General features: G+C 38.5%; 1 protein-coding gene across 1 annotated transcript; it reads left to right on the top strand.

The window, feature by feature from the left end:
* Positions 1 to 22,139: 22,139 nt before the first annotated feature.
* On the top strand, positions 22,140 to 68,114 carry LOC118833544 (zinc finger protein 474-like). The gene is made up of 3 exons (XM_036740907.1): positions 22,140 to 23,147; positions 65,019 to 65,199; positions 67,932 to 68,114. Exons 1-3 carry the CDS (start codon positions 22,140 to 22,142, stop codon positions 68,081 to 68,083), a joined length of 1,341 nt encoding a protein of 446 aa, XP_036596802.1. The 3' UTR covers positions 68,084 to 68,114.
* Positions 68,115 to 144,179: the final 76,065 nt, after the last annotated feature.

Consider the following 144,179-nt stretch of genomic DNA (forward strand, 5'->3'; position numbering starts at 1 on the left):
TTCTTGGAAGATGCTATCCAGGCTCTTTTTTCCATCATAGCTTTCAGGTAAACCAATAATTCTTAAATTATGTCTGCTGGATCTTTTTTCCAGGTCAGTTGTTTTTCAAATGAGGTATTTTACATTTTCTTCTATTTTTTCATTTTTTGACTGATTCTTGATGTCTCATAAAGTCATTAGCTTCCTCTTGCCCAATTCTAATTTTTAATAAATTGTTTTCTTCAGGTAGCTTTTGTCCCTCCTTTTCTACTAGGCCCATTCTACTTTTTAAGGAATTGTTTTCTTCAATGTACATTTTTTCCCATTTTGTCAATTGTATTTTTAAAGGGATTGTTCAATTTTTCTTCTATCTCTCTTATTTGACTTTCAAAATCCTTGAGCCCGTTGATAAATGGTCAAAGGATATGAACAGGCAGTTTTCAGAAGAAGAAATAAAAGATATCTATAGTCATGTGAAAAAATGCTTTAAATCAATATTGATTAGAGAAATGTAAATCAAAACCACTCTTAGGTACCATATCAGACCTGTCATATTGGCTAACATGACAAAACAGGAAAATTTTAAATTCTGGAGAAGATATGGGAAAATTGGAACACTAATGCATTGTTGGTGGTGTTGTGAACTGATCCAACCATTCTAGAGAATAATTTGGAACTTTGCCCAAAGGCTATAAAAATATGCATACACTTTCACCCAGCAATACCACTTCTAGGACTGTTTCCTAAAGAGATCATACAAATGGGAAAAGAACCCACATGTACAAAAGAACTTATAGCACCTCTTTTTGTGGTGGCAAAGAAGTGGAAATTGAGGGGATGCCAATCAATTGGGATATGGCTAAACAAGTTGTGGTATATGAATGTAATGGAATACTACTGTTTTATAAGAAATGATGAGCAAGCAGACTTCAGAAAAATCTGGAAAGGCTTATATGAACTGATGATGAATGAAGGGAGCAGAACCAGGAGAACATTGGACAGAGTAACAGCCACATTGTACGATGACTCACTTTGATAGACTTAGCTCTTCTCAGCAATGCAAGGTTCTAAGACAACTCCAAAAGGCTCCTAATGGAAAATGCTATCCACATCCAGAGAAAGAATTATGGAGTCTGAATGCAGATCAAAGCATACTCTATCTCTTTTTTGTTTTGTTTCTTCTTTCTCCTGATTCATTCCATTGGTTATAATTCTTCTTTGCAACATGACTAATGTGAAAATATGTTTAATGTGAATGTATATGTAGAGCCTATATAAGATTTCATGTCCTTTTGGGGAGGGGGTTGGAGAGGGAGGGAGAGAAAATTTGGAACTCAAAAGCTTGTGGAGCTGAATGTTGTAAAATAAGAGTAAATAAATAAATTTTTTTTTTAAAAAAGAAAATCCTTGAGCTCTTCCAAGACTTTTTGGGCTTGAGACCAGTTCATATTCCTCTCTGAGGTTTCATATGTGGATATAGTTATAAGGCTGTCCTCTTCTGAATTTGTGTTTTGATCTTCCCTGTCCCTGTAATAAGAATCTATGGTCTTTGTTTTTCTATGTTGCTTCTTGCTAATGGTGTTTGCCTTTTTTCTGACTTTTAAAGTTGTTCTCTGTTTCTGGGGCACCAGGGGCACTGTCCCACACTTCTTGTACTGGAGGCTAGGGGTCTGGTTATTGTCTTTGTGTGCTGGGGCCTCAGGTTCTGGCAGCTAGAAGGTATATAGTCTGTAGTTTATCTGGTGCTGAGCTGAAACTGGTGGTGATGACTGGCGTGTGCCAAGGCCAGGTGGGGTTTTATTGTGTTTCCCTTGGGTTACACTGAAGCTCCCATGGTGAGGTGTGGGGGTGGTCTGACCACTGGAGGTCAGCTCCTCATAGGGGGCTGCACTAGGGCACAGGTAGGTTCAGTCACTTGTTTACATCTCTCTGCTATGCAATTGGTCGTTCTCTGCACTGGCATCTGCTGGTTCACCTGGCTGTGTGAAGGCACACAGGGGTCCTATTTTTGGTACTTGCCTGCTCCATCACCCTACGGCTAAGGATCTCCCACTGGTTTGCTGAGGTGGGACTTTTTGCTGGCTTGCCAGGATGCCTCCAGTTCTGTACTGGTCCTCTTTAGCCACAGCAGGAGGGACCTTTCCCATTAATCCTCCTAGACTCATGAGCTAAAAAACTGCTTGACCCCATCTTTCTGATGACTCCACTCTTCTAGGATTTTTCCTGGGATGACATTTTCTGGGTTTTTCAAGATCAGTAAGGGAGGGTGAGAGTGACTTACAGCTAACTCCAACTTGGCTCCCCTAACTCTGAAAAATTACTTTAAAAGGATCTTCTTCAATGTTTTTTCCTCTTCTCTCTTCTTTGGTATCTGATGAATGACATCCCATTTTTATAAATTGACTCTGTGGCCCTTCTTTTTTATGTCTTTGAGAGAGAAACCTCGTAGTGGTATTGCTGAATCAAAGGATATGCACAGATTTATAGCTCTTTGGGCATAGTTCCAAATTATTTTCCAAAATGGTTGAATCAGTTCAAAACTCCACCAACAATCCACTATTGTCCCAATTTTCCCAGTCCTCTCTAACATTTATCATTTCCCTTTTCCATCATATTAGCCAATCCAATAAGTATGAGGTGGTGCCTCAGAGTTGTTTTCATTTGCATTTTTCTAATGAAGAATGATTTAGAGTATTTTTTCCATATGACTATAAAAACTTTGATTTCTTCAACTGCAAAGAGCCTAATCGTATCCTTTGACCATTTATCAACGGAGGAATGACTTGTATTCTTGTAAATTTGACTCAGTTTGGATGTATTTGAGAATTGAGACCTTTATCAGAGAAAGTTGCTATAAAATGTTCCCCCAGTTTTTTGCTTTCCTTCTAATCTTGGCTTCACTGGTTTTGCTTGTGTAAAACCTTTTTAATTTAAAACAGTCATGTCCATTTTACATCTTGTAATGCTCTCTAGTCTTGTTTGATGATAAATTCTTCCCCAATCAGAAGAACTGACAGGTAAACTATTCCATGCTTCCTTAATTCATTTATCACCCTTTATGTCTAACTCATGTACACATTTGTTGCAACAATCTGGCTAGCAGCTGCTGTGGGGGTGAAAAACCAACACAAGCCCAACAACGAGAATGCTGCAAGCCCAGGTTCTTTTGATCTGCTTTACTACGGAAAGCAACTTTAAGGGGTTAACAATCTTACTTTAACCCAACATATAAATATCATTCACTCAGCTCAGGGGGAAAAGCCAGCACTCTGAGCAAATGCAAACAAATTACAAACATACATTTACGAACAGACCAAATACAATTCATAGTTGCCAAGGAACCATCAACATCTGAGTTCAGTCAGGAGCTCGACAAAGCTGGCTCAGAGTCATGTGCCATTCCTGCCGTAGCTCAGAGCTCTGAAAGAGAAAGCCAACCTCTGTGCTTATATACCCTGTTCAGGGCCAAAGGTGAGTCACACATGCAACTCACCCATGTGACCTAAAATTGTCACAAAAAATGCGATTTAAACCCACGTGGTCCAAAAGCCTTTGATGTTACAAACATGTCACTCAAACCCACGTAAACTAGGCTTTCCCTTGAGGCAAGGAGATCATCAAGGATTCTTAATTTAATCAAGGAAACAAAGGCCAAACTCTTCAAGGGCACTTGGTTGAATAAGTGCTAATAGCTCATCTTGATTTCCAATACAACATTTTGATCTTATCTTATCTTGGTATAGGGTGTAAGATAATGGTCTGTACCTACTTTCTGTTATACTGTTTTCCAGTTTTTCTACCACTTCTTGTCAAATATTGAGTTTTTGCCACAAAAGCTTATGTTTTGGGGTTTATCAAACACACATTACTATGGTTACTTAGTACCATGTATTGTGTATTTAATCTATTCCACTGATTCACCACTCTATTTCCTAGCTAGTACCAAATTGTTTTGAAGATTACCACTTTCCAATATAGTTTGAAATCTGGTATGACTAGGCCATCTTGCTTCACATATTTTTTCATTAATTCCCTTGATATTCTTGATCTTGTTTTTCCAGATGAATTTTTAAATTTTTTTTACTTCTATGAAATAATTTTTTGGTAGTTTAATTGATATGACACTTAATAAGTAAATTAATATAGGTAGAATTGTCATTTTTATTATATTGGCTCATCCTACCTGTGAGCAGTTGATTTTTTCCCCACTTGTTTAGATCTGACTTCATGTGAAAAGTGTTTTATAATTGTGTTCATATAGTTCCTGATGTTTTTTTCAACTTTTAGACTCCCAAGTATTTTATATTGTTTACCATTTTTAAAAATAGAATTTCTTTTTCTGTCTCTTGCTGCTGGACTTTGTTGGTCATATATAGAAATGCTATTTATCCATTTCCACTTCTCTCTCTTTTCCCTCTGTCCTTCCTCTCAAATGTTTTGCTTCTGATCAACACTTCCCTCAAGTTGCTCTTCTTTCTATCAGCCCCTCTCCCCTTCTCTCATCCTTTCCCCTCTTACTTTCCTATGGGGTAAGACAGATTTCTATACCAAATTGAGTGTGTATGTTATTGCTTCTTTGAGGCAATCCCAGTGAAAGTAAGATTCTAGTGTTTCCTGCCACCCCCATCTTTTTCTTCACAGTAATAGGTCTTTTGCTCTTCTTCATGTGCAATAATTACCCCATTCTACCTCTCCCTTCCCTCTTATCCCAGTGAATTCCTCTTTCTCACTGCTTAATTTTATTTAAAAAAAATTCCCATCTTAGTCAATTCATACCTGTGCTCTTCATCTATGTATCCTCCTTCTAACTGCCCTAATAGTGATAAACATTTTAAGAGTTACAAGTATCGTCTTCCCCTGTAGGAATGAAAACACTTTAATCTTATCGAAACCCTTATGTGTTTTTCTTTCCTGTTTACCTTTATATGCTTCTCTTCAGTCTTGTATTTGGAAAGAAATTTTCTGTTCATCTCTAGTCTTTTCATCAGAAATGCTTCAAAGTCTTCTATTTCTTTTTTTATTTTTTTAAATTTAATTTGTTTAATATATTTAGTTTTCAGCATTGATTTTCACAAGAGTTTGAGTTATGAATTTTCTCCCCATTTCTACCCTCCCCCCAATTCCAAGATGGTATATATTCTGGTTACCCCATTCCCCAGTCAGCCCTCCCTTCTGTTACCCCACTCCCCTCTGATCCCCCTTTCCCTTCTTCTCTTGTAAGGCAAGATAAATTTCTATGCCCCATTGCCTGTGTATCCTATTTCCTAGTTGCTTGCAAAAACTTTTTTTGTTTTTGAACATATGTTTTTAAAACTTTGAGTTCCAAATTCTCTACCCTCTTCCCTCCCCGTCCACACTCCCTAAGAAGGCAAGCAATTCAACACAGGCCACAAGTGTATCATTATGTAAAACCCTTCCACAATACTCATGTTGTGAAAGATTAACTATGTTTTGCTCCTTCCTAACCTTTATTGAATTTTCTCCCTTGACCCTGTTCCTTTTCAAAAGTGTTTGTTTTTGATTACCTCCTCCCCCTGTCTGCCCTCCTTTCTTATCGTGCCCCCTTTTTTATCTTCTTCCTCCTTCTTTCCTGTGGGATAAGATACCCAATTGAGTGTGTATGGTATTCCCTCCTCAGGTCAAATCCGATGAGAGCAAGATTTACTCACTCTTCCTCACCTGCCCCCTCTTCCCTTCCTAAAGAGGCACTTTTTCTTGCCACTTTTATGCAAGATAATTTACCCCATTCTATCTCTCCCTTCCTCCCTCTCTTCATATATTCGTCTCCTATCCCTTAATTTGATTTTACTCTTTTAGATATCATCCCTTCATATTCAACTCACCCTGTGCCCTCTGTCTATATATATACACCTACATATATACATACATAGACACACTCATATGTGTATACACACACACACACACACACACACATATATGCATATTCCTTTCAGCTACTGTGATACTGAGGTCTCATGAATCATACCCATCATCTTTCCATGTAGGAATGTAAACAAAATAATTCAACTTTAGTAAGTCCCTTATGATTTCTCTTTCTTGTTTACCTTCTCATGCTTCTCTTGATTCTTGTGTTTGAAAGTCAAATTTTCTATTCAGCTCTGGTCTTTTCACTGAGAAAGCTTGAAAGTCCTCTATTTTGTTGAAAATCCATATTTTGCCTTGGAGCATGATACTCAGTTTTGCTGGGTAGGTGATTCTTAGTTTTAATCCTAGCTCAATTGACCTCGAGAATATTGTATTCCAAGCCCTTTGGTCCCTTAAAGTGGAAGCTGCTAGATCCTGTGTTATCCTGATTGTGTTTCCACAATACTCAAATTGTTTCTTTCTGGCTGCTTGCAGTATTTTCTCCTTGACCTGAAAGCTCTGGAATTTGGCGACAATATTCCTAGGAGTTTTCTTTTGGGGATCTATTTGAGGAGGCGATTGGTGGATTCTTTCAATTTCTATTTTACCCTCTGGCTCTAGAATACCAGGGAAGTTCTCTTTGATAATTTCTTGAAAGATGATATCTAGGCTCTTTTTTTTTTTGATCATGGCTTTCAGGTAGTCCAATAATTTTTAAATTATCTCTCTTGGATCTATTTTCCAGGTCAGTGGTTTTTCCAATGAGATATTTCACATTGTCTTCCATTTTTTCATTCCTTTGGTTCTGTTTTATAATATATTGATTTCTCATCAAGTCACTAGCTTCCGCTTGCTCCAACCTAATTTTTAAAGTAGTATTTTCTTCAGTGGTCTTTTGGACCTCCTTTTCCATTTGGCTTATTCTGCCCTTCAAGGCATTCTTCTCCTCATTAGCTTTTTGCAGCTCTTTCACCATTTGAGTTAGTCTATTTTTTAAGGTGTTGTTTTCTTCAATATTTTTTTCAGTATTTTTTTGGGTCTCCTTTAGCAAGTCGTTGACTTGTTTTTCATGGTTTTCTCACATCATTCTCATTTCTCGTCCAAATTTTTCCTCTACTTCTCTAACTTGCTTTTTCAAATCCTTTTTGAGCTCTTCCATGGCTGAGACCAGTTCATGTTTTTCTTGGAGGCTTTTGTTGTAGGCTCTTTGACTTTGTTGACTTCTTCTGGCTGTATGTTTTGGTCTTCTTTGTCACCAGAGAAAGAATCCAAAATCTGAGACTGAATCTGAGTCCGTTTTCGCTGCCTGGCCATGTTCCCAGACAACTTACTTGGCCCCTGAGTTTTTCAGCAGGGTATGACTGCTTGTAGAGTAAAGAGTACTTTGTTCCAAGGTTGAGGAGATGCACCGTTGATTTCAGAGCTACTTCTATACAGCCAGCTCTGCCACACCAGCACTCCTCCTTCCCCAAGAACAGCCAGCTCGGACCTGATGCAAATCTTAAGCAGGATCTGCACTCCTGCTCTGATCTGCTGCTTAATTCCTCCCACCACGTGGGCCTGGGGCCAGAAGCAACTGCAGCTGTAGTTCTATAGCTGAACCTCCCCCACTGCCCCCGGGGCAGTGGCTGAACCTCGAACTCTTTACCCTCTGTCCCCTGCAGCTTTTCCACTAACCTTCTCTGTTGTCTTTGGTGTATGTGGGTTGAGAAGTCTGGTAACTGCTGCAGCTCACTGATTCAAGGTGCTAGGGCCTGTTTTGCCCGGCTCCTGGTCTGGTTGGTCCTGCCACCACCCACGCTGGGCTCCACTCCCCTCAGCTCCATGTGCAATACACCTCATCCAGCGACCATCCAGGCTGTCCTGGGCTGTATCCCTGCTTCCCTCTGCTATTTTGTGGGTTCTGCAGTTCTAGAATTTGTTCAGAGCCATTTTTTGTAGGTTTTTGGAGGGACCTGGCAGGGAGCTCACACAAGTCCCTGCTTTCCAGCCGCCATCTTGGCTCTGCCCCCCAAAGTCTTCTATTTCACTGAATGTCCATTTTTCCCTGGAAGGATTATATGTACTTTTCCTAGGTAGATGATTCTTGTTTGTAATCCTAGCTCCTTTGCCTTCTGGAATATTATATTCCAAGTCCTCTGATCATTTAAGGCAGAGCTGCTAAATCCTTTGTAATCCTGACTGTGATTCCATAATATTGAATTATTTCTTTCTGGGTACTTGTAGTATTTTGTCCTTGACTTTGGAGCTCTGGAATTTGGCTACAATATTCCTGGGAGTTTTCCTTTTGGGATCTCTTTCAGGAGGTGATCAGTGGATTCTTTCAATGTCTATTTTACCCCTCTGGTTCTAGGATACCAGGGTTGTTTTCCTTGATAATTTCTTGGAGTATGATGTCCAGGCTTTTTTTTTTTGATCATGGCTTTTAGGTAGTCCAATAATTTTACAATTATCACTCAATTTTCAAGGTCAATTGTTTTTCCAGTGAGATCTTTCACATTTTTTTCTGTTTTTATTTCTTTTTTTGTTTTGTTTCTTTATGTCTCATGAAGTCATTAGCTTCCACTTGCTTCTAATTTTTAAAGAATTGTTTCCTTCAGTAAGCTTTTGTACCTCTTTTCCATTTGGCCAATCCTATTTTTATTTTAGTTTTGTATTTTATTTTTCCATAATTACATGTAAAAACAATTTCAACATTTATTTTTAAAATTGAGTTACAAATTCGCTCCCCAACCTCACCCAACTCATTGAGAAGGCAAGCAATTTGATATAGGTTAAAATGTGTAGTCATGCAAAATATGTTTCCATATTAGTCATATTGTAAAAGAAAACATAGACCAAAATAAAAAACCCAAGAAAAATAATGTTAAAAAGTATGCTTCAGTCTGTATACAGACTCCATCAGTTCTTTCTCTGGGGATGGATAGCATTTTTTTTATCAGATATCCTTCAGAGTGGTTTTGGAACATTACATTGCTGAGAACAGCTAAGTCATTCACAGTTGACCATCTTACAATATTACTGTTAATGTGTACAATGTTCTCCTGGTTGTACTCATTTCACTTTGCATCAGTTCAGGTAAGTCTTTCCGCTTTCCAACAGCATCTAGTTAATTTCTTATAGCACAATAGCATTCTATCACAATTATATACTGCAAATTGTTTAGCCATTCCACAGTTGATGGGGATCCCCTCAATTTCCAATTCTCTGCCAGCAGAAAAGAGCTGCTAGAAATATTTGGGCATAATTCCAAATTGCTCTCCATAATTTCTTATTTGCAGAACAAAACTATGTTTCTTAGATTTCCCATTCTGTGCTAATGCAAGCTTTATTACTTCTAAGAGGCTTTCATGGAAAGATACTTAGGGAGAGCCAATGGTAGGGACAACATCTAAATCTCACCATAATCCATCCAGGGATGACCTTACCAGTAGTTAAAATGTGCTTTTTTTTGTAACCAACAAACAGTAAGCATGATGAGATCTGATTTTCCTCTACATCTTCCTGAGAATTGTGTAAGAGGAAAGAGGTAGACTAGCTGTTTACTAATATCTTTATTGAAAATGCCTCCATTTTATGTGTAGATGACTGATGTGTTATGTTTAAGTGGGATAGGAGGGACATACAGTGGCAGATGTTGATATTTTCTTATTTGCCTTTTGGGTGAGGGATTATTTAATAAGACCTGGGATTTTTCCATTAAAAATATTCCTTTAGCTACCTTACATATAAATACCCTGGTGATCTTACAATTGTTTCTCCTTCAGTACAGATCTCCTCTTGTTCCAATCTGGGCTGCTTTTCTTATTATTGTTCTTTTTAGTGCCATTTCTAGTCCCTTGATAACTTATCTAACACTATAATGTTAGCTAAGGACCAAATGTGGTGGCTCTTCCATTTATAACGGAGAAAAACATTTGTTAGAGACATCTTTACAAATACTTTCCATTTTCCATCTATTTTTTATCTCTTTCAACTTTGTCTTTAAATGTTTTAGAGATGATTTGGCTTAATTCTTACCAAGTTTTCTTTAAGCTGGTTTTAACATATTTTCCCATAATATTTCTTCATCCTCATCCTTCCCTACCTTTTCATTTGAAGTCAATAAGTACCAGAGTGTATATTGATTTAATTTGGAATATCTTACTGAATTCTTCATAGAATTTTTCTACCTCTTCATCCTCAGGAACTGATATTGGTTCATAAGCTACACTTATTTTCATGGTTGTCTTCTTGTGAATACTTATCATCAGTTATGCAGTACAAGATGACCAGATATCTCATAAAATGTTTCTTGTTGCTTGTTGTCATACAATGAAAACAAATTCTCCAACTTCTTCTTCTTCTTCTTCTTCTTCTTCTTCTTCTTCTTCTTCTTCTTCTTCTTCTTCTTCTTCTTCTTCTTCTTCTTCTTCTTCTTCTTCTTCTATTTTTCTTCTTCTTCTCCTTCCTCCACCTCCTTCTCCTCCTGATTTTCCTTATCCTCCTCCTCTTTCAGGTGTACTTGAGATTCTTGCTTCCATTTCACTTCAACTTTCTTCTTTCTTTTAGGTTACTTGATAGCAAAGATGTCTAGATCGACATGATTTAGCACATCCAGCATTCTTTAGTTAATGGAAGAAAAGATCTTACAGTTAGAGCATCAACAGTCAAAATAAAATTTGTTGATGTTTTAAAATTTTTTTTGGATTTTTGGACTTCTTTTTCCTCTTTACTACCACTTTGTCATGATCACTACAGAAGTGGAAGTGAAGCATATAGGGTCGAGCATAATTTTGTATTTTTGTATGTGTCATAGGTTGCCATGGCCAACACATTCATCATCAAATAGTCAGCCTAGTGGTGATGAGCCTTTCCATACTTAGCTGGGCTGGTCTTTGGAAAATAGACTTCGTCTGTTCCCAGGGCCATACATGAAGATTTTCCAGCATAGTAGAATCTGCCAGAGTTTATACTATGCTGGCATAGCCTTTGAGAACCCAAAGTTACTTCTGTGCCACAATGAGGCGTCAAGTATGATTTTGTGGAGAATTTTTAAACTATCCAGAGCCAAAATTCATGCCAATTATTTTATAGAAATGTTAGCTAACTAACTAGATATGAAACTCTACCAAAGCAGTTTTTATGGAATGGAAATCCACTTTTTAAAATAATAAAGCCTAAAATGTTAGCCCTACACAGATAATTACACTAAGGATTTTGTTCAGTTGAGAATGTACTGAATTCAGTTTGCAGAGAAATAACTCACCCTAGTTCCTAAAAGCCTCTTTCCAATTATGAGTATGAAGCCTGTTAATTATAGCTAGCTCAAGAGCCACCATGGGCTTCTCACTCTAATCTCTAGACTCTTCCTAGAAGAGAGATAAATATACAGAAAAATTTATAGAACTCAGTGATCCGAAAAGAAAAAGAAGTTCTTGCTTATTTCCCCTTCCTTATGCTTCTATCTCTTCTGTATCAGCCAGATGCCACATTCAAAAGAATCAATCAAAGGTCTCAACTCTCAATCTCCCCACCATCCCAATAACCCTCAAATATCACTAGCTCTTCTAGAGGGCTACACAATATGATTTTGAGTCAACGATTTTATTTTCCTGTGTTTATCCGTTAGCGTCTAGAAATCGTTTTTTTGGGGGGGCAGGGCAATTGGAGTTAAATGACTTGCCCAAGGTCACACAGCTAGTACATGTGTCAAGTGTCTGAGGCTGGATTTGAACTCAGGTCCTTCTGACTCCAAGGCTGGTGCTCTACTCACTGTGCCATCTAGCTGCTCCAGCTTCTAGAAATCTTAGAATGAATCTGCACTTTCTGTATTAGAAACCAGACCTGATAATCAGCATCTTTATGGTGTGCTGTTACTTAGGGAAAGGGCCAACTGAGAATAGTGACTCTTTGATCGCTATACACAGCCCTAAGTACACCCTTTTCTTAGGAATTATATTCCAACAGAAGCTGGCTCTTAGGGGCTTCATTAAACAGCTAAGGTACAATGATAAAATTAGTTAAAAGCAAACAGGCCCTTAACATACGGCTGATGGAAAGTGAAAGGAGTAAAGTCAAGCACCCTCTATTCATTTTGATTATGGTTAGTTCTGATCCTATCCTTCCTCTTATTTGTATTGTCATTTACAGTAATATTGATCCTCTATCTAATGAACAATGACCTTGTATGATTAGTATTTCTTTTAATTTCCTGGTATAAACAACTTTTTGAAAGTATTAAATCAATATTTTATTTGTGTCTCCTCCCCATTCTCCAGTCCCACTTCACCTTTACAGAAGTATCATCTATTGCCAACATGCAGTCTAGATCTCCATATCCCTTCCATCTGTGGATATATGAATTTTTCTCCCCAGTCCCAGGAATAGAAGAACTTGGGAAAATGGTGTCACATGGATTCAGAAGTGAGGTATTTAAAAGGCATTTTTGAAAGGTCCTATTTGTAGAAATAGCCAAAATGAACCACTTTAGCCAAAAAGAGTTTGTGTCTCTCTATATATCCTTGATTAGAATATGTATATATTTATAAAATATTTATCTGAACTTTTATTTAAATTTTTTATAATGTATTTGGGTAACAGGCCATGGTAAGCATTTTAAATATATATGTTTGATACTTTCTAACATAGTCACTTAATTTTTAAATTAAGTGGTCTGTACTTTATTAAACTTTATTCTGACTTTCTAACATTAAGCTCCAGTAGCATACTAAACACTGAATAGATTATCTTTAGTTGCCCACACACTTTTATATTTTTTCTGACACAACTATATCATATATCATTGATAAGTAATATGCAGTAGTTGTCACTATTATGAAGAAATATCAGCTGGTCCAGTCTACCTCATACAAAAGGGCAAAAAGGGGCAGAGCCTGGCTCTGGCATGAGCTCTGATTCAAGAAGAGAAGCTGAACATATGACCAAACAAATAAACCTGACAACAAAGAAATAGTAGAGGGAATCCCAAGATGAAATCCCAGAGGAATTTGTTCCAGAGAGAACTTTTTCACCTTTCAGGGAAAAACTGGCCTAACCTGTGCTATACCAAGGAGGAGAGAACTAGTAAAGAGTGTTATTATAGTACATATCCTCTGGGTAATGCATTTGTAATGTATTTCTAGATGCAGATATATCATATGTCATCCTATAAGTTAATATTTGTAAAAATAGTGATTGTATTTCTATGTCACATTTTATAAAAGACAGTGAGAAAGTAGAATTTATCTAAAAAGGGTGAATCTCTAGAAAAAGGGACTGAGTAAAATAAGGATCAATTGAAGGAATTTAGGACACAGACTGAAAAAGAGAAGATTTGGGAAAGGTGAAGAGGAAGGGGAGGAGGGTAGATGGACATGATAGTTGTTTGCAAGTATTTGAAGGCTTATCACATGGGGCATTAGACTTGTTCTGTTGGCCCCAGGAGCAGAACCAAAAACAAAGGGTCAAGGTTTCAGGAGCAGATTTCAGTTCAAGGCGAGGGAAGCCAAAGTGTAATAGCTATGTAAGATGGTAGTAGCTTTCCTGTCACTGGAGGTCTTCACACAAGGACTGGATGACAACTTGTTTGCAATGTTAGGTAGCAATTGAAGACCTCAGAAGCAGTAGAAAATCACAGATGTTCCTTCCAACTCTGACATTCTGTGTTATTCTATAAGTTTTTGAGACCATGGAACTTATATAGCATTCTTTGTGAGAGGCAGCTAGGTGGTGCAATGGATAGAGCACAGGGCCTCGAGTCAGGAAGACCTGAGTTCAAATCCAACCTCAGACACTGACTAGCTGTGGGGCCCTAGAGTAAGTTGTCTTCCTCAGTTTCCTCATCTATAAAATGGGTGGTTCTGAGGCTAAAATGAGATAGTATTTGTGAAGTTCTTTGCAGACCTTGAAGCCCTATATAAAAATGCATGCTACAAATGCTAGCTCTGATTCCCTCCAAAGGTAGACAAGGCAAACAAAATGAAATAGTAGGAATTATGACATAAACCAGAGCCCTTCTGCCAAGACCTAATTTTTCTCTTCTTCCATTCACCACCACTCTTGCTATACACTAGGATTAAGAGCAGCAAAGGAATGTAACACCATAGCTACACCATAGCTAGGTCCTACTGCTTTGTGCATCACAGAACTAGACTGAAAAAGGGCTTGCATAATTTCTCCAGCTCTTCTTCATCTTTAACTACTAAGAGCCATGCTCCAAACTGGCAGAGGCGGACACCCAAGGAATGTGAGAAGGTGGATAGAAAGTTAGCCTTGGAGTCAAGGAGACCTGAGTTCATGCCTTAATTCTGATATTTAGAAGCTGTATGACCATGAATAAATCACTTAACTTTTCAGTGTCCCAGGATACTGTCTGTGAGGTGCAGATCTCCTTTGGTGAAGAGAGTTACGATTCTAGGAGTTCCCCACACTGATAAAATCATAGCTCAGGACCTTACCTGTACCATCAGGAAAAAATAAAATAAAAAGACACCCAGGATATTTAAATTTGACTGGAAGCCTTTTTAACTGTTGGGTCAAAATATCTGTACTCTTTTTAAAAATTTATCATATTTTATTATTTAACATTTTAGTGTTCAACATTGATTTCCACAAACTTTTGAGTTACAAATTTTCTCCCCATTCTATCCTCCCCCCACTCCAAGATGGCATATGTTCTGATTGCCCCGTTCCCCAGTCAGCCCTCTCTTCTGTCACCCCACTCCCCCCCATCCCCTTTCCTCTTTCTTGTAGGGCAAGATAGATTTCTATACCCCACTGCCTGTATATCTTATTTCCCAGTTGCATTTAAAAATAACTTTCTTTTTGAGCCTCTGCTTTTAGAACTTTGAGTTCCAAATTCTCTCCCCTCCTCCCTCCCCACCCACCCTCCCTAAGAAGACAAGCAATTCAACATAGGCCATACATGTATCATTATGCAAAACACTTCTACAATAATCATGCTGTGAAAGACTGACTATATTTCCCTCCATCCTATCCTGTCTCCCTTTTTTCAGTTTTCTCCCTTGATCCTATCCCTTTTCAAAAGTGTTTGCTTTTGATTACCTCCTCCCCCAATCAGCCCTGTCCTCTATCATCCCCCTTTTCTTATTAGCTTTCCCCTACTTTGCTGTGGGGTAAGATACCCAATTGAGTGTGTATGTTATTCCCTCCTCAAGTCAGATCTGAGGAGAGCAAAATGCAATCATTCCCCCTCACCTGCCCCTTCTTCCCTTCCAACAGAACTGCTTTTTCTTGCCACTTTTATGTGAGATAATTTACCCCATTCTATCTCTCCCTTTCTCCCTCTCTCAACATATTCCTCTCTCACCCTTTAATTTTATTTTTTAGATATCATCCCTTCATATTCAACTCACCCTGTCTATATATATATGTGTGTATATTCCCTTCAACTACCCTAATATGGAGAAATTACATGAATTACAAACATCATCTTTCCATGTAGGAATGTAAACAAAACAATTCAACTTTAGTAAGTCCCTTATGGTTTCTATTGCTTGTTTACCTTTTCATGCTTCTCTTGATTCTTGTGTTTGAAGGTCAGATTTTCTATTCAGTTCTGGTCTTTTCATCGAGAAAGCTTGAAAATCCTCTATTTTATTGAAAATCCATATTTTGCCTTGGAGCATTACAGTAAATTTTGCTGGGTAGGTGATTCTTGCTTTTAATCCTAGCTCCTTTGACCTCCAGAATATCATATCCCAGGCCCTTCAATCCCTTAATGTAGAAGCTGCTAGATCTTGTATTATCTTGATTGTGTTTCCACAATACTCAAATTGTTTCTTTCTGGCTGCTTGCAGTATTTTCTCCTTCATCTGGGAACTCTGGAATTTGGAGACAATATTCCTAGTTTTCTTTTTTTGGGATTTTTTTCAAGAGGCGATCGGTGGATTCTTTCAATTGCTGTTTTACCCTCTGCTTCTAGAATATCAGGGCAGTTCTCCTTGATAATTTCTTGAAAGATGATATCTAGGCTCTTTTTTTGATCGTGGCTTTCAGGTAGCACAATAATTTTAAAATTATCTCTCCTGGATCTATTCTCCAAGTCAGTGCTTTTTTCAATGAGATATTTTGCATTGCCTTCTATTTTTTGCATTCCTTTGGTTCTGTTTTATAATTTCTCAATTTCTCATAAAGTCACTAGCTTCCACTTGCTCCAATCTAATTTTTAAGATAGTGTTTTCTTCATTGGTCTTTTGGACCTCCTTTTCCATTTGGTTAATTCTGCCTTTCAAGGCATTCTTGTCCTCGTTGGCTTTTTAGAGCCCTTTTGCCATTTGGGTTAGTCTATTTTTTAGGATGTTATTTTCTTCAGTATTTTTTGGATCTCCTTTAGCAAGTTGCTGACTTGTTTTTCATGATTTTTTTGCATCAATCTCATTTATCTTCCCAATTTTTCCTCTGCTTCTCTTACTTGCTTTTCCAAATCCTTTTTGAGCTCTTCCATGGCCTGAGACCAATCCACATTTTTTCTTGGAGGCTTTTGATGTAGGCTCTTTGACTCTGTTGACTTCTTCTGGCTGTATGTTTTGGTCATCTTTGTCACCAAAGAAAGATTCTAAAGTCTGAGTCTGTTTTCACTGCCTTTTCACGTTCCCAGCCAACTACTTGGCCCTTGAGCTTTTTGTCAGGGTATAGCTGCTTGCAGAGTAGAGAGTACTTTGACCCAAGCTTTAGGGGCTGCACTGCTGTTTTCAGAGCTACTTCTACTCCACCTTTTCACAGGCTCTGTGACAGCAGCACTCCTCCTCCCTCAAGAACCACCAACCAAGACCACAACCCAGATCCAAGCAGGGCAATGCAAGAGAACCCTGCCCCTGCTCCAGCAAAGTGCTCCCTGCACTCCTGCTCTGATCCACTGCTTGATTCTTCCCACTGGGTGGGCCTGGGGCTGGAAGCAGCCTCAGCTGGAGCTCTGGAAGCAGCTGTAGGAACTTTCTGCTGCTGCAGCTGTGCCACCTCCACTGCCTCTAGGCCTGGGGCCAGACCACTCTCCCCCAGATCCAGTAATTTTCCCACTAACCTGCTTTGTTGTCTTTGGCATTTGTGGGTTGAGTAGTCTGGAAACTGCCACACAGTTCAGTGATTCATGGCGCTACAGCCTGCTCCACCTGACTCCTTGTCTGGTTTGTCCTGGCGCGGCCCATGCTGGGCTGTGCTTTACTCCCAGAATGGCGTGATAGACCCTTCCTAGCAACCATCCAGGCCATCTTGGGCTGGAGACTTGTTTCCCTCTCTTATTTCATGGGTTCTGTAGCTCTAGAATTTGTTCAGAACCATTTTTACAGGTGTTTGGAGAGGTTGGGCAGAAAGCTTAAGCAAGTCCCTACTTTCCAGCTGCCATGTTGACTCTGCCCCCCAAAATGTCTCTAATCTTTATGATAGTGCCTCCAATTCTTTTTCTTTCTATTGACTGTCTGAGTTTCTTAATTGTCCATGGTAGAGTGAAGGGTTCAAGATAAATTATTAGTGCTAGCCCAAGATCTGGGCTTGTCTTAGTGGAGTGTTAAGGGAAGAGGCTTTTGAAAAGAACACACTTGATTTCAATGCAGAACAGTGAGGAGAAAACATTGAAAAGAAAGGTGCAGGTATATTGTGTCCACCCACAAGAGGTACTTGACTGGCAGGAGAAGATGTGAATGTTAGAGAGAATTGGATTAAGCTCCAGACCCCCAAAACTGTGTTCTTACTCAAGGGTTGGGAAGGGAGGCAGAAAGAAAGTGACAGATAGATGAGAGGAGGAAGAAGGGACACAGCTTTTGTGAAAACCCAAGTAGGGGTGGAGCCACAACTAGGAAGATACGTTGGCTTGCTGGAATATACAGTTATTCCTTTCACCTTGTGTCTTTCCCCATCATAGTTTTGATATATCGTGGATTGGCATAAGAAATTAAATGGGAATTTTGGGGGAGTTTTGCAGAAGCTGCAGATGACACACAAAGGCCAGCAGATGAGACAGAACAAGTTTAGAAACTCAGAAATCCATAAAATATATTCAAAATATTGTATAATATCAACATATTTTATCTCTTAGTACCATAAAATTCAGACTTCTCTGGTATGAAGAGAGGGCCAAAAATTTTACATGGATTTTCCAGATTGTGGGGGTGCCACACCCCTAACTCCCATGATGTGAAAGGGATAGCTGTACATCCAAGGAAATCTTTCTGCAACTTATCTAATTCTACTCCATTTTCTGAAGTTCCTAAATCAAATCAAATAAAACTATATCACAGAATCAGAGTCTCAGCTAGAAGCCATTAAGTCTAACCCCTGTACCTCTACAATATACCCAACAATTGGTCAGGCAACTTTTGCTTGAAAACTTCTGGGTGGATTGAGTAGAAGAGAGGTGACCATTATCCTTCAGGGCAGCCTATTCTGTTCTTGGATATTTCTAATTATTAGGAAGTTTTTCCTCACACAAGTCTAAGTTTGCCTGTCTGCAACTTTCATTCATTGCTTTCAATTGTACCCTATTGTCTAATTCTTTTTCCACACAAGAATCCTTCAAATAATTAAAGATGGTGCACATGTCCCTCCTCTCATCACAATATTCTTTTTTCCTGGCTCAACATGCCCAGTTTTCTTCAAGTGATCCTCATATAACATGTCTACCAAGTTGTTGTTCATTGTTTAATTTCTTCAATGTCTTTCTTAGGAGCCAGAATTCACCACTGTCATTGACAATCACAATTATTTTTCAAAATGTTGATACTTTATTTTTTGTATTAAAATGCTTTCCCACATTGCTGATTGATTAGAGTATACTCATGTCTCTATAGTATTACATTATCCAAAGTACTTATAGGATATTATTGTTTTAAACTACAATCTAGATACAGTTCATAGAAGTTCTGGGCTAGACCTGACTCAGGTCAGGCTAGTGGTTCAGTCTAGGAACTGGCATGAAATGAGAAAATTATAGACCATACTTTGTCATTCAGTCATTCAGTAATTTCTGACTCTTCATGACCCAATGGAACATAGCATACTAGGCCCTTCTATCCTCTACTATCTGTTGACATCTGTTCAAGCTCATGTTCATTGTTTCCATGACAATATCTATCTATCTCATCCTTTGCCATCTCCTTCTCCTTTAGCATCAGGGGTATTTTCCAACGAGTCTCATCTGCCCATTTTGTGGCCAAAGTATTTAAGCTTCATCTTCAGTATTTAATTTTCCAGTGAATGACCTGAATTAATTTCTTTAAATATGGACTGATTTGACCTTGCTGTCCAAGCGACTCTCAAAAGTTTTCTCTAGCACCACAGAGTCTGCCTATCTGAGACTGTTGATATTTCTTCTGAAAACTTTAATTCTAACTTTTCATTTCTCCAGCCTGAGATTGCACATGATGTGCTCTGAATATAGGTTAAAATAAATAAAATGACAATATACAGCCTTGTATTCCTTTCCCAATCTTAAACCAATCAGTTGTTCCATGTTCAGTTCTAAGTATTGTTTCTTGACCCACATACAGGTTCTTCAGGAGACAAGTAAGATGATCTGGTACTCTCATCTCTTTGAGGACTTGTCACATTTTGGTGTGATTCACACAATCAAAGGCCATGTAGTCAGTGAAGCTGAAGTAGACTTATTTTTCTGGAACTCCCTTATTTTCTCCATAATCCAGTGAATGTTGGCTGTTTGATCTCTAATTCCTCCACCTTCTCAAAAACAATCTTGCACTTCTGATAATTCTCAGTTCACACATTGCTGAAGCTCAGCTTGCAGAATCTTCTGCATAACCTTGCTGGCATGTGAAGTGAGCACAATTAATCAGTTACTTGAACATTTGGCATCGCCCTTCTTCAAGATTGGGATATGAACTGATCTTTTCCAATCCAGTGACCACTGTTGAGTTTTCCAAATTTTCTGGCATACTGAGTGCAGCACTTTAACACCATCATCTTTTAGGATTTTAAATAGCTTAGTTGGAATTCCATCATATCCACTTGTCTTATTGTTAGCAATATTTCCTAAGGCCCACTTGACTTCATTGTCCAGGATGTCTGGCTCAAGATCAAGTAACCATATCATTATGATTATCAATGATGTTAAGATATTTCTTGTATGGTTCTTCTATGTATTCTTGCCATCTCTTTTTAATCTCTATTTCTCTTAACTCCCTACCATTTTTGTCTTTTATCCCATTTTTGAATTAAATATTCCCTTGATATCTCTAATTTTCTTGAAGAGATCTCTTGTCTTTACGATTCTATTATTTTCTTCTATATATTTGCATTGCTTCTTTAAGAAAACCTTGTCTCTATTTGCTATTTTCTGGAATTCTGCATTCAGTTGGGTATCTCTTTCTCTTTTTCCTTCTTTCCTCAGCTATTTGTAAAGCCTCATCAGACAGCCATTTTCCTTTCTTGCTTTTCTTCTTTTTTCTTTCAGATGTTTTTTGTTACTGTCTGCTGTACAGTATTGCAAACTTCTGTCCATAGTAATTAAGGCACTCTATCTACTAGATCTAATCCTTTAAATCTATTTATCACCTCCACTTCATTTTTATAAGGAATGTTATTTAGGTGTAACTTATATGAGTTGATGGTTTTCCCTATTTTCTTCAATTTAAGTATTTTAAAGTTGAATAAGAAGCTCATGATCTAATCCAGGTCTTATTTTAACTGACTGTATAGAGCTTCTCCCCATTTGGTTGCAAAGTATACAATCAATTTGATTTTGCTATTGACCATTTGGCAATGTCCATGCAGAGCATTGCCTTTTGGGTTGTTGAAAAAGTGTTCGCTATGACTAGCAAGTTATCTTGATAAAACTCTATTAGTTTCTGCCCTGCTTCATTTTGTACTCCAAGGCCAAAATTAACTATTATTCCAATTATCTTTTGATTTCCTACTTAAGCATTCCAATCCCCTACGATGAATATGATATCGGTTTTTTTTGGTGTCCTATATAGTTCTTCATAGAATTGAGCAACTTCGGCCTCTTCAGCATCAGTGGTTGGAGCACAGACTTGTATTACTGTGATGCTGAATAGTTTTCCTTGGATTGGAACAGATATCATTCTGTCATTTTTAAAATTATACTCTAGTATCGCATTTCTTACTTTTTTATTTACTTTGAGGGATACTCTTATTTCATTTAAGGGATTCTTGCCTACAGTAGTGTGTCTAACGATCACCCGAATTAAATTCACCCATTCCCATCCATTTAAGTTTGCTTACACCCAAGATGTTGTACTTTAATCTTTCTATCTCCTGTTTGGCCACATCCAACTTACCTTGGATCATAGATCTTACATTCCAGATTCCTGTGCACTATTGATCTTTACAGCATTGGACCTTCCTTTCACCTCCAGATACAGCCATAGCTAAGCTTCCTTTTAGCTTTGGCCCAGCCTCCTCATTCTTTCTGGAGCTATTTGTAGTTATCCTCTGCCTTTGTGTCAGACACCTTCCAACATGAGGGGTTCAACTTCTGATGTCATCTTTTATCGTTTTAATACTATCCATGGGGTTTTCTTAGCAAAGATACTGGAGTCATTTGCCATTTCTTTCTCTAATGGATTGATCACTTTTTGTCTGTCCTCTCTTCTATGACCTGTCTTGGGTAACCCTGCATGTCATAGCTCATAGTTTCTTTGTGCTATGTAAGCCCCTTTGCCACAACAAGGCAGTGATCCAGAAGGATATAGACTATATAGGTTTTAACAAAAAGCAAAGTTTGCTTAACAATACCATGGAAACAAAAGTCAACAGAGATACAGTATTTCAGGTGAGCACAGTTTCCCAACCTCTGAATTTGTACTACACCAAGTCAGTAGGGCATATGTAGCCAGAAGAGACCCAAAACCTCATGTGCTGGGCTTTCATTCTTAGGAGGCCAGGAAATTATGACAATGAGTTGAAGTCTTAATTCTCTGGACAAATTAAATTCTGAGAATGAGTTTTTTTTTTAAAGAAAGAACTAGCCTTACCTACATGGAAGAGATGTTGCTCCTGCCAAAATAGTGGTAGTGTTTTATTTTGGGGGTTTTCTTTAAGAGTTCCTAATGCTCTGAAAAGCCATATATTGCCCCAGGGCTGAGGGTTTATTACTTTTGCTTATAATCATTTGGTCTACATTTTCTTTCAGGTCTCAAAGACTTCTGAGGGTTTGATGGAAACTTCACAATACTCCAGGCCATTGCCTTACAATGAAGCTTTGGATAATAGATTTTTGGGACCAAGGTACTTGCAACAACATGGGCCTTTAGGACAGCCAGCATCATACTAATAAGAATCCCATCTTAAGCCCTGCTTTATGGGAAGAGAGATCATCCTGAATGGAAAAATCAAAGAAGAAAAAGAATACCAGTAGCTTACAGCACACTGCAAATAGCTCAGCAGGGCCCAACCAAGTAATCCTTTCTAGTGATTCCAACCTTCATAGAAATTCACCAGGAACAAAAAAACTTAATCCTTCTAAAATCAACAAAAAAAGTACTCAGGTAAAGAGACCAAGTACTGTCACCCTATTGAAACGATCTCATAGGGGAAGCATGTCTGATGGTCTGGCTCGTGGTCCTATAATCCCACCCCGAAGACCAACGTTTAGACTGTGCTACATTTGTGGAAAAGAATTTGGTTCTCAATCCATTTCCATTCATGAACCCCAGTGCCTGAAGAAATGGCATATTGAAAACAATAAGTTACCCAGAAATCTCAGAAGACCAGAGCCCCAAAAACCAAAAACTCTTGGTGGTACTAGTTCTTATGATTTGCAGTCTATCAACAAGGTTGCTTTTGAGAGTGCTCAGGCTCAGCTGTTGCCTTGTGAACACTGTGGTAGAACTTTCTTGCCTGATCGTCTTCTTGTTCACCTCAGAAGTTGTAAGCCAAAAGCTAATTTTTCTGAGAATCTCCCTCCCAAGAAGAAAACCCTTGGTGGAATTGTGTCCCCACCAAAGACTCTCCTCTGTTACATCTGTGGCAGAGAGTTTGGCAGCCAGGCCCTTTCTTCCCATGAGGCAGAGTGCCTGGAGAAATGGAAAGTAGAAAATGAGCGACTCCCACAAAACCTCCGCCAGATACCCCCTCAGAAGCCAAAGCATTATTCAGCCAAGCCATCTAAGCCTGAGACGATGCAAACTTCTAATGACAGTCATGAGGGTCAGCTAATGGTTTGCTCCAAGTGTAACAAGAGCTTTAAACCAGATCGTCTTCAAATACACCAAAAAATTTGCCAAGTTCAAGATTCTGATTCCAGTACCTTTGGAAGCAGAAGCAGTGGGAGGGAGGCAGTCAAAATTCAGCCACAAAAGAGCAAGGCAGGATCCTCCAGATCTGACAAGGTAATCCCTTGCACAAAAGGCATACCAAACGGGCCTGGTGATACTTTCCATGGCTCTAAAAGAAACTTCTCCTGGACAACTTCTTAAAGTGTCTAATTTCTCTCTTGGGGAACCCTTGGTGAATCTGTGGGGAGGCATATCCTTTTCTATATAAAAAAATCATGACTTGCCCTATTTTTCACTTCATTCTGTGAATCTTTGCTGTCCAAGGGGAAGAAAAAGAAAGATGGACACCATATTCCTTGGTTCCTCATTATGCTTTATCTCTGGGAGAGGCTGTTATTTGCAAATGAGTCATTAATGCTGTGTCTGTATTACAAAGTTATAACTCCCATTTCAATAGCCAGGATTCATTGTGGTTTATTTCAGTCATCTGCATTAGGAATTTGCTTTTGGCAATACTGAGTTATGTTGAGTTTATTTGACTAAAATAGAATCTATGTCAAAAATCCCAGCTGACTAAAGCAGTACACACTGGAGTACTTTTGGGAACTCACAGACCTGCAATTGCGACCTCTTTTTCTTTAAAAAAAATTAGTCAATGGATAGTTAATAAAATGAAGGCTATGCCCTAACACAACTGTTATCCTATCTTCATAAAGAAAGGAAGGGGAAGTAAATGAATATTTATGTAGTCCTACTATGTACCAGTCACTCTGTGCTAAGCACTTTACAAATATTATCTCCTCTGATCCTCACAATAACCCTTTGACATAGGTATTGTTATTTCCCTTTTACAGAAGAAACTGAGAGAGACAGAGGTTAAGTGACTTGCCCAGAGTCACATAGTGAATAAGATTCTGAGGTTGGATTTGAACTCAAGTCTTCCTGATTTTAGGCCCCATGCTCCATCCACTGCGCCACCACCTAGCTGCCAGGCTAATAAATCAGCATTTCTTGAGCACATTCTATGTGATGTCTAAGTGCTTTTCATTGCTACAAGAGATAGCCAATGTCCCCCACTTCTGATGAGCCCCATGCTCCAGGAATAGCTATGGGCCTAGGGCTCCCCTGGACCCTGCCCAGTGGTTATTATATCATTTCCCTAGAGCAACAGGGTGAATGCTGGAAGGACCCTGCCCTCCTTTGATGTGATAGTGAGCCTAGGCCAATACACGCCCACCTTCTAGGGCTTACTTTCTGAAATGCTGATTTATCGTACAAATTGGGCTGGTTTGACCGATTGGGAAATCCTGCAGTGCACAAGTTATTCTTCTGGACAAAATAGGAATGGTTTATGATATTCTCATTTACATGTTTTCTGTTCTCCTTTACTGGTTGTCTGTTTTTTTTTTCGGACAAATGTATTCCTTTTTTCCACTTTTTCATGTTTAATAATTAAAACTATATGTATTTGAATCTTTAAAATTCCCAAAGGATTACGTTGAAACACCAGAAAAAGTTACAGTATTGTGTAGTTTTGCAGCGGACACTCATGAAAGAGCTCAAGGGACAGCTGGGTGATGTAATGGTTGAGCCTGGCATCAAGAACACCTGAGTCCAAATCCGGCCTCGGACACTAGCTGCATGACCCTGGGCAAGTCACTTCCCTTCTATTTGCCTCAGTCTCTTCATCTGTAAAATAAGTATAATAATAGCATCTATTTTTCAAGGTTGTTGTGAAGATCAAATAAGATAATACTTAGCACAGTGTCTGCTTCATATTAAGTGCTATATAAATATTAAGTGTTGCTGTTATTATTATTAATTTTCTTGTATAATGAAAATCCCAAATTTTAAATGTGGCACACAAAGACACCATACTAGTCCAAAAAGTTTGTTTCTTTTTTTCGCCTGACTTTAAAAATTTCTGTATTCATCTAAGATATTATGTAGTCTGACTTCATTGAGAGAAACAGAGATGGAGAAGAGATAAAGGGAGGGACAGACCCCAAGAGACAAAGACAGACAGAGGAGGGAGGGGAGAGAGACAGGGGAGAGAAAGAGACAGGGAAACACACAGACACAGACACAGACACAGACACACAGAGAAAGAGAGAGAGAGAGAAAGAGAGAGGGAGAGAGAGAGAGAGAGAGAGAGAGAGAGAGAGAGAGAGAGAGAGAGAGAGAGAGGGAGGGAGGGAGAGAGAGAGAGAGAGAGAGAGAGAGAGAGAGAGAGAGAGAGAGAGAAAGTTCCTTGTGAGCAGGGATTATTTAATTCTTTGTAGTTGTATCCCCAAGCACTGAATACAGTGCCTGGCACATACTAGGCACTTTTGGATTTTTTTTTCATTAATTGAATGTGTATGTGCGTGTGTGTTTGTACTACAAATCAGATTCCTTTGTATTTTGACTTAAAACTTTGTTTCTTAATTGGATCTATTTATTTCAAATGTTCTTATTACAGATCATGGATGTGGAACACTTTGGTCAGGATTCTTGTACTTGCTGCTATGCTCCCCAAAACGGAGCCAACAGGCAAAGCACAGCATGTACTCCTATGTAGTCATAACTGCTAAAACAAAGTGCCTTGAGTGGGTGTCTTATAATACTCTGTTGATTTGGGCTGAAGGCAAAAAAGCCCTAATATAGGCCCACTGGTGGCATATACACCTCCATTAAGCTAAGGGGAGTCCCAAGAACCAAGCCAGAACTCTTCAGAAGCTGCTGTAGCTTGTGTATATCAGGGTACACATGTCACAACTCCCAGTCTGGAGTAAGCATGTCAACAGGAAACTGTCACCCACTGCTCTCAGGCATATGCTCGCTGTTCCTAGGACCACTCATACTTTCAGGGAGAAGTATAGAAAGGTCATCCAAAATGGATGCCTTTAGCTGCATGATTTAAAAAATCATCAGTTAGGAAGGAGAGAATTCTTGGTTTTCTGAAAAAGATTACTTCTAAAGCAATTGGACATTCAGTCTTTTCCTTTCCCTATTTCTCATTCTGATAAAATTCTTCAGCAAGAAACCTTTTTCCTTTCATTTCCTCTCTGGTGCAGTCTACTGAATCTTCTTCCTTTTTTTTAATCAGTCTGTTACCTACTAACTCTTAAAGTCTCTGCCCAGACTTCTGTTCTTTTTTCTGGACAGTGAGACCATCAGTTATCCTTCCTTTTAGTACTCTTTAATTTCTAAATATCATTCTAGTATAGCACTTCATCTGGGATATTCCCCCAATTCAAAGTTGGGGTCACCACAGTAGTGACAATTCTTGGGATCTAGAGCTAACATTGAGGTGCTGTACTTTAACATGGTAGCTCAAGAGCCTCCACTGGTGTGTATCACATTAATAAATAATCAGTAGATGCAGTTTTTAGCGGTCATTTCCTAAGCTGACATTATAAAAGCAATAATTACAACTCCTTCCAAAATCTCTCCCCCCACCACACACACAAGTACGTACTTACAAAAGTTTCAGGCACATTCTCCAAAAGTTACACGTGGGATTGATGGGAAGAGTAAATTCAAATTTAGAGTATAATGGAAATGAGGCACGTATGTAAGGAATATCATGTCAAAGATGTCCCAACTCCTAGTATTGGGAATTCTTTCTCCCTTTGTAGAATCCATATATAGCTTCTTTGGGGTGTGACATCAATGCCGTACAAGCTGCTTAGCTACTAGGTTGGGATGGCTCCCCAAATTTGTAACTTTCTTGAGTCTTTAGTCAGTACTTCTCTCTGTTATAAGAAGTCCCATTCCTTGAGGCTATCTTCTCCCTCTTTCTCCATCTGTCTGTCCTCAGTATGTTCTCTGCTCCCAGATGGATGCATTATCTCTTATTGGCTCAGTTTCTCTGGTGACACAGTAAATGGGACTAGTGACATAGTCACTTTCCCTCCCTCCTTGTTGCTCTCTTGAGCAGGTAAAAGTAAGGATCTGACTTCATAAAGCACTTCTAATCCTAGAATTTTCTACTGCTAGACTGGTTTAACTCCTAAATTCACTTCCTGTTTTTAAACATGGGAGAATAGAGGTGAATGATTCTCTCAGCCAATCAAATTGCTTCCTTTTTTGTCCCTATTAGAAAGAAGTTTGCACCTGAGAAAGGAATTAAGGCATGGAAAATTTTGTTTACATATTAAAAATCTGTGTTATTATTGTCTTACTGTGAGATTGTAGGAAAATTCCCTAAGACATATTACTTATGTGATTAGATTCTGTAATTGATTAATTCATTCATTCATTTGAAGTGCCTAGGATTATATTGAAGTAGGATTGGAATATCCCTCTAATTTATACTCTCCCTTGGTAAACATTTGATGTTCCCAACAAATCAACCAGAATGCTTTGGCAAAGTACATGTTCATACATTCTGGACTTAGGGAATTCACTGTCCATTTACTAGTGACTTGGGGACATTCAGACATTGTCTTTTCCTAATGTTTTATGCCAAGGAGTGTCTGAAATATATATGTGGCATGGTTCACAAACAAATGTGGAAATTATCATTTTGCCATATTTCCAAATATATGGAGATACAATTTTACTAAATGCTATTTTATAAAGTTTTCCACTTGTTTTGGTGCTTGCAAAGGTCTTCTCCCACTCAAAGACAATAAAGAAAAGAAAAAGGGAAAAGGAAGTCAAATGTCCCATCTCAGAGGAAAAATCCCACTCCCTAAAGAGATCCCAAAACATGTTGGGCCGTCTCCAGAGGAAGTAAAGACCTGGGACTCAATAAAAGTCAACCTTTCATCCTTCAAATGAGAAATTAAACCACTTTGGTTTGGTGCTTGGGGAACAGCTCTTGGCCTGGGACATTTACCTGTTCTCTCTGCCACTCAGGTCCCTCTCTGCACTGGGTTCACTCAGGTACTAAGTGCCATAACAAGCTGGCATAGGACCCAGGGAGCTGCAGCACTTGTCCTCTCCTCCAAGTCCTCTCCCTCTTTTTTCAAGAGACCCTGCTGCTCAGGACCCACACGTATAGTTTGGGTTTAATCCTGTGAAATTCATCTGGGTCCCAACATAAAGCATCCAGAATTTCCCTAGAGATCCCCGAAGAATGTGGGAAATTTAACTGGAGGTGTAGACAAAACATTTCCAGGTGTCCCATCATACATAAATGTAGCAACAATCAGCTAGCAGCTACTGTGGCTGTGTAAGACCGACAACAACCTGTATACAGAGGGCTGCCAACACAGGTTCTTTGATCTGTTTTTGTAAGGAAAGCACCTTTAAGAGGTTAATAATCTCAGTTTAATCAGACATACATATATCATTCACTTGGTTCAGGGAGAAAAGATAAGTCCCCTGAACTTTAGGGCAAATACAAAACTGAAATTACAAACATCAACGGACAGACCTTGTCTGATCCAAATCATAATTCATAGTTACCAGAGAAGCACCAAAATCTGTCTGTGTTGTCAAAGCTGGGGGGCAGTGACCATGGCTTGCCCAGAGTCTCAACACTCTTTTCATGAGTGAGCCCCAAAGGTCAAACACCAAGCTCCCCTCAATTATATCCTGTTCAGAGCCCTGAGGGCTCTGACCTCACCCAGCCTGGGTGTGTGAAAGTTCCCCAAGCCCAGTATCATGTCATATACAAGTCAATGACTCCTGATTGCCTCAGTGCTGAGAAATAGCTGAGAAATATTCTAAACAAAGACAGCAAAAGGTTTCCCACCAATTCAAACAAAAGGGAGACTTGATAGTCTTAGCATCCCAAAAGGGAAGAACAGGAAAAAGTCTGACTGCCTTAACAATAAAATGCACCAAAATTTCTAGGAATTTCTTCATACATAGGTCAATATCATTGGAAATTTCAGACAGAAATTTTTTTCTGAGTTCCTGTGCCATACCTCATCCAAAATTTTTCTAGAAATTCCTGAAACTCATAGGGGTCCAAATTCACCCCCCACTGTGATGAATGGATTAAACTGAAGAGAAAGAAAGCAAACTCAAAAAATTTCTGAAGAGGTATGGGGTCCTCAAAGGGATGATTATTGAGTATTTCTAGTCCAGAAAGCATCCATAAATTTAAAAAGTTTGAGACATAATTTATGGATAATTTAATAATTTAATTAATAATGCCAGCATTTTAAATAAGGGTCAGTGATACTCTCAAATGCCAAAGACCGCCATGGCGATGGGCTCATGGCTTATATGCCTTTGGAAGTGGAGTGTTTGGTGGGGGAAATCAATTCTGATTGGTTAACAATTAATGAGAGAATGAATATTACAAAGATAAGTGAGCTCACACGATTAAGTAGCTAAGAGTGACATCATGTCTCTCTTGGCCAGAGAGACTATCTCTATACCCAGACTACCCCCAGCCTTGGGCAATCTAGACAATCTTTATCCGCTACCCAAGCCTGAGCTAGTTGGTGGAGTAGCAATATCCCAAATAAGGAGAATGTTAATGTTCCATCAGCCCTGTGCTTGAGAAATTGGACAAGGAAATTGGGCAGGGAAAAAAAAACTTGGGTCTTCCCGATTTTAATAATTGGCTATTAATATATATAAATATATATATATATATATATAATATATAATATAGACAAAAGACAAGTGATCTAGATTCACAACATAGTAGGGAAAACAGTCTAGAAATGCTTAAGTAAAAGAAAAAAAATGAATATTTATGATCTATCATGGCCTGGTCTATATGAAAGGCTCTGTACCAGTCCTTTAGGGACACAAAATCCACACTGCTCAGATTAACTGCCATGCTTATAATAGGTATAGTAATATAATAGATATCAGTACATAAACATTAAAACAAACAAAACTTATCTTAAAGAAATTGGTTTTACTTGTAAAGGAAATATGCTGCAAAAGTGACTGTCAATTACAGTCTAAAACAAAATAAAAGAGAATAAATCATTTTTTCCTTCATTGGATCTCTGCAAATTTTAGTAAATAAGAACAAGAGTCCTGGATGGAGAATCTCTTCAGTAGTTCTCTTCAGTTGTGGCTGTGGGGAGAGGAAAGGTAGAGGAGAACTCATATCTAAATTTCATGTATGAATTTCATAGGATTCAGCTCAGGCTGTACTGTGGAGAGCAGGGGTCCCCTTAAAAAGAGAAGGAGAAGACTTAAGAGTAATTACTCAGAGAGAAGCTCTACCACCTCCCGCCCTGAGCCCAGTGCCAGTTTGTTATGACACCAATATCCAAATTCATATTTCCTGAACAAACCTCTCCTAAAGTATTCCTTCAACTTACACAAATATTTTGGGGTTCCCAGAGGGTCAACTGCTAACTTAGGTTAACTCTGTGAGGCATCACTTTTAGCATTGTAGTTCTCAAGCCCCCACGTATGCGTTTCCTATTAACAATCAGCTATTAGGCAATTAACATTTACCAAAGGCATTTGCTTTGATCATATGGTAAAATATTGGTACAAAACTGTTTCTTCCAAAGCTTGGAAAACACTTTCTCACAAATACATAAAATATCCTTGGGAAAAGTCAGTTCACATGTACCAAAAAGGCAATTCAAAATTCCTAGCACTGAAAATCCTTTTTCTCTTTATGCGTGCTAATGCAGCTTAATTCTGGTCTTCATGTTTTTACTAGACAGGCTGCCCAGCTGCTAGGTTGAACTGGTTACTTGGAGCTGCTCTTTTCTTGGATGCATAGCTAGCATTGTCTTCATATAATTGCCTGCATAACTGTCTCCACACCATAATGGATAACACTTCCTACAGTTGCCTCCCACTCCAGATGACTCTTAGCATCTGTCCTCAGTGTGTCTCTCTGCTCCCAGATGGATGTGTTACTTCCTACTGTTTTAGTCTCTCTAGGGGCATGGTGAATATTGGATGGGGAAGTGGGAAACACCTCTTATGGGCTCACCCATGCTCCATGTCCCCCACCTTGCTGGACTCTGGGACAGATACAAGGATCTGCCTCATTAAAGTATTCCTGAGCCTGGGGACTTCTATCACCGGACTGGTTGAACTGCTGGAAAAACTTGCTGTTTTTATACATAGGCCCAAGGATTTAACATTGTCTCAGTCAATCACATTGTTTTTGTGACCTTTGGAGAGAAAATTTTGCACTTGATAAAGGAATCAGGGCTTAGACAGATCTTGTTTATAAACCAAAGTCTAGTTCTGTGTTATTATATTATTGTGAGGCTGAAGGAAAATTCCTTAATACCTACTACTCTGTGATAATATTCTGGGATTAACTGGTTCAGTTGAGGTCCCCTAGCCATTCTGTGTTTTTATTAATTGATATGTATTGGGGAGGGGGTAAATGGGGGAATGGAATCCCACCTCCTTACTCTGGATTCCTCAATTTGGGACCAAACTGAAACCTAGTAACACAAGATCAGATTTGCCAGGCATCCTCATCCCATAATAAATCATACTGAGGAACATATTTTCCAGAACTCTGATCCAATCATTCCTTTAAAGTGAATCATATCTGAATGGGTGACAATGACTGCTCCCCTGAAAGATTGTTTTCCCTTCCTACTGCATCAATTCCTTTCATTTCCATTGATTCATGTAGTTCTCTTAGTTTTCTTTGTAATAGAGAAGCTTCTGTTACCTTTACCTAAGTCAAAAAGACTCTTTGAAAACTTTAGGAGTCATATTGCAGCCTGACTTTGGCCATGAATCAGTTTATTGGGTTGGAGCAAGTCACGCTGGACTTCAGTTTCTTCACTTCTAAGATAAATCTGAAATATCTCTTAGAGAAATGCTCTTAAATTTTTATTTGGGGCAGGGGGAGAGAAGACCCCCCCAAGTCAATATCATCTTACCATCTAAAAACTTGTCTTTGAAGTTAGTTTTACCTGCCCGCCTCCCCCCAAAAAGAATAGAAGACATAGGAGGAGCACGATATGGAAGCCAGATTATCTTGTTAATTATAAATGTTCTACCTTTAATATTAGTATTAGTAATAGTAATATAGAAAAATAGTAATAGTAATAATAGTACCTTTAATATACATTTTAGAACAACAAAAATATTTTTAAAAAATAAAATGGAAAAAACTGCTCAAATACTTTAAATAATTTATTTCTCTTTCACCTTCAGAATTGTCTGTTGAATTCTTATGTTGATGATCCAGATGGAAATCCATTTTTTAGTGCTGGTGATTTAATATTTGGCAAAGTCTTTGTCCTTTACTAAAGAGACCATTTTTTTTATTCTGCTAGCTTTATACTCTTTTGGACCATTTGGAGCAAAGATAGATAGAGTTAATAACATTTAACTAGAAAGGCTTTGCTTAATTAACTTTAAATAATTATATGCTATTTGGGTAATTATATTGCTTGTATGATATGATATAATGTGAAACATTTTTTCTAAAATACTTTAAGAAAAATATCTATTTGTTTTACATTTTTTATTAGACACTGTGAATACAATTTTGTGATTGATTTTGGAAGATGTAATGCATTTAATTCTAAAACCTTGTCAGACATATTTTTAGCATCTGGTGCTGCCATCTGGTGTTTTTATCCTAGTGTAACTTTCTTTTACACAGTTTTTTCTTTAACCCTTTCTTATTGGCATCTAGCAACTATAATCTTCGTTAAGGGCTCCCTTTTTATGAATTCCCAAATTTATAAATAAATTCGTCTAGATCAGAAGAACCTTGCAGACATAACTTACCTAGATTTTGTCAAAGCATTTGGCAGATGTTATCATACTATTCTTGTGGAAAAGATGGAAAGATATGACCTAAAGGTGAGTTTAGAAAATCTCTTCACCCATTCAATACTACAGTCAAACTGGATTACTCATTATTCTCTTCCCTTTCCCTGCTTGATGCACTCGTGGAGGACTTTCATATCTGGAGTGGACTTCCCCACAGCACCACCCATAGAAATGCTTCTTTTACATTAAGACTCAGTTTAAATGCCAGTTTTTTCCAGAAAGTATCTCCCTGATTTCCTTAGCTAGAAGTGATTCCTTCCTCCTCAAATCTCTTAGGCATTTAAATCCATATTTGAACATAGATTTTAGTTGTTTGTGTACGTGTCTCATCCCCATGCAGAGAGACAGAGAGAGAGAGAGAGACAGAGAGAGAGAGACAGAGAGAGAGAGACAGAGAGACAGACAGAGACAGAGAGGCAGAGACAGAGAGAGAGAGAGAGAGAGAGAGAGAGAGAGAGACAGAGAGGAGAGATTATAAATTCTCTAATTGCTGTTTTTCACATTTGTATCCCCAGCCCAAAGCACAGTGCCTTATACATAACAGATGTTTAATAAATGATTGTTCAATAAATCAATGAACTGAGAGCCATGTTAGCAGAAGCAATCAAAAGTTTTAAAAGATGTCTAGATGTCCTTGAGTCCACTTTCCTGGGTCCAGAACAGACAGTACCAGAATCATTTTAAGCAACTAGGTGGTAACTGTTCTTAAACAGTTTTCTGAAGATAAAGCATCTTCATATCCCCCTGCTAAACATATTTTAGTCTGTGTTCCTAGACATTAAATCTAAGAAGTTCTTAATATAAATTAACCATTCATCTAGCAAAGAATTATTGAATAAGACTGCAAAAAAGAATGTCTATGTAACGGGGGTCTAATGCATGTCTATGTCCAGTGTAATGGGGGTCTGGTGCTTGTGCAGAACGCCTGGAATGAGATCTCTTCACCTCGAGAACCTGGAAAGCCTATTTCTAGGAGAAACATAATGCATACAAGAGACATACAAGGCTTGGAGAGACAGACTCTGGAGGATGTGAAGACATTTCTGTAACTACTTCCAGGGGGCTAGCCATGTATTGAAGAGGAAGCATTTTGATTGGCTTTTGAGGCAGTTACCGTTTCTTTGCCTTGATGCTCTCAGGAAGCTTTGTGGCCAGTGAAAAAATGTAGCTTACAACTTTTTGAGTTCAAGAAGTCCAGAGGGCTCCTCAACATCCCATAATCCCAGTCAGGATTTTCGACCAATGCATCACTGATGCCTCAAGGAAAAAAGAGTGATCTTTTGTACCCTAGCCCAGTGGTAGCTGTGACAGAGATGCACTGGGCTTTGATGCCACCTCCATACATGAACTTGGTGAGACCAATACTTTGTAGGAACTGAGCTAAGTTGAGCCTACTCACTACTACTGACACTAAGGTGATGTAGGGAACAATATGACCCCGAGTTATTGCTACGGGAAATGTTCGTACTTTGTCCTCTCTATGTCTTTGAAGTAAATATTCCTTTGTAAAAGCTACCTTGTTAAAGGGTTAATGGACCTGGGAAACTAGTTATAGTCCCCCAACAAATGGGGGAACATAGCTTATGGGGACTTGAGGCAATAACAGGAAAGGAAGAGGAGTAGCCTCCTTGGGGTATACCAAAACTATGAAAGAGAGATTTAGCCAGCTTTGCTCTGAGATACAGGGCTACCACGCTGAGTACATTTATAATGCACTTTAAGGCTTATACAACATTTTCTTCAAACTACTTACTATGAAGTAGATAGTACAAATAAAATTATCTCCATTTGCAGATGAGAAAACTGAAGTTTTAAGGGCTGAGGTGACCTTCCGATATCATACAGTAAATATCGATAGAACCATGATTCAAACTCACATCTTTACACACCAAGACCATTGTTCTTCCTGCTTTTCCACTGCCCTCAAATTTAATTCATGGCCTCCCAATTTTCACTCTTCCTAAAAATTGCTGACAGTTGCTCATATAAGCATGTATTGCGCTGGAATTCTTGGGAACACCCAATTAAATGCTTTATACATGCCTATGGCTGTTCATAATCTACCACCTTTAAAGGATGATATAGTTACTGTCTGAAAAATAACATTTCCTGTCTTTTCTCATATTCTGGCATGGTGACATACTTAAGTAGGAATGGAAACCTCTTAGCAGTCAGACAGTCTTTGAAATGTCTGCCCTAGTACTTTTAGTCCACCTGTCCTGCCTCATTTATTGTTCTATGAACTTTTATGCCTGTATATGACCCTGCAGAAGGCAGCAACTTGACCTAGAGCAGTCTGAACCACTGACATTCATATACTAATACCAAACAATAAGAAATGTCTGCAGGCTCAGTCTCTGCAACAAAAGGTTACTGGGGCCAAAAAGAAGGTTGAGAAAAAGTTTAATCAAAACCATTCCCTGACCCCTCCCTCCACTTTCCCACTGCCAACCAATATCCTGCTAGGGAATGAATCTAGTGAGTAACTCTGATTTTCATAAATTTAAAAGGAAAAAAAGTGAAACTCTAGAACATCTTAGAAACTGTGTTTCTTTCAGCAACATGGATTTTTAATTTAGAAATTGTACTTGTACATGCATTTTTAAAATATTGTCTCTCAGGATGGACTGTTAAAATGATTAAAGTCATTGTCATGTACACTTAAATTCCAGTCGATCTTATTTTCAGGTACAGAGAGATGTTTTCAAGTGAATGACATTTCCAAATTAATGAGCAAAAGTCTTTCCTCTTGTTAAGTCTCCCTTAAAAGGAGCAAAACAAAACACCAACCAGTCACAGACATTCTAGTTACTGTCCAATAAGCAGTCTGGATTGGAAAATTCCTTTACATGGAATCCAGTGATTTCCAAAAATAATTTAATTTCAAACAATGATCCTTCCAGATGTGACATTTGGGTAGAATAGTTGGAGAATGCCAGAAATGAATGTTAAATTCTAGCAGTGTCTAGAATCCTGAGCAATCTCTGCTATTGTTGAGATTTTCATACTTAAGAATCTGATTCATCTTATTCTTTACATAAAAAACTTTATTTATTGTGTGAACATATATAAGTACGTGGAAAGATGGGAGTGGAGGATGAAATTGCTAGTGTATTTTCAATTGTGTCATACAAAATAAATGTATAACTTTCTCTTTTTGTCTCCCCTCCTCCTTGAGAAACTCATGGTTTCCCCATCCTGATGACTGGGAACATGGGTGGGTGGATAGAACAAATTAATCATCATCTCCGATCTTATGAGCCTCTGAACACATTCACAGGTTGAGTTATAATTAGGTTCAGGTGACCAGGACTTTGCCCCAAGGTACTGACATCTGGAAGACTGTGCTCACTTCCCAGAGTGGTCCTCTTGACCTACTATCTCTATGCCTTGTGGTCCTTTACTTGTTCACATCATGCAATACAACCACATTCACCACAGGTTACAACCACTATGGCATGATTTTGGGGACCCTCTTTTCCTTACAATCATGTCCTGTCTGACAGAGACCTGCCTCCTCCTTCTTCCTGACAGGGATTCAAGATTGTAAACATAAGTTGGACTTTCTTGGGAGGTCACACTGCCTTCTTTCCCAGTGTGACTACACTGGACATAGGTGGGCTATCCTCTATGCTACTCCAATTCCCCAAATGGAAGTGTTCCATGTACAACAATTCCTAGTTATGGCACCATCCAGGTTATAATGATTCCTGGAGATGGTAAAGTTTAACCAGCAATAATTGGCTAATCCTGGAAAAACCCATCAACAACATTAAGTGAGATATTTAAGGGCAAGGACCATTCTGAAGTCCCATCAGGTAAACGTCTGCCTATTTTGCAGTCATAAGGCCAGCCTTGGTGTAACACATAGAGAGAAAAGTTCTGGATTTACAGTCAGAAGACTTAAAGTTCAAATCCAAGCTCTACCATTTTCTACATGTGTGTCCTTGGAGAAGTTCTTTAACTTCACCAGGCCTCAATTATAAAATAAGGAGGCTGTACTAGATTGTCATTAAAGTCTTTGTAGCTTTAAATCTGCAATACAATAACCTAAAATAAAAAGCATCATCTCCAGGACATTGGATCTGGAGTCACAGGTCTAGGTTCAAATGATGCCTCCAATGTTTACTATCTCTGTGACTTTGGTCAAATCATTTAATTGTACTCTGCCTCAGTTTCTTCATCCACAAAGTAAAAGGGTTAGAATACATGGTCTCTGAAGGTGCTTTCCAGGTTTACATCTATGATTTATTCTCTCTTTACCATCTACCTGTCTATGCATCCTATGCATTTGAGGGTTCATTGATCTGAAATTCAGACTTTCATATCACCCCAGACTTAAAATTATATAACTTGATAAATGGAAGGGACCTTATTAACTGTCTTGGAATCTCTACCACAGGTCTGGCACAAATAGTCCATTTGAACATTGGGGTGGATTCTCTCAATTTTTGCATCTTGAATTTCTTTTGAGCTACTTCAATTCTACTTTGCTTATAGAGCACAGCACCTTCTCTGATGTGGGCATGCCATGCCGAGTGATCCTATGCCAGTGTCTCCCATGTCACATAATCAATTCCAAAGTTCTTAAGAGACACCTTGAGAGTATCTTTGTATGGCTTCTTCTGACCACCACGTGAGTGCTTGCCCTGTGTAAGTTCTCCATAAAATGGTCTTTTTGGCAACTCCTATCCAATGAAGGTGTCCTTTCTATGATCTTCTTAACTAAGTAGTCATTCCACTTCCAGCAATGAAGAACCCACCATCTCACAAAACTGCTCATTATAGTTCTTTTTGGGTAAATCTAAGTTGAGGAAGCTTCTCCATATAGTGAGCACAGACCTACTTCCTTGAAACTTCCAAGCTCCCTGTAGAAATGAGCAGTGAAAAAGGCATTGGATTCAGGAAGCCCAAATTGGAGTCCTGAATTGCTTACTTCTCAGTTTAAGTCCTTACACATTTGCTAGCATTGTATCCTTGGACAAGTCACTTACCCTCTATCTAACTAAGTGCTAATGAATTGTAATGAGATAACAGTACTTGTTTTACCTTCCTACTTCTCAGGGAGAACACTTTGTAAACCTTAAAATGAGTTGTAAACAAGGATGGTGATGATGTCAGTGGTTCCATTCTTAAGTTGTAGTTTTGGTATCTAGAACCACACAGTCTAATTTCTCTAATGTTTGGCAGTCTTTTAAATATTGGAAAGATAGATAGTATGTTCTGTCTAAATCCAAAAGTGAACTTTATTAATTAATCAAGCAGTGGGCCCTTATTAAGCATCTACTAAGTGATAAGCAATGAAAAGTGTCATACAACCTACAATAGTGAATGTGAATTTTGTCTTTGTAAGAGATGCCTGGCCACTCACATAAGGACCTCACATTTAAGAGTACCAGCAGGTCAATTAATGTTTATAGACAATCTAAAAACAAAAATTCCCAACACCCTTTGCCACCCCTCTTCTTTCTATTACCACTACTGAAGCAGAAAGAAACTGCACAAAGTTGAAGCCAGAGTTTCACTGATTGCCATGGCCAAGGAACTGATTACCTAGTGGCCAATATAGATAAGCCTTTAAATTAACTAGGGTGTTTCTCAGACAACATGTAATATAAAGTCTCTCGATTTGACTATGCTGTAGAAGCCTTCCATTATAGTAGAATTACCAGAGCTTGCATCCTCTCATGGTAGAACTACCAGAGCCTTGCATAGCTTTCAAAAATCCAGAACTATCTTTATGCCATGATGATCTAATTGCATTGATAAGTAGTCAGTCAATAAGCAATTATTAAGTTCCTACTATTTGCTAAGCACTATGCTAAGCATTGAGAATACAGAGAAACACAAAAGATAGTCCCTGGCCCCAAGGAGCTCACAATCTAGTAAGGGAGACACCATACAAACAGGTCCATACAAACAATCTATATAGAAAATAAATAGGTAATAATCAACAGAGGAAAGGCACTAGAATTAAAAGGGATTGAGAAAACCTCTCTGTAGAAGATGGGATTTTAAGAAAACCAGAGAAGACAAGAGGCAGAAATGAGGAGGTAAAGCATCCCAAGCATGAGGGACAAGCCTGTAAACATGTCTAGAGCTAAGAGATGTACTGTCTTGTTTGTAGTACAATAAGAAAGTCATTATCACCAGATTTAAGAGTATGTATTATAGGGAGGGGATATAAAATGGAAGAAGACTGGAAAGGAGTGGGGAGGAAGGGTGGGCTATAAAAGGCTTTGGATACCAAAAAGAGAATTTTTTATTTAATCCTGGAGATGATAGGCAGATAGAGTTTACTGAGTAGGAGGAGTGACACTTGCACTTTAGGAAAATCACTTTGGTGGTTGAATGATGGAAGAACTGGAGTGGTGAGAAGGACTGGAGTGTGGTAGATTTGCCAACCAGCAGACCATTCCGAGGAATGAGAAGATAAAGATATGTACTACGGTGGTGACATTATCAAAACAAAGAAGGGGGTATATTTGAGAGATGTTTCAAAGGTGAAATTGACAAACCTTGGCAATAGATTGGATATGGGGGGGTGAGAGATAGCAAAAAGTAGAGGATGACACCTAAGTTGCAATCCTAGAAGACTGGGAAGATGGTCCTGCTTTTGACAGTAATAGGGTACTTTGGAAGGTGAGAGGATTTGGCAGAAAAATAATTTTGGACATGCTTTGGTTATCTTGAGCTTAAGTTGTCTACAAGGCATCCAATTCAAAATGACAATAAGCAGTTGGAGATATGAGACTGGAGGTCAATAGAGAAAGTAAGGCTAGAGAAGCAGATGTGAGAATCATCCATATAGACATAATTGAATCTATGGGAACTGATGAAATCACCAAGTTAAGCAGTAAAGAGGGAGAAAGAAGAGGATAGGAAAAGACAACAGTGTCCCAAAAACCTAGAGAGGAGAGAGTATTAAGGCAAAGACAGTAATCGGAAGTGTCAAAGGCTACAGAGAAGTCAAAAAGGATGAAGATTGAGAAAAGAAAATTGGATTTGGCAATTAACAGATAAGTGGTTACTTTGGAGAGAATGGTTTTGGTTAAATGATTAGTTCAGAAGCCAGATTATAGAGTTTCAAAAGGGAGGAAGAGAGGAAGTGGAAGCACCTATTGTAGACAGCCTTCTCAATCAGTTTAGCTACAAAAAGCAGAAGAGATGTAGGATGATAGCAGGGATAGATGGATCAAGTGAGGATTTTTTGAGAATAGGGAGACATGGGCATGTCTGTAGCACGTAAAGAAGCAGCTAGTAGATGGAGAAGTTGAAAGTGAGTGAGAGAGCAGGGGTGATAGAGGGTAGAGTTTCTTGGAGGAGATGGATGGGATGGAATGGGATCACTTGTAACGGAAGGAGGAATTTTCCTTGGCAAAGAGAAGGGCCACTTCTTCATGTGAGACAGAGGTGAAGGGGAAGATAATGGCAGAAGACATCTGAGTGGTATGAGATGAGAAATAAAGGAGAAAGAGATCTCCACGAATGGCCTCAATTTTTTTTCATTAAAATATGAGGCAAGGTTCTCAGCTGAGGAGTTGGGAAAGGCAGAGCAACAGGAGGGATATGGAAACTAAGAGCAACAATGGCTTAGAACTCATTTGTGAAATATTAAAGATAAAACTGTTTGAAGGTTACAAGCACTAACACACAAAACAGCAAAGAAAACGATTCTGCAGAAAACTTGGTACAATACATACATTATCACTACCAATCACATTGACAAATGAAACAAAAGGGGATAACACATATATTTTTTAAAATAGAATAAATATACAAGCATTTTTATAGCCATAATTTTCCTCATCAGTTAGAGTGATAAAACTACCACATTTGTCTTTGGTCCCTGATCTGCCGTTGAGGCAATGGAAATGGCACTTAAGTAGACTAAATTGTGAAGAAGAGTTCAAGTACACAAAGAAGAAACTCATGCTGCAAATAATATAATCTTAAAGGGATTGAGAGATTGGTTTTCTAGATAGCTGAAAGGGTGGAAAATATTAAATAATTTGAAAAAATCTCAGATGGTATCATTACTGCAGAGATGTGGCCAAGATGACATTGGCCAAAACCCACATGCCTACTTTCTCATCTCTATAAAATATTCATAGGAATGCTCTATACACATAAAGGATATCTGAATTTAAGATAAAATAGGCTTTTGACAATGCTTTTTTAAAGAAAAATATCAGACCAAATAGTCATAGTCACAAAATTGAAGAAAAAGTGTAAAAATACATTATCTTATTATATTTATTTTTATTCATTACAAAATAGGATTTTATTTCATAGAGCAAAAGTGCAGCATTAATTCTCTTCTAAAAGGTCATCTCCCTAAAAAATGTAAGCTAGGACTACTCACTCTTGGTTTGTTGGTAAAAGAGCGCATCTGAGTGCACGTTTTATAAGCCACTTTATCCTATAACTTTTATGGAGAATTCTCAAAGGCAGAAACAGAGCAGAACCTAGGAATTTCTATGTTCCTTTGAGACTATGAGTCTGTCATTTCATTTTTATTGGTTGTAGGTCATCTGGACTGGCTCCCTGTCTGGCTTCCTGGTGGGCCTTGAGGCTAGGCAGTTCCTCTCCAGTGTCTAGAGAGGAGAGAAGGGAGAGAATGAAAGAAGTGGATTAGAGGAGAAGACTCTCCCCTGAAAACCCAAGAGAAAAATATAGGGTATTCTGGAGGTTTTCATCCCTTCTCTTTTTAGGGAGAGGCAAGAGATTGGAGAGCACAGACAGCTGGCCACTACATCCACATATGGGGACTACAAATGTACAAGTATTTTCTTTCCCTATTAGAATGTAAGTTTTTAAGGGACAATATCATATCTTTTTATTGGCAGCTGAACCTAACAAAGTGCAAATAGTAGGGGGAAGGAAAGGGAACAAATGTTTATATAGCACATACTATGTGCCAAGCACTGTGCTAAGTAATTTACAGATATCTCATAGTAAGTGCTTAACAAGTATTTGTTAAATGAATGAATAAATCAATATATTTTACTATTATAATTCTTATTAAAATCTAAATACTCCTGGTGGATTAAAAATAGCTGATTTTTATATGGCAATTTTACAAACATTGTCTCATTTAATCCTCATAAGGACCCTGTGAGGAAAGATACTATAAATATCATCATCATCATACTAGTGAGGAATCTGAAGAATAGAGGGGTAGGTGAGGCCACTCACTTAAATCATTAAGTATATAGCTATTTGTAAGGTTAATGGGGAATAAGATCTTCCCCAACCTTCAATAGGCTTCATGTGGAGCCCATTTAGGGAAGCTTGCTTGCTTGTGGGAAGGCTTACACACCGTTTGCTAATTTTTAATTAGGCACTGAGCTTATTAGCTGAAAGAGTATATATTCTGAGAGGTGAGCTTTTGCTTTAGGGGCTCACTTATGTTGTGATTCCCTGGTCATATGTTCAGAGCTCCCCAAATCCTCAGAGGTAAAGGCTCTCTTGATTTAGTGGTGGATGTAAAGCTTTGATTCAGGCAGTAGTGCCCTGTCTATTGGTCTTTATGTCTCTTCTCTATATTTCCTCTGTTTGTATTTTATGTAATTAAAGAAGACCATTGACTCCTGAAACAGCCATCTTCCCTAGTAAAGAAGATAAAAGAACCTGCACTAGAAGCCATCCTGGGTATACCAGTGTGGTTGCTGTTATACTATTATCAGAACTCAGATTCATTTTTCCTGACTCCAGGCCTCATGCTTTCTTTGCAACACTATCTGCATCTTCTACATGTGATTTATTTTTAGTTCAACCATGATTTATTGAAATAGGAAGCTCCCAGAGTAGCACTTTCACCAAAGGAGATCAGCAATTTCTCTGTAAATTATAATGGTAGAGAGCTGCCTGGGTCACATAACCAGTATGTGTTAGAAGTAGAGATTTGAAAATACCAAGTTCTTCCTGACTCTAAGATCAGCTCTCTATGCACTATTCTATGCTGCATATTATCAGTTTTATTATGAAGTTAGTTTATCAGATTAGTCTACTGACCTCAAAATGGGACAGAAGACAAGTAGATAAAGGAATTGAGAAGAAGAGGTCCAAAGTATAGGACTGCTTAGAAGTAAAAGCCTCTTACACGTCAAGCCCAGTGGAATAAGAGACCCTGGGCATCTGAGGGAAGTTGAAGACTCTGAAAGATTGAATAGCATGGCACCAGAGACTAACACAACCCACATCATAATTTTGTCATGGTCTTATCCATATGTAATGCATTCTTATTTCCTGATGCTTTAAAAATCATGTCATTAATGATAACTCATATGCATACTTAGGCTCTGGGTCCATTCCCTCACCTTTTGGGGGAATATGTGAATAATAGATGGATGTAGCAGACACCTGGTTGTTATGCCATTTAGGCATTTTGAAGTGCCGGAGAGAGAGGGAATGGCCCTATGTTCTAGAGGATTCCAAAGATTTCACCTTTAGACATAGCTCAGTCCAGGTAAGGCACTCCTCCATTAGCAGTAGGTCCTCTACTATCTACTCCCCTTTAACTTCTCAATTCCACAACCCGGTTTGAATTCTCCAACCACCTTTATTTCTCCTTTCCCTGGTCAGGGAATGTCAGATATATGACAAACAGATATATGACAATCCTATTCGATGGTCCAGTAAAGGAGCTTTAAAAAATGAATTAGTGTAGAGCTAAGATGGCAGAATGCAGGCAGCAACTCAGCTGAACTCTCCCAACATTCCCCTCAAACAATTTTAAAATAATACTTCAAACTGAATTCTGGAATGGCAGAGCCACAATAGGTCATAGTAAGACATTTTTTTTCCATTCCGAGACAACTTAAGAGGTTGTCAGGGTTGGTCTGTGACAACGGAGTGGTGGTTGGCCTGGAGTGCAGCTCATGCCATGGCAACACCAGCAGCAGGCTTTAGAGGCAGCAGCAACAGTGGCTTTGGGAGCTCTCAGCCCAGAGAAAGTAAGGGGTCAAGCAAGTGATCAGAAACAGATTACAGAGGACACTTTGTTAGCACTGGGTGTAGGACCCTCATAAAATTGTCTATTTGTAATTCCAGATAGTAGTTCTAGGGCGAAGAGGACCACTAGTGTTTGTGGTTACAGGGCCCTAGACATAGTTCCAGAGCAGGGAAGAATATTTATGATCCCTCACAAGGGAGTAGGCGACCTGATCTCAGTTCCAAAGTAGAAAGGAACATTAGTGCTTTCAGCCACAGGAGCACTGGGCTGTGATTCACAGTTAGGGGCAAAAGGAGGGACAGCACTTGTGACTACAAGGAAGTAGGGAATCTGGTCACAGTTCCAGAGCAAAGAGGAACACTAGTACTCATAGCTGCAGAGGAACAAGGTGCCTTCCTGGGTAAATACCAAAACACAGGCCAGGAGAAAAGTGACCACATCTTTCCTTCGATTATGCCACATTAGAAGTACTGAAAACTTACAGACCCGCAGAACCAGCTCTGAAAACAGCAGCATGAAAAACCTGAAGTTTGGGACAGTGCCCCCTGCACACCAGAAGAGCGTAACTTTAAAATAAAGTTAAAAGTCAAATAGGCTGGGAAAGTGAGCAGACAGCAACAACTACAACAACAACAGGAAAACCTAACCATAAAAAGATACCATGGTGATAGGAAAGATCAAAACAAAAACTCAGAAGAAGACAATGATGCCAAAACACCTTTAAGCAAAGCCTCAAAGAAAAATGTGAATCAAAAACAAAAATTCCTGGAAAAGGTGAAAAAAGATTTTAAAAATCAAATAAGAGAGGTAGAGAAAAAGTTTGGAAAAGAAATGAGAAACAATGCAAGAAAATTATGAAAAGAGTTAAAACCTTGGTAAAAGAGGCACAAAAAAGGAGGCACTGAAGTAAATAATATCTTAAAAAACAGAATTGGCCAAATAGTGAAAAAAAGCATACAAATCACCTGAAGAGAAGAACTCCTTAAAAAGTAGAATTAGCCAAATGGCAAAAAATGTAGAAAAATTCACTAAAGAAAATAATCTCTTAAAAATTAGGTTTGGGCAAGTGGAAGCTAATAACTCCATGAGGCATCAAAAAACAACAAAACAAAGTCAAAGGAATGAAAAAAAATAGAAGAAAATGTAAAATATCTCACTGAAAAAAACAACTGACCTGGAAAATAGATCCAGAAGAGATAGTTTAAGAATTGTTGGACTACCTGAAAGTCATGATCAAAAATACGGAGGTTATACATCATATTTCAAGAAATCACCAAGGAAAACTGCCCTGATATCTTAGGCATTGAAAGAATCCACTGATCACATCCTGAAAATGATCCCAGAATAAAAAGTCTAAGGACTATTGTAGCCAAATTCCAGAGCTTCAAGGTCAAGGAGAAAATATTACAAACAACCAGAAAGAAACCATTCAAATACCATGGAGCCACAGTTAAGATCACAAAATATTTAGCAGGTTCCACATTTAAGGAGTGAAGGGCTTGGAATATGATATTCCAGAAGGCAAAAATGCTAGGATTGCCACCAAGAATACCTACCCAACAAAACTTGAGTATAATCCCTCAGAAGAAGAAATAAAATAGAGGACTTTTTAAAGTATTCTTAATGAAAAAAAACTAGCTCTGACTAGACAACTTGACATTCAAACGTAAGACTCAAGGTTAAAAAGGTAAAACATGAAAGAGAAATTATAAGGGACTCAATAAGGTTAAACTGTTTTTTCATATATGGAAAGATGATACTTATAACTACCAAGAACTTTATCATTATTAGAGCAGTTAGAAAGAGTATATGTAGACAGATGGCAAAGATGTGAGTTGATTATGATGGGATGATCTAAAAAAATAAGGGGTGAAAAAGAAGGATGCACTGGGAGAAGGGGGAAGGGAGAGGAAGAATGGGGGGAATTACATCACATGAAAAGGCATGCAAAGAAGAGGTGGGTAATGTTTGAACATTACTTACATCAGAATTGACTCAAAGAGGGAATAATATACACACTTGGTTAGGTATGTAAATCTATTTGCCAAAGAAGAAAGAGAAGAAGGGGATAAGAGAAAGGTAGGAATCTGGTAGAAGGGAAGATGGATTAAGGAAGGCAGTCATCAGAAGCAAAACAAACTTCTGAGGAAGGACAGGGTAAAGAGAGAGAAGGATAAACAAACAAAAAAAACAGGATGGAGGGAAATACAGCTAATCATAGCTGTGAATGTGAATGGAATGAAATAACCCATAAAATGAAAGCAGGTAAGAGGATGAATCAGCAAATGGAATCCTACAATATGTCGTCTACAAGAGGCAAACACTGAATAAAAATGAGGGGCTGGAGTATAATCTATTTTGCTCCAGCTGAGATAAAAAAAGCAAAGGTAGTAATCATGATCTCAGACCAAGCAAAAACAAACATAGACTTAATTAAAAGAGAAAAGGAAGGAAACTACATCTTGCTAAAAGGGACCACAGACAATGAAGCAATACCAATACTAAGCACACATGAACCAAATGGCATAGAATCCAAATTCTTAAATGAAAAGTTAAATGAGTTATAGGAGAAAATAGACAGTAAAGACCTCAACTTCCCCCTCTCAGAACCAGATATATTAAACCATAAAAAATGAGAAAGAAGTTAAGGAGTTAAATAGAATTTTAGAAAAGTTAGATATGATAGACTCCATGGAAATAGAAAGGAGTATACCTTTTCTCAGCTGTACACAGCACCTTCAAAAAAACTGGCCATGTAGTTGGGCACAAAACCCTCACAAATGTTCAAAAGCAGAAATATTAAATTCATCCATTTCAGACTATAACAGAATTAAGACTATGTTCAATAAAGGACCATAGAAACATAAATAAAAAATTTATTGGAAATTAAATCATCTAGTCCTAAAGAATGAGTAGGTCAAAGAACAAATCATAGCAGCAATCAATAATTTCATTAAAGAAAATAAAAATGAGACAACCTACAAAAATTTGTGTAATGTAGCCAAAGCAGCACTTAGGGGAAAATTCATATAGCTAAAGGCTTACATGATAAAACAGAGAAAGAACAGATCAATGAATTGGGTATGCAATTAAAAAAAAAAACTAGAAAAAGAACAAATTAAAAATTCCCAATTAAACATGAAAGTAGAAATCTTGAAAATAAAAGAAGAGATTAAGAAAACAGAAAGTAAGAAAACCATTGAACTAATAACTAAAACTAGGATTTTTTTAAAAAATTTATTTATTTAACATATTTAGTTTTCAGCATTGATTTTCACAAGAGTTTGAATTACAAATTTTATCCCCATTTCTACCCTCTCCCCCACTCCAAGATGACATATATTCTGGTTGCACCGTTCCCCAGTCAGCCCTCCCTTCTGTCACCCCACTCCCCTCCCATCCCCTTTTCCCTTCCTTTCTTGTAGGGAAAGATAAATTTCTACGCCCCATTGCCTGTATATCTTATTTTCTAGTTGCATGCAAAATCTTTTTTTTGTATTTGAACATCTGTTTTCAAAACTTTGAGTTCCAAATTCTCTCCCCTCTTCCCTTCCCACCCACCCTCCCTAAGAAGTCAAGCAATTCAACATAGGCCCATGTGTATCATTATGTATAACCCTTCCACAATACTCAAGTTGTGAAAGACTAACTATATTTTGCTCCTTCCCAACCCATCCCCCTTTATTGAATTTTCTTCCTTGACTCTGTCCCCTTTCCAAAGTGTTTGTTTTTGATTACCTCCACCCCCATCTGCCCTCCCTTCCATCGTCCCCCCCTTTTTTATCTTCTTCCCTCTTCTTTCCTGTGGGGTAAGATTGGGTACCTAATTGGGTATTTATGGTATTCCCTCCTCAGGCCAAATTTGATGAGGGAAAGATTCACTCATTCCCCCCTCACCTGCCCTCTTCCCTCCTCCCACAGAACTGCTTCCTCTTGCCACCTTTATGTGAGATAATCCACCCCATTCTATCTCTCCCTATCTCCCTCTCTCAATATATTCCTCTCTCATCCCTTAATTTTATTTTATTTCTTTTAGATATCTTCCCTTCATCTTCAACTCACCCTGTGTCCTCTCTCTCTCTCTCTCTCTCTCTCTCTCTCTCTCTCTCTCTCTCTCTCTCTCTCTCCCTCTCCCCCCCCCTCTCTATATATATATGCACACATACATATATACATACATGCACATTCACTTATATATATATATACATATATATATATGCATATTCCTTTCAGCTACTATGATATTGAAGTCTCATGAATCATACATGTCATCTTTCTATGTAGGAATGTAAACAAAACATTTCAACTTTATTAAGTCCCTTATGATTTCTTTTTCTTCATTACCTTTTCATGCTTCTCTTGATTCTTGTGTTTGAAAGTCAAATTTTCTATTCAGCTCTGGTCTTTTCACTGAGAAAGCTTGAAAGTCCTCTATTTTATTGAAAATCCATATTTTGCCTTGGAGCATGATACTCAGTTTTGCTGGGTAGGTGATTCTAGGTTTTAATCCTAGCTCCATTGACCTCCGGAGTATCATATTCCAAGCCCTTCGATCTCTTAATGTAGAAGCTGCCAGATCTTGGGTTATTCTGATTATGTTTCCACAATACTCAAATTGTTTCTTTCTGGCTGCTTGCAGTATTTTCTCCTTGACCTGGGAGCTCTGGAATTTGGCGACGATATTCCTAGGAGATTTCTTTTTGGGATCTATTTGAGGAGGCGATCGATGGATTCTTTCAATTTCTATTTTGCCCTGTGGCTCTAGAATATCAGGGCAGTTCTCCTTAATAATTTCTTGAAAGATGATATCTAGGCTCTTTTTTTGATCATGGCTTTCAGGTAGTCCAATAATTTTTAAATTATCTCTCCTGGATCTATTTTCCAGGTCAGTGGTTTTTCCAATGAGATATTTCACATTGTTTTCCATTTTTTCATTCCTTTGGTTCTGTTTTATAATATCTTGATTTCTCATAAAGTCACTAGCTTCCACTTGCTCCAATCTCATTTTTAAGGTAGTTTTTTCCTCAGTGGTCCGTTGGACCTTCTTTTCCACTTGGGTAATTCTGCCTTTCAAGGCATTCTTCTCCTCGTTGGCTTTTTGGAGATCTTTTGCCATTTGAGTTAGTCTATTTTTTAAGGTGTTGTTTTCTTCAGTGTATTTTTCAGTACCTTTTTGGGTCTCCTTTAGCAAGTCATTGACTTGTTTTTCATGGTTTTCTCACCTCCTTCTCATTTCTCTTCCCAATTTTTCCTCTACTTCTCTAACTTGCTTTTTTAAATCCTTTTTGAGCTCTTCCATGGCCTGGGACCAGTTCATGTTTTTCTTGGAGGCTTTTGGTGTAGGATCTTGCACTTTGTTGACTTCTTTAGGCTGTATGTTTTGGTCTTCTTTGTCACCAAAGAAAGAATCCAAATTCTGAGACTGAATCTTGGTGTGTTTTGGCTGCCTGGCCATATTCCCAACCAACTAACTTGACCCTTGAGTTTTTCAGCGAGGTATGATTGCTTGTAGACTAAAGAGTTCTATGTTCCACGTTTGGGGGGGATGCACCAGCTCTGTCACACCAGCACTCCTCCTTCCCCAAGAACCCCCAACCCAGACTGGGCTTAGATCTTCAGCAGGCTGTGCACTCCTGCTCTGATCCGCCACTTAATTCCTCCCACCAGGTGGGTTTGGGGCCGGAAGCAACAGCAGCTGTAGCTGCCCCAACTCCGCTGCCCCAGGGGCGGTGGCCGAACCTTGAACTCCTTCCACTCCCACAGCTTTTCCCACTAACCTTCTCACTGTCTTTAGTGTTTGTGGGTTGAGAAGTCTGGTAACTGCCACAGCTCACTGATTCAGGGTACTAGGGCCCGCTCCACCCGGCTCCTGGTCTGGTTGGTCCGAGCTGCTCAAGCTGGGCTCTGCTCTGCTCCACTCTCAGCTCCCAGCTCCCAGCTCCCACCTCCCAGCTCCCAGCTCCGTGTGGGATAGACCTCACCCAGAGACCATCCTGGCTGTCCTGGGCTGGAGCCCTGCTTCCCTCTGCTGTTTTGTGGGTTCTGCAGTTCTAGAATTGGTTCAGAGCCATTTTTATAGGTTTTTGGGGGGACTCGGCCGGGAGCTCACGCTAGTCCCTGCTTTCCAGCTGCCATCTTGGCTCCACCCCAGATGTTTTGATTTTGAAAACATGATAAAATAAGTAAACCATTGAACTAAAAATTGATTACTTTGATTTAAAAAAAACAAAAGAAAACCAAATTATCAGTATCAAAAAAATGCAAAGGGTGAATGTACCACTAATGAAGATGAAATTAAAGCAATTATTAGGAGTTATTTTTTCCAACCAATATCTAAGTGAAATGGATGCATATTTACAAAAATATAAATTGCTCAGATTAAGAGAAGAAGAAATAAAATACTTTAAATAACACCATTTTAGAAAAATAAATTGAACAAGCCATACCTGAGCTCCCTACAAAAAAACTTTCCAGGATTAGATGGATTCACAAGTGAACCATACCAAACACTTAAAGAAGAATTAATTCTCATACTATATAAACTATTTGGGAAAATAGGCAAAGAAGGAATTCTACCAAATTCCTTTGACAGCACAAATATAGTGCTGATACCTAAACCAGGAAGAGCAAAAGCAGAAAGAAAACTATAAACCAATTTCTCTAATGAATATCAATGCAAAAATTTTAAACAAAATACTAGCAAGGAGATTACAGCAGCACATCACAAAGATCCTACATTATGATCAGGGGGATTTATGCTAGGAATGCAGGGTTGGTTCAACCTTAGGAAAATTATCAGCATAATAGATCACATCAACAACAGAAACAACAAAAACTATATGATTATTAAGTATTATCTACATAAAATCATCAGCAAGCATTATTTGTAATGGGGATAAGCTGTAAGTCTTCCAAATATGATCGGGGTGAAGGAATGATGTCCATCATTATCACTATTATTCAATATTGTATTAGAAATGCTATCTATGGCAATAAGAGGAGAAAAAGGAATCGAAGGAATTAGAATAGGCAATTAAGAAACAAAACTTTCACTCTTTGCAGATGATGGCATACTTAGAGAATCCAAGAGAGCAAACTAAAAATCTAGTTAAAACAATTAACGATTTTAGCAAAGTTGCAGGATATAAAATAAACCCACATAAATCAACATTTGTATATACTGCCAACAGTTCCCAGCATGAAGAGATAGAGAAATTCCACTTAAAATATCTGCAGACAGTATAAAATACACAATTACACAACCCTTTTCACACAAAGATCTAAACAAATGGAGGAATATTAATTGCTGAGCCAATATAATAAAAATGATAATTCTGCTTCAGTTAATTTACTTATTCAGTGCCCTACCAAACTACCAAAAATTATTTCATAGAGCTAGAAAAAATAAAATTTATGTGAAAGAACAAAAGGTCGAGAGTATCAAGGAAATCAGCGAAATCAAAAGTGAAAGTATGTGGCCTAGCAATACCTGATCTCAAATTGTATTAAAAAGCAGTAATCATTTAAAAAATCTGGCACTGGCTAAGAAATAGAGTGGAGGATCTGTGGACTAGATTAGGTACACAATATTCAATAGTAAATGACTAAGTATTCTAGTGTTTAAGAAACCTAAAGATATAAGCTTTGGGGACAAGTATTCACTATTTGACAAAAATTGCTAGGAAAACTGGAAAGCAGCTGGTAAAATACTAGATCTAGACCAACATCTCATAGGATATACCAAGGTAACATCAAAATGGATACATGATTTAGACATGAAGGGTGATATCAGCAAATTAGGGGAGCATGGAAAATTTTACCCATCATAGCTATGGATCAGGGAAGAATTTATGATGAGATGAGAGAGAAAAAGAATCAAAAAATAAAATAGATAATTTTGATTGCATTAAATTGTAAAGGGTTTGCATAAACAAAACCAATATAGCCAAAATTAGAAGGAAAGCAGAAAATTGGGAAAAAATTTTGCAGCATTTCTCAGATAAAGGGTTCCTTACTCAGATATACAGGGAACTGAGTCAAATTTATAAGACTACAAATCATTTACTAATTGATAAATGTTCAGAGATATGAATAGGCAGTTTTCAGAAGAAATCAAAGCTATCATATAAAAATGTTCTAAATCACTATCGATTAGAGAAATGCAAATTAAATAACTCTGAGGTACCCACTTCACACCTATCAGATTGGCTAATATGCCAGAAAAGGAAAATGATAAATATTGGAGAGGATGTGAAAAAATTGGGACACTAATGTGCTACTGCACTAATGTACTAGTAGAATTTTGAGCTGATCCAGCCATTCTGGAGAGCAATTTGGAACTATGCCCAAAGGGCTATCAAACTGTGCTTACCCCACTGACCCACCAATACCGCTAAGTCTGTAACCCAAAGACATTTTTAAAAAAAGTAAAAGGACCTATATGAACAAAAGAATTTATAGCAGCTCTTTTTCTGGTGGCAAAGAATTTGGAATTGAAAGGATGCCCATCAACTGGGCTAAACAAGTTGTGATATACGATTGTGATGAAATATTATTGTTCTATAAGAAATGACAAGCAGTATGTTTTCAGAAAAACCTGGGAAGACTTGTATGAACTCCTGCAAAGTGAAGTGGACAGAACCAGGAAAACAATGTGCATAGTAACAACAATGTTGTATGATGATAACCTGTGAATGATCTAGCTATTCTGATAAATAAAATGATCCAAGACAATTCCAAAGGACTTGTGATGAAAAATGCTATCCTTCTCTAGAGAACAAACTGACAGAATCTGAATGCAAATTGAAGCATTCTTTTTTCACTTTATTTTTCTTACTTTTTAATTGCAGCATGGATAATATCAAAATGTGTTTTGCATTATTTCACATGTATAATTGTTATCACATTTCTTGCCTTCACAATGGTTGGGGATGTATGGGAGGAAGAGAATTCAAAACTCAAAAAGATTTTTTACATGAATGCCCAAAATAATAAATAATATATTAAATATTAAAAAAAATAAATCCAGCCTAGAAAAAAGAATGAATCATTGTCTAGAAAAGCCAAATAGCATTGATATTGAGGCAGTTAGGTGGCACAGTGCCAGGTGGGGAGTCAGGAAGACCTGAGTTCAAATCCAGCCTCAGATACTAACTCTGTGGCCCTGGACAAGTCACTTAACCCTGTTTGTCTCAGTTTCCTCATCTGTAAATGGTAAACCACTTTAGTATCTTTGCCAAGGAACCCCAAACGTGATCACAAAGAGTTGGACATGGCTGAAACGACTGAACAACAAAGTATTGTTATTAATATCCTTGATATTATTATAGTTTCTTGAGGTAGCCATAGAACATCACACAAGCCATATATGTATGGACATATATCTACTATTTAAAGACAAATACACGAGAGCACTGCCCACCCCCCCACACACTACAGTCCAAGGCATGACATATATGATGCTTTTCTTCAATGTTGACCAAGTTAACTAACAGGGTGACTGGGGATGTGACCCAAAGTGCCCATATCTAGTAAGGAGTATAGGGATGTCCCCTCCTACCTTTAAAGGCCTTTGCTAGCCAACAATAGGCATTCTTTTCCCCAGGAATCTAATTCCAGGGACCCATTGTCCATCGTACCTGTTTTTTAGGACTCACATTCCCCTCTTCCCAACCATCATCAAGGTGTGAGTCGAACTTTTTGGTGTATGGGCTTCCCACGGTTGACAGAATTATTCTCCAAACACATCCCTCCTAGTCTTTACTGAATTTGTCTCAGGCACAAATGTCCTAGTTATGGCTTCTTTTTTCCTTGCTCCATCTCACCTGATATTCCTTCAATTACTCACTCCAGCTCAGTACTCCTTGCTTTAAGGCTGTTCTGCAAGGTTTAACCCCTCCTATATGGCACTCTTACTGACCAGCTTTCCTTGGACAGGGCCTACCAACTTCCTTTGTCCTGCCCTGTCTTTCCCAGGTCCTGACCCTTTCGATGTGTCTACAAAACTCTTTTTGTAGTGGCAAAGAGTTGGAAATTGAGTGGATGCCCATCAGTTGGAGAATGGCTAAACAAGTTGTGGAATATAATAGCGATGGAATACAATTATGCTATAAGAAGTGATGAGTAGGTTGATTTCAGAAAAAAAAAAACCTGAAAAACTTGCGCAAACTTAATGCAAAGTGAAGCGATCAGAACCAGGAGAACAAGCATACACAGTAACAGTAATATTGTGCAATGATCAATTGTAAATGACTTAGCTATTCTCAGTAGTGAAATGATGGAAGAGAATTCCGAGGACTCATGATGAAAAATGCTAACCACATCCAGAGAAAGTACTGATGGAGTGTGAATGTACATTGAAGCATACTGTTTTTCACTTTATTTTTTTCTTTTTGTCTGTTTCTTCTTTCACAACATGACTAACATGGAAATATGTTTTACGTGATTGAACTTATATAACCTATACCAAATTACTTACCATCTTAGGGTTGGAGGAGATGAGAAAGATACAATGTATACGCATTGAGAAATAAAGCCAACTATAAGCCATAATCAGGAATAGCTGATCTTTGTGTGTGTCAGAGGGGGGCGTGGTACGAGGAAGGTACAGAGGAGTAGGGCAGAAAGTACAAAGTATAATCACACTAATATGATATTTCAGGGTGGATAAATCTTTGCAGTAACCTTCGAATCACAACAGATAGGAGGCCTACTTTACCTACGTATAGGACTATGAATGTATAATGTATGAGACTTGTGTAAATGACATCACCATCTTTCATATTTGGAAGTTTTGAAAGTTAAGCTGTTTACTAATTGTTACGAAGACTGTTACTTGGTCACGTGGGTATGTCTGAGAAGACTGGGCCATGATTCAGTCTTCTTTTCATTGAACATCTACACATGAAGAAGCTTTCGTGGGTCCTTGGCTGCAGATTCTATTTACCATTCTCTTTGTTAGTCCCTTCCTAGCCTCACAATCATCCTGAAGCAACCCTGACATCACAGCATGACTGAGAGCTACATGCAAGACTGTTTGGTCTCCCATTGCTCCTTTGCAAGAGGCCACAGCTGTAGTTCATTGTCTGAAGATGTACTTTTCCCATTCCCTCCTTGTTGTGGTTGCCTCACTTACTCCTCATGCGGCAGCTGCTTGAGTTTATGGCTGTCATCTATTCCCCACATGTGTCCCACCCAAGGAAATTATGTTTGGGACAAGCGTTTTTCAGTGCTGGTAAGGGCAATTCCATTATGGGACTTGATTGTTTGTAATCCTGGCTCACCATTTAATAGCTAGGCTCAGAAGTGTTGTACACAAGTACAAACACACACTTGAGAAAAAAATGTGATGCGTATCATATTTCAATGCTTCTCTTAGAGGCATGAGTTTTATATGCTCTTATTATGTTCTAAAACTTTCCCTTTAATTTGTTAAATACCTCTCCCACCAGCAAGCATATAATTCTTTGTAGTATATGGTGAAATTAAAAACTCCTATAGAAGGGTTATATACTATTTTCAGGGAACAATGACTTGGAGTGAATAGAAGTGGCTGTACTATCTCTTGGGTGGTAGGAACCCAAGAAGCCAAGGGGAAGTGGTGGCACAAAATATCCTTAAGAAATGTCATCAAGGCAAGTCCTGAGACTTATTGGTAGAATAAGAGTGGTGTTCCCTAGGTCCCCACCATTGAATTATGTTTAGTGTTTAGGTAATGGTCTGTTTCCCTAGTAATTACTAGCAGACAGTGTGGTAAAGTGGATAGAGTGCTAGACTTGGGGTCAGGAAGACCTGAGACATTAGCTGCATAAACATTAGCAGATCATTAAGTGTTTTTTCAGCTTTAGTTGCCTCATCTGTATACAAATTAAGATAATAATGGCACCTATTTCCGAGGGTTGTTTTGTAGCTCAAATGACATGTTCCAGTGTATTACAAAATTTAAAAAGCTATGTAAATGTCAGTCATTATTAGTAGTGCTGCATTGTGGCTGGGTTGATACAACCCAAAACAATGTGGGGAGTTATCAATTAATAAGGTTTTGGGGGTAGCACAGATAGCCAAACTGGGTAATTAAGAACAAACCAAATTTGCCATCCACTACATTGACCAGAAAATTGCTGAATGTCCACTTTATTTTATATAGCAGAGACCTTACCTAAGAGAATGAATTCTAGCATTTCTTATCAGTATAAAGCAGAACAATTAACAGAAGAAAAATGTTATTTAGATAATATAAATGATAATTAGCAGCAGTGGCTAAAGAAAGAATTAAAAACCTATGAAGAGCAAGTAGGTCCAAGTTTATAGATGTATATACATACATACACACATACATATATATACATACACATGTGTGTATGTGTATGTATATATGTGTATATTTGTGTGACTGTGTGTGTGTGTGTGTATGCTCTCCCTATAGTTTTCAGGTCCCTCTTGTCATATTCTGGCTAACCAGGACATGCCCAGCAGTTGACAGAACAAAAGAAAAATAAGGTGAAATAATACCATGTGTAAGGGTATCATATTTCATCATTTGGTTTGATTCACACCTGTGATCCAGGAAATCAAGCTTATGCAGATTCTGGAATAATGATATTTTCAGGCATTCTCACCCCTGTCATAAAAGCTTCATAGAGCTTCTTAAATATAATCTGAAATTTTGACACTTTCAATCTAATCCTTTGCTCTGCAGTAACTGCACATTAGCCAGATTTAGAGACTTTCCCTCTGCCTTCCTTGGACTGCACTTTTTCTGTCTTGGCAAGCTATAGCCAAAGCACAGTAAAGACCTAATTCTCCTGCTCTTATCAACTTCCCCCACACCCGAAACTTTCATTTCCCTTGGCCCTGTCTGTAATGGCATATCCCAAAGAATCAGGAGACTGCACATTAGGAGAAAGAGGCTTGATGTGGCTCCTGGCTAGAATTACAATCCCTCCCACTCTTGCTGTGTTCCCTGTTCACACACGCCCATGTGCTTTTGAAAGTACTGGAGGGAGAGGCTGGAGACTAAAACCTTGGCAGCTGGCAAAGTCACAATAGCCCCAAGTTGAAAATGGCTGAGCTTCTGACTGACAGTCATGAAATTGATGAGAAATACAATGTGCTCTTATCTTAGTCCAGACTGGATGGGTTGTGTTCTCTACAGCAGTTGGGACTGAATTGCATATAGTTCCCTAGAGCATGACTTAGGAGTTAGGATGTTCAGAGCTCAAAAATATGGAACAGGTTCCAAGTTCAGCTGCAGTTCAACTAGTATAATGCATGGATCAAGCCTTGGAAAATATAACATAGGCCACATTAGCCTTTTATGGTATTAATTTTCTTTCACATCCGCTTTTATTTTTCTGTATAAATTTTCTGGGCTCTGTGTCTGCTTAGTCTCCTTTTAACTTTTCCTACAAAGAAATCTTTGACAATATGGCATGAATGCAATTATTTGTCAACACGTTATTTATTTCCTTGCATATTGAATTAAATGCTACTTTGGTTCACTCTTTTTCATAAAAAAATAATGAAAATAAGTATTCTCCAAAAAGAAAGTTGCTTCTTCGTGTCTAACTGGTCTAAATTATTGTTACAAAAATGCATTTTTTTAAAGAACAAAAGTTTTTTTTTAAATGTTCTCTCTCTTTGGTTCCTAATGACTTTGGTTTACAATTCTTTTCCTTTTGCCCCTTCCGTTTTCACAATTTTTATCACTGGATTTTTAAAAATTTCTTCAAATTCATCTTTTGGAAGATCTGTGATGTGACTGCAGAGGGAAAGAAAAGTGGAGAGTGGATCAGTTTTCCAATTTGGTCTATATTGTCATAATTAATTAGGGATTTTGCCCTTCCAATAATTTTTTGCCTGCATTACGTGACTATTAACTTTACTCTCCATTTAACTTGGCCTCTCTTGACATGGAGCATGCCAAGAAGTCAAAAGCCTGCGGTGGTTCTGCTTAGGTGAGCAGAGGTTACAAACTGTTAGTTACCTCTGGATCCAAACCTTGTAGAGCATTTCTTAGTAGTATAAAGCAGGACAGTTAATAGTGTCAATTGCAAATCAAAATGGGGGGTCACTAATCTGTATGTAAAGATCCTTGTAGGCAACATACCAACTTAGTTTTAAAACGTGATACTAGCTGTGTTTTATTGTATATTGTTATTTACTTTGTAAAACATTTCCCAATTAGATTTTCTGATTCAGGTGTAGCCTACATGTATGTGTTGTTAAAGTCTCTATCCCAGGTATCACCTGGAATTTGGAATTCCAAGGGAGGCCATCTTTACAGAATAGCAATTATCTTGAAAATTTAGATGAAATTCTTCTCCCTTTCCAAACACCATATTTTTTGCTAGTGTTATCCAGGTCTTTATTATCATCTAAATTATCCTACTTGCCTCCAATTCCCCATATAACTCTTGATTATATTGTGTTCTTTGCTTACTGGAAAAGAGACCACAAGTACAAATGATCTCAGAGGTAGATCTATGTATTTATTCTTGGTGTTGAATTATCTATTACTTTGTCTAATAAAAAAGAAACTTTGCCTTTTATCTCTAGGAACTCTTTTGCCAACTTTCTCTGACTGAAAGAGAATTAAATTTGATCTGTTTTTAACCTCTAGGGATGAATTTATAAAATATTTTCTTATCATGCCAAATTTCAACATACCTCAAAGTTTTACCTTAATTCATAAAACCTTGGTTCTGTACTTTTATGCTGCTTGGCATTTTTTTTGGCAACAAGCTCACTAATATAAGACATTGATGTCATATTCATTATAGCTATATCCATCTCTAGTACCTGTTCTCCTCTATCTACTCCCTATATTCTGTCACACTCATGCTCTCCCACACTCTGTGGTTAGCAAAATGCTCTTTATATGAAGTCTTTTTTTCTTGCATTCCTGCCATCTCCTGGTACTCATTCAAATCTGCAATTTTCCTGGAAATGTGACATCCAACACTATCCACTCCAATCCTGTCTACTCTCTTGTTCATGGCTCTAGATCCAATGGGGAGGGCATCTCCACTTGTCCTCATCTATATCTTGTCACTGGACCCAGATGGCTCCGGAGGAGAAAGTGAGGTTGGTGACTTTGCGTACAGCCCTTTCTCACTTAAATCCATCTCACTTTCAAGTCATGGCATCACCTTCCTGATAGCATGGTCCTCTTTAACAACAAAGGATAAAACATAACAACAGATCCATAGGACCAGGCAAGTTTTCCTTTTTGTGTATTATCTTCCCCGTAATTACCAATCAGTGTGCCCTCCTCTCTGATTATTAGATGACATTACTTAGCCTACCAGACCTAAATAGCTTTTAGAAATAGGTATTTAATATGATAGCGTAATTGGTACAATTAATGTAAAATATCCTTCCAAAGAAGTCTGTGACATACTCTCCTACCAGTACTTAATGAATCCAGGGAGAAAGTGGACTCCAACTTAGAGTACATATGGCAAAGATCTGATCCTGGAATTCCTTTTGCTGGAGTCTTCAAGATGTTTCCTTTAGGTATGCTACAACTTTTCTCCTAGATTCCTTAGGGAGTCTTAAATCTTCTCATTTCATACAGTCTCTCTTCTCATCTGGATGGAGACATTGACATCCATTCATTAGTCAGGACACCAACAAGAACTCTAAATTTCAAAATCCTCTGGACTGCTTGAAACTCACAATATCCTCCTCTAACCAAAGTCAAGTTTGGAGGCATGGGAGGAGATGGTGGCCTAGACTGTGTCAAGGGATTTTCTCCTTGCCTGAAATCCCCAAAACAATTCCTTCTTAAGGGGCTTGGCTGGAGGCTTCTTCAGATAGGCTCTCAAGTCTCCCGAGTTCCAAAATATTCTTCTATCTTTTAGGCAATCACAAAGCTTAATGAACTTTCTTCTACCCAGACACATTTTCTGTGTAATTTCCCTTCAGTTCATCCAGTGGCTTTCAAGGACATCTAAATTAATCAAGGTCTTTTCCTCCCACTTAGTCTAATGCCTATGACTGATAGACCATGAAACTAAATCTATGAACCTCTATTTTAAGAAAGATATCCAGGTCAATCATGTCTTCATTCCTCCCTAGGCTGCAAATCCATAGGATGTTATTTACCATAAAATAGAAACCTGTCACCCTGGAAGTTCACTTCACCCCTAGATTACTTCTCATATTGAAAGCACAGTCAATTCTGCTATAATGCTTATTTTGAAAATGTGAATTTGTTCCAATATAACAGATCCATTAGGAAACAATTCGAGTGTAATGCACACTTTGAATTTGTTTATGTTTCCTTATGCTCAATTTCTTTCTTGAGAAACAGTGAGAATGAAGAAAACTGCACCACTTCACAATTGCTCACAAGCTGCAACCTTTCTGATGTCCACTCCTATAAACAAACTTTGATCTTTTTCAGAGCCATATTTACTGTGTATCTTCTGGCAATCTGGTACCTGTGGGTAGAGGAAGGCTGATCCAAACCACACACACACACACACACACACACACACACACACACACACACACCCTTCCACCTTTGTCTCTGAGGCCCAGAGTCACTGCCTGTCCAGCTTGCAGGAGATTTTGCCAGTCTGAACCCTGTGGGAACCAAAGCTCAGGTTTAGCACTAGAAGGTAGTAAATACAATCAATACTTATTGTAGCATTTTTGTGTTTGCCACTATTTATTGCAGTATTTATGTATATCTTACCCATATAACATATATAAAGCTGTGCTACCATTTTTATTAGATTCCATTTTTCTGAACATGTCACTTATGAAGTTTTTGAGTGTTGTGCCTCTAGCCCAACGTTCTTCATAAGTCTTTTAGTTTTAAATGGGCTAGTTGGTATAGCACTGTGCTTTTAAGGGACATATATCTCGTTATAGCAGAACTGACTGCACCATCCACCACATTAACCTCTCCCTCTAGTCAGATGGTTCCTTCTAAAACCTCCATTTTAAGGAAAAGGCCGAGGCCAACCATGTCTTCATTCCTCTCCAGGCTACACTTCCAACTCATCTCCATATGACATTGTTCATCATCTCTACCCTAACCTAATACCTTCATTCTTCACCCCCGCCCCGCCTCACTTTTCAGCTCCTTTTTATGTACTATCTTCCCCATTAGAATGAAAGCTCTTTGATGGCAGGAATGATCTTTCTTTCTGTTTGTATTTGTGTTTCTAGCACCTAGCACAGTGCCTGACACATAGAAATTAAGAAATGCTTGTTGACTAAGATTGATAGTTTCACTAGCTAAATGGTCCCAGAGGATAACATATTTTTGCTATACTCATGCCCCAGTTTTCATGTTTGCTGTCCTCAGAAAATCTGCTAGAGTGTTTGCCAAAGTCCACAGTTCCAAACCCTGGGGAGCACTACAGTGACTTAGGCAGTTCTTCATTATCCTTTTCGCATGCCTTCCCTAGTGATTTGTACTAAAGAGTACTTGGGGAAAGTCTATGTGCTACAATTTGTGATCAAATTCAGTAATTAACATACTTTCATGCTTCTAAATATTTGGTACAGTTTAACAAACAAATATCATTTTACCAAGTTCTGATAGGTCATCGGAAAAAAAAGATGTGAAAATCAAACTTCTCTTCTCAGAGGGAAAGTCTGGTCCCTTCAAACTTCCCTGGGCGTGAGAGTCTATCCCCACAAGGATTAGAGAACCACCATCACTTGAAAGTCACCCGCTCACCATTTGGGTGAGAAATTAAACTGTCCCAGGCAAAAACTTTTCCATGATTCCCTAAACATAAAACCATTCAACTAGCAACTGGACAAAATTTCTGTGTGTCTTTTCTATACAAGGCATACCTAAACCTCTCCATTGCCTTGGAGGTCCAGATAAATATCTTCTGGATCCCTATATCAAAGGGCACCTGAAAGTTTCCCCAGCGGATCCCTGCCTATTCACTAATGAGCCAAATGAAGTTTTAGACCTCTCACTGGGACCTCTCACTGGGACAAGCCAGCTTACTTTAAAATTATTAGGAAAATCCTCACAAAGGTATGGGGCTCCCCCCAAGGGATTGAGCACTTTGGTTTGGTTACTCAAAGTTTTTATCCTAAGGATCTATAAATATTAAAAAACTTTCTGAACTTTCTGCCATTGTGGTGGAATCATCAAAAGGTCTTGAACCTACTCTTATGAGTTTAATCTTAAGGAAGAGCATTGTCCATATCCTCCATTGAAGCAAGAATATTTCTGACTGCCTCATTGGGCCAGGTGATCTAGACTTTTCATATTTAAAACATTTGTACAAATGGGCCCAAGTCAGCCCCATCTTTGGCGACTGAGAATTCAGCCAGACCTCTAATTACCAGTTCCCTACTTTGTCCTACCTACCCTTTCCTCCTGTTTTGATCCTGTGACTGTCTGTGCGTGTATCAAATGACCAGAAAATCCACACCAAAAACACAGGCCATATCATTTCTTATATTGCAACACTGAAAAGTCCACTATTGTCAGCTGGCCCAGTTACTTGGTATTAGTAATCTACTGACTATCCATGAAACTCTCCAAGTCTTTCAGTCCCTTTCCTGATATTCTAATCTATCATTCACATAGTATGAATAAGATCTGACTTAAAGAGAACTTATATTTACATTAAGAGGTGATACTTTGTAAACATCCTTTTAAGGGTGATTATAAATTGGAAGAGCTAGTAAATGCTATGTTCTAGTAGAGAAGAGAAGAGGATTTATCAAGCTGAAGAGTCATCAAGATCAGTAGTCAAGTCATGAGCAGAGGAATAATTTTCTTCAATGCAAATGTTCTTCAAAGGACCAATAGTATCAAAGCCTGCAGTCTAAAATTATGCGCTTCCCTGAACATATGGCTTTTTCTCCTACATAGGCTTTCTTGCAGGTTCCTGTATGTTCCCGCTCTTTACCATCAATGTTGAGTGCTTTGGCAGGAAAGTCTGATCCATGTTTATGTGTACATTATAATGTATTTTTATTCATGCATTGGTTTCATATATTAGTGTCTATAAAGGTGGCTTTTTAAAGTCAATGGTTAAGATCTAAAGGTGTCGTTATTGTGAATAACTGGTTGTATGAAAATTACCTAATGAGATGATACCAAGTGCCACATTATACTTACATACAAGTCTTACCTATAGAGCTATAACTAAAAATTCTTTCCCTTTACCTGAGGAAGGAGAAAGATGGTATGAAGGATAGTGAAGAATTCCACAGAGAACAGTCTTAATTACTTGAACAGTTCCAGGAGTGAGGGAAGTCAATTTCCATGAGAGACCTACCTATGTTCCTTCTTGGAGTGAGGAAGAAAGATGGGTACCTGGCAGAGAGGTGCCTGACAGAGCTTAAGGTATGGGTCTGAGAGAAGTAGGATTGAGCTGCATAGTACCAGCCAGTGGGGTACTGCAAAGCATGGAAAAGTCCTCAAGAAGTTTCCATAAAGTACAGGCAGAGAGAAAACTCCCCAACCCCATCCACCATATAATGTGAGAGATTCTATAATAAGGCTCTATTCATACCCTTTCTTTCCTCTCAATTAGATTATTAACTCTTTGAGGGCAGGGATGAGGCCATTTTCTAATTTTTGTTTTGCTGAACCAATTCAGTGCCTGCAATATAACACCTCAATATTTCAATTGATCTGTGATTTCATCAATTTTGAAATTGTGTAATCACAAAGGGTAATGCCATAAGCAATTAGGAGAGCAAGGAATAGTTTACCTGTCAGATCTATGGAGAAGGTAAGAATTTGTGACTAAACAAGAAATGAAGAGCAGTATGAAATGTAAAATAGGTAATTTTTAGTATATTAAATTAAAAATGTTTTACACAAATGAAACCAATGCAACCAAGATCAGAAGAAAAGCAGGAAAGTGGAAAACAATTTTTATAGCAAATGTTTCTAATAAAGGTCTCATTTCTCAAATATATAGAGAACCCAGCCAAATCATAACACACATCATTCCCCAATTGATAAGTTGTCAAAATATATGAACAGGCAATTTTCAGATGGAGAAATCAAAGCCATATAAAAATACTTTAAATCACTATTGTTTAGAGAAATGCAAATTAAAATAACTCTGAGATAAGACCTCACACCTGCAAGATTGGTTAATATGACAGAAAAGGAAAATAATAAATGTTGGAGAAGATGTGGGAAATTTGGACACTAATGTACTGTTGGTGGACTTGTGAACTGATCCAGCCATTCTAGAGAGCAATTTGGAATTATGCCCAAAGGGTAATCAAACGTGCATACGTTTTGATCCAGCAATACTACTACTAGGTCTGTATCCCAAAGAGATAAAAAAGGACTCATTTGTACAATATGCTTATAGCAGTTCTTTTTGTGGTGACCAAGAACTGGAAATTGAGGGGATGCCCATCAATTGGAAAATGGCTAAACAAGTTGTGGTATATGATAGCAATGGGATACTATTATGCTATAAGAAATGATGAGTAGTTTGATTTCAGAAAAAAATCTGACAGACTTGCACAAACTAATGCAAAGAGATCAGAACCAGGAGAACAAGTGTGCATTGTAACAGCAATATTGTACAATGATAAACTGTGAATGACTCAGCTAATTTCAGTGATAAAATGATCTAAGACAATTGCAAAGGACTCATGATGAAAAATGCTATCCACATCTAGAGAAAGTACTGATGGAGTCTGAATGCAGATAGAAGCACACTATTTTTCACTTTATTTTTTTATTATTTTTTTCCCTTTGGTCTGTTTCTTCTTTTGCAACATGACTAACATGGAAATGTGTTTTACATGATTGAACATGTATAACCTATAGCAAATTACCTACCATTCTAGGGTTGGGGGAGGTGAGAAAGACAGAAAACTTAGAACTTAAAAGTTTTATTTAAAAATTGAATGTTGAAAATTGCCTTTACATGTTATTGGGAAAAAATAAAATATATTTTTTGAAATTTTGCAATCAAAATCAATCCATGCCCTCTCACACTGTGGAATTTTTGTCTTGCATTTAAACAAATCTTTGCTCAAGTGCATTTAATTGAATGTGGTCACAACTATTCAGTTTTTCAAGCAAATAAGGTTCTTGTCGAAACCTGAGTGCTTCAAACTAAATTGCTTATTGATGTGAATAAAAACACCCTCTAAACCCTTTTGGAGCAGTGTTTTTTTGTCCTTTACTTTACAATGAATTGAAATCTCAGAGTCTGAATGTCTTATCCGAGAAGTCCAAAAAGATCACAGAATTTAGGGTAGGGTAACTTAAATAAAGGTGCTACACAATCTACTTGGCCAAAAACCCCAAAAACCAAAAATTACAACTGGTAAATGTATTTCAAAAGCTGAATTGCATTATAACAAGTTTTCTATTTTGTCAGCCCTCCGTGATAAGACGACCACCAACAATTATTTGCTACATTTGTGGTCGTGAATTTGGAACTAAGTCCATCAGTATCCATGAGCCACAGTGTCTGAAAAAATGGCATAATGAAAACAATTTGTTGCCTAAAGAGTTACGGAGACCAGAACCAAAAAAACCAGAAGTCATAAACATTGCAGGTAAGCTACTAGGGGAGATAAGTGTGGAATTATATAGAAAATAGGATTCTTTCCATCTTTCCTAAAATGTGAGAATACTATTTATTCACACTTTTCTCTTATTTGTTCATAATTCTAAAATCAACCACATTTTTAATGTTGGACACTGTTAAATGGGGAAGGAAACTGTCTAATTGCGATTTTAAAAAAGCTTGTCTGATTGAGGTTAAACTGAGGAATGGGATATATGTCACCTGGTTTACATGATCTTACTTAAGGATTATCTTTCATATAGCTTTTAAAAGTGGCATCTAAAATGTAAATCACCTTTGGCTCAGGCCCAAGCTGTGAAACCCCTCTAAACCTATTTCTTCACCTGAAAAATGGAGAAAATAAAACTTATACTATGTTCTCAACAAGATTATTATGAGAAAAGTACTTTATAAATCTTGAAATAGTATACAAATAGGAGATACTATTTTTATTATGGCACCATAAAGCAATGTCTTCAAGCATGAGGATATACCTTAATGCTCACAGAGAGCCTCATATTTATCTAAAGTGGTTAAGAGCATGTTACCCCAGGACAAGCATAGGATTGTCTCATGGCACTTCTCTAACGAGATCACTCTGTCTGGTTCTCAGTTTGATGCAAGGGCTGGACTAATTCTTCAAACCCCTTCCAGGAACGGTGCAGAGAGTTTTGTGGTCCCCTGTAGAGCTGAGTATTGACTCTCATGATAGAATTATAGACATTGCCAGGCAAGAATTATGCATAGTTTCTTCCTAGAGGACAAACATACGTGCGCGCGCATACACACACACACATATACTCAGAAACATGTATACATGTGTGTATACATATGCATAATATATATGTGTGTGTATGAGTATGTATGCATCTGTGTGTGTATGGGTATGTGTACGTGTGTATTTTTGCTGTTGCTAAGTCTTTTCAGTTGCATCTGACTCTTTATGCCCCATTTGGGATTTTCTTGGCAAAGATACTAGGGTGGTTTGCTATTTCCTTCTCCAGTTCGTTTTCTAGATGAGGAACTGAGGCAAACAGGGTTGAGTTATTTGGCCAGGGTCACACATCCAGTAAGTATCTGAGGACGGATTTGAACTCAAGATGAGACTTCCTGATTCTAAGTCCAGTGCTCTATCCACTGCACCACCTAGCTGCCCAGGTGTGTGCATAAAAGGAGGTAAAAAGAATAAAAGATGACAACATTTGTATACACGTGAAGCTTGCTTAGACTGCTGACCACCATCACACTTAGCTGTCTTCTTTTCCTAAATTTGTTTCTTCTTCTCTGCTCACCACTCTACATCCCCTTCTCTGCATGAAGAAAACTTTCATGTTTCTGGGAGTTGGGATGGAAATAATTTTCTCTGAAACCCAGGCTGGATCACTGTGAAATCATTTGCATGCTGGTTAGACAGGAAGGTCACTGTGACTACATTTCTCTTAGTTTCCCTCTCTATCTGTGCTGCCCCATTTCTATCACTGCTGACATCCCTCTTATTAATCAAAGAACCTTCATTCTATGAACTCCCACCACTTTGACTTCAGTCTTAAAGTTGACATAGTCCCCTCACCCAGCCCCAACTAGACACATGGTCCCAATCTGTTAAGTCTATGCAAAGCCTTTCCATATAGTATCACTGAACAAAAATGATTATGCTGGTTACAGGATGTTTTGGGTTTGGATTAAAACTGATCTGGTTAAAGAGAAAGTTAATCCCATTCTTTTCTCAAGAGGCTTTTCAAAGCATTCAAAAAACACATTCATTTTCTGCACAGAATGAGGAACTTGCTTCAGCCATGAGAGAAAAACTAAGATATTAAGAGATCTAAAGCTTGCTATGTTCACATGAACTGTTAGATACGAGTCATTTTTAAATGATCTGAAGCCTTAATGAAGAGATAAAGGCTGTGTCTGAGAAAGAAACTATTTAACACACACACACACACACACACATATATAAATACATATAATCCCATGTTAAAAATTTGTTTAGAAGTGGGCCATTTGCTTACATTTCCAAGGTAGTCATATTGCATTTAAGCTCCTCTTTTTAAGGTCCTTTTTGCTGGGACAGAATCTCACACTTTTTCTCTAAAATGAAGCTATGTGCATTTTTCTATATTCCACCAATGAAGATTATATGATCTAGATGCTATGTGTGAATGCACATTTAAGGAAATCTTCTATTTTAGTAGCTTAGCTATTCTGCTTGGAATGCTTCCACATTACTACTTAGGAAAACTCACTTTCAAGGTAAAAGGAGCTAAGGTTTTAGGATGAAAAGCAGTTTGAAACTTGGCTTTTAGCTGGAAAGCTGGTTTCCTCAAAATGCTCTGAAGTAATATGACAGAAGAGTAATCTGAAGAGGTATGCTCCTCTCCTTTGGTAAGCTCATAAGAGTTTATTAAGTATATCCTGAAAGTAGGACAAAAAAGCAATATTTGCATGAGGGTGATGTTCAAAAAAGAGATGTTAATAATTAAAACCAAAAATGCTTATCACAGATTTTCTCCCTTTCTTTAAGTCAGCTGAGTAAGTGCTCTGGTCCGTAGCTAGCTTTATTTAGCCCTTGGGACATTTTGCAAAAGCAATATGATTTGGTTAAAAAGGCTCAGTCTACAGGTATTTCCTGAAAATATTTTCCATAAAGAGTTGAATATGATTCTTCAGAATGAAAACTGATCCTGTTTTCTCCCACCCCTCCCCTTTTTGACTTTTCAGCCAAAGGCTACTATGATCTAGATGCTATAAATGAAGCTGCCTGGACAAGTGCCCAGAGCCAGTTGGTTCCATGTGATAACTGTGGGCGTACCTTCCTGCCAGACAGACTAGTCGTCCACCAGCGGTCCTGTAAACCCAAACCAGCCAAGTAAAGCCTTCTCTCTCAACCAAAATGTTACAGAATTTAATCCCATTTGAAAGTGATGGTGGGAAGGGGAGATAAATTGGAGATAAAGTGGCATAACAGGTTCAGAGGCTGATAAAATAGGAGGGAATTGGTAGTGGTAGTTACAGAAAGAAGCCCATCTGAAGACCATCAAGGCATAGTCCCACTCATTAATGTTTTTAATGAAGCTACCGTGAATACTCTCTTTTTTGCTCTTAATTGATTGCTTAGACTTCAGTGATAGTTCCTGGCACAGGGATGTTTGGGGATATATTTCCCCACTTTGATATTCAACATTACAAAGGCATTGTTATTCAGCATAGTGCTGGCCTTAGCTTCCACAGGAAACATGGGAATTGATATCTGTCATTTCCTCCATTGACTTTTTCATGAACAAGATGTTACCTTGTGAGTGAAAGTCACCATACAGCTCAAAAGAGCTATGTGGGCAGTGGTGAGGTTCCAGTGCTCCTAGAGGCTATTTCTCAGGCCCGATGAAACTTGGATCCCCCTCCTTTCCTAACCTCTCTGTTTTCCTGAGTTATTCTGCTACTTTCCCCTTTTTGGGTCCAAGAACAAATGCTAATTGAATAGAGGAGGTATTCAGATGGGATTGTGAATTTAAAGTATTGTGTCCAATTTTCACTCAGCCCCTGTCCAATAGTCAGCTGGGGAGAACACTTATGGCCTTTTCTACCAAAGAAAGTCACAAAGAAATCATAGAATAAGTACCTCTCTCAAATTTTAGGAGATTATTCAATACCCTCATGTCAGAAAAGGGTGGAGATTACCCCCTTCCTTCTAACAGAAATCAACCTTGTCAGAGCTCCCAGCTCTCTCATTAGGGTTTATAGGTATTTCATTATTGAGCTCCAATGGCCCTTCCAGGAAGCTGTATGCCTCCCCACCCATGGTTCATACACAGTCTGCAAATTGTGAAACTATCATAACTCCTGGAGTCAAATGTGAGCACGCACACTCACACACATATACGTACACATGCCCGTAGAGGTAGAATTAACTTGGGAAGGGTCCAGGTCCTGCCAGGAGTCTAGCATAGGAAACTCTGCTCCCCTAGGCAGCTCTCCTTCTCTCCAGCTTCAGACTTTTGCCCTGTACCTTTGTTCATTGTATGTCTCCCTTCCAGGGACACCCTAGATCAACTGATGTCTAGCAGACCCCACATTCGTGATCTTCCACAGTATATACAATTCCAGAGTAGAGACAACTTGAGCAGTCCTGCCAATCTCACCCACATTTCTTTCTTCTGTGATGAAGCAAGCCAGGAGAATGAGACCAAACATTCTAGTTAGATTCACTAACAAGAAACAGGACAAAGTAATTATTTTTTATTTCTTACTATGCCCTAGCAAGATACATCCCTTCCAGAAGGAATGGTTGGAGAGCTGGCCAGGGGGACCAAGGATTCAATACTTGCCTCTGACATCTAGGCACAGTTATCTGACTTTGGACAAGTCAATTAATCTTTGTATTCTAGGCAACTCCCTAAGTCTATAACTTGCAGAGATCCTACTAACCTGCATTGACAGAGGGAGTTCCTGAACCTTAGAGTCTCTATAACATGGAAATCCCAGGTCCAGGCCACATCCCTGCTATAGGTTCCTAACCAATTTTTTTTGTATCATGGAACTCTATTGGCAGTCTGGGACCTATCTTAAGATGATGTCTTTGTAAAGTTACAAAATTGGTTGTAAATAACGTCATCATTTGTATTTTAAGGGAATTAAGAGGAAGAGTAAGTAGCTTTGATTTATGTTAATTGCTTGTGTGCCTAAAGCACTGCATCAGTAGAATTTGACAAATGTAATAGTTAAAGGCTATGACAAATGTTAAAAGTTTATGTATAATATTTAGTAATTGTATCAAATAGGGATTCTAACCTTCAAATCCTGACTCTGCCATTTAATACTTGTGTGACCTTGGGCACATCACTTAATTCTGTGCCTCAGTTTCCTTATTTGTAAAATGATAACTAGATAACTTATAACCTCTCTTCTATCTCTGTGAATGTGTGGTCCCTGAATCTGCCACTAATTAGTTGTGATGTTGGGCAAGTCACTTCACCTCTCTGGGCCTCAGTTTCCTCACTTATAAAATTAGGAGAAAGGACTCGATGATGTTGAAGATCCCTTATACTTCTAATGAATTGACTGTACATTTGTTGCTGGCCATTTTCAAAGATTCACCTAGAATGAAGAGAATGTACATAGGACTAGGCTATGTTGTTTGATATTTCGAAGGTTTATGCTGCATCCTACTAGGGCAAAGAAGCCAAAAGCAGCAACAAAAAACATCTGCTCTGGCTCAGTCCTTTTATTGCACTTGGTATAATGGAAAGAATCTAAAGCACATTACTCCCAACATACATTCAAACACAATTCTTGATTCTAAAAGGTGAGAGTCCTTGAAACAGCTGAAAGGGGCAAGTTTTATGTGAGTCTTTACAGAAGAAGAACCCTCAGCCTGGCTGAGTTAATGCCCACTATGGCGCAGCCCATCTTAGAGTTTCTGCTTTGCCAGTGGTCTTAAAGAAGGGAGTCTCAAAGTGTATTATGTACTGAAATCTGGAGCCAAGCAACCAATTGTAATGACATCAATGTACAATTGTTGGCAGGGTATCAAAACAATACAACAGCATTTTACTAAGAGGAAACAATTTGCCAACACCTCTCCCCCATTAATTGAGGGGGGAGAGGGAAAGGAGAGAAAGAGGATGAGAGAAGAAAAGAGAAGGAGAGAAAAAAGAAAAGGGAGAAGGAGAGAGAAAGGGGTGAGGAGAGACAGACAAAGATGAGGGGGGAAGGGAGAGAAGATCTGGGTCTCATCTGAATAAAAGAACTCACACAGTGGATGGTACCTCTAGGAGTTAGGAATTCAAATCAGATCATCTGAAAAAAGTAAAGTAACAATTTTGAAGATTGCCTAATATTGATGATACAAATAGAAGTTAATGTACTTGGGACTTTGGGAATAAGTTAAGCTGTTACTGGCACAGAGCTTATTATCATCATTGTTATTGTCAGCCCAGGCCTGTGACTTCATCAGTTTTGGGGTATTCCTGTTGTGGAAACAGCTGTAGAGTTGCCAGGGGCATGGAGAGGTTAAAGGATGATCACGTGGCTAATATGTGTCAGAGGTGGCACTTGAACCCAGATCCTCCTGACTCCACCTGACACTCTAACCACTGTGCCCTGCAACATTTCAGTAGTATTTTAGGCATCTTAAAATGCCATGACCCTGTTATCTCTATTAATTTGTGCTGAGCAAACTTTAATTCCCCTCTCTACTGTATATAGTTGTTGGATTGGGACACATTCCAGGATTTTTCTGATATTATCAACTTGAGTTGTCATTAACATCATTACCAAGGCAGGACAGAACATCCTCACAGACAAAGGCCGAGGAAGATTGAATGTAGTCAGTACTGTATAAGTTTCTTAGTGTTAAGGGGAAGAGAGACTTCTTTCTGCTTGGGAAGAGACAATTCACCCTCTGATTTTACATGCATTTCTGTTAGAAATAGGTCATGTGAGCTCATCTGGCAACTAAGTAGCAGCCACAGGAACCTCAGACTTGAAAATGGATATAAGCTGGCTATGGGCTGGAGAGAGCTGAATGTGAAGGAAGGATTTAGAAGTCTATGCAAGTACAAAGCCTCAGAGCTTTTAGAAGTGACTGGGTAGGGGTGGGGTATCAGAGGGTAGGAGGCAGCTCCTGTCTTAGGAATGTATTCTCAGGAATATCTCAGACCTGAGACCCTCTCCTCCTGAGAAAAGATGTTGATCTGGCAGCTCCTAGTGCATAGGATGCTTTCTGGGACAGAAGAAGGAAGAAAGAGCCCTAGGGTATCTGGGAATGAAATCAGACCTTGGTGTGTCTAAGCTTGACTCATTCTGGTGTGGAACCACTTTGTGCCCTTTCATTCACCCTGCTTTATTTTTCCCCCTTTGTCCTGACAGAAGGCGAGGGAAAGGAGAGAAGCTTACTCTTTTCTTTCACCTGTGCTCAAGAGTGAGTTTTTCCCTTGGCAGCTATTCACTTTCCCTTATCACAATGACTCATTGCCCAGACCACATAAATGGCTTTACCTGTTTCTGCTGGCACAGTACATTCTCTGTTAGCTCTGTGGAGAGAATTGAAAAATGTTTTCCTGCATTTGGAAAAAAAAACAAAACCAAAATCCACTGGTATGCTCAGAGATTCGTAGCATTTTAGAGCTAGGAAAGAGAACCAATCCATTTTACAGATGAGGATATTGAGGCCCAGAGAAGTGATAATACTTGCCCAATGTCAAACAGTAAGTAATAGCAGAGATGGAACTAGAAACAGGTCTCTTACCACCCAACTCAATGCTCATCCTACTACATGATGCTTTAATTGCTGACAATTACTCAAGGAAGGGAGCTATCTGGGGAGGTGATAAGAAGGAAATGAAATTAGAGCACCAAGGGAAACTTCAGACTAGTGTCAGGAGATCTGGGTTCTAGTCCTGACTCTACAACCTACTTATTAGGTCAGTTAAGATCCCTTTCAATTCAAAATCCTCTGCTAGGATCTTGGGCAGGGCATTTTTTGGGCCTCAGGATCATCTGTAAAATGAGGGTATAGCATTAAATTATCTATAAGATCTTATTCAGCTCTGACCTTCCAGATTCTATTATTTTATGTACAAGAAGGTGTACCCTAGGATATGCCATGTTAAGCTCCCATTTTAGAATTCCATTGAAACTCAAGCTAATAATTTTATAAACTTTGAAGCCCTTATAATTTGCCAGGCACTCTGTTAAGCACTGAGAGACAAATGCAAGCAGAAATAGAGTTCTTGCCCTTAAGGAATTTATATTCTAATGGGAGAAGAAAACATATTTTTTTAAAAGGGGAGAGCTGAAAAGATGATTATAGGGGAGAGAGAAAGGAGAAGGAACTTATGTTGGGGTATGGCAGAGAAAGTCTGGAGAGTTGGAAGTGGAGTCTGGAAAGGAATGAAGACTTGGCTGGCCTGGACATTTTCCTTAAAATGGAAGTTCCAGGAGAAACCAGTTAATCAGAGGAAGGGGCACTGGGGTGAAGAATACCAGGGTGAGAAGTCCAGCGATTAAGTGAACTTCACAAGTGAGGAGTCTTTTGTGGCATAGTAGAGAAAGTTTAGAGAATCAAGAGAGGAGCCCAAAGAGGAAAGAAGATTAATTAGAATAAATAATTAGCTTAATTATCTTACACAATCCCATCACTTTTTTCCTTTTTTTACCAATGAAGAAACTGAAGTCCAGAGACTGAATTGCCCAGGGTCGGAGGTAGTAAGTAATAGAATTGGGATCTGTACCTAGGTCCTAACAAATGCCCATTTCAGGTACAGAAGGGACAAAGGAGGTCCTTGGACTTCCACAGATTCTCTGACAGTATCATTCACAAAACAACAACATTATTTATGGAATTATTAAATTCAAGTGAACACGAGCATCAGAAAACTGAAGATGTTCTAAAAGATGCTTGAACAAGTCACAACAGACACATTTCCCCAGTAAAATGTTCCAGATGAGCCAGCTCATAGATGTAGTTATCAAAAATAGCATGTGGTTGAATAGAGTCAGTGTCAGTTGGAACCACTGACTATATAAATCCTTTACCTTTTTATAAAAATGGCCTTCAAATGCATATAGCAGGTGAACCACATGAGGAAAGCACAGTATTCAGTTCTTGGGGCGGGGCTGGGAAGTACAGACACCACTTCAGGCAGATTAGGTTACAAAACATATAGGATCATAGATTTTGGAGCAGGAATGATCCTTCAAGATCTCCTAGTTGAACACCCCCATTTTATAAATTAAGTAAAGGGAACCAGAACAATTTCACTAAGGTCACAAAGCCAGTAAGTGTTACAACAGAACCGGGACTCAAACCCAGATTCTCTGATTCCACATCCAGGGCTCTATCCATTATACTAGAATGTACCAAAGGGCACCAAGACAGAAATATTGCTTTAATTCAGTTAAGCAGAAAATAACCATGATTTTGAACATGTATACACATTGTACAGAACAGACAAGCTTTAGAGGTGGACTCAACTTTCTGAAGAAAAGCATTATTTAAAAAATTTTTAAAGCCCTACAATACTGAATCTGTCATATGCTTCAATTTTGTTTTCAAAAATAAAATGGATAAATTCAATTAGACTACTTGGTGATTTTCTTTTGGCACAAATGATCCCCTCCTTCCTCCAACCCTTGTTCTGTTAAACTGAGTCCTTGGTCACATTCCTTTTAGGGAGTTGCTGAAAGGATGTAATTGTTTAATCTGAAATGTTAGATGGCTTCATTGTTTAAAAAATCTACAAATAAGTCATAGATTCCGCTGCTTTGAGAGACTTTGCCTTACACCTATAAACATGAAATACATAAAGCTCAAAAGTCTTTTGTGAAGGTGATCTGAAGGTCAGATCCATATATATAAAAGAGACAAGAGGACGATGTACACAGTGATAAATACTCATTGGGTAAAACTAAGTAATGGTTGGATAAAAATAATTGGGATTAGGACCCAGCCTCCACTAAAATGACAAAACCTGCAGTTTCTTTGGCAGCAACCTGTCCTTCTTTTTGGTACCCTCGACCCTCCTAGGGAACTCAGGGTTCCACTGTCACCATGTCCTCATCTGACTCTCCAAAGCCTTGCACTGCATCAATCCTGCCCAGGTCTGTTATGGCCAGGCAGCGTACAGTCTCCAAATCTTACACTCCTTTTTCCCACCATGGAAATGTACCTGTTCTATGCCAAATTCTCATGGACTCTTATTATCAACTATTCCATTGAGAAACACATAAATTCATTATAAGGTCTTTTTGATTTAGTGTGTTCCCTCTCAGGGTCATTTTAATTTTTAACAGAGGAATATTGAAAGCAAAATGTCTTAATCCAAAGGAATTTAAACTCTAATTTAGGACTTCAGGCTCTGTGACAGGCATATGTGGGAAGAGACCTTCCCAGTGTGTTCTCAAATGTATTAACTCCAGCCTACTTCACCTAAATTTAATCTCAGGATGTTAGCACCATTTCAAATTCTGACTTACCCATCTCAACTTTGAAAAATGACTTAATCTATTTCACATCTGTAAAATGGAGGAATGGAATTAGATCTCTAAGATCCCTCCAGATCTTACATCCCATGAATTTATGACTAATGTGTAATATGGGTGAATTGGCTGATTGAGACCATTCCACAGAGTGTGGTCAGATATTCCCTACTTAATTCCAACCACCAAGTGGAATCTTAGAGGGAGATTGTTTCCAGGCATGTGAGGACCCATTGCTAAAAGGACTTGGCATTTCAATATGATGTAAGAGACCCTGAATGATCCCTAGCTCATCCCCACCTAAAAAAAAACTGACAGCACTAAGGGGACATCTTTAAAAAAAAAGAAACAGTTTCTGGCTGGTGCTCTCTTGGCTACCATTCTCTATGGGGGAAGACATGAGTCCACTGAGGAGCTGGAAAGATATACTCATTCTCTATCATGTGCTCATGGGGAACCCATTAATGTGGCAGCTACTGTGAAGGACTTACCCAGGCACTAGGTGGCTGTAGCTGCCTTTGCCTTTCTTTGTGATTGTTCTTTGCTGATTTTGGGTGAATGAATACTCCAAGACAGATGGACCCATGCTTGTGATTGACCTTGTAAGCTCATCTGAAGGTCTGTCAGTAGCATGGTGGTAGCAATAGTGTCCATCAGAGTGGTTGATTACAAAGGAGAAGTCCCTGGTAATTATTCTACCACTACGAGAAGGTCCAAGTCTGGCCCTTTTTACCAGCAGGAATAAAATTTAAAATGGCCATTTAGTGCAAATTAAAAGAACCTTGAGGTATTACCTCATGCTTGTCAGATTGGCTAATATGATGAAAAAGGAAAATGATAAGTGCTGGAGAAGATGTGGGAAAATTGGAACACTAATGCATTGTTGGTGGAGTTGTAAACTGATCCAACCGCTCTGGAGAGCAATTTGGAACTATGGTCAAAGGGCAATCAAACTGTGCATACCCTTTGATCCAGCAATACCATTACTAGGTCTGTATCCCAAAGAGTTGATAAAAATGGGAAAAGGACCTACATGGACAAAAATATTTATAACAGCTCTTTTTGTGGTGGCAAAGAATTGGAAATTGAGGGAATGCCCATCAATCAGGGAATGACTGAACAAGTGGTGATATATGGATGTAAAGGAATACTATTGTGATATAAGAAATGATGAGCAGGTAGATTTCAGAAAAACCTGGAAAGACTTATATGAATTGATCCTGAGTGAAGAGCAGAACCAGGAGAATATTGTACACAGTAACAGTAACACTGTGTGATGATCAACTATGATTGAGTTAGCTCTTCTCAGCAATACAATGATCCAAGATAATTCCAAAGAACTCATCTTGGAAAATGTCATCTGCATCCAGAGAAAGAACTATGGAGCATGAATGTAGATTGAAGTTTGTTGGGTTTTTTTTGTGGCTTTTCCTTTTTGTTCTGTTTCTTTTTTTCACACTATGACTAATGTGGAAATATGTTTAACATGATTGCACATGTATAATCTGTATCAGACTGCTTGCTTTCTTGGGTAGTGGGGAGGGTAGGGAAGGAGAGATGGCGAAAAATTTGGAACTCAAAATCTTAGAAAAATGAATGTTGAAAACTATCTTTACATGTAATTGGAAAAAAAATAAAATACTATTTACAAAAAAGAATAAAAATTTGAGAAAAAAATGTCCATTTAACAGCTTTTCAAATTGTTTATGTCCCAAAGAGGTTTAGCGACCAACCTCCCAGAAAATAAGTTATACTGGGGTCTGTTTAAATCATTCTATTAATGCACACTTTTACATTTCTCTCTACATGGAAATAAACTACATTTCCGTACTGGACTAATGTTTGTATACTGAGTGCCTTTCTTACTCAGGTCTTTGTGGAAACAGACATGAGCCTTCACCTAAGTCATGAGTAAAATTATTCCCTGGGTCTCAGGGATTTGGGTTTGTTATCAACCAATGAGTAAGAAGGAAGAGCCTAATCTTCCTAATTAGAGGCCACACTTCTTCATAACTGAATTTAGTCCCCATACCACAATGACTGGTTATGGTACAGAGAGTAAGTAGTATAGGACTCCAGTCCTTCTGGGCCTAACTTCAGTGCCTCTGTAGTAGGTAAAACTACTGCTTAGTTCCATTACAATTTCTGACTAGTTTAAATAAGCCAGAGAAGGACATATTTCTTCCCTTTACTTCTCATGGCCTGTCAAGTTTCAAACATCTGTGATACTATCTGTACCACATGATATTAAGCATTGTGAGGGGACAGAAAACACTCTCCTTCCCTCGAGAAGCTTATGTTCTAGTTGGGAAGACAATAATAACATACATGAAACAAACAAAAAATACAAAACTATATGATTGTTTTGGTGAGAGAACACCTGAACCAAGGCTGCCTTCCATTATCATAGGCTTTTGAGAGGTTGAGGCCCCAACAAATTGGTGATTGCCCTGTGTTATGACTAACAAATTTTCACCTACTCTCAACCAATACCTCTGATTCAGAGTTGCTTACTCCTGACAAACTCCTTGCTTTCTACTGCTATACCCACACCTTTTCTCTGCTGTTACCACTCAGCAATCTGTCTTCCTTTTAAAAATCACTCCATTCAATTATATCATCTGGTTCAGATCCTTCTTGATGTGGTTCACTACCCTCTTGGTCACTCTCTTAAAGAATTCAGGACTTCCTTCAAATTTTTCTTTGCTCACTCCTACCCGTTATTTTTAGAAGATTTCAATATCCAGATTGATGTCCTATCACACCTAAGGCTCCCAGTTCTTCCCATGATTTGTATTATCAGCCTACTTCAGTCACTCAAGGGGACAGTCATACCTTAGATTTCATAACTCATAACTGTCTCACCTCCATGATTTTGAAATTTTCCTATCTGATAAAAATCTCCTAACTTTCATTTCTACCCTTTTCATTCATTTTATACTTCTATTGAAACAGGACTCTCATTGAACTTCAGGATCACAATGATCTTTGTATTTAGTATCACATTCCAATTATTCCCTCATCTAGTATATTCTCTACCCATAGAGAACGAAAAATTAAGTAACAAAGTATTTACTTAGGATAGAAGACCAAGTAAATGATGGTCAAAAAGCAAGCAAAGGAACCAGTCTCAGTACCTCATCTCCAAACCATCCTTCCTTCCTATCAGCTCCCCTCCATTAGGTATATACTCTTTCATAGTTTTATGTACCACTGAGAAAGAAACTACCTAGAAAACTCATACAACAAGGTAAGGAAGAGTTTGTGGAGGCCGTTTGTCCTGTGAGGTAATGTGGCATAGTGGAGAAATAGCTGCCCTCAAGCCCAGGCTGACCTGGATTCAAGTACTGCCTTTGGCACATACTGGTGTGTAACCTTGGGAAAGTCATTTAAGCCCTTAGACAACTCTTTGAAAGTTGCAGAAGGAAGGCGTCAATCTGCCTTGATAAGGCAGGCTTCTTTGTCTCCCATTTCTCTTCACCAATAAATCACAATCCCAGTCCTTATCCCTGTCCTAGCTGCCTTAAATGATAACTAGAATACTTCTCCTATTTATGTCCACTCAGCTTAAATGCCTAATGAATCCTTTCCTTATTCTCCCAGTTGTTATTGTCACCATGCCTCTCAATTTACCTTGTATTATGTTAATGTGAATGTAACAAGAGACTAGTGAACCACTGGAGAAGGAAATGGCAAACAACTCAAATATCTTTGCCAAGTAAAGTCCAAATGGGGTCAAGAAGAGTTGGACATGGAAGTGCTGCTGCTATTCATGACCTGCACCAGCTGTATGCAAATGTTCCTTCTGAAAAAAACAGTATGCCTACAGCCCTCCAAAGACAGACTTTAGGATTGCAAGGATCCCTCTTTTCCTTAGGAGATGGAAGTCAGATAAGGAACTGAGGCAAACAGGGTTAAGTATTTGCCCTGGGTCACATAGCTGCAGGTAGAATGTCAAAAGTGGAGATAATAATCAGCAAAAAATGAAGCAAGAAAGACAACAGTGATTCAAAGAGGTGACAGCAATAGCTAGAGAGTGATTGATTGGAGAGGAGGAAACAAATCTGTAGGGGTCAGGTGATCTGTTCAAGGTCACAAAGCTTGTAAGTGGCGGAGTAAAGATATGAGCCCAGATTGCTAGCCCCAAACTCGTTACTCTTTCCATAGCACTGGGGTGTAACATCTAGAAGCAGAGGCTCTGGGCCATAACAAGAAGGGTTGATGACAACAAATCCCAGAAACCACATCACAGCATAGTGTTTTCTGGGTCAAGGAGCCAGGAACATGGTAACATTGATAAGGAGGGCCAGGAACACTGTGAAATGGAGGTGCTACCAATTTATATATAAAAGCTGATACTACAAGCAAATTGGGAGAACAAGGAATAGTTTACCTGTCAAATTTATGGAGAACAGAAGAATTTCTGACCAAACAAGAGATTGAGAACATTATAAAATGCAAAATGGATAATTTTGATTACATTAAATTTAAAAGTTTTTGTATAAACAAAGCCAATGCAAACAAGGTTAGGAGGAAAGCAGAAATCTGGGAAACAATTTTTACAACCAGTGTCTCTGATAAAGGCCTCAGTTCTAAAATATATAGAGAATTGAGTCAAATTTACAAGAATACAGGTCATTCCCCAATTGATAAATGGTCAAGGGATATGGACAGGCAGTTTTCAGATGAGGAAATTAAAGTTATCTATAGTCATATGAAAAAAAATGCTCTAAATCACTACTGATTAGAGAATTGAAATTAAACCAACTCTGAGGTACCACATCACATCTATCAGATTGGCTAACATGACAAAACAGGAAAATTATAAATGCTGGAGAAGATGTGGGAAAATTGAAACACTAATGCATTGTTGGTGGAGTTGTGAACTGATTCAACCATTCAAGATTGCAATTTGGAACTATGACCAAAGGGCTATAAAAATGTTCATACCCTTTGACCCAGCAACACTACTTCTACGGCTGTATCCCAAAGAGATCATACAAAAATAGGAAAAAGATCCACAGGTAGAAAAATATTTATAGCAACTCTTTTTATGGTGGCAAAGAATTGGAAATTGAGGGGATGCCCATTGTATGGGATGGAAAAATCAAATAACTGGAGAGACATCTTTAGGAGAAACAAAGTGAATTAATTTTACAAACCTCACGAAATTTGGGCATCGCCTCCACTAGGAAACTAGTGGAGGGGGGCTCTCGAGATACAAAGGAAATACAGCAATAGATATACCCTTAATGCAAAGATTCCTGCCCACCTCTATCCGTTCTCACCATTGGCTGGGAGGTGGGCTTACAATCTAGGCACAAAAATACAGAGCCAATCCATACATACTTTCTTTATTAGGCTACTAATGTAGCGATGATATGACTAAAGAGAAAGAATGAGGAAGGAGAGGGGGACCTTCCTGGAGCAGAGAACAAACAGCTCACAGGTAGTCCATTATCTCCCTATTTGGTAAAATTCTTGTGCTAGCACTGAGAGACAGGGAAAGGAGGGGCATCTACAGCTTCAGGCCTTGACTTTCCAGAAGTTACCTAAGTTACTACAAGGTTAAATTCCAAGCCTCTCCTACTCCCTCAGACATTCTCAATTCCAGAAATTTGAGAAGAAAGTAGCCCCTATATTCTTACCCTGTGAAGTCTTCACAAATTATATCCTTCTCACTCACCCATCAATTGGTGAATGGCTGAACAAGTTGTGGTATATGAATGTAATGGAATACTATTGTGCTATAAGAAATAGTGAGCAGACAGACTTCAGAAAAACCTGGAAAGACTTGAATGAACTGATGCTGAATGAAGAGAGCAGAAACAGGAGATCATTGTACACAGTAACAGCCACAATGTGCAATGACTAACTTTGATAGATTTGTCACTTCTTAGCAATGCAAGGATCCAAGACCACTCCAAAGGACTCATGATGGAAAATACTGTCCACATCTAGAAAAAGAAGCATGGAGTTTGAATGCAAATTGAAGCATATTAGTTGCTCTCTCTCTGTTTTTTTTTCTTTTTGCATTTGTTTCTTCTTTCTCTTGGTGTAATGGTAATCAAGGCAGGATTTTTTGCTATCAAGTGCCTTTAATGAGTCTGGCCTTTGTTTGAATGGGGCAGGTAAAGTGGGATCTTTTGTCTTGTAATGCTTCTCAGCACTGGGGCAGTGAAGAGTCATTGATTTGTATATGTGTTGCTTTCCCACACTCTGGTTTCCCACATCCAAAACGGTGAGCCTCAAGCCCCCAAGGCCCTGAACTCCATATATGTACTGAAAGGTTAGCATTTCACTTTTGGGGGTACACTCATTGAAAGAGTGCTGAAACTCTGGGCAAGCCATTGAAACAGCCCACCCCCCGCCCCGCCCTCGCCCTGACTTTGATAGATAACCCAGATTTTGGTACTTCTCTGGTAACTATGTCTTGCTATGAATTGACTGGTTTGCGTTATTTGCTCTGTTTATAATGTATGTGATTTGTAATTTCTGTTTGTGTTTACCCTGAAGTTCAGGAGGCTGATCTTTTCCCCCTGAACTAAGTGAATGATATATGTATGTTTAATTACAGTGAGATTGTTAACCCCTTAAAGTTGCTTTCCTTAGAGAAGCAGATCAAAGAATCTGCATTGGCAGCCCTTCTGTGTGCTCTTGTTGTTGGTCTTACACAGCCGCAGTAGCTGCTAGCAACATTGTTGTTATACTTGGCTCCTCCCATTATTTCTAATTCTTCTTTACAACATCACTAATGTGAACATAGGTTCAATATGAATGTATATGTGGAGCCTATATAAAATTACATGCCATATTTGGCTGAGGGGAGGGAACGGATGGGGAGAAAATTTGGAACTCAAAATATTATGGAAGCGAATGTTGAAAACTAAAAATAAATAATTTTTTTTAAAAAAAGGAAGAGTTGGACATAACTGAAATGACTCAACAACAGCAACAACACTTTGGGGCAATTTATCCCCCTCCACCTCCATCCCCTATACACATTATGATCCTTCATTTAGAATCCTGGGGCTGTGCTTCTTTTCCTAACCCATGAAAAGTTGTAAGGAATGCCTCTAGATTTGGGCACTGAATAGTGAGGGATTATGAAATCTCATTGGGAGTTGAAACAAAGATGGTGAGCTGCAGTTTAGGCAATTTTTTTCTTTAATTTTCTTTACCCAGAAGGTGCAAGCATCAATGAGAATAGAGTGTTGGAGAGACAAACATATTATGGGAGAGGCAGCTTGAATGGGGGTGAGGGCTCTTAGGCTCCACAAAGTGGTTTGCATCGCCATTCACTGTAGAGCCTGATGGCAGCAACTAGAGTAAAAGATACATTCAATTAGTAGTGGATTTTCCCTCATCAAACCATGAAATCAAGTGGCTGAGGGAAGGTAGTCTTTCTCATCTCAGTTTCTCTAACCTCTGCCCCCTCCCTTCTTTCAGATAGAGATTTAAACACAAATCTTTCTGTACCTTTTTAATCTATTTTTATGGTAAAAGTAATATTTTTGTTCTACTTTTTCTAGTTAAATGCTGGGATTACTTCCAATTGTTCTGTATAGCTAGACTTCTCCCTTTCCATCTTGGTGGCCCTAGATGTCACCTCAGGGTGAACAAGCACTCACTTTATATAAATAAACTCCATAACACTACAAAGAGGTAGAACCTTGGGAACCTGGGACTTTTTTTTCTGCCTCTGGATTTAAGGTAGATTATGGTGCTGGAAGGCAAGTACGGCTCCCTAAGGGAGAATAGTATGTGGTCCCCTAAGACCAAGACTGAATTCCTTCCCAAATGCTCATGCAGAGAAGGGTCCCCTGAGAAAGAGAAGGATGGGGTGAGGGGCGCTTGAAGAAAGGGAAGGGCAAGGACTAGAAATAAGGCCATACCTAAAAGAGGAAGGGAATAAAAACTTACTAAGGGCTTACTATGTATCAGGCACTGTGCTAAGTACTTTACAAATATTTCACTTGACATAACAACCTTGGAAGGCAGATGCTATTATGATCTGCCTTTTGCAGTTGGGGGACCGAGACTAACAAAAATGGATTGACCAGAGTCACACAGCTTGTAAGTGTCTGAGACCAGATGTGAATTCAGGTCTTCCTGACTTGAGATAGGCATTGCCTGGGAGGATTCTCTTCCTTCCCCTTTCCAGATTGGGCAGAGGTCACCAACTAGTCCTATTTATTGTCCATAGCAATATTCAATGGTTACATATACGTGTTGCTATGTGTTGTGATAGTTTAAATAGAATTAAAACACATTGACTAATTTTGACTCTTTTTGTCTTTGTATTATTGCTTAGCATGCTGCCTAGAACAGAACTTGTGTTGTGCTTAATAATTATTGTTTGTTGAATTAAACTGTTAGCCCATGTATTTTCTTATAATTCTCATGTTTTTTTGTCGTTTGGACCACAGGCAACTGTGGATTCTCTACCACTACTGCTAGAAAACACAGGCAGCTACTTCTAGCTTTAGAAGTACTCTTTCAATGCAACTTATCCAATCAATCAACAAATACTTACTGAGCATCTAATCTTAAGATGTTCAAAGTGTCATTGGAGGTACAAAGCTTTTAAGCAAATTAGGGAACCTTGTGAAAAAGTAGCAACATTAAAGGACGAGCATCAAAGGAATAGGATAGAAAATAAATGTTACAGGATTTCAAGGTATGAGAGAACATTTCTACACAGGCTAGTTATAGAGTTATAGGACTTTAGAGGTGGGGAAGACTTTAAAATTAGAATCTGGAACCACACTCCTCTCTATAAGGTGGAAGTGAGTAGACCATGATCTCCCTTTTCTCAAGCTTTCAACAGCTACGCTCTATTCAAAGTATAGAACATTGTGTAATCAATCTGCATCAATGAGGAAAGTCCCATGCAAATGGCCTTGGAGACACTAGGAATTTCTGTGGCTACTAGAATTTATGAGTTATTCTGTTGTCAAAATTTACAAAATAATATAAAGGAAAGAGAATAGTTTAAGACTTATTAAATAAAAATGATATAAAGTGTTGGTGGTCAGGAAGACTTCAAAGGTTAGATGACAAAGTTTAAATTTATGGAGAAAAATTGGGAAGGTATTTCAGGTAAGGGGATTAGAATGAGAAAAGCGATATGTTTTGAAGACAATGATTAGGCCTAGATAATTGTGTTATTAGAATAAAGGAGGTCATGGAGCATTTGCTGACATGTGATTAGGACAATTAATCTAAATCCTAAGGTTTTGTAGTAGTAACAGAGAAGAAGAGGAGGAGAAGGAAGAAGAAAGACTAGGATGTAGTTAAAAGTGATGCTAGCAGCCAATCATGACTGCAGTAGACTAATGATAATGTCAGTCTTTCACCTTAAACTCCATGCAGAGAATAAAGCACATATTCTCAGACTCACATTTTAGTTTTGACTGACTAAAGTAATTTGCAATTAGAAAGGGTCTCATGATGGTAGAGGTAAAGGGAATTGTCAGTGGGAGGGAGAGAGAGAGAGAGAGAGAGAGAGAGAGAGAGAGTCAATAAAACACTTTTTATAGTAATACTAGTTACTTGGCTTATTATAGACACCTGAAAATGTTGTTTAAATGAATTCAAATTTGCCATATTATTGGATACAGACAAACTGATGCATTTTGCATACATCCTAACAATAATTTATTTTCTATAGCATTTTAGAAATGAAAGAAAGCATGCCATATGCCAACTTTGTGGAGGGGGTGTCTGAACCTTGTGATATTATTAGTGTAGAAATCATCTTCACCAGTCAAGATGTCATCCTCAGCTGAGAGCACTAAGGAGTTTCCTGGGGGCACCAAGGAGTTGGGATTCACCTGTGGTTAGCCAGTTAGTATATTCCAAAATGAGGACTTGAATCTAAATCTTCCCAACTGCAAGACTGACCCTCTATCCATGACAACATATTGTTTCTTATGCCAACATTTAGACTATGTAATTACTTGTATTAACTTTTAGAGCCATTGTGCAAATTATATCCATTGTCAGAAAGAAAGAAAATCAAGGTCAGGAAAGTCACTTAACATTTTTGAGTCTCAAATTCTTAATTTGGAAAATGAGGAAATTGAAATAGAGGATCTTTTCCAATTCTAATATTCTATGATACTGTGATTCTAAGCTTAAACAAAAAATATTAATAGCTAACATTAATATAGTACCTACTATGTGCCAGAGACTGCGCTGAGTACCTTACACATATCCCATGTGAACTGCACAACAACCATGGGAGGTAAACACTTTTATTATCCCCATTTCACAGTTGATGAAACTGAAGTTCACAATGGTTATAGTCCATATTTAGCCTCAGATCTTCCTGACTCCAGGCCTAGTTCTCTATCCACTGTGCCGCCTAGCTTTACTTTTCATATTTTTGCCCTGCCATTTTATTTTCACAGAATCTCTCTAATTTGTCTTTGTCTCCTTTTATTTCTCTTTTTATTCGTTTCCCCCATTTCTCCTCCCTACTCCATTTCTTTCCTACAGTTAATACAGATTGGGGTATTCTACCCAGGTGTAGTAGCAATTTAGATTTGAAGATCTTTCCCACCCATTAATAGGCCATGTGACCTGCTTACGTCACAGGAAGCCTGTCACGTGTGGTAGGAGGAGCTCCTGACAGGAAAAGGAAGTTATGAATAGCAGAGAGAGAAAGAGAGAGAGAGAGAGAGAGAGAGAGAGAGAGAGAGAGAGAGAGAGAGAGGGAGAGAGAGAGAGAGAGAAGTTATGGCTGCTAATGGCTGCTGTCATGGTAGTTAGACCTGAACAGACTGTGACTTAGCTGTACTGTGAGTTTGTTTTTGGGAAGACCCCAGCAGGGAGTTGGAGAAGTTTTAGGGTGGTGAGGCTCCATGTTGTGATATTGTGTATTGAATGTTTTACTGCTCTGACAGATTGGATAAATGACTTGTGGGATATGGTTCCCTGGTGTCTGAATAAATGGTTTACTTCTTCTACCTTCTATGTGGAGAGTCTCATATACTTTGTGATACAGAACCACATAGGCATATTGACAATTATCATCTACATTGTTATTATCGCCTTACTGATGCCAGGACAGGGAGGTGGCCGGAAGAAACAAACGTTAAAAAGGCATACAGAAAATAGAAATCAAATTTTTCAAGATTTCATAAGTCTTATTTTCTTTGCTAGCAGAATATAGGATGAAACATACATTAAATTCTGAGGTTGATTTCTTCTAGTGCAAAGATTGAATGGAGAGGAATATATAAGTTTATTTTCAACTTTTGCTTTAATGAGACATTAAAAACAGAGCATTTAAAAAATAAATTAATACATTTGAGATATAGTATGATAAATCTGGCACAGCAACAAGTATGTATTTTGTCCAGTTCTCCCTTGGCAAACTTAACTGGAGACTTGAGGCAATTACGCAATTACTCTAATGGAGCAAAAGGCTAATCCACTCAGGCAAAAGCAAGTGTTTTGCTCAAGTTATACCAACCTTACTCGTCCACTTAAAGGTGTAAAATTTGTTTTTTTTTCTGTTGTTTCAAAACAATAATACATAAGGAAAACTCAAAAATTTAGCATAGTGTTGACACATAGTAAGCACTTAATAAATGTTCAGTTGCTTGATTGATTCATAATATTGTGAGAGGAAAAGTAATAATTTCATTGCAACAAATGTCAAGCCACAAAGATTTAAAACCCACCCAGTTTGACTATAAGTTCCAGGACTTTAACACAAACTGTCATCATGTAGTAGGTTTCATTTCCTTATTTTTTTGTACAAAAAGAAAACTGTTTAAAACAAAATTAACCATAAAGGTAATGAAAGTCAAGATAAGAAATTGAGTGATTAAACCCTTCATTAATTCCTTCATAGCACTGTGCTTTAGGCAGTAATGATCTCAACATTGTTACTTTAGGCAAACAAAATAATTATAGAGCACCATTATTTATTACTTCAGAGAAATTTCACTTTTAATTATTCTAGATTAGGTTGATCATTCATATTACAATATATGAATATATTATATGTTTGGATCAAATCTCATTTTCAACATACACACATTTGCAACCAAGATCTACTTATTCCAATACTCCAAGAATCATGATCTTATCGTTATGGTCTCTTCACTGATGCATATCATAACTCCTCCATGGTTGTATGCATCTCTTCCGTGTCCTTCCAGAGATTCACCTCTGATGGTCTGAATTAGGGTCACTCATTAGGGCAATTGGAATAAGGGTTTTCTGTGTGTGAGAAGTTTTAAAGTGAGAAGACTCGATAAGTTTCTCCTACTCATTTCAATTCCTAAACTTGGCAGCAGATGCATCCCAAAATCAATATTAATGTGGTAACCCAGCATGTGTACTAGAGATAAGAAAGGAGAAAGTCTATGTTTGGGTCTTATGTGTCCAAAAGATAATTTGGAGCAAATTGGAGGGAAATGCTGTGGTCTTCCATATCTCAATTAATCAATACAAATTTATTAAGCACCTACTATATTCTAGGCACTTTGCTAAACACTGTGGACGCAAATACAAAAAGAAGAAAGATAGTCTCTGCCCTCAAGGAGCTTACAATCTAATGATACAATCTAATATCTGTATCCAAATTGAGATGATATGATGGTATAGGGCCACTAAATTTTGCATGGGCAGCTAAGAGGCACAGTAGATGGAGTGCCAGGCCTAGAGTCAGGAAGACTCATCTTCTTGAATTTAAATCTGACCTTAGAATCTTACTAGCTGTGTGACCCTGGGCAAGTAATTTAACCCCATTTGCCTCAGTTACTTCATCTGTAAAATGAGCTGGAAAAAGAAATGGCAAACCACTACAGTATCTTTGCCTAGAAAATCCCAAATAGGGTAACAAAAAGTCTGACATGACTGAAAAAATATGGCACAACAACAAAAGGATCCCAGCTGGCAAATATTGAAAATCATATATTAACATCGTCTATGTTCTATTGTGTTTTATTTATTTTGTTAAATATTTCTCAATTATATTTTAATCTGGCCAGATGCCTACCTTTGTTTGACCTCTTTGCTTTCAGCTGCTTCACCAGTCCAGTTTCTTACTTATGCACTTCAACAACTCCATGTTCACATGCTCCTTTTCATTGTTCTTTAGAAACCCTCAACTTCAATCCTTCAGAGACCGTAGTGTTCCTCAACTTGCAGCCATACAACATCATCACAGTAGTAGTTGTATTCAAAAGATGTACCTTTGTGTCATGGAGAAGTTCAGGATCTCTATAAGAACTTACCTTTTTCCAAAGGTAATTCATCCTGCTCCCTGCCTCTTCTTGGTCAATTCTAGGCCTGATTCTTTTCTTTTAGTAGTGTGTCTAAGATTTAAATATTTAACACAACACCTGGCACACAATAGGCACTTTATAAATATTGATTGATGGATAGATGGATGGATGGGTAGATAGATGGATATCTTATTCCACTGCCTCACTGTAAAATAAAAGCATTTCTGGATTCTTGAAAGCCATTCCAGTGGAAAATGAGGTCTGACGTTGCTGGAAAGACTTCAAGTACAATTGAGACAACAGACACAACTGCTCTCAGAGGAGCAGTTGATGGTATTCTGATAAATGTGCAACAATATACTTTTAAGTTTAATCTGTATTATTAACATTTTCTCCAACACTTTATCAAGTTTAGACAGTAGACCAAACAATAGATTCAGCCCTAACTTATTGTGTTTGCAAATTTTCAAGTTATACATGATAACATTGGAAATTTAAGTCAGCTCTTACAAGCTGGTTCAAGTAGGCTCCATACCACTGGGACTAGCCCAACTAAGCACAGAGAGGATCAGCACCAGTAGGCTTGCCATGTAGGGATCAATTCTTTGACCATGACAAGCTATGAAAAAAAAGACCTTATTAATGTGAAGTTAATCAACTTCCCTTATAATGCCAGAAGACTTACAGCAGGTCTATAGCAGCAAAAGACAGGCTGCGTACATTTGGCAATCACCCAGCATTGCATTAATCAGGACAAGTGCAAAAACTTCATTCATATTCTTCATACCATATCTACCAGAAAATTGACTTAAGTCAGAAGAGGAAATGTGGTTAATGTTTATGATAAAGGAATAGCAATGCTGAACTCTATTGACCAGCTCATTCTCAAGGTTTTGTATCTATCTCAACCTCTCTAGACCTTGGTTTCTCCCTGTAAAAAAGAGGCCATTGAAGAAAAAGGAATATTGAAAGATAGCCCCAAACAGGTAAGAAGTACAGCCAATTCAATACAATATTGATGTGGAAGTGATAGAAACAATCTGCTTTTAAAGGTTTCTATTATGGTATTTCTGCCCATCCTTCTAAATCTAGAATTTTAATCTGAACCTTTCCTCGTCCTATAACCTTGAAATTTTTGAAGGATTATGAAGGAAATTTTGAAGGCAGGGGACCCTTGCCTTAGACATTGAGGATATCTATATCTGTATCTCTTCCACCTTTTGATTGTTGAAGTCTGGAGCCAGACCTAAGTACCAATCAATATTACAACTCAAAATGGATGACAAAGCCCACTGTGTTTCTTATCTTTGAAAATGAGGAGCACTGGTACGCTGCAGCTAACTCAAAGCAATTTGCAAAAGCGGATTGTTAAATTTTCAGTGTGAACATTTACACCTTGGAAATATGCCAGTGCTGCATATCAGATCTTGATTTATTGTTTTGTGAATTGTGTAGACTTAATAAAGTGATGAAGAAAGTATTAATAATGCAGATTGAACTTAAAAGTGTGCTGTACACACATTTTTTCCCATGTTAAAACATTTCCAATGTTAAAACACTTCTAATAAGGAATATCACAATGGCAGAGAAATGATTAAAGCATCAAATTAACAAGTTTGCAAAGCAATTTACAAACATTATCGCAAAAAATATTCTTTTTCATCTAGGCACTTCTCCCTTTCTGAAACTCACCAAGGCATATGATTAATAATATTTCATTAAGAAGTGCATTTTGGGAAATGGGCTCCCTTAAATTCTAATGAAAAACACATTGAGAGTGAACCGAGGGCCATGGAGGAGCAGTTAGTTACTGGCATTGTTTGTAGTTCGGCACAAACTTTAAATAGTGCAAGTTGCTGGCTATAAAGGTTACCTCCAAAGGCTAAAGTCTTATTTCTTATTCACTATTACAGTCCCATCCTACCCTAAACATGAAAACTTCAGTCCATAGGCATACTATTCAATTCCAGAAAGGCCAGAGTTGCAAGTTAAGCTGACACTGAGATAAATCCATGGAGCCCAGCAGGTGGCGATATAAGCATTTCTCTCTTGCTTTATATTCACTGTATCGCTTGTTATTGCATCTGAACTTGCTAAACTTTTATGAAAGCAAATAAATATCCTTTCAGTTATCTCCAGTAAACTTATTGTCACAAGAAGTAAGCAAAAGGGCACAGGGATGGATCTAGAATAAAGGCATACGAAAAGTTGGATTCATGATAAAAATTTATTTCCTTGACCTTAGATAATTTGTTTTCAAAAAGAGGGGTATGTGTGTTTTCATGTCTTCTCTACATAGTCTCATTAAAAGTATATTTCATTAGGTTAGAAAGAGAGGTTAAATTTTGATCACCAATAGCTAAAAGTTTGATATTTTTCCCTCCTGCAGCCAACCTGTTAGTAAATTATTTGGTATGTCCTGCTCTGTGTCCTCATCAGACCACATATGGAGTAGCGGGTTCAAGTCCAGATGCCACATTTTAGAAGGATATTGAGAATCTAGAAAGTGTCCAAAATAGGGCAATCAGAATGGAGAAGGACCATATGCCACGTGAGGATCAGGTAAAAGAACAGTCTGGAGAAAGGAAAACTTACCTGGGATGTGACAGCTCTCTTGTATGTAAAATTAATTTTAGCACAGGATAGCATACTAAAAAACAGAGACATTACCTTCCCAACAAAGGTCCATATAGTCAAAGCTATGGTTTTTCCAGTAGCAATGTACAGCTGTAAGAGTTGGACTACATGCAGAATTGATGCTTTTAAATTGGGGTGCTAAAGAAGACTTTTGAGAGTCCCTTGGACAGCAAGGAAGTCAGATCAGTCAATAATTAAAGAAATTAATTCAGGTCATTCACTGGAAGGTTAAATACTGAAGCTGAAGCTTTAATATTTTGGCCACATAATGAGCAGGTGAGACTCATTGGAAAAGACCCTGATATTGGGAAAGATTGAAGGCAAAAGGAAAAGGAGACAGCAGAAGATGAAATGGATAGACAGTGTCATGGGAGCAACCAACATGTCACCTCTAACCCCCACTCAATAAATTCCAGTGGTTCTCTATCACTTCCAGGATCAAATACAAAATTCTGTTTGGCATTTCAAAGTCCTTTATAGCCTAGCCCTCTCCTACTTTTCCATTTTTCTGAAATTTCCTCCTTTCCCTATCATATACTGACTCCAACTGGACCCTGGGCATTTTCTCTCCCTGTTCCTCAGGCTTGGAATGCTTTCCCTTCTCAACTCTGCCTACTGACTTCACTGTGTTCCTTTAAGTCCCAACTAAAATACCATCTTCTACAGGAAGCCTTTTCTTGTTTCTTATTTATTCCTTGAGTTGTTTGCTTGCTTTCTTGTCTCCCTTATTACATTGTAAGCTCCTTGAGGGCCAGGAATATCTTTTGTCCCTTTTTGTATCTCCAGCCTTTTGATAGCACTTGACACATAGTAGGCACTTATAAATAGTTATTTAATGACAACGAAGATAATTATAACCAGTCCTTTTCCACAATTCTCCCTGGTTCAAAAGACCCTGTCTTTAGTAAGACACTCCACCTTGCCTCAGGGTGATCAGTCCCTCTTTAATCAGTTCTATTTCCAATATTACTTAGGGGATCTTATGTAGATGAGTGTCCTCTTCATATGCAATTGAGCTATTTAAGGTTCAGATTCTTTCTGGGGTGGGGAATGTCTAGGACTTTTGTTCAGTCCTTCAGCAGTGTCCAACTCTTTGTGACTGCACAGACCATTGCGCACCAGGCTCTTCCATCCTCCACTATCTCCTGAAGTCTACCCAAGCTCAGCTTCATTGCTTCCATGACACTATCTATCCATCTCATCCTCTTCCATCCCCTTTTCCTTTTGTCTTCAGTCTTTTCCAACATCCGGGTCTTTTCCAATTAGTTCCATCTTCTCATTATGTGGCCAAAGTATTTAAGCTTCACCTTTAGTATTTGATTTTCCAGTGAATAGCCTGAATTAATTTCTTTAGGTGTTGACTGATTTGATCTCTTCCCTGTTCAATGGACTCTTAAAAGTATTCTCTAGCACCACAATTTTGAAAGCAAAAAATGATTCTGTAGCACTTAGTTTTCCTCATAGTCCAACTCTCACAGCTACACATTGCTATTGGAAAAACCATAGCTTTGACCATATGGATCTTTGATGGCAAGGAAATGGTCTGCTTTTTGGCATGCTGTCCAAATTTGCCATAACTTTCCTTCCAAGGAGCAAGCATCTTTTAATTTCATGGCTGCAGTCACTGTCTACAGTGATCTTTGAGCCCAAGAACATACAATCTGACACTGCTTCTATTTCTTCTTCCTCTGTTTGCCAGAAAGAGATGAGACAAGTTGCCAAGATCTTAGTTGTTTTTTTTTATTTTAAGCTTCAAACCAGCTTTTATACTCTCCTCTTTCACCCTCATCAAGAGGCTTCTTAATTCCCCTTCATTTTCTTTTTTTTCTTTTTCTAAAGTACTATCTATTTAATATATTTGGTTTTCAGCATTGATTTTCACAAGAGTTTGAATTACAAATTTTCTCCCCATTTCTACCCTCCCCCCCACTCCAAGATGGTGTATGTTCTGGTTGCCCTGTTCCCCAGTCAGCCCTCCCTTCTGTCACCCCACTCCCCTCCCATCCCCTTTTCCTTTCCTTTCTTCTAGGGCAAGATAAATTTCTATGCCCCATTGCCTGTGTATCTTATTTTCTAGTTGCATGCAAAAACTATTTTTTTTTGTTTTTGAGCATCTGTTTTTAAAACTTTGAGTTCCAAATTCTCTCCCCTCTTCCCTTCCCACCCACCCTCCCTAAGAAGTCAAGCAATTCAATCCCCTTCATTTTCTACCTTCATATCTGACATTATTGCTATTTCTCCGAGAAATTTTAATTCTAGTTTTTGATTCATCCAGCCTGGGACTTCATATGATTTACTCTGCATATAAGTTAAATAAATAATGTGGCAATATATAGTTTTGTTGTACAAACCACTCCAGTATCTTTGCCCGGAAAACCCCATGGGCAGTACTGAAATGATTAAAGAGATGTCATGGGAAGATGAGTCCCTCACATCAGAAGGTGTCTAATACACTACTGGGGAAGAGGAGAGGATAATTATAAGTAGATCCAGTACTAATGAAGCAATTGGGCCAAAGCTGAAAGGAAGCTCAAGGGTGGAAGCATCTGGTGATGAAAGGAAAATCTGATGCTATAAAGATCCATATTGGATAGTGATAAAATAAACACTCCCGTGAACTGCTAAAATGGAAGAAACCCTAGGTCCAAAAAGGGGGACCTGGAATGAGCCAGAGTCCGATCACAGTTTACAAAGGTTATAATTGTATTTATTGCCTGAAAAGAAGCTAGCAAGCTGGAGCAGAGAGACAAGTGATAAGTTCTCAACTGTTCAAAGGGGAGCGGGAAAAGGGTGAGGTATTTATACATATTTGAGGTATTTGTGAATATTTGAGGTATCCCTAGCCAAGTGGGGAGTTAAGGGAGAAAGATAATAGAGTAGGACATCTGGGGAGTGGGCGTCCAGGGAGAAGACATCTGTAAACACACCAAATCAGAAAGCAGAATGTTTGTTACTCTTTACGTAAGTTAAGAATCAAGATGTCTGCTGTTCTCTCTGAGATGGTCAAGACAGGTTTCAGCAGTTGCAAGCACCTCTGAGTTCAGCTAATGTTTACTCACAAAGGATCAAGTATGTCAAGCAGCTCTGGGCTTCAGAAGTCCTCCTGATTGGCTAGTTGTTGTGCTACTCCATTATCTGGTTTCCCTGTGAAAAGGGGAAGCTCTAGCATATTTAATCAGCTAGTACAAGCATGACAGAACGCATGTCTACAATAACAACTTGGAATACCTCTGAAGACCTTTACCTTTAGATTTCAATGTCTAAAGACCCAAAAAGGGTCTTTCAGGCCATTTAGACTTTACTAAAATTTCATGGGACACCCTCTTTTACATATGCCAGGAGCACTAAATCTCTTACTTTGTGATCTTAGATGTAGAGTGTTCACAAGGGTCCATTGGAGCTCTCCCATGAAGTTCTCAAGGCCTCCCAATAGAGAACCATCCTTCATCATTCATTAGCAGCATTTTAGGTTATAACCACTAAAACAGTAATTGTAATCTTTCTTGATTAAGAGGAAAGTCCAGAAGACAGAGCTTTGGGTACCACCTAACCATGCAGAAAGTCTGAGAGATTTGTCAGTCCCATTTCTCCCCAAGGCCTTTCCCAGATGCTGTTGGAGCCACTAATTACAGAACTTCAGACTTCAAGGGAACTTAATTCAGCCTGCATCTGAAGAGGAATCTCCTTTATACTATCCCCAGAAGTGGTCATTCTATTTTTGGCTCTAAGACCTTTCTAAATGACCAGCTTTAATTGCTAGGAATTCTCCCTTGCATGTCCACATTTCAAGGATCTATGATTTTGTCTGTATTCTTTTCACCTATAGGGATTTCAATTCCTTTGTGGTAGGGTCTTCAAGAGTTGCTGTGGCTAAAAATTTCATCGTCCTAGAGCCAATCTGATGATATTAGATTAGAATTAGATAGGCTGGGCCATAAGCTACATATTTGCAATCCATTCTCAGGTCCACAGATGATGCCTTTCAGACTTCCCCCTTGGTATGATATGTCAGAGATTGCACTCCATTGCCTTCAGGTACCCAGAGTCACCTTTATACTACATTGAGGCATCAAAGAAGGATAGCAGTGGAGTCCATTCAACTGTAGGACAACTCTGTTAGTGTTTCCTTATAATGAACCCAAATCTGTCTCTGCAACTTCTACTTATTACTCTGAACTAAAATTCAGAGCAAATCTTTTCTACTCATCAGTCCTTCACATACTTCAAAACAGCTCCCAAGTTTCCCTCTTCCAGGCTAAACATTCCTCATTCCTTTTATTCATGCTTATATGGCATGGTTTCCAGTCTCCTTACTATTCTGGACACACTTCCAGAATTGAAAACAATCATGCAGATATTATGGGACCAGGGCAAAGAACAGAGGGATTATAATCCCTCTAATTCTGTATACTATACTTCTATTAATATTGCTTAAGCTTACATAAGCTTTTGGGGTCATCAAGTCAGACTACTGATTCCTCTTAAGCTTACTGTCCATTAAACTCAGCACTTTTTTCACATGAGCTGTGATCTGGTTATTTCTGTTCCATCTTATATTTGTTGAGCAGTATATATATTTTTAACCCAAGTATAGAATTTTACATTTATCTTTACTAATTAAATTTGATTTGGTGTATCATTCTGTCCCATAAATATCATTTTGATGACCAGTTCTGTAATAGTGAGTTAGCAATTCCTCCCAACTTCATGTAATTCACAAATTGATTAGGATGTGACCTGTGACCCAACGAATGGGCTGCAACAAAGGAAAAGGATCTGTCCATGCATATAGGACCTGGATTAATACTGAGGGGATACTAACCTGAAACAAAGGAGTAATTTCTTGTTCTCTGTCTCGTCTCTGTTTCTGTTTCTCTGTCTCTCTCTGTCTCTCTGTTTCTCTGTCTCTGTCTCTGTCTGTCTCTGTCTCTATCTCTCTGTCTCTGTCTCTCTTTCTCTTTCCCTCTCTGTCTCTTTGTTTCTATCTCACCTGATCCCAGCCTTCCCCTTAGATCTCTATACATGCTTATGTTAATCAGAAAACATTAAAAGCTACTAGATTTTTATTAAGATGAAACGATAACACTGAAAGCTCACTGAGCAAAAAGGAGGGGAACGGTTCCCTTGGCTAGAAAGGAGCCAGAGTTAGCACTGCTAACGACAGGATAGAAATTGGCTTCTCCTGCATTTAACTCCCCTTCTTAGGAAAGAGAAAGAGACACAACTTAGAGGACTTGGACAATTAATGGGAGTTGTTTCCTCCCCCAATGTGGAAAAAATTGAAAAGGAGATGGCTCAGTGGGGTGCTCACCAAACATCAAAATCAGTTCTGGGCAGTTTCTTGCTCCCAGTCCAGTAACAGTAACAGACTGTCAAAATATTCTGCCCCTGCTGAACCGAACCTATGTTTTCTCCCTCAAACCCTCCCTCTTTCAAACTCATCTATTTTTTCATTTCCCACCCAGCTGTTCTCCTGGACTTCATCCTGGTCTCCAGTAACTGATCTCCATTACTGGTCTCCAGTAATGATCCAGCAAGATCATTTTAACTCTGAAACTTACACCTTCTCAGGGCCCCTACCTCTGAGGCCTCTCCCTTTTTACCCTAATTTTTAACTTCTTTATATGTGTTTTCTTCCCCCTTTAGACTGCGTGCTCCTCAAGGGCAAGGACTGTCTTTTGCTGTCTTTGTAACCCCAGCATTTAGCATAGTGTCTGGCATATTGTAGACAAATAATAAATGTTTCTGGACTATCAAAATCAACACCATCCTTCCAGGATCCCAGGTTCATAAACTTAAGATTATCTTGGAATTTTCGTTTTTTCTCACCCCACATAGCCAATTAGATGCCAAATCCTTTTAGTTTAGTTTCACATGCATCTCCTTCTTTTCAATCACACAACTTTATTTCAGGCTCTCATCGCCTCTCACTTTCACTATAGCAACAGCCTCCTAATTAGTCTCTCCTTACTCCAATCCATTCCAGATACTACTGCCAAAGTGATTTTCCTTAAGCCCAGGTCTGACCACGTGACTCTTTTACTCAGTCAACTCCAGGGATTTCACAAGGACCAATTATTGCCTCTATGACAAAATATAATATCTTCTGGTTAGCATCAAAAGCCCTACATAATCTGTCCTCAACTATCTTTCCAGCATCATTAGACTTTGCTCCCCCTCCTATGCCCAGATCCAGCCAAACTGGCTTTTTGTCTGTTCTTTACGCTACCTTCAATCTCTAAGCCTTTGTATTGGACAATTCATATGTTTCAAAATCATTCCCCTCTTACCTCAGTCTTATAGAAGAGTCCCTTTTTCCCTTTAAATTGTAGCTCAATTGTCTCCTGCAGGAAGCCTTTCCTGATCCTCCTCCCCCTAACTCCCAAACTGCCTCCTATTTAACTATCATATATTTTCATAGATTTTTATATTTCCATTTATTAATTTTATATTTATGTACTTGTCTCACACATATTTTAATGTGTAAGACATTATGTTGCACATGCATGTGTAAATTTATTTTTTTCTTTTTTTAACTAATTAATTTTTACTTTTCAACCTTCATTCCCACAAGATTTTGAGTTCCAAATTTTCTCCCCATCTCTCCCCTACCCCTCACCCCAAGATGGCGTGCATTCTGATTACCCCTGCTCCCAGGCTGCCCTCCTTTCTATCATAGCCCCCCTTATCCCTTTCCCATTTACTTTCTTGTAGAGCAAGATAGATTTCTGTATCCCATTGCCTATATATCATATTTCCCAGTTGCATGTAAAAACAATTTTTAACATCTGTTTTTAAAACTTTGAGTTCCAGATTCTCTCTTTTCTTCCCTCCCCACCTACCCACATTGAGAAGACAAGCAATTCAATATAGGTTATGCATATGTAGTCATACAAAACACTTCCATGATAGTCATATTGTGAAAGACTAACTGTATTTCCCTCCATCCTATCCCACAGCCCATTTATCCTATTTTCTCTTTTGACTCTGTCCCTTTTCAACAGTGTTTGCATTGGACTACCCCCTCCCCCAATCTGCTCTCCCTTCGGTCATCCCCCCTCTTATCCCCTTCCCCCTTACTTTCCTGTAGGGTAAGATACCCAATTGAGTGTGTGTGTTATTCCCTCCCTAAGCCAAATCTGATGAGAGTAAGATTCACTCATTTCCTTTCAGCTCCACCTTTTCCTCTCCATTGTAACAACTTTTTCTTGCCTCTTTTATGTGAGATAATTTACCCCATTCCATCTCTCTCTTTCTCCTTCTCCCAATAAATTCCTCCATATATATATATATATATATACACATATACACACACACACACACACACACACACACACACACACACATATGTGCCCTCTGTCTATATATACATATAGACAGTCTATATATATATATATACATATATATATATACATATATATATATACATATATATATGTGTGTGTGTGTGTGTGTGTGTGTGTGTGTGTGTGTGTGTATAGACAGAGGGTACAGGGTGAGTTGATTATGAAGAATGATATCTAAAAAATAAAATTAAGGGGTGAGAGAGGAATTTACTGGGAGAAGGAGAAAGGGAAAGATGGAATGGGGTAAATTATCTCATATAAAAGAGGCAAGAAAAAGCTGTTACAATGTATATATATATATATATATATATATATATATATATATATATATATATATATGTATATGTGTGTGTGTGTGTGTGTGTGTGTGTGTGTGTATTTCCTTTAACTACCCTAATAACAAGAAAGATCTCATGAGTTACAAATAGCATCTTTCCATGTAGGAATTATATGACCTGTATGATACCCATAGTGGCTGCTATGAATATGCCAGTATACTCCCAGGTTTGAATCACAAGATATAACAAACTCTCTTCATTGAAGACAAAACCAAAACATTTATTCAAACGCCAGAAAGCCAAATTCATCATAGTAATAAAGAAATCTATATACATTACCAATTCAGGGAGCACTGATTGTCATCCCCAAGACTTCCCTTTGTCAGGCCTCCCACAAACAAACTCTCTTAAGCAAAATCAGTCCCTCTCTCACTCATGCCAGCTGCTCTGCTCTCTCTGCCTCCCCTCTCTCTCTCCAAGCTCCAACTCATTCCAACTTCCTGCTCCACTCGGTCCTGCTCCACCCATTCAGAAAGCTCCTCTCACCACAGGCTCATGTGACTCAGGCTTTCATGTGACTCAGGCTTTCATGTGACTCAAGCACATCACATGGGCCTATTAATGAGCAAGAAAGATCTTCCCATTCTATTAACAATACATTAACAATACAGGAATGTAAACAGTTCAAGTTTAATAACTCTCTTAGGATTTCTCTTGCCTGTTTACCTTTTCATGCTTCTCTTGATTCTTGTATTTGAAAGTCAAATTTTCTATTCACCTCTTGTCTTTTCATCAAGAATGCTTGAAAGTCCTCCTCTTCATTGAATATTCATTTTCCTCCCTGAAATATTATACTATTTTTCTGGGTAGCTTATTCTCAGTTTTAATCCTAGCTCTTTGACCTCCAGAATATCATATTCCAAGCCCTTCAATCCCTTAATGTGGAAATTGCTAGATGTTGTGTTACCCTGATTCTGTTTCCACAATACTGAAATTGTTTCTTTCTGGCTACTTGCAATTTTACCTCCTTGACCTGGCAACTCTGGAATTTGGCTACAATATACCTAGGAGTTTTCCTTTTGGAATCTTTTTCAAGAGGTGATCAGTGGATTCTTTCAATTTCTACTTTCCTCTCTGGTTCTAGAATATCAAGGCAGTCTTCCTGGATAATTTCTTTAAAGATGATATCTATGCTCTTTTTTTAATCATGGCTTTCAGGTAGTCCAGTAATTTTTAAATTATCTCTCCTGGATCTATTTTCCAGGTCAGTGGTTTTTCCAATGAAATATTTTACATTGTCTTCTATTTTTTCATTCTTTTGGTTCTGTTTTATAATTTCTTAATTTCTCATAAAATAATGTATTAGCAATCAAAATGGGCTCTTAGCACTTAATTCAACCAAGTGCCCTTGAAGAGTTTGGCCTTTATTTCCTTGATTAAATTAGGAGTCCTTGATGACCTCCTTGCCTCAAGGGAAAGCCCAGTTTACATGGGTTTGAGTGACATGTTTGTGACATCAGAGGCTTTTAGAGCACATGGGTTTAAGTCGCATTTTTGTGATGATTTTAGATCATGTGGGTGAGTCACATGTGTGACTCACCCTTGACCCTGAAACACATAAAACCAGAGGTTGGCTTTCTCTTTTTTGACCCACAGCAGTGGTGGCACTTGTGACTCTGCGCCAGCCGTTGTTATGAGCTCCCTGGCTGACCTCAGATGTTGGTAACTATGAATTGTATTTGGTCTGTCTGTTGATGTTTTTAATTTATTTGTATTTGCTCTAAAGTTCAGGGTGCTGGCTTTTTCCCCTGTACTAAGTGAATGATATTTGCATGCTGGATTAAAGTAAGATTGTTAACCCCTTAACATTGCTTTCCTTTGGACCTATTTTGCCATTTGGGTTAGTCTATTTTTAAGGTGTTATTTTCTTCGGTATTTTGGGGGTCTCCTTTAGCAAGTCATTGACTTGTTTTTCATTATTTTCTTGCATCCTTCTCATTTCTTTTCCCAATTTTTTCTGTACTTCTCTTCCTTAACTTTCAAAATCCTTTTTGAACTCTTCCATGGCCTGCAACTAATTCATATTTTTCTTGGAGGCTGTGGATGTAGGACCTTTGACTTTGTTATCTTCTTCTGGTTGTATCTTTTGATCTTCTTTGTCACCAAATTAAGAGTCCATAGTCTAAGATTTTATGCCTTTTTCTCATTTTCCCAGCCAACTACTTGACTTTTGAGCTCTTTGTCAAGGTAGGACCCTGCTTCCATAGTGGAGAGTGCTCTGTCCCAAGTTTCAGGGTTTTTGTGCATTTGTTTCAGAGCTACTTCTAGGCACCTGTAAATTTTCAGTTCTTCTAAGGTGGTATGATCAAAAGAGAGGTGTTTACTCTTCTCCTGGTCTGTACCCTGGTCTGTGAGTGACCACAATCAGTTTTTTCTGCCTTGGAACTGTGAGGAGGATTCCTTCTCCATAGCCACCACAAGCTCTACCACACCAGCACTCCCCTGTACCCCAGGACCACCATACAGTATTTTAACCTAGATCCAAGCAAGGCAAAACGAAAGAATCCTGCCTCAGCAATAGCAAAGAGATCCTTGCAATCCCTTTCTGATCAGCCACTTGATCCTCCCACAACCTGTGGGCCTGGAGCTCTGGAAGCAGCCACTACTGCTGCTGCCACCACCAGCAGCACCACTGCCACCTCAGCTACCCTGGGGCTGGACCGCACTCTTCTCTTACCCAGGTCCAACAGAGTTTCCCCACTGACTTTCTACTTTGTCTTTGGCCTTTGTGGGTTGAGAAGTCTGGAAACTGCCACAGCTGCCAGTAATTCAATTGCCTGAGGCCTGCCCCTGCCCAGTCTGTGCTGGTACAGCACACACTGGACTGTGCTCTGCTCCCGGCCCAGTGTGATAAACCCTTCCCATTGGCCTTCCAGGTTGGCTTGGGTTTGAAATTTGTTTCACTCTGTCATTTTGTGGGTTCTATAGCCCTAGAATTTATTTAGAGTCATTTTTACAGGTATTTGGAGGAGTTTGGGGGAGAGCTCAAGCTAGTCCCTGCTTTTACGCTGCCATCTTGGCTTCACCCCTGTAAATTTCTTATAAGTAAGGACTGTTTTATTCTTTTATACTGGTTTCCTTAGCAACTACCATAGTTCATGGCACATAGTAGATGCTTAATCAATACTTGTTGATTGATTGGCTGGTTGGTTGATTAATTAATTGTGGACCTACATGGTCCTGAGATGGTGAATGGCATCCCAAACTCTTTGTTTCTGGCTTTCCCTCCCCTATCCCTCCAGAAAGTTACATAGTTCCAGAAGCCGAAGTTCAAAATTGTTATCAACTTGAAACATGAAATACCTCAATTAGACCATTATATTAATTTTACTTACTAATTTTAGTGGACTACCAAACAGATGTGTCATTTTCACATACATTCAACTAGTTATTTTGCTCTTGAGTAACTCACAAGGTCTGGATCTACTGACCAGACAGGACATGTCTTGAGGTTTCTTGAACCCTTCCACTACAAGGTCCTTCTGGCAATGGCCATCTTTTCCTTTGATAAACATTGGACTATTATCACTGGGCAGCCAATATCCAGTTCTGGAACTCCAGGACTCATAACCTAACTATAAAAACTGGAAATGTGATTTCTTGCTAGCCTGTGCCCAGAGAAGGAAGTAGAAAGCAGAGAGAGGAGAGGCAATCTTTCAGCCTTCTCAAGGCTAGTTCAAACACATTCATGCTTCCATGTACTTTCATTACCATCACGGCTGAAGGGGGAAAAAAGTTCCTTTTTCTCCCTACCATCCACCCCACCCCCATTCATGCAGAAAGCCTGAGGGAAAAAAAGCATGTGTGTATACATATGTGTATGTGCATATATATGTGTGTGTGTATATGTATATATACATACATAGGCATACATACATATGTGTGTGTGTGTGTATATATATATATATATATATATATATATATATATATATATATATATAGAGAGAGAGAGAGAGAGAGAGAGAGAGAGAGAGAGAGAGAGAGAGAGACAGAGAGAGAGAGAGAGAGACAGCAAGGAATTAGAGTCCATATCTAGGTTGCCGCAATCTAACATGCAACATTTCACATCAATGTACATTGGGGAATTTGTTTATAGTTTTCTTCTGGTCCTTTATCTTTCTGTGGTTTAGATGTTCATTTATATATTTATCTCTTAAAAGGAATGTGGTAGCATTACTTTTATCTTGTTTTTGCAAACAAAACTTATGTGTCCAAGAGATGAAGGTAACATGAAATAAGCTGGGTGAAGGGAAAGATTGCCTTCCACTCCCTCTCTCCCTTTTAGACCCTGTGGCCCTGAGACTTGAGAGTAGGTTTTTTTCTCCTATTTCCTTTGTCCTCTTCAACTCTAAGTGCAGGCAGTGAAATGTCCATAACCAGAATTGGAGACTGAATTCCAGATCAATGTTACAGCCAGCCCAGCAGGGAATGCCTAAGAAACTAGAGTGCTCAAGACTTAAGCCCAATGTAGGGGCTTTGGATTTGGAATTTGAAATAACTGCTATAGGAACAGATCTAGACTATGAACCAAATCCCCTTCTCCTTTGCAGAGTCTGAGGTGGTATAGAGAGGTGTTATGTCCCCAAATATTCAAGGGATGTTTTATGTTCTTACTATATCTTTGAAGTAAATATTCCTCTGCAAGAGCTAAAACAACAAATAGTGAAATATTAGAAAAAATAAATTGAAAAATCTATAGACTCCCAAAGGAAAAAAGTGCAAAATAGTTGGATTTACAGATCCAAGCATTTCCAAAATGGATTTACAAATTTAAGCATTCAAAGAACAGTTAATCAATTTCATTTATCTCTAATTTGATTTTTCAGAATTTCTTCTTTTGTGCCTAGCAAGGCTATAAAAATGTTTTTTAAGTGTAGTTGCATCTCTAATTCATTGATCTGTTCCATCTTTCTTTTATTGATGAGAGAGAATTTTTCCCTAGTAACTGCTTTGACTACAACCCAAGTTTTGGCATATTATTTCATTGTTGTCATTTTCTTTGATGATATCCTATTTTTGACACACTAATTCTTTAGGATTAAATTATTTAATCTCCATTTAAGTTTGAATCACTTCTTTAAATACTCTTTATTGATTATAATTTTTTATTCTATTTTTATCAAGAAAGAATGGTTTTTAGGGTGTGTTCAGAGAAGACAATTATCTCTGATGTGAGGGCTATTGAGCCCTTTTCAGGGCTGCTTTCCACCTTTGGTGGCCAACTGATCCACCTAACTCTTATCTATAACTCAAAGAAGCTGTAGCATGCACAGCCACCCTCCTCATGTCTCCCCCCAGTAAACTGTCTTGGCAGATGGGTTAAACCAAGTTGAGGATAATTGAGGGGTCTCAAACTCATTGGTGAGTTGGGGGGATGTCTATCTCAAGCATGTGAAGACTTCCTTTGGTGGAATGGGGGAATGAAAACAATTTGTTCCAACAGCCATAAAGGCAGCTGAAGCAGGTGCTGTGGATCAAGCCATCATCAATTGTCTTGATTCTGTCCTGCCACTGGACTGTGATGACTCTGGAAAAGAGAGGGAGACTTCATGCAACTCTGCCTTGCTTAAATCCAACTTACACATGAATAAAAAGACATTGCCCATACCATTTTACCATTTTACCTATCCTGTGGCAACAGGCAAGTGATGAAGCAGTAGGTGCAGATACACTAGTAGCTGTAGTCACAATCCTGCACACAGGTGGCCTAGGCTATAGGTCATCTTCTCACTGGAAGCAGCAGTGGGATTTGGCAGCTCCCTGGGTGTCTGAGCAACCATTTAAGGATCACATTGTTCACCCGCTGGTGTGAGGAAGGGGCTAGAAAGAGTGCCCTAAAAATTGTCTGCTTACCCAACCCTGACCAGAACACTGAGGCAGGCAGGGACCCCACCCTGTGGTCAAAATACAAAAAAAAATGTACAAGACTTCTACAAAGATGATTCCACTCACTTCCTGTACGTGGAAGGTGCACACACATACAGACAACACAAAATCCAGTAGACCTAAAAGATGAACAGCTCTTGTTACAAAAGAACTCAGCAGGGATCACATCCAAATAGCAAGCCTGAGTGAAACAAGGCTGGCAAATGAAGGCCAGTTTACTGAAGTCAGAACTGGATACACATTTTTCCAGAGTGGCTGCAGTGAAGGCGAACACTGTGAAGCTGGTATAGCATTTGCAATCAAAACCAATCTAGTCAACAAGCTTGTATGCCTACCAAAATGAGTGACAATGCAATTGCCACTTACAGGAAAACACCACACCACCATCATCATTGCCTGTGCTCCCACCATGATGAACCCTGATGAGGTCAAAGAAAAATTTTATGAAGACCTGGAGACCCTTATCATCAATGTGCCAAAAGAGGACAAGCTTATAATTCTGGGAGACTTTAATGCTAGAGTAGGTTCAGACTATGAGACATAGCAGGGAGTCCTAGGGAGGAATGGAATTGGAAATTGCAACAGCAATGGTCACTTACTACTAAAGACTTGTGCATCTCATGACCTCATTACCAACGCTGTCTTCCATTTATTGAAATGCAATAAAACTTCATGGATGCACCCTCACAGCAAACACTGGCATTTAATAGACTATGTGATTATAAGGAGAAGAAACAGACAGGATGTGAGAGTAATGAAGGCAACGTGTGGCGCAGAGTGCTGGACTGATCATAGACTTATCCTCTTCAAGATAAATATTCAAATTCTACAAAAGTGGTGGCCACAAGGCAAAATGACTGCTAGAAGAATTAATGCCAACAGATTAGAGCACTTCTCTGAGCAGGAACAGTTTGTTGCTAACTTGGAGGGAAAGTTGAACCAACACACAGTTGGCAACAGTGGAGCAGAAAAGGAGTAGGCAGTTCTCAGAGATTTGGTGTACAGCACTGCATTTGCTCATCTGGGTCAGAACACTCACAAATATCAAAACTATTTTGACAAAAGTGATGGGGAAATTTGGAAGCGGCTAAATGAACTCCTCAGGGTTTACCAGCTGGACAATTCATCCATCTCCAAGAAGGCAACATTTAATTCTATCAAAAGTAAAGTAGAAGTGAAGCTTAGAGAGATGCAGGATTCTTGGCTCAATAAGAATGTAGATGAAATTCACCTTTATGCTTATAGAAACAATCCAAAGCACTTTTATGATGCTCTAATGGGTATTTATGGGCAAAAGACCTGTGGTGTACCTCAACTACTCCATGCTGATGGAGCCACATTGATTAGTGATAAGGACATGGTCAGGGCTGAGACAAGATGGTGGAGTAAAACCAGGGATTTGCTAGAGCTGTCCCCCAAATACTTCCATATTAATGTAAAAAATGGCTCTAAACAAATTATAGAGCTACAGAACCCACAAAATGACAGAGTGAAATAAGTCTCCAGCCCAAGACAGCCTGGAAGGTTGACAAGAATTTCTATCACGTTTTGCTGGGACCAGAGCACAGCTCAACGTGGGCAGTGCCAGCACAGACTGAAGAGAAGCAGACTGGGCAGAGTAGGCCTCAGGGCACTAAATCACTGGCAGCTGTGATGGTTTCCAGACTTCTCAACCAACAAACATCAAAGACAACTTAGCAGGTCAGTGGGAAAACTGTGATGGAACCAGGTGAGAGAAGAGTGAGGTCCAGCCCCAGCCTCAGGGTGGCAGAGGTGGCTGCCCCAGTGGTGGCAGCAGCAGTGGCTGCTTCTAGAGCTCCAGGCCCACAGGCAGTGGGGGGACCAAGTGATTTATCACAATGGGAGTGCAAGAGCCACTTTGCTGGTGCTGAGGCAGGATTTTCTTGCATTGCCCTGCTTGGATCTGGGTCACAGTCCTGGGTGGCAGTCCTGGAGTGAGGTGGAGCGCTGGTGTGGAAGAGCTTGTGGTGGCTATGGAGAAGGAATCCTCCTCACAGTTCCAAGGCAAAAACGAGTGCTTGAGGTCACTCACAGAGCAGAGCACAGGCCAGCATAAGAGCAAACACTTGGATCATACCACCTTAGAAGAACTGAAAATTTATGGGTGCCTAGAAGTACCTCTGAAACAGAAGCACAAAAACCCTGAAACTTGGGACAGAGCACTCTCCACTATGGAAGCAGAGACCTACCTTGACAAAGAGCTCAAAAGTCAAGTAGTTGACTGGGAAAATGAGAAAACAGCACAAAAACTTAGACTATAGACTTACTTTGGTGACAAAGAAGATCAAAAGATACAACCAGAAGAAAAATATGAATTGGTCAGACTATGGAAGCACTCAAAAAGGATTTTGAAAGTTAAGGAAGAGAAGTACAGGAAAAATTGGGAAAAGAAATGAGAAGGATGCAAGAAAATAATGAAAAACAAGTCAATGATTGCTAAAGGAGACCCCAAAAATACAGAAGAAAATGACACCCTAAAAATAGACTAACCCAAATGGCAAAAAGGTACAAAAAGCTAATGAGAAGAAGAATGTCTTAAAAAGCAGAACTGACCAAATGGAAAAAGAGTTCCAAAAGACCACTGAAGAAAATCGTTCCTTAAAAATTAGAATGGAGCAAAAGGAAGTTAATGACTTTATGAGAAGTCAAAAAATTATGAAACAGAACTAAAAGAATGAAAAAATAGAAGACAATGCGAAATATTTCATTGGAAGAACCACTGACCTGGAAAATAGATGCAGGAGAGATAATTTGAAAATTATAGAAAAAATGGCTACTTGAAATCCATGATAAAAAAAAGAGCCTAGACATTATTTTTAAAAAAATTATCAAGGAAAACTGCCCTGATTTTCTAGAATAAGAGAGTAAAATAGAAATTGAAAGAATCCACTTATCACCTCTTGAAAAAAATTCCAAAAGGAAAACTCCTAGGAATATTGTAGCCACATTCCAGAATTCCCAAGTCAAGGAGGAAGTATTACAAGCAACCAGAAAGAAATAATTTGAGTATTGTGGAAACACAATCAGGATAACACAACATCTAGCAGCTTCTACATTAAAGGATCGAAGGGCTTGGAATTTGATATTCTGGAGGTCAAAGGACCTAGGATTAAAACCAAGAATCATCTACCCAATGGACATTGAATGAAGTAAAGAACTTTCAAGAATTCTTGATGAAAATACCAGAGCTGCATAGAAAATCTGACTTTCAAACACAATAATCAAAAGGAGCATAAAAAGATAAACAGGGAAGATAAGGGACTTATTAAAGTTGAACTGTTTACATTCCTACATGGAAAGATGATATTTGTAAACTCATCAGATCTTTCTCAGAATTAAGGTAGTTGAAGGGAATATACATACATACATACATATGTGCATAAAGGGCACAGGGTGAGTTGAATATGAAGAGATGACGTCTAAAAAATAAAATTAAAGGGCGAGAGAGGAGTATATTGGGAGAAGGAGAAAGGGAGAGATAGAATGGGGTAAATTATCTCACATAAAAGAGGCAAGAAAAAGCTGTTATAATGGAGAGGAAGAGGTAGAGCTGAAAGGAAATGAGTGAACCTTACTCTCATCAGATTTGGCTTAAGAAAGGAATAACACACACACTCAATTGGATATCTTACCCTACAGAAAAGTAAGGGGGAAGGGGATAAGGGGGGATGATAGAAGAGAGGGCAGATTGGGGAAGGGGATAGTCTGATGCAAACACTTTTGAAAAAGGACAGGGTCAAAAGAGAAAATAGGATAAACGGGGGTGGGATAGGATAGAGGGAAATGTAGTTAGTCTTTCACAATATGACTATCATATAAATGTTTTGCATAACTACACATGTATATCCTATATTGAATTGCTTGCCTTCTCAATTAGGGTGGGTGGGGAGGGAAGAAGGAAGAGAATCTGGAACTCAAAGTTTTAAAAACAATTGTTAAAAATTGTTTTTACATGCAACTGGAAAGTAAGATATCTAGCAATGGGGCATAGAAATCTATCTTTCCCTAAAGAAAGTAAGGGGGAAGGGGATGGGGGGGGTGTGATAGAAGGGAGGGCAGACTAGGGGAAGGGATAATCTGAATGCATGCCATCTTGGGGTGGAGGAGAGGGGAGAGGTGGGGAGAAAATTTGGAACTCAAAATCTTGTAGAAATGAATATTGAAAACTAAAACTAAATAAATTAATCTAAAAAAACCCAATATGGACATGATTCTAGAGAGATAAGCTGAACACTTCCATAGTGTTCTCAACAGACTGTCATCAATCAATGCTGAAGCCATTGATCGTTTACCTCACTTTGAAGTCAATCCCTCCCTAGTTGAAGTTCCAACTGAAGAAGAGGTTTTGAATGTCATTAGGCTTCTTTCCTGTGGAAAAAATTCTGGTGATGATTCGATTCCAGTTGATATTTACAAGGTGGACAGCAGGATCCATTGCCCATACAAAAGTTGATTGAAATTTTCTGGGTTGGGCAACCAGAATATACATCATCTTGGAGTGGGGGAGAGGGTAGAAATGGGGAGAAAATTTCTAATTCAAACTCTTGTGAAAATCAATGCTGAAAACTAAATATGTTAAATAAATAAATTTAGAAATTTTCTGGGTTATATAGCAAGAGGAGGTTATCCTCCAGGAGTTCAAGGATGCCTCCATTGTCCATCCCTATAAAGGTAAAGGAAATATATTGTCCTGTATCAATCATGGGGTTGGGAGGGGTCTCCCTCTTAGTCATTGCTGGCAAGATTCTTGCTAGAGTGCTCCTTAATAGGCTGATCCTTCACTTGGAAGATGGTCATCTACCTAAGAGCCAGTGTAGCTTTAGAAAGGTCTGAGGAATGGTCAATAGGGTATTTGCTGCACAACTCCAGGAGAAATACCTAAAGTAGAACAGAGGTCTGCACACAACATTTGTAGATCTGACCAAGGCCTTTGATACAGTCAGTCATGATGGCTTATGGAAATTAATGACACATTTTGGTTGCCTGGAGAAGTTTATCAGCATTGTATGTCGATGAAACAATGGCATGCTTTCCTGGGTTCTGGATAATGGATGATGCTCTAGTGCCTTCCCAGTCACAAATGGAGTGCAGTAAGGCTGTATGCTTGCTCTCATGTTTTTTAACATTATGTTTTCAGCCATTTTGTCAAACACCTTAAATGAGGAAGAACATATTGTCAAGGTCAGCTACCACACTGATAGTAAATTCTTCAACTTGAAAAGCCTACAAGCCCAGACCAAAGTGGAGGGAGTGTTGGTGCATGATTTTTTGTTTGCAGATGACTGTGCATTAAGTTCAGCCTTTGAAGCTGAGATGTAACAAAGTATGGATCATTTCTCTGCCACTTGTGCTAATTTTGGCCTAACAATTAACACCAAGAAAACACAGGTACTCCATCAGCCAGGATCACAACACCCATATGTAGAACCATTGGTTACAGCAAATGGAGAAGTTTTTAATGCTGTGGATAAGTTAACTTACCTTGGCAGTATACTTTCTAGGGATGTGGACATTGATAATGAGATTGATGCATGCATTGCCAGAGCTACCTCAGCGTTTGGGAGACTCTGAAGGAAAGTGTAGGAGAGAAGAAGTATTAGACTGACTTCCAAACTGAAGGTCTATAGAGCCATTGTGCTGACCTCATTGGTGTATGTCTGTGAAAACTGGACAATATATCAATGCCATGCCGGGAAACTGAATCACTTCCATTTGAATTGTCTTAGGAAGATTCTGAAGAGCCTGGCAGGATAAGATAACTGAGGTCCTCTCTCGAACTAAACCGCCAAGCATTCAAACTCTATTGCAGAAAACATGACTCCGATAGGCTGGCCACATTGTTCAAATGCCAAATATGTGCTTTTCTAAAAGACTATTTTATGGAGAACTCACAGGGCAAGTGCTCATGTGGTGGTCAGAAGAAGTGATACAAGGACACTATCAAGAACTTTGGAATTGATTATGTGTCATGGGAGATACTGGCACAGCACCACCCAGCACAGCATGCCCTCATCAGAGAAGGTGCTGTGCCCTATGAGCAAAGGAGAATTGAAGTAGTTCAAAACAAATGTGAGATGCATAAATTCAGAGAACTCACCCCCAGTATTCACATGGACTATTTGTGCCCAACCTGTGGTAGAGCATTCCAAGCTCATATTGGTCTGATCAGCCACAGTCAAATGCATTGGAACTTGACTCTAACACAGTGATGTCATTTTGGTACTCTTTGAGAATAAAGGACGACAGCAACCACAATAGTGTTTCACTGTTGTTATTTTGTTTGATGATGCCTATTGTTTTTGACACACTAATTCATTGGGATTAAATTATTTAATCTCCATTTAAGTTTCAATCACTTCTTTAAATACCCTTTATTGATTATAATGTTTTTATCTTGTTATCAGGAAAGAATGTGCATTCTTCATTCATAATTATCCAGTGTTGCTACTCATCTTTAGCAAACAGCTTCTAATTTAGCCATAGTCAGAATATAAATCAATGGATTATGGTGATTTCATACACTTGCTACTTGGCTCCATGGTATGAACTTAACTGTTACAGTCCAATTCAAAGCTACGAAGTCCAGATTATGTATAGCACAGTGAGTCACACTCTCATTAAGTTCTCTGATGGCAAAGACAATCAATGTCTGATAGCTGTCACCCTCTTGATGTAAGTCTCCTTCTAAACTTTGTAAACCAGCATTCACATAAGACAAAAGGCTATTCTGTACCCGCATAGGCCAACATTGGTGTACATGCTGGACAATTTTACAAATCTTTAATACTTAGTTCACATTTACCTTTTCAACCATCTTCAAAAAATGACTTCACAATTTTTAAAGTATACTAACTATTTGTTTTTGTTCATTTCAATTATATATCCATGAGAAAAATCACTCAGTGGCTTTTTAATTGAAATATTTTTTTCTATACAAATTTATGATAGTAATCTATACATCCTAAAATAAGTCCTTTTAAAAATAGATTTTTCAAAAACTTGTACTTTGTCTACATTTCTCCGTGTACTTCTTCCCATCATTCTTTGGAGCCATTTACTAATAACAAATAAATATTTTAAAGAGGAGGAAGAGAAAAACTTAGCAATACCCATCCACACTAGAAAAGTTCTTAAATCTTATAGTTTCTTGGAATGTTGCTGTTTAATGAGTGTTTCTATTTTTTCAGGTCATTGCTCATTCCTTGCTGAGATATCATAAGACCCACATACTTAGCAGAGACTCTACAAAACTTTCACTTGTTAATTGACAGTTTCAACCAGCCCCCCCCCTGTCAATTTAGTATTTTGAAAGTCTTTCTGCATCTTCTTCCACTCCTTCAAAAAAACAAAACAAAACAAAACAATGCAGTCATCTAGGTGCACCAACACTTCATACTTCAATTACTTTCTCCATCAGCTGTTAGAAAACAGGTTACCTCAAAGCACTTTGAGATGTATGCTTAAACTTATAAAATCCAGCTGGACAAATAAAAGCTGTCTTTCTCTTGTCTTTCTCTGTCATGGGGATCTGAGAGCAACCACTGGTTGTGGAACAGTGAATACAGAACTGGACCTAGAAGTCAGGAAAACTTGAATTCAAATCCAGCCTCAAACACTTAACTTCCATTTGCCTCAGTTTCCTCAACTGTAAAATGGGGATAGTATTTGTAATGCATTTAGCACAGTGCCTGCCACATAGTAGGTACTATATAAATAAGTATTCCCTTCTCTTTCTCTCCCCCCTTCACTACATAAATCCAACACTGACAAGCAATGTCTGGCATTTTGAACTCTTGCATTATATATTAGTCAACTTAAGTTCTTTTGTTCATAGTCCAATAGTATACTCACATTTATGCCTTTTCATTTTTGTTACATGCTACCACAACTGGTGAGAAATACAGGATGTTAGACTCTATGATGATACCTAGTACTTTAAAGTTATTTCTGCAATTTTCCATCACAGATAAGTAAGTCTTTTTGGATCACTCTAAAAATAGCTAGGAATCATAAAGATGCATTCTGATTTATTTCTCAGACATATTCCACATCCCACCCATGCAATGGGAAAACGCTGATTAACTCTCCGAGTTTCAATTTTAAATGAGTTATCCATTCTTCTGGCATAGGAGAGTCATTGAATCCAAAAAAAACCCCAAAATACAAAACACCATTTATTATGCTCCTACTGTATGACAAACACTGTGCTAAGTGCTAGGGATTAAAAAAAATAAAAGACAATTTCTGCCCTCAAAAAGCTTACAGTCTAATGAGGGAGGCAACAATCAAACACATATGCATAAACAAACTAAACACAGGATACACAAGAAACAATGAGCAGAAGGAAGCCACAAAATTAAGAAGCATTTGGAAAGGTTTCCTGTAGAAGAGGATTTTAGTTGGGACTTACAGGAATCCAGCAAAGCCAGGAGGTAGAGATGGGGAGGAGAAACATTCCAGGCATGAGGAATAGCCAGAGAAAATGCCCAGAGTTGAGAGACAGAGTATCTTGTTGGTAGAACAGCAAAGAGGCCAAAGATCAAAGAATACATCATGGGGAGGTGTAAAAAGAGTGGAAAAGTAGGAGGGGGCTAGATTCTAAAGGGCTTTGAATGCAGAGTATTTTGTATTTGATTCTGGAAGTGATAACAAGCCACTGGACTTTATTGAGTGGGGATGCAGTTCACATGTTGGGGAGGGGTGACGTGATCTGATTTGCATTTTTAGGAAAATCACCAGTGGCTAAATGGAGGATGGATTGGAGTGGGGAGAAACTTGAGGCAGGCAGACCCACCAGTAAGCTATTGCAATAGTCCAGGAGTGAATAAGGGGGAGCCAAAATGGTGGAGAAAATGCAGGGACTCACCTGAGCTCTACCCCAAACTCCATCAAATACATCTAAATGATGGCTCAAAACAAATTCTAGAGTGGCAGAACCCACAAAAGGACAAAGTGAAACAATTTTCTAGCACATGACAACTTAGAAGTTTGGCAGGAAATATCTGATGCACCAGGGTGAGAATGGAGAACAGTGCAGCGCAGGCCAGGTCCCAGCAAACCCCTTCGGTGGTGACTGAATCAGTGGTAGCAGTGGTGGTTTCCAGTCTCTCAGTCCACAGATGTAAGAAGGGTCAGACAACTGGTCAGAAGGAGATTACAGGGATCCCTTTGCTGGCAGCAAGGGCAGGATTCTGTTGCATTGACCATACTTGGATCTAGGTCACAGTCCTGGGTCTCAGGCCCAGGGTGAGGAGGAGCACTAGCATGCCAAAGCTGGCAGGCCCACAGGGGAGTGGGGACCCTGGTGATAGTTCCAGATGGAAAAGAGTGCTTGTAGTCACTTACAGACCAGTGCACAGTATAGGAGAGTAGTAAACACACCCCTCCCTAGAGCATACTACGTTGGAAAAACCAAAAACTTACAGGTCTCCATAATTGCCTCTGAAAAGTTATACAAAAAACGCTGAAGCTTGGGATGGTGCCACCTCCACTCCAGAAGCAGAGCCCCACTACAACATAGAGTTAAAAGTCAAGAAATAGGCTGGAAAATGAGCAAACAGTAACAAAGAGATCCTAACTATCGGAAGTTTCTGTGGAGACAGGGAAGATGAAAACACACACTCAGAAGAAGGCAGCAGTCAAAACTCCTCCCAAAATCAAAAATCCAAAGCCTTGAAGAAAAACATGAATTGACCTCAGGTCATGGGAAGACCTCAAAAAGTAGTTTCGAAATAAAGTAAGAGAGGTAGAGGAAAAATTGGTGACAGAAATGAGAGTGGTGCAAGAAAATCACGAAGAAAGATTCCACAGCATGGTAAAGGAAGCACAGAAAAAAATGATGAAAAAACTACCTTAAAAAACAGAATAATCCTAATGGTAAAAGAGGCACAAAAATCCAATGAAGAGAAGAATGCCTTAGAAAGCAGAATTGGCCAAATGGAAAAAGAGGTACAAAAATCCACTGAAGAAATATACTTCTTAGAAAGTAGAATTGGCCAAATGGAAAAGGAGGTACAATATCTCACTGAAGAAAATAATTCCTTAAAAAATAGAGTTGGGCAAGTGGAAGCTAATGACTATGAGACATCATGAAAAAAATAGAAGAAAATGTGAAATATCTCATTGGAAAAACCACTGACCTGGAAAATAGATCCAGGAGAGATGATTTAAGAATTTTCGGACTACCTGAAAATCAGTATCAAAAAAGAGCCTAGACACCATCTTTCAATAAATTATGAAGGAAAACTGCCCTAATATTCTAGAACCAGTGAGTAAAATAGGAATTGAAAGAATCCACCAATTACCTCTTGAAAGAGATCCCAAAATGAAAACTCCCAGGAATATTATAGCCAAATTCTGGAGCTCCCTGGTCAGAGAGAAAATATTGCAAGCAGCCAGAAAGAAAAAATTCAAATATTGTGAAGCCACAATTAGGATAGCACAAAATTTAGCAACTTTTACATTAAAGGATTGGAGGGCTTAGAATATGATATCCCAGAAGGCAAAACTTGGATTACAACCAAGAATCACTTACCCAGCAAAACTGAGTATAATCCTTCAGGAGAAAAATGGATATTCAATGAAATAGAGAACTTTCCAACATTCCTGATAAAAAGACCAGATATGAATAGAAAAGTTGACTTTCAAATACAAAACTCAAAAGAATCATAAAAAAGTGAACAGGAAAGAAACCTAAAGATATTCAAGAACACTAAACTGTTTACACTCCTACATGGGAAAATGATACTTGTGACTCCTAAAAACTTCCTCACGATTAGGGCATTAGGAAGGAGTATACATAGACAGGAAGCACAGGTATGAGTTGAATATGATGGGATGATTATCTAAAAAATTAAATTAAATTAAAGAGTGAGAAATAAGAATACACTGGGAGAAGGGAAAAGGGAGAGTAAATTGTCTGACATAAAAAGAGGCTTAAAATATTTTATAGCGGGGGGAAGACAGAAGAAGAGGGGAGGGGAGCGTATTAACCTTAATCTCACTGGAGTTGGCTCAGATAGGGAATAACATACACAGTCAGTTGGATATAAAAATCTATTTTACCATAAAGGAAAGCAGGAGGTGAAGAGGATAGGAGAAGGGGGGTGGGGCTGGTAGAAGGGAGGGCAGATTGGTGTAGGTGAAAATCAGAAGCAAAACACTTTTGAGAATGGACAAGGTGAAAGGAGAGAAAGAGATTGTAGGATAAACAGAGGGAAAATAGGATAGAGAGAAATACATAGCTGTTAATAATTACTGTGAAAAAATTTAACAGCAAGTTTCTCTGATAAAGACTTCATCTCTCAAATATGTAGAAAACTGAGTCAGAATTATAGAAATAAGAGTCATTCTTCAATTGATAAAGGGTCAAAGGATATGAACAGTTTTCAGACAAAGTAATCAGAGCTATCTGTAGTCATATGAGAAAATGCTCTACATCACAATTAATTAGAGAAATGCAAATTAAAACAATTCTGAGCTACCACCACACACCTATCTGATTGGCTAATATGACAGAAAAGGAAAATGACAAATGTTGGAGGAGAGGTGGAAAAATTAAAACATTAATACAGCATTGGTGAAGTTGCACACTGATTCATCCATTTTGGAGACCAATTTGGAACTATGCCCAAGGGCCTATAAAACCATACATACCCTTTGACCAAGTAATACCACTACTAGGTCTTTATCCCAAAGAGATAAAAAAGAAAAAGGAAAAGGACCTACATATACACAAATATTCATAGCAGACCTTTTAGTGATGGCAAAGAATTGAAAATTGAGGAGATGTCCATCAATTGGGAAATGGTTGAACAAGTTGTTGTATATTGTGATAGAATACTATCATGTGCTATAAGAAATGATGAGCAGGATACTCTCAGAAAAAAACCTATAAAATCTTACATGAACTGATGCAAAGTAAAATGAGCAGAACCAGTAGACATACACAGTAACAGCAATGTTGTGTGATGATCTTCTGTGAATAACAGCTATTCTCAGTAATAAAATGATCCAAGACAATTCTGAAGGACTTATGATGAAAGGTACTGTCCATCTCCAGAGAAAGAACTGGTGGAGCCTGAATGCAGATAGAAGATACTTTTTCTTTACTTTCTTTATTTTTCTTGGTTGTTTTGTCTATTTTTTTCACAGCATGACTTACATGGAAATGTATTTTGCAGGACTACACATGTCTAATCTGTGTCACATTGCTTTATTTCTCAATGAGAGGGGGGGTACGAGGAAGGGAGAGAATTTGCAACTCAAAATTTGTAAAAAAGAATGTTAAAACTGTTTTTACATGTAATTGGGAAAAAATAAAATATTAAATTAAAAAAAATAGTCCACGACTGAGGTGATAAGTGGTGAAAGTGTGAGGGGAGAAAAGGGGGCTCATCCAAGAGATGTTTCAAAGGTGAAATTGAAAGGCCATGGCAACAGATTGGATATGGAGGATGAGAAACAGTGAGAAGCTGAGAATAGAACCTAGGTTTTGAGCCTGGAGGATTGGGAGTGTTGTATTGCCCTTTACAATAACAAGGAAGATAGGAAGAAGGGAGGGTTTAGGAGGAAAGATAAGTAGGCTAGTTTTGGATATTTTGGATTTAAGATGTCTACTGGATATCCAGTTCAAGAAATCTAAAAGGCAGCTGAAGATATGATATAAGAGGTAAAACAGAAAGGTTAGGGCAGGCTAGATAGAGTTGAAAATCATTAACATAGAGGTGATAATTAAATATATGGGAGCAGATGAGATCACCAGATGTAGCATAGAAGGAGAAGAAAAGAGGGCCTAAATCAAAAACCTTTCAGACAGATACCTATGGTTAGAGGCATGATCTGGACAACAAAGGAGACTGAGAAGGAGTGGTGATACAGGTAGAAGAACTCAGAAGAGTAGCTGAAATCTAACTAATTGATATCAAATTCTGAGTGTTAAATGTCAATCTTTTCATGATGTTTCTTGCTACTATCCCTTTCTCTTTCTCTAAGATTCTATGCAGGCTATATGAATGGTCAAATTATTCATATGGGGATCTTAGCTTTTTGCTTAAAGTATTGTGTCAATACTTAAAGTAAATTGGAATTAGTAATTGTTAACAATAAATGACTTCTCTTCACTTGTGAAAAGTTTCACACATCATTGTTTACTTGGGACAACAAATGAAATGTCTTTGTAAGAATGTTCCTCATCCTCTTCAAAATATAAGAAAAAGGTTAGAATAGTTTCATAAATGAAGATTGTATCTCTATCTTCTTTGTCTATTCTCTCTCAATTTTCCTCTACACATGACAGAAAAATAATGTATTCAGCTTCTCTTTAACCTTAATAGTTTTTCTCCAGATTCACTCCTCCTCATAAAATTCTGTTTATAAGATTTATTCTTGAAATAACAAGTTGACAGGGGAGTGGAGCCAAGATGGCTGCTTGAAAACAGGGACTCACTTAAGGTCTCCCCCAAACCCCTCCAAACACCTGTAAAATGACTCTAAACAAATTCTAGAGCTCCAGAATGCACAAAATAACAGAGGGAAACAAGTCTCCAGCCCAAGATGGTCTGGATGGTCCATGGGAAGGGTCTATAGCACTGTACTGGGAGCAGAGCTCAGCCCAACCTGAGCCATTCCAGGACAGGCCAGGCCAGGAGAAGACCGGGCAGAGCAGGTCTCATGGCCCTGAATCACTGAAGTGTGGCAGTTACCAGACTTCTCAACCCACAAATACCAAAGACAACTTAGCAGGTCAGTGGGAAAACTTCTGGATGTGGGCGAGGGAAGTGCATAGTCTGGCCCCAACCCTGAGGGGAGCAGAGGTGTTGCAGCAGCTACAGCAAGAAGCTCCGGTGACTCCTTCTAGAGCTCCAGTGGCAACTGCTTCTGGCCCCTGTCCCACACGCTGGGAGGAATCAAGCTGTAGATCAGAGTGGGGTGCAGGAAGCACTTTGCTGGCGTGGAGGTAGGGTTCTCTTGCTTTGCCCTGTTTGGATCTGGGTCATGGTCCTGGTTGGCAGTTGTCAGGGGAGGAGGAGTGCTGGTGTGACAGAGCTTGCTGTGACTGTGAAGAGGGAGTCCTCCTGGTAGTTACATGGCAGAAAGGAGTGCCTGCACTCAGAGACCAGAGCACAGGTCAGGAGAGGAGCATCATACCACCTCAGAATAGTAGTAGCTCTGGAAACAGCAGTGCAAAACCCCTGAAGCTTGGGACATAGCACTCTCCACTCTGAAAGCAGTCATACCCTGACCAAAAGCTCAAAAGTCAAGTAATTGGCTGGGGAAATGAATGAGCAGTGTAAAAGAGCTCAGACTCAGACTATAGAATCTTTTTTGATGACAAAGAAGATCAAAACATACAGCCAGAAGAAGTCAACAAAGTCAAAGAGCCTACATCAAAATCCTCCAAGAAAAATATGAATTGGTCTCAGGCCATGAAAGATATGCTTTTCTAAGGAAAGCAACATTAAGGGGTTAACAATCTTACTTTATTCCAACATACAAATATCATTCACTCAGCTCAGGGGGAAAAGCCAGCACCCTGAGCTTCAGAGCAAATACAAACAGAGCAAATAAATGCAAATCAACAGACAGATTTCTGTCTGACAAAATCACAATATACAGTTGCCAGAGAAGTATCAACATCAAAGCCGGGAAGCTAATTACAATGGCTGGCCTAGAGTCACGCATCACTCCTGCTTTGGCTCAGAGCTCCAAAAAAGAAAGCCAACCTCTGTGTTTGTATATCTTGTTCATGGTCATGTGACCTAAAATCATCACAAAAATGCGACTTAAACCCACGTGGTCTAAAAGCCTCTAATGTCATGAACATGTCACTCAAATCCATGTAAACTAGACTTTCCCTTGAGGCAAGGAGGTCATCAAGGACTCCTAATTTAATCAAGGAAACAAAGGCCAAAATCTTCAAGGGCACTTGGTTGAATAAGTGCTGAGCCCATCTTGATTCCCAATACAAGACAGTAGTTGTGTAAGCCTGGGCAAGTAACTTAACCCTTTTTGCTTCAGTTTCCTTCTCTGTAAAATGAGTTGGAGAAGGAAATTGCAAACCACTCCAGTACTTTTGCCAAGAAAACCCAAATGGGGTCACGAAAGTCTGAAATGATTGAACAACCACAACAGTCTTTGTAGGAGATGCTTTTGAAACAAGTGTTCCAGTTGAATTCAACTCCATTTTTCAAACTGGTTTCTGTATTTAGATACAAAGAGTCTTTTAGTCAACATCTTCCTCAACCTGGTATTGATATTTTTTGGAAGAAAACTTCTTCAAACTTAAGCTAAGCACAAGATGAGGTCAAAATTCTATTTACAAACTAGGTCTACTTTATCATAAGCATGGCTGTAAAGTTTTAAAATGTTCTTACTGTGAGATGAATAGTTTTATCAAGTGTTACACATATTGTTTTTATTTTCTGAATTTTCAATACAATCCTGGCTCTCCTCCTGTTCTGATTCAATTTCTTCTTCAGGTATATTTCACTTCATGAATTAAATGTATTCTTAAGAAGTGGTACGTGTGAGTCATGAGCTCAGGATTTGGATCACATGCTTGTTGTGACTTGAGCATGCCAAGGTTCGCCCATTAAAATGGGCAAGTCACCTTACTCCTTGGTGCCACTTTTCACCTTGTCTATTATTTATGTATCATCCTGGCTTCTTTAAGTAATCATTTAAGTGGTGATACTTTTACAAAGATGGTGGGAGAGGTCCAGGGTAAAATCCAAGTCTGTTTTGGATCATTCATTTCTTTAGCATCTGGCAAACATACACTTGGAAGTGTGAGGGTAGCCTCCATGTTAGCCTTGGCACTTCTCCAACAAACAGTAAGGGACCTATATTTAAAAGGAAAGAAAGAAAAGAAATCACAAATCATCTGCTACAGGAATGACTAGAAAAATCATAAAGGCTGGTGATAATGAGATGAAGTTTCTCCTTTTAAGACTCACCAGTGAGATTTGATTGAAAGAAATGAGGGTTTGATTATCAAAACAATTATGACTTTCACTGCTCTTTTTAATTTATGTATGAAAAGAAAATGTCTGCAAATAGGAAAGACTCAAATAAAAACACAATAAAGAGATAATTTAAACTGCCTAATTTTTTTTTCATTCTAGCTTGAAGGGGGAAAAAAGGCCATTTGGCAGACATAAGATAAATAAAAGCAAGCTTCCAGGGTTTGCCTTTGCCTTAAGTGGTGAAATACAAGATAAAGACAAAACTAAAGAAGTCTCGGTTGATAAATACAGGAGGCAATTATTGTTCTTATTTATTGGGTTCTAAAGCTTCTCTCACTTGCTATGAGATGCTGACATGCAGAAAAACAGAATGTCAGTTCCAACACTGAAATACAGTAGTGTCATGCAATGAGACTCATTTTTAATTGAACTTAGCAAATGGAGTCATTGGTAGATAGGGCTGTTTGTGTAGCAAGCAGTTTTACCAAGTAAGGGGTTAAAAATCTGACATGAACCCTCAGTTCAAAGTCCCAGTGGTGGTAATAATTAGTCACTGAGTGAGTAAAACCTGTAATCTGGAGCTTCAAAATGAATTAAGCCATTTCTCATAGAACGATGTGGAGGGGGTTGGAGGGGAGGGCAAGGGAGGAAGGAGAGGAAAGGAGAAACCTCTCAGAGATAGAAGTGCCAGGATCCTTGAAGTTAAATTGGCTAATTGAGTTGATGAAACCAATCAGATTAACTAGGTGGGAGGTCTAAATTACAGTTTCCTGCATTTCTGAGATAAATCAAATTGTGTGGTTCTTTTTTTCCCTAACTGGCAGCTTTCAGTGACTCTCAACCCATCTGCTCCCAAAAGGCACATGGACATTCTAAATACCTTTAAAAATTGTCTCCAGAATATGGCATTAAAGCAATTTATTGGATTTTACATCATTACTAAGAAACATTAAAATGAGGGGACAGACTACTTTTTTATATCACTCTATTTTGAGACTAAAATTAGTAACACTTGAATTTAAGCTAGCACAAGTTTGGGACAGACTTCTAATAACCTTTCCACCAGTTTGCCTACTCAATTTAATCTGATAAACCCTAGAAATGAATGCATAAGGCCAAATAAAGTGTTAGGGAGAAGAAGAATAAAGGGAAAGGGACACTTTTTTATTGTAATAAGAGTCAAGACTAAGCAGCTGATTATATGACATGATTTGAGGCATGATTGATAAAAGGGCATTCCTCACTGGGTCACTTGGGATCTAGGGAAAGAATATAGATTGAGGGGTTGGGAAGGGACTTCCCCTAACTCACTTTTTTTTGTTCATAATCCACTCAGTTTCCCCTGGGAACATCAGAATATAGTTCATGTCTAGGTCACCACAGATGTGAGTTAAATGAGATCGGCTCCCATGCGAGCACACAAGCCAAAAATATATATTATATGCAGAATAGCTTTTGTTTCACCCCATGGAAAAGTGCAAAAACAGAAAGGACTAATAGGAGCCTCTATACAATCATGATAGCTTTCCTTTGGCTATTTTGTCTCTCTTTATCCCCTCTCCTCCAAGGACCTATATAGTCCACTAGAGTTATGAGATTCTGACATCCTGAGAAAGGAATCATACTTGAGAAATTACTTCCTTATCACCCATCTAGCCCTACTCTTTCCTAGGGATTTAGGCAGTAGTACTCCAGACTTAAAGTTCAACCTTAAAGCATGTGGCTCCCTCAAAAGGGACTTTTGTATTTGAGGTTGCTAGATTGTCAAACCCTTACCTTCTGGTGAACTCTGGGCCTTCCCTAGGGAACCATTAGTTCTTCAGACTTACAATGTTATTCTTAGGTTTGGAGCACCCCTCCCTCCCCAAAAAGAGAATATTGTTCTTGGGGTTGCTAGAATCAAGCCTTCTTCCCAGCCCGCTTCTTGCACAGAGTGTATACAATATTACTCATGATAATTATTGGGGGAAAAGGTCCAGGTTTGCTCCTTCACACCATGGATCATTCTCTTGCCCTTCTTCCAGATCCAAGACCACAGTCTTGTTCATTTTAAAAGTCTGGGTTGAGAAAACTAAATAGAGTGTTTCCTCTTTCCTCCAGTAGTCTGGGTCCAGGAACTCAGTGTTGTCTAGTACAATCCCTCTTCCTCTCTAAGAGAGAGTATCGTCCAGGAAATCCTGCTTCTTTCTCTAGGATCTTGGGTGTAAGAATTTTAACTGTTTGTAGTATTCATGTGATCAAAAATCTTCCCCACTCATTCAAAAGGCTTCAGGTGGGTCTATGTGGGAAAGCTTAATTATATCTTTGTTTGTAAGTAGGTCTAAAGCCCCGTCCTCCCTTACTAGGTGCTAAACCCATGTGGGCACTAATTCCTCAGGACCGTAAAGGGAGTTGCTAAAACCAGAGTCAACGGTATGTGCACTGAGTTCTAGTCAATCATGAATTCAGCCAATCAGAGACCTGAGTTCTAGACAATCAGATGCCGCTAGGGCTGTATAAAAGGAGAGCCCAGAGTGGGAGAGAAGCAGAATTGAAGAGGAAGAGAATTGAATAGGAACAGAACTGAGAGCCACAGAACTGAAGAACAGCAAAAGTGAGAACAGCATAAGTGAAAACAGCAGAACTGAGAGTAGCAGAACTAACAGGAAGACATTGAGGCAGCAGACATCAAGAGGGTGCTAAAGAGCAGACGTTGAGAGAACCAGCATCGGCAAAGCTGCAGAAGAGAGTGCTGAGCAGAGAGTTAGGATTTGTGAGTAACTGTTTACAGGAAGGCCCTAGCAGGGGGGAAGGTTACAGGATGACTTGGTTCCTTGCTATAATACTGTGTTATAATTTCCTTGTTACTACATTGAGGTAGGCTTACAGGTTTTGGAATATAATTACTGCTATATCTAATAGGGGTATTAGTTCTTGGATTTGATCCTCTGGAGTCTAAATAAATGTTATACTTCCTCTGCCTTCCATCTAGAGAGTTTTTCAAACTTTGCAATTCTGAACCATTCATGGTCATCCTCGAGGTCATGAATCTTGCCTTACTAATATTGTGGCATCACTACCCCTCTTCTCTCCTCTTTTGGTGCCACTTTCAGACCTGGTCTCTATGCAAGAACTCTTTTTACCATTCTTCACATATTCCCTGAAGTTGCCATCTCTGATACAAAGCAGGTTTCTCGAGGTTTCCTGCATGGATAAAGAAAACCTCCTTCCACAAGCACCAGAAATCTCTCAGGCCTGACTACTTGCTTAATTCTTTTCTGAGTCTCTCAGATTTGTTTGTTGCCTTTTGTAATCCAATCCTAATGAAATAATTCTTGATTCAATGAAACATATTTGAACTATCAATGGGCCAACAAGTGCAACTGAACTCCCTTCAAGCTATCAAGGAATTGTTTCTAATTATTTCAATGTGTTAATAAGGGTGTCTTCACCTTCTGGAGAGATCAAACACCTTTTATGTCTTTTCTTACAAAGTCAGAACAAAGACGTATCCTTTAAGCTCATCTAGACCAGATCACATGCACAAAGAAGGGTGTCTTATCACCTAAGTCTGAAAAATAGGAAAGCCTGAGAAAGAGTTAAAAGATAGAGGAATTGATAAAATTTGTTTATTCCACCATTTGGCCTAGAGGCAGCTATGGTTGGCTTTTTTGGATGATAAACAGAGTCAAAAATATCTAGGGAAAGACGTAAAGGGAAAATGATAATCTCTTTTGAAACCAATCATAGGCTCTTTAGGACTAAAGGCTGAGGCTGTGTTTACAATAAAATATCTTGGTAATTCAGTCAATTGGGTGAAAAAATAAGTTGATTTAGTGAAAGACAAATACTCAAACCTGTTGCCTGGCATCATACAAACAAAATAACTGATGGATGGAATTTTTTTTCCATAGAAAATGGCTGGAAAATTGAAATGGAGGAAGGGAGATAAAGATCATGTGAATTCTAAAGGAAAGTTGCTTAATGTCTTCAAGAATGTCCTAAGGAATATGCTTTGAATGCTTATACTTTGAAAAAATAATAATAAATCCTGCATCAGCAATGTGTTAGATGAATCAGAAAGAGCCACAGATGTACTCCTTCTTTATAAACAGATTCTGGGTACAAAGTGGGTTTTAGTATCTTTGTGGTCTTAGTTGAATTCTCCATAAAGAAAAGGGAGTTTTGCAAACATCAGGTTTTCCAGATTTCCCCATTCACATATGCAGCAAATTCTGTTCCTGTTACAGATATGCGAGACATCATGGCATAGTAGATAGAGAAGCAGTCTTTCAGTTAGAGCAACCTGGAGTTAAGTCCTGTCACTGATACACACTGGCTGAGTGATCTAAGCAAGTCACTCAGCCTCTCTGTGGGCCAGGCAACTCTCTAAGATTCTAAGCTGCAGAAAGGGGGCTGATTTGTGTTCAGGATAAAAGTCCTGAAAGAAGAAATAGGAAAGTTCAAGGGTAAAGCAAGTTGTATTTGTGTGCCAATGTTTAGTATAATTTGGTAGTTTGGTGGCCATCTATCTGAAGAGGTTTGGGATTGAGGGGTGCTTGAGACCCCAAAATACAGACACGCTGGGTCCTGCCAAAAGAATTAGACTCAAGCCTTCTCAGCCAAGGAAAAAAACAAAGTTTAATAAAGATTAGCCATATTGGGTTGTCTTAAGAAATCCCACCCTTTGTGACATTTGTGACAAATGGGCCAGATCAATCTGGGCTGTGCTAGATCAGATCTGAGAGCCTTCATGAAGGCAAGATGAAACTTATATACACAAAGATTGTAGGAGGGATCTAGGATGGTCCTGGGATGATGGGAGGAGGGGTTTAGGGAGGGTCTTGAAGAGGCGTCTAAGGAGGACCTTGATGGCACTGGGATGAGGTCAGATTCCAGGGTGGGAAACAGCTGAAGGCTACCTGGAGATGATAGACAATAAGAGAGCTAGGGTAACAGTACTAGAGTATAGATATTTTGATCAGGATCAAGGATGGGAAACAGCCAGAAGGTAATCCAGAGGTAGCCAGACAGTGGAAGGCTAGGCTAGGCTAGGCTAAGCTAGGCTATTTGGGCATGAAAAGCCAGATCTAGTGGGAAGATTCAGGGTGAGGGTCAAGGGGGTTCCCACAGTCTAAACCCCATCATATCTACACACCTTTAGCCTGAGGCCACAAAGGTGGACAAACTTCCTCACTCCCTACCCTTTCTTACCTTCTGCATTCCTTGCTCAGGAGTTACCTTCAAAAGGAAAATGGTGTTTTAACTCCATTTTCTCCTCAGATTCCTGAGGAACAATTGTATTCTTTTGGCTCTAGTCTAAAGGGTTCTTCCAAGAAAGGGAGGAAGTAAAAATAGTACCTAGAATGCAAGCATGGGTCAGGTATGGACTGGGAAGTTTTAATCCCACACAGAACAGGAACACTAAGCAAAATGGAGTCCTAGGATGATTACAATCAGATGAGAGGCTAGGACACAAGCCTCACTGGGATGTTTGCAACAGAGCTGCTTATTAGCTATTTTACATATTACCTCCACTGACTACAGCTTGATGAAGCCAAACAGGCTCTTTTCTTTCCAGTGGTTTCTTTCTTTGTGGGTGGCCTATGCTCCACCCACTGTTCTAGTGCCCAGGAAGAGGGAAGAAGCCAGTTGCCTTCTGAGATCTCACAAGGCCCTGTACTGAAGGAAAGGGGGTACGAACAGGAGGCTGCTCCATCCCACATATAGGTTTGCCTAGGAAGCTATATGCTCATGGCAGCTTGGTGAGAAAAAAAGCATGCCCTCATTGACCCTCTGGAGCTCAGAGAACTGTCCACACACCTCTTTGCCAACAATCAGAAGAGACCTGTGGAGTGAGGATTATCTCTTTACCACAGGGGTGAGGAGCTTGCTTTAGTATCTTCTAATCTGAAGTGGGGGTCGGGGAAAAGACCCCACCATCATGCATCTTTAAAAGGGTGATATTATAGAATGAAATTTACTTTTCCAAGTGAAATCCAAGATGCCTAAATAGCTAAAGATTCTAGGGTAGTTTTGTTTATTTAAAGTTCTTTCTTTTCAAGTATAGCCTCGATGATAAAACATCAAAGATTTTCACCGACATTTATGTCATTCCAAATAGCACGTGTAATAACTCCTTCCATGGAAAACCAAACTAACTCTTTTGGGGGTTTGTTAAACTAATATTTTATTAGACAACATTTTTGTCTGTGACTCTATGAGCACACACTATAAACACTCTGAAGATAATGGTATACAGTCATTTATAAAGATAAATCAGCCAAGTTAATTTAGCCAAAGTTTATAAAGCAGTTGGAACAAAAAAAAAGCAATAAAATAAGATTCACTATTACTTGTGCTTTTATTTATAAATTATGTTTATCATTATTACACGAAATAATATTCAGCTCATGGGAGTAAAAAACTTTATTGAGATAAACAGAAATAACACAAGCTGAACAAAGAAATCTGATACCATCTAATGTGACTCCCACTGTCTTTAGCAATTGTATAGTCCAAGAATGACAAAGAGATTAATAAAAAAGGATATAAACTTTATGGCTAAATTGTACAGAACTGAATTCAAATATGTGATACCATAAGCAAAAGCAAGTGACTGCAATAGTTGAACTCCCCTCCGCACCCCACTCCCAGAGCCCTCCTACTGGGCCAGTGTCCTAAAAACTTACAGTGTGCATTAATCATACAATAAATATAAAGGTTTAGAGGAGGCATTGACAGATATTTCCATGGTATAGCAGTAACAAATCAGTAAATTATTAGCAGAGACCAAAACAAGTGACAAACCTTGGTATATATCAGCACAACCTGGAGTGACCCAAAGTCCATTAATGGAAGAGTTATAGGGGAAAACATGTGAACCCAGACATTTGTGTAGATTAATCCAAAAGGTGACAATGCTGTCACTGAAACCATAGTCTGACTATTCATTCTGGCTTTCAGTGACTACATCAATCCTAAAGCCACTATGATATTTTTTCTTCCCACTCCAGGAATTTTGCTGAAGGTAAAAGGTTTAGGTTCTCAGTTAATTTCACTCAATGTTAATGAGGCATTTAACAGCTGAACACTCTGTAAAGAGACCTGTCTGGAATGTTTTTTGGGGGTGGGAGCTGGAGGGGAATTCTTTTTAGAAGCCTTGCCACTCTAGACATGAACAAAAAAATCCAAAACACCCCCCCCCCATTCTTATCCCAAGGGACTCTACATATCCTTTCCTTACACTCACCTTGGGGAGTCATGGTAAGTACAAATTTGAAACCAATAAAAATAATCTTCTATTGATATTGCCATCGGCAACACTGTTAAGGCAACATCTTTAAGGCCACAACTCCTAGAGGTCTGTCTCCCATTCCCTAAGGGTTAGATTCCATTTTGCTTAAGTCAGACGGTCACTTTCCCAAAAGAAAGGCAAGAAACCAAACACACTCAGAAAAACAGAGTCTGGTCTTTTGAAAGTTTGGCCAGAAATGCTGGTGAAGTTACTGTTCTCATCAAGCCGCAAAGTGGGCAGAATGAGACCTGTAGGAGGAATGAGGCTGCTGCTGCTGCTGCTGCCATTCTTGGGTGATTTAGATACAAGATGATGGCAGTGCCTGTATCACATAATACTGTGTCTGCTTCTAGGACTTTTCATAATGGAAATTGAACACATCAAGGAAAATCATGCCTAATGTATATAAAATACACACGCTTTGCTTCATTGCTTTATTATAAGTAGCAACTATCTATACTAACGACCAAGAACAATAAGTCTCTTCTCTGTTCAGTCAGTGGGGATTCTGCTCTAGGAATGAATATAAAGTATGTCCCTGAGTGCTTTCAAAACCGTGGGATATCTTTCACCCCCAGCAATATTAGCAACTGAATGACAATGATAACTCTGTGACTGAACTCTGGGTTGGCTTAATTTTATTTTTTTAATGCTGACAGTTGCATTTCTATTCTAGACCCAGTCTTTACATAAAAACAGATGACTTAATTGTACTGTTTTTTACAAGACCACTAACAAAGCCATGTTCTGTTGCTCTGAGAAGCCAGTTATCTCATTTTTTGTTTCTCTGATATAATAGCAATAGCTAATATTTATATAGTACTTCCTGTATCCCAGGCAGTGTGCTAAATACTTTACAAATATCTCATTTTATCTTCAAAACATCTCTGGGAGGTAGGTGCTATCTTTATCCTCATTTTATAGATGAGAAAACAGAGTTCAAATGACTCACCCAGGGTCACATAGCTACTAAATATCTGAGGCTAAATTTGAACTCAGCTCTTCCTGACCATGGGCCTTTTGCTCTATCCACTAGGCCACCTAGTTTCCTGCTAAACCACCTAGTTGATTAATCCCATCAGCTGTTTTGTGATTCACAAAGCCCAGCGGTTCTTATACCTGTGAGATGAATGGAAAACCCCAAGAAACAGAATTTCCAGGTAATTAAAAATCAATTTATTATTTAGGCTAGCCAGCAATCAATAAATTGATGGCCAGTGGTTTCTCTCAGTAACCAAAGATCCCTGATAAAGACCCTGAGAGCCTTAAACACTTTTCTTTTTTTGTTGATTTTTTTTAAAATTTATTTAACATATTTAGTTTTCAGCATTGATTTTCACAAGAGTTTGAATTACAAATTTCCTCCCCATTTCTACCCTCCCCCCAACTCCAAGATGGCGTATATTCTGGTTGCCCTGTTCCCCAGTCAGCCCTCCCTTCTGTCACCCCACTCCCCTCCCATCCCTTTTTCCCTTCCTTTCTTGTAGGGAAAGATAAATTTCTATTCCCCATTGCCTGTGTATCTTATTTTCTAGTTGCATGCAAAAACATTTTTTTGTTTGTTTTTGAACATCTGTTTTTAAAACTTTGAGTTCCAATTCTCTCCCCTCTTCCCTTCCCACCCCCCCCCCAAGAAGTCAAGCAATTCAACATAGGCCACATGTGTATCATTACGTATAACCCTTCAACATTACTCATGTTGTGAGAAACTAACTATATTTTGCTCCTTCCCAACCCATCCCCCTTTATTGAATTTTCTCCCTTGACTCTGTCCCCTTTCCAAAGTGTTTGTTTTTGATTACCTCCACCCCTATCTGCCCTCCCCTCCATCACCCCCCCATTTTATCTTCTTCCCTCTTCTTTCCTGTGGGGTAAGATACCCAATTGAGTATGTATGGTATTCCCTCCTCAGGCAAGATTTGATGAGAGCAAGATTCACTCATTCCCCCTCACCTGCCCTCTCCCCTCCTCCCACAGAATTGCTTCCTCTTGCCACCTTTATGCAAGATAATCCACCCCATTCTATCTCTCTCTATCTCCCTCTCTCAATATATTCCTCTCTCATCCCTTAATTTGATTTTATTTCTTTTAGATATCTTCCCTTCATCTTCACCTCACCCTGTGTCTGCTCTCTCTCTCTCTTTATATATATATATACACACACACATACATATATACATACATACATACACATTCACATATATATATATACACATAAACATACATATATATATATATACATAAACATATGTATCTATGTGTATATATATATATATATATGCATATTCCCTTCAGCTACCCTAATACTGAGGTCTCATGAATCATACACATCATCTTTCCATGTAGGAATGTCAACAAAACAGTTCAACTTTAGTAAGTCCCTTGAAATTTCTTTTTCTTCTTCTTTTTCTTGATTACCTTTTCATGCTTCTCTTGATTCTTGTGTTTGAAAGTCAAATTTTCTATTCAGCTCTGGTCTTTTCACTGAGAAAGCTTGAAAGTCCTCTATTTTATTGAAAATCCATATTTTGCCTTGGAGCATGATACTCAGTTTTGCTGGATAGGTGATTCTAGGTTTTAATCCTAGCTACATTGACCTCCGGAATATCGTATTCCAAGCCCTTCGATCTCTTAATGTAGAAGCTGCCAGATCTTGGATTATTCTGATTATGTTTCCATAATACTCAAATTGTTTCTTTCTGGCTGCTTTTAGTGTTTTCTCCTTGATCTGGGAGCTCTGGAATTTGGCGACAATATTCCTAGGAGATTTCTTTTTGGGATCTATTTGAGGAGGCGATTGGTGGATTCTTTCAATTTCTATTTTGCCCTGTGGCTCTAGAATATCAGGGCAGTTCTCCTTAATAATTTCTTGAAAGATGATATCTAGGCTCTTTTTTTGATCATGGCTTTCAGGTAGTCCAATAATTTTTAAGTTATCTCTCCTGGATCTATTCTGCAGGTCAGTGGTTTTTCCAATGAGATATTTCACATTGTCTTCCATTTTTTTATTCCTTTGGTTCTGTTTTATAATATCTTGATTTCTCATAAAGTCACTAACTTCCACTTGCTCCAATCTAATTTTTAAGCTAGTATTTTCTTCAGTGGTCTGTTGGACCTCCTTTTCCATTTGGGTAATTCTGCCTTTCAAGGCATTCTTCTCCTCACTGGCTTTTTGGAGCTCTTTTGCCATTTGAGTTAGTCTATTTTTTAAGGTGTTGTTTTCTTCAGTATATTTTTCAGTATTTTTTTGGGTCTCCTTTAGCAAGTCATTCACTTGTTTTTCATGGTTTTCTCACATCATTCTCATTCTCACTTCTCTAACTTGCTTTTCCAAATCCTTTTTGAGCTCTTCCATGGCCTGGGACCAGTTCATGTTTTTCTTGGAGGCTTTTGATGTAGGCTCTTGCACTTTGTTGACTTCTCTAGGCTGTATGTTTTGGTCTTCTTTGTCACCAAAGAAAGAATCCAAAGTCTGAGACTGAGTCTAGGTGAGTTTTTGCTGTCTGGCCATATTCCCAACCAACTAACTTGACCCTTGAGTTTTTCAGTGGGGTATGACTGCTTGTAGACTAAAGAGTTCTATGTTCCACGTTTGGGGGGGGATGCTCTGCCACACCAGCACTCCTCCTTCCCCAAGAACCCCCAACCCAGACTGGGCTTAGCTCTTCAGCTGGATGTGCACTCCTGCTCTGATCTGCCACTTAATTCCTCCCACCTGGTGGGCCTGGGGCTGGAAGCAACTGCTGCTGTAGCTGCCCCACCTCCGCTGCCCCCGGGGCGGTGGCCAAACCTCGAACTCCTTCCACTCCCGCAGCTTTTCCCACTTACCTTCTCCACTGTCTTTGGTGCTTGTGGGTTGAGAAGTCTGGTAACTGCCACAGCTCACTGATTCAGGGTGCTAGGATTCACTCCACCCAGCTCCTGGTCTGGTTGTTCTATGCCACTCATGCTGGGCTCTGCTCCACTCTGCTCGACTCCCAGCTCCCAGCTCCATGTGGGATAGACCTTACCCAGAGACCATCCAGGCTGTCCTGGGCTGGAGCCCTGCTTCCCTCTGCTGTTTTGTGGGTTCTGCAGTTTAGAATTGGTTCAGAGCCCTTTTTCATATGATTTTGGAGGGACTCGGCAGTGAGCTCACGCTAGTCCCTTCTTTCCAGCTGCCATCTTGGCTCCGTCCCCCCTAAACACTTTTCTAAAAGGGAATATCCCTGCAAGTGAAAATCAACTCTGTTTGGTGGACATTTAATGAAGAAGTGGGCTAGAAGTCTTGAACTCCTCCTGCTGAGAATATGGCTTGATCATGAAACTCAGCCTCCTCCAGAAATCTGGATAGGGGAATCTATCTCCAACCAGACTTTTCTGGCTGGTTTTCTCCTTCATGAGATGAGTCACCCTAAGCTCTAATGGAGTAATACAAGGACAGGGGTTCCTTTCCCCAGGGTGAGGACTGACCCAGACTGGGTTTTGTTATTTCTAAACAGAAGTTAGGTTACCTGGTTGGGTGAGGTCAGGCCCAAGATTGGAGAACATGTTCCTTGAGGGCTAGGAGTAATCTCATCCATCAGTCTTATCCTTCAGAGACTGACTTTGATAAGAGCTAGGCCTTTTGAGGAAATATCAGGAGAAAAGCCTGGATCTCAATTTAATAATTGGTTATTAATATAATAACTTTTCTCACCTGATTAATCCCAATTCAAATTCACTATTTTTTTAATTTATTCTTTCATTGGAAGAGAAAAACAGACATTCAATGGCAATTAGGATTTAAAATATTAAACAGATTCTCTGGCACTAAATCTTAAGGTTTGATATTTACAAAATACTCAGATGGATATGTGATTTGATCATAGACCAGACTCATCCCTTTAGAAGTTCTCTGAAGACAACAGCCCATCCACACCTGTCCATCCTGTGTGACATTACAGAACATCCTTTCAACAATGTGTTGGAAGTCTTTCTTGTGAGGAAGTCAGTAGCACATTCTGGCTCTCCACCTGTCATTCCTCATTCTTGCCATGTGGCCAGCCTATTTCCTCCTCTTACATCATACAATTCCTTGATGAAATCTTTTACTCCTGTTCTTTGAAGTTCTTCATTGATTATATGTTTCAGCCTGTTCATACTAACCATGTACCTTTTCTTTGCCCTTGGTATGATACTCATTTTTTTTAATTAAAGATTTTTTTTTATTTTTAGTTTACAACACTCAGTTCTACAGGTTTTTGAGTTCAAAATTTTCTTCCTCTCCCTCCCTCCCCTTCCCTCTTCCCCCAAGATGGCATGGAATCCAATATATGTTCTACATATGCCTTCACATTAAACACATTTACACAATAGTCAAGTCATAAAGAAGAACCACAATCAATGGAGTGAATCATGAGAAAGAAGAAACAAAACAACAAAAAAAGATATAGAAAAAAAGAGAGCAGACAGTTTCCTTCAATCTGCATTCAGACTCCATAGTTCTTTATCTGGATGTTGATATCTCTTTCCATCATGGGACCTTTGGGGCTATCTTTGAAACTTGTATTTCTGAGAAGAGCCAAATCTATCAAAGTTAGTCATCATAGATACTCATCTTTAGTTATTTGGAGGGTGCCATAAGGCAAAATATTAGTATTAAAAAGATGCACCTTTGCTTGCATGGGAAACTTGGGATCAGCAAAAGAATTTCCTGAAATTTCCTGAAAGCAATTCAGCTTGTTCTCCTCCTCCTTTCCAAGTCTAAGCCCAGCTCACTGTCTGTTTGCATTGTTTTTCTGAGAGATACAAAGCTCTATATGCATGCTGAAATCCAAGCAATCCATCTTTCATCCACTTGGTCTTTCCTATTTGAATGGACAGGCCAGATTTTCTTCCAGGAAGCTCTGCAAATGTCTTACAGTTTAATATAATCAACTTGTCATCTGTAAATAGGAGCATCTACAGGGATACTTATAATAAAGTTATGAGGCCAAATTAAAATCTCAGGTTTTAAAAGTTTCCATTGTCTGGGAGGTGAGGGGGACAGGGGTGGGATGTCTTGAAATCACTTTTTCCCTTAGCAACATGAAGAATGTAGAAATAGTTTTTAAAATACTGGTTTTGCAATTTGTCATAAAAGTCAACTCCAATTTCCTGAGTAGAAGAAATATTCATTAATTTTTAAAAGGTGATTGGCTTGGCATAATAGCCAAATGCTAGAATTGGAGTCAGGAAGACCTGCATTCAAATCCTGAATCAGGTAGCTAGATTGGCCCTGTATCTTTTAGTAAATCACTTAAGTTCTCTGAGCCTCAATTTTCTCAGTGAAAAGTGGGGATTATTAAAGCCCCTAACTCACAGGGTAGGTTGTTATGAGGATCATATGAAATAACATAAATATTCAAATAACATATACAATATACATAAATAACATATACAAATTTTAGCTATTATAACAAAACTAACTGCATTGCATACTACTTGAAAACTATTAAATGCAAAGCCAACATGAAGCATCCAGTGCCTGTTAACTGTTTGGTAATGTCTTTTACACTCTTCTCAGCTAAACCAGGTGGAGCCACTATCCAGCTACCTAACCCTGTTCACTGATAAGAGCTAAGTACCATCAGCTACCATTCCCCTCCCCCAATTTCAGTGGTTGGACTCTCCACCTGAAGTCAGAGTGTGGTGCACAAAAAAAAAAAATGCAAAATCTCTATGGTTCTTACAAAACTCGCGAGTTCTAGCTCCTAGCTCCACTCCTTTTATGGGTAGCTAAGTTCCTCTCAGTCTAGGGATGTGATGTTTTTGTATATTTATCTGATTATACTGTTAGATAGCTTATGTCTAAACTCATGAGGATGCTTTCTTCCTTCTCACTGCTGTTTCAATGAAATTCAATTTTGAAACAAATATGACATAACAAAATCAATCATACAACACAGTCATGGCTTAACTGTATACAACTGTTTGTTCATAACCAAAGAAGGAAGAAAAATATATATACATACATATATACATGTACATCTGTAACATATCATGTATATATGTATGTATTATACATTCATATAATATGTATATGTATACTGAGTATAAGTATAGATATATGCAAATCATATTCACATTTTTACATGTGTATCTCTATAGATATAATATACGTATGTATGTACGTATGTATGTATGTATGTATGTATGTACATACTCAACAACCACTAGTGCTTGTACTCTCCTCCCAAATCCAGCTAGCCCCAAACCAGATGTAAGCAATGTTACATTCAAATCTCTTAACCAGTCTCTTAAGGGAAGAACAAAATTTCATATTTACTATTATTTTATCTTTGGAAAAGTAAAAAACATCATTGATTCAGATTAAATAGAGGTCAATCTGAAATAGTGAGGTGCCTAAATTAAAAAACTTTTTAAAAAAGAAATGTAGTTCAATTCCTTCTCAGTTTATGTTGTTGTTCAGTTGTGTCCAACCTTTTGTGACCTTGTGAACAATATCAATATCATGCCAACACTGTTTTCTTGGCAAAGATGCTGGAGTAGTTTGCCTTTTCCTTCTCCAGTGGATTAAAGCAAACAGGATAAGTGAATTACCCAGGGTCACATAGCTACTAAGTATCTGAAGCTGGATTTTAACCCAAGTCTTCCTGACTTTCAGCCCAGCACTAGGTGGCATTGAGCTACCTTGCCACCTAGCTACCTCCAAGTTTATATAACTCAAATTAAGCTAAGTATTACCAAAGTTGGTTAAACTAGTTTAACAATAGAAAGGAAATGTTTATAATTAATATATTAATTTTGAATGCATATTTCTAAAGTACTAGAAAAATTTGTTTTCTTAAGGACTTTAAACATTTATCCTCCAGTATTATTTACATCATTACTTTATTAAGCAACTCCTGTATATTCCTACCGTCATGTCCTCACAATATCCCCCCCGTTTCCCCAAAGATAGTAAAAGGCTATGATTATTGGAATAGCTTCTATTGCTGATCATATAGGAAGGAGATAAACTAGCACATTTATTGCCAATATTCAATGAAGTCACAGCATATATGTACTCAACTTAGGAGAATTCAATAATAGAGATATGAGAGAGACAGAGGGACAAATGGGGAGAGGAGAGAGAAGGGAGGAAGAGATTAAGTAGTCAGCCATTTCATCCATGATCCACTCAATGAACATGAGCTCCAGAGAAAGGATGAGGGTAGAATTCCCTCAGTTGGCTTTGGTTCCCCTCTCAGAGTATGAGCATTTTCTAATGTGATTTTAGAAACTCCTCTTTCTTTTACCCAGAGTTTTTTTCATTCTGCTAAGGTGAATAAAGCTAATGTGGGACAGCCTTCGTTGGTCTTTATAGCACTCTGGTTCAGCTGACTTCCTTGTGTTTTCTGCAGGGTGATTTTTTTAACCCAAGTGTAAAACTTTAATCCCTATTAAATTTCATCTTATCACATTTAGGCTGATGTTCTATCCTGTCAGAATTCTTTTGAATTCTAACTCTGTTATCTGTCCCACCTTTGTGTCATCTGCAAATTTTATAACCATGCCAGCTTATTTTAGCCAAGTCACTAATCAAAGTGATAAACAGGACAATTGTCCACAAGGTTCATGTATAGTCATTACCTCTGTGACAGCGAATTGGCAGTTAGAGCATGCTAGGCATTAAATTTCCAATATGTAGGAGGTACCTCCCAAATAATGATAGACTGACACCAGTTGTGGCCCTAGAAATTCACCCACATGATTCTAAGCTGTTGGACTATGTCCCCTGGTCAAGAGTCATAGATTAGCCTTTGTTTTAAAAAAATCCTCACTAAATATAGGGTGTTCCTAAAGTCTGGACACATAGGCAAAAATGCATATTTTCAAGAAATCAAATGAATGAAATTTTCAACAACATTTTATTTAATTGGAATATTAACAAATAACATCTTCAATATGATTTCCATCATTTGTGATGCAAAGATTGATGTGCTTTGCAAGATTCACATGAACTCGATGCAGTAACTCCACCTTGCCATCAACTGCCTATGTGTCCAGACTTTAAGAACACCATGTATATTAAATAATATAAGTAATACTTAACTTTTCGTGGTTTACTTTAGAGCAATCTCCATATCAGGGCTCTCCAAAGCAGTGGCCAGCAGTTCGAATTTATGCAGCCTCACTAGAAGCATAGAAATTCACATAAATGCTTTAGTAAACAAAGCCGAGCTACCACAGAGCTCTCCCTAAAATGGCAAATCAAAATATATTGTCTATTGTTTCAATAAAAACTTAAGTTTGGACAGCCCTGCTCTACATCATGTACTGTAATGTGTGTTAGATTTGGAAGTGGGAGACCTGTATTTGAATTCTATCTCTACTACTCACTACCTGTGTGGCCCTGGCCAAGTTCACCTCATTTTTCTAGGCCTTAGTTACCTAATTTATCAAATCAGGGGATTGGACTGATGACCTGTTTCAGTTCTAAACCTGTGATCCTAAGTCTGTAATTTATATAAATATAATAAGGGTCATCCCATGCAGCATGCCCATAGTTGCTCTTCTTGATTCTGGCTGGATACAGTGCAGGCTTAGCAATTGATCATGTGGGAAATGAACTCTCTAGGTGCTTCTGGCCATATGATTGCTCAGTGCAGAAAAATGCGGGTGCTTTTAAATGAGGAAGCAATCCTCTCCTTGGTTGTTAGGTCAAGAGGAGATGACAATTCAGTGAACCTTTAAAAAGAAGAAATAGCTTTGGGCTGTTTTTTTCCTTTTTTCAATGTCTCATGTAACAAGTAGTATGCTCTCTATCTAGACCTCTATGAGGGAAATGGATGAGGTGAGGTATATTCTTTCATCTCACCCCACCAACATTCTTATGTGGAATATGGACTCAACTAGGTAACCTTATGAGTGAGCCACTGGCTATCTTTTCTACTTTGTGTTTCTTTTCCTATGAAGAAGATTGACCATTATTCATTAGGTGGACATGTTGAGGCTTGGAACTCAACCTTATGAGTTCAAGAGTCTTGAGCTCAATGTGTGGAGCTAACTGGTAGGAAAGTTTCTGCCATGAAGAGAACCATGAGCAAAAGAGGGATCTTGAGCTCCTGGCAAGAGTAGGCAGAAGACATAAATCTTGAGGGAAATAGTGCAGAGCTGAGGTGAAATGTAAAAATGCCTAAACGGCAGTGTGGTAAAAGGTTTCATGTTTAGATGAGGTTTAAGTATCAGCCTCCCAAGAGATTGTAACAGTAGTCAAAGTATGGAATCTTGTTTGAAGTTTTTCTATTAACGCAAGCTGAATATTTCATGCCTATTAGCATTTCTTTTGTGTTTAATAAATAAATACCTATTTCATACCTGATTTATATTGTATATTAGGTACCTTCTTATTCCCTCTTTAGGGACACCTTCATAAGAGTTAAAATTTAAATTTTGATCAATTTGTCCACATGGCACCAGAGTAGGGGTTTAATGAGCCCTTACACAAGGTTTAAGAAGGTGAAAAAAGGGAACCTAGTCCCTTTCTCATTAGAGACCAGGATTCCCCAGACCTGAACTCAGTATGGGCCATGTGCTTTACCCCAGAGCAGAGGGCCTCCTTAGGAAGGGGGAAGTAGACACAAGGCCTCTGTGCCCAATAGCAGCTCACTGAATTATATAAAAATATCTTTTACTTAGATCATCCTTAACCATTGCTAACCTTACTCTTAAAACATGCATATAACTTAAGAGAAAGGCCTTTTCCACTAAAAAGAAATTAAACTCAACTCAGATTCCACCATTTGCTGTCTTTGGCAGTCTATATTTACCTCTCCTTTGAGAGTAATTTTTCTCTTGATTTAGACATTTCTTCTACCCCCAACTCCCCTCAAGTCTTCTGCTTGCTCTATATCTCTCTAGAGTGGCTTGCTCAGATCTTTCTCCAGTATTGTTTTTCTACTGGGGAGGATTAGTATTCTTGCTCTTCCCTATCATAAAAGTACCTTGCTCTAATTTCCCATAATTTCAGCTCATCGATGCTGGTTTCTTAATTCCGGGGTACAGTGATTGTGCTTATTGATTTGCAGTGTCTTCACCATCCAACCTAGCAATTATCCTAAAATACAGAGAAAGAATTTTTGTTGAAGTCATAGGACACCTAAAATCAGAAATTTGAACTGCATTTTATTACAGATTAATGAGTTTTTGTTTTTCCTTTCTTATATAGATATTTAGCTATCCGACACAGCTAATGCATGCTTAATAATATGATAAACAAAAATTAGAAGCTAAGTATTACTGGGCCACAGATGAAAAAATTATCAGTATAAATACCATTTCAATGCTCTAATATCATCTAAAATTAAAATATAAAAATGGAGAGGTTGATAAAAGTAGAAAGTATTAAAATATTTATTATGTCATGAAGATAATTAAGCTATGGAAATCAAACAATAAAATAACTTTATAGCCAACCCAGAGCTAACAATAAAGACTGACTCAGGGTTGTATTCAGTATCTGTCTGTGGTTTGTATTATGAAAGGAAAGAATATTATAGGGAAAAGAGAATACTGAGTTTGAATACTATCTCAGTTTCTTCATTAACCATGATTAACAAAGAGATATTTCTTTCTTAATCTAATTAAAATTAGATTTGGTAATGAATGTTTTTCCTATTTTGACTGCCCATGCTTATCAGTGAGTACTATGATAATGGCAATGGAATATTCTTTATCATTTAGGTGGTTAAAATGTGTTGTTATCCTATTATACAAGATTAAAATCTCATGCCTCTGCCAGGAGAAAATGATTTTTTAAAAGATTTAAAGTGCTGTCTATACAACTGGAAGCCAAAACTAAAATCTTTTTGAATCAGCAGGTATCTTTATCAGGGATCTGCAACCTTTGTTTTTGTTTCATGGACCTTTTTGGCTATCTGGTGAAGTTTATGGACCCCCTGGAATAATGTTTTCAGATGCAAAAAAATAAGATACACAAGATTTCCAAGGAAACCAATTATATTGAAATACAATTATAAAAAAAAATTAGGAACAAGGTTATAGACTCCCCTATCAAAACCTTTGATCTAGATTGTGTAAGTATGAATAGATGTGTCTCTTTCTTTCCCCTTTCATCTCTTTCCCTTTCTTTTCTTCTCCTTTCCTTTCCTCTCCTTTCTTTTCCTCTCCTCTCTTCTTCCTTCCTTCCTTCCTTCCTTCCTTCCTTCCTTCCTTCCTCTTCTCCCCTACTGAAGGAACCCAATTCTGAACCAGGAGGAATTATTAAAGAGGAGAAGTTTTACCTTTCCTGCCTGAGAAGTAGCAAAACAGAACCAAGGCTCTGAGAGAGTCCAAAATGGTACACTTCTGTCAATCCTAGACTAAAGATCTCTACCTTTTGTGAGAAAACACAATAGTACTCTGGGTACAAAGAGGATTGTCACTCTCTATTTGAAATAAGATAGTAATACTTTTGTAAGTCAAAGGCTGAAGGTGATATATTTAGAGTTAGATGGGTCTTAGAGTACAATCGTCTCATTTTACAGATAATGAAACTGAGGCAAGGAGTGGAGAAGGGATTTGTCTAGTGTTTCACAGGTAGTAAGTGTTTAAGAGAAGATTTGATCCCAGGTCTGCTGCTTCTTGGAAGGAAGGCAGCTTCCCATTAAAAAGTAAGCCCAAAGAGACAAGAGAATTGAAACACTTCCAGGAGAGATGCTATGACTTATGAAAAGCAAGCCAAGAGACCAAGTGACTTGCCAAGCCTAGCAGTGAATTGACCAGTTCAGCAGAAACCTTATGTCCTTCCATGAGCAGTGGAGTTACTAGTACATTTCTGATTCTTTTTTCCTCAACGAACTTTATCAGGACTCTCCAGGGAGAGAAAGGACATTATTTGTCTTGTATTTGGACACTCATATAGCTTACCATTGCATCTGGGACTTGAAACCTACTTTTTTGATTCCAAATTAAGGACTCTTCTCACTATGCCACTCTAGCTCCATAACTCAAATAAATAACAGGGTAGAATATCATAAATACATTTTAAAAAATACCAAATGCTGTTGGAAGTTTAGAAGAGAAAGACTTCTAAACTGGAACACTTAAGAAAAGTTTAATGTAGGTGACATTTGAGGTAAATCTTAGAGATGAGAAAGACTTAAAACTGTGGAAATAGTTAGGAAGAACATTCCAGACAGAGGAAGCAGTCTGATCAAAGTCATCTAAGATTTGGAAATGACCTCAGAAGTTATTTAGCCCAGCGTTCTGCCCAACTTAGACAGAAAGCCATTCAACCTTTTGTAAATACTTCTAAAAACTAAGGATTCACCACTTCATAAGATATCTGTCCCATTACTGAACAACTTAGATGTTAAGAAAGTACCTTTTATGTTGTGTTTAATTCTACCTTCCTTTTACTTCACCTGCATAGGTCTAGTTCTGTCTCATAGAATAGCATTTTACAAATGTGATGCCAATCAGTGATTAAAGATCTTTCCCACCCATTCAATAGTCCTCAGGTGGGGCCAGTTAAGGGAAGCTTGATTAAAGGTTTCTTTGTAGGCAGGCCTACACCCTTTACTTACTAGGCACTAAGTCCCTGGCCTACACCCTTTCATTGATTGGGCATGAAGCCATTGGGCCCTAAAAGAGTATATATACCCAGAAGGTAGCCATTATAAGTTCAGAATTCAGAATTAACCCAAGGAGGAGAAATAAGAACTTTGAGACAACAGAGCTGCAGAGAGAGTGCAGAGCAGAGGGTGGAAACCAAGGAGCTGCAGAGACTAGAGAACTAAGGGGAGAGAGAATGCAGTCAAGCAGACAGTTGAGATTTGTGAGTGTATATGGGGAGGCCTCAGCAAGGGGGAAGGTTGCAGGATTATTTGGTTCCTTCCTGTAATACTGTGCTATAATTTCCTTGTTGTTATGTTGAGGTGGACTTACTTGTTTTAGAACACAATTACTGTTATGTCGAATTGAGGTTATTGTTCTGGGGTTTGATCCTCTGGTTCCTAAATAAATGGCATACTTACCTTGCCTTCTACCTAGAGAGTCTCTTATACTTTGCTATTCCAAACTATATGGGCCTATTCATGGTCATCATTGAGGTCATGAATCTTGCCTTACTGATACAACAAATCTCTTCCTTCTAACATGGCATCTTCCTGCATACTTGAATATTATTGTAGTGGTTTTTCCTTAGTCTTTTTTTCTCCAGTATAAACAAATCAAGTTCTTTCCAATATTCCTCTTAGGACATTTTAATTCACATCATTAGCTCTGGAGTCAGAGAATCTAGATTCTAATCCAGCCTCTGCAACTTGTTAACTGTTTCACCTTGTGATGCCACTCAACATTATGGGTCTCCGCTTTCTCATCTATAAAATGATAAGATTGGCTAAAGATTCTCTGAAGACCATCCCTGCTCTAGATCAATCATGTGATTCCTCATTTGTAAAATGAATATGACTTAGAATTATTGATAAAAATAACTAAACCATCATACTCTTTTTTTGAATTTTATCATTTTTATTTAATATTGTAGTTTTCAACATTGATTTCGACAAGATTTTGAGTTACAAATGTTCTCCACATTTCTGCCCTCCCCTGCCCCATTCCAAGATGGCATATATTTTGATTGCCTCGTTCCCCAGTCAGCCCTCCCTTCTGTCACCCCACTCCCTGCCCCCATCTGCTTTCTCCTTACTTTCTTGTAGGGCAGGATAGATTTCTATGCCCCATTCCCAATACATCTTGTTTCCCAGCTGCATCAATAAACAACTTTTTTTTGAGCATCTGCTTTTAAAAATTCGAGTTCCAAATTCTCTCCCCTCTTCCCTTCCCACCTACCCTCCCTAGGAAGGCAAGCAATTCAACATAGGTCACACATGTATCATTATGTAAAACACTTCCACAATACTCACGTTGTGAAAGGCTAACTATATTTCCTTCCATCCTATCCTGTCTCCCTTTATTCAATTTTCTCCCTGCACCCTGTCCGTTTTCAAAAGTGTTTGTTTTTGATTACCTCCTCCCCCTATCTGCCCTCCCTTCTATCATCCCCCCTTTTTTGTCCCTTTCCCCATACTTTCTTTCCTGTGTGGTAAGATACCCAATTGAGTATGTATGTTATTCCTTCCTCAAGTCAAATCCGATGAGAGCAAGATTCAATCATTTCCTCCTCACCTGCCCCCTCTTCCCTTCCAACAGAACTGCTTTTTCTTGCCACTTTTATGTGAGATAATTTACCCCACTCTCTCTCTCTCTCTCTCTCTCTCTCTCTCTATACATATATATATATATATATATATATATATATATATATATATATATATATATATATGCATATTCCCTTCAACTACCCTAATACTAAGAAAGGTCTCATGAATTACACACATCATCTTTCCATGTAGGAATGTAAACAAAACAGTTCCACTTTAGTAAGTCCCTTATGAATTCTCTTTCTTGTTTACCTTTTCATACTTCTCTTGATTCTTGTATTTGAAAGTCAAATTTTCTATTCAGCTCTGGGTCTTTGATTGATAAAGCTTGAAAGTCTTCTATTTTATTGAAAATCTATATTTTGTCTTGGATCATTATACTCAGTTTTGCTGGGTAGGTGATTCTTGGTTTTAATCCTAGCTCTTTTGACCTCCAGAATATCATATTCCAAGCACTTCAAATCCTTAATATGGAAGCTGCTAGATCTTGTTATCTTGATTGTGTTTCCACAATATTCAAATTGTTTCTTTTGACTGCTTGGAATATTTTCTCCTTGACCTGGAAACTCTGGAATTTGGCAACAATATTCCTAGGAGCTTTCTTTTTAGGATCTTTTTTGAGAGGCAATTGGTGGATTCTTTCAATTTCTATTTTACCCTCTGGCTCTAGATTATCAGGGCAGTTTTCCTTGGTAATTTCTTGAAAGATGATGTCTAGGCTCTTTTTTTGATCATGGCTTTCAGGTAGTCCAATGATTTTTAAATTATCTCTCCTGGATCTATTCTCCAGGTCAGTGGTTTTTCCAATGAGATATTTCACATTGTCTTCCATTTTTTCATTCCTTTGGTTCTATTATATAATATCTTTATTTCTTATAAAGTCACTAGCTTCCACGTGCTCCAATCTAATTTTTAAGGTAGTATTTTCTTCAGTGGTCTTTTGGACTTTATTTTCATTTGGCTAATTCTGCCTTTCAAGGCATTCTTCTCCTCATTGGCTTTTTGGAGCTCTTTTGCCATTTGAGTTAGTCTATTCTTTAAGGTGTTATTTTCTTCAGTACTTTTTGGGTCTCCTTTAGCCAGTTGTTGATTTGTTTTTCATGGT

The sequence above is a fragment of the Trichosurus vulpecula genome, chromosome 1 (assembly GCF_011100635.1).
Source record: "Trichosurus vulpecula isolate mTriVul1 chromosome 1, mTriVul1.pri, whole genome shotgun sequence".
NCBI lineage: Eukaryota > Metazoa > Chordata > Mammalia > Diprotodontia > Phalangeridae > Trichosurus > Trichosurus vulpecula.

Bases quoted from the DNA above. Each gene is read 5' to 3' on its own strand.
- LOC118833544 (XM_036740907.1), top strand. From the start codon at position 22,140: ATGGAAAAATCAAAGAAGAAAAAGAATACCAGTAGCTTACAGCACACT. The intron at 23,148-65,018 runs GTAATCCCTTGC...CTATTTTGTCAG, and splicing joins GATCCTCCAGATCTGACAAG to CCCTCCGTGATAAGACGACC. The intron at 65,200-67,931 runs GTAAGCTACTAG...TTGACTTTTCAG, and splicing joins AGAAGTCATAAACATTGCAG to CCAAAGGCTACTATGATCTA.